We start from the raw sequence: 144,179 nt of genomic DNA, 5'->3' as shown, positions 1-144,179 counted from the left end.
TAAAATGTTGACAAACTTTTCTATAGAAAAAAAAATTTCTTTAAAAATAAAATTTTGATTCTAATTTTTCTATAGAAACAAAATTTTGAGAAAATTTTCTATAGAAATAAAATTTTGAGAAAATTTTCTATAGAAATAAAATTTTGGCAAAATTTTCTATAGAAATAAAATTTTCTATAGAAATAAAATTTTGAGAAAATTTTCAATAGAAATAAATTAATTGTATTCTATGAAAATAAATTTCTATAGGAATAATATTTTGACAAAATTTTCTACAGAAATAAAATTTTGACAAAATTTTCTATAGAAAATGGAATCTTGACAACATTTTCTATAGAAAATGGAATTTTGACAAAATTTTCTATAGAAATGAAATATTGACAAAATTGTTATTGAAATAAATTTTTTACAAAATTTTCTATTTCCTTTTGTTTTGTTATTGTTGTTTTTTTTTTTTTTTAATCATTGTTGGTGTTTTTTGTTTTATTTCAGCTTAAAACCATGCATTGACTAAACTACAAATGTAGCTTAACCAACAGAGGAAAAGAATGTTTGTCAAATTTATTTGGGCAAAGCCTTATAGACTGCAACATGGTTGGATGAACGCACGTTTCGGAATTACCACATTCCTCATCAGCATCCTCTACTTGCAGCAAAACTATCAACCAATTATCAGAATAAATTCAGGCAGTTCACTAAACCCAAAAGTAAACCACACTTGAACCTTCCGGAAAAAGGTTTTGACAAAATTTTCTATAGAAATAAAACGTTGACAAAATTTTCTATACAAATAAATGTTGACAAAATATTCTATACAAATAAACAAATAAGTAAAGTCTAAAGTCGGGCAGGGCCGACTATATTATACCCTGCACCACTTAGTAGATCTAAATTTTCGATACTATATCACATCCGTCAAATGTATTGGGGGCTATATAAAGGTTTGTCCCAAATACATACATTTAAATATCACTCGATTTGGACAGAATTTGATAGACTTCTACAAAATCTATAGACTCAAAATTTAAGTAGGCTAATGCACTAGGGTAGAGCACAATGTTAGTAAAAAACAAGTTAGGAAAGTCTAAAGTCGGGCGGGGCGACTATATTATACACTGCACCACTTTGTAGACCTAAATTTTCGATACCATATCACATCCGTCAAATGTGTTGGGGCTATATATAAAGGTTTGTCCCAATACATACATTTAAATATCACTCGATCTGGACAGAAACGATAGACTTTTACAAAATCTATAGACTCAAAATTTAAGTTGGCTAATGCACTAATATGGGAACATTTAAATCTGAAGCAATTTTAAGGAAACTTCGCAAAAGTATATTTATGATTTATCGCTCGATATATATGTATTAGGAAATTTAGGAAAATTAGAGTCATTTTTACAACTTTTCGACTAAGCAGTGGCGATTATACAAGGAAAATTTTGGTATTTTGGCCATTTTTGTCGAAATCAGAAAAACATATATATGGAAGCTATATCTAAATCTGAACCGATTTCAACCAAATTGGGCACGCATAGCTACAATGCTATTTCTACTCCCTGTGCAAAATTTCAACTAAATCGGAGTAATAAATTGGCCTCTGTGGTCATATGAGTGTAAATCCGGCGAAAGCTATATATGGGAGCTATATATAAATCTGAACCGATTTCAATCAAATTTGGCACGCATAGCTACAATGCTAAATCTACTCCCTGTGCAAAATTTCCAACAAATTGGGCCAAAACTCTGGCTTCTAGGACCATATTAGTCCATATCGGGCGAAAGATATATATGGGAGCTATATCTAAATCTGAACCGATTTCAATCAAATTTGCACACTTAACTGCACTAATAATTGTCCTCCTAGTGCAAAATTTCCAACAAATTGGGCCAAAACGCTGGCTTCTAGGACCATATTAGTCCATATCGGGCGAAAGATATATATGGGAGCTATATCTAAATCTGAATCGATTTCAACCAATTTGGCACGCATAGCTACAATGCTAAATCTACTCCCTGTGCAAAATTTCCAACAAATTGGGCCAAAACTCTGGCTTCTAGGACCATATTAGTCCATATCGGGCGAAAGATATATATGGGAGCTATATCTAAATCTGAACCGATTTCTTCAAAAATCAATAGGGTTCTATTCTGAGCCAAAGCCAAATTTGAAGTCGATTGGACTAAAATTGCGACCTAGACTTTGATTACAAAAATGTGTTCACTGATAGACGGACATGGCTATATCGACTCAGGATTTTGCCAAAGACACCATGTGTCTATCTCGTCTCCTTCTGGGTGTTTCAAACATATGCACTAACTTATAATACCCTGTTCCACAGTGTGGCGCAGGGTATAATAAATTCTATTCTATGGAAATAAATTTCTATAGGAATAGTATTTTGACAAAATTTTCTACAGCAATAACATTTTTACAAAATTTTCTGTAGAAATAATATTTTGACAAAATTTTCTTTAGAAATAAAATTTTGACAAAATTTTAAATAGAAATAAAATTTGGAAAAAAATTTTAATAGAATTAAAATTTTGACAAATTTTTTACAGAAATAAAATTTTGACAAATTATTTACAGAAATAAAATTTTGACAAAATTTTCTATAGATATGGAATATTGACAAAATTTTCTATAGAAATACAATTTTTACAAAATATTCTATAGAAATAACATTGTGACAAAATTTTCTATAGAAATAAAACTTTGGCAAAATATTCTATACAAATAAATAAATTCTGTTCTATGGAAATAAATTTTTATAGGAATAATATTTTGGCAAAATTGTCTATAGCAATAAAATTTTCTATAGAAATACAATTTCGAAACAAATTTAATAGAAATAACATTTTGACAAAATTTTCTATAGAAATAACATTTTTACAAAATTTTCTATAAAAATAAAATTTTGACAAACTTGTCTATAGAAATTAATTTTTGACAAAATATTCTATAGAAATAAAATTTTCTATAAAAATAAAATTTTCTATAGAAATAAAATTTTGACAAAATTTTCTATAGAAATAAAATGTTGGCAAAATTTTTCTATAGAAATAAAATTTTGACAAAATTTTCTATAGAAATAATTCTCGCTATTAGGAGTGATCAAAAACTAATAAATAAACGCAACCATGTTATTATGTGTATGATTTCGGCTAGAAAGTATATTTGTTTGACGAGAAAACATGTTCATATAGGGACTTGAATAAAATTCCAGTTATTTAACACAGCCAGCCATATATGTTTCACTACTGGCAACAACACACTGCCATATTTCATTTTTCCCAAATCTTGATACACACATTTTATGGTTTTTAAGATTTTTCTATTTGTAAGCTTGTGTATTGGTCGTATCTTAGTATTGCTTCCCCAGCATTTGTATTGTGAAACTGTAGCCCCTGAGTAAAACATCTAATTGAATGTAAGATGGAGCCACGTAGAAAACGCAGACAGTAAATTTTACAAGTAAATAAACGATTGAGAACTCAACAACTAACAACAGATACATTTTCATGAAAAGACCGAATGTTAATTTTGAGCAGATTTCATATGCGACATAATAGTAAAGATCGTATGAGTTTGGAACTATATAATAAAGATCTAGCTCCATAGTAGAAACGAAACAAGTATACATGACTGAAAGTTGCCTTAGACCGAATCTTATGTATTTTGCACCATGAATTTCATACAAAGTTCCACTAAAAACTATCACCTACAATCGAATTACTTAAGTTGTGGTAAAAGTTGCCGATGACAAGCTATAGTTTTATTTTTTAACATTGTCTCCTAAAGTGCCCGCGAGTCCATATGGAGTGTATGCTATATAGAAAAGCAGAATAAATGCCTACACTGCAAAAAAAAAGTTTACTGAGATCCAATACCGACCTATTCTTAAGGATTTTGGTATTGGTTCTGAACCAGAGATCCGGTTTCTTTAAAATAAAGACATTTTTAGGGGCATATCTACACTGAAAAAAATATTGTCGTGTGGTCAAAGATTTCATGTCTTTAAAATACGAATGCAAAATTTGCTTAGCATAGAAGACACATTTCTCTAATATAAAGTTTTTTTCCTTGTCCAAAAGTCGATAAACTTTTCAATGAAGTCGTATTGTCCTTATAATTAAGTGATTTCACATAAAAATGGGTATCATAACATGAAAGAAAAAATATTTGGACTAAGGTGAACTCGACTTTAATAATTCAGAAAAATTCTTTAAAATTAATGAAATTGTCTTTAAATTTGTTGTCTTTTTGCATCTTGACTACAAAGCAAAAAATCGTTCAAATATAGGACATGTTTTTCAACACTTCATTTTAAAGATTTTTTTTACTGGAAACATAACATAATTTCTACTGGAAGGGGAGTCTGAATTTGGAAAATAAAGTTGTTGTTAACTCGTTTTTAAAGGGCTTTGATAGCATATAAAGAAAAAAACTGAAAAAGCGAAAAATTAAAATTTGCTTCCTAGAAGCAAGTACACAAAACCCAAATTTAAAAGAGAATTGTGTCTTAAAAGTATCCTTACTTGTATTCTCCACTTCTTTGGCTCGGAATCAATACCAAAATTTTTAAAGTAAAGACAAAATCTTTGGAACCGGGCATGCTTTTTTTTTCAGTGTAGCTTTAAATGTAATATCAATAAAAATCAAAATAAGGATAAAGATCCCAATAACCGAATTTTGTTTCATAAGACGGATGCCCACCGTTGCACTGAATTTACATCACTTCCTAAGTTGTGATCCGAATTCAGTGTTTTGAATGTTAATTAAAAATTTTTGTGATATTTTTCCAAATAAATATTTTGTATAATTTTTTATGATTATTAAAGCATTCTAACCCTTGTCTGAAACGTTTGACATCAAATATTTCCAGGCAGATTTTCTGGAATGAATTTAGATTTTTTTTTTAAATTGTGCCTACAGAACAACTTCCAAATTTATTTTCTGTGTAATAATGAACTGGCCGTCATAAGCGGTCAGGCTGAATATTACACTGAAAAAAATATTGTCGTGAGGCCAAAGATTGCATGTCCTTAAACTACGAATGCAAATTTTGCTTAGAATAAAAGACACATTTCTCTAATATAAAGTTTTTTTCCTTGTCCAAAAGTCGATTAACTTTTCAATGAAGACGGTTTGTCCTTAAAATTAAGAGATTTCACTTAAAAATGGGTATCATAACATGAAAGAAAAGACTTTTGGGCTAAGGTCAACTTGACTTTAATAATTCATAAAAATTCTTTAAAATTGATAAAATTGTCTTTAAATTTGTTGTCATTTTCCATCTTGACTACAAAGCAAAAAAATCATTCAAATATAGGACACGTTTTTCAACACTTTATTTTCAAGACGTTTTTTTTTTCTTGAAACATAACATAATTTCTTGGAAAATAAAGTTGTCGTTAACTCGTTTTTTTGGGAGCCACCGTGGTGCAATGGTTAGCATGTCCGCCTTGCATACACAAGGTCGTGGGTTCGATTCCTGCTTCGACCGAACACCAAAAAGTTTTTCAGCGGTGGATTATCCCACCTCAGTAATGCTGGTGACATTTCTGAGGGTTTCAAAGCTTCTCTAAGTGGTTTCACTGCAATGTGGAACGCCGTTCGGACTCGGCTATAAAAAGGAGGTCCCTTCTCATTGAGCTTAACATGGAATCGGGCAGCACTCCGTGATAAGAGAGAAGTTCACCAATGTGGTATCACAATAGACTGAATAGTCTAAGTGAGCCTGATACATCGGGCTGCCACCTAACCTAACCTAACCTAACCTAACTCGTTTTTAAAGGTCTTTGATAGCATATGCAAAAAAAAGCTGAAATAGCGAACAATAAAATTTTCTTCCTAGAAGCAAGTACACAAAACCAAAATTTAAAAGAGAATTGTGTCTTAAAAGTATACTTACTTGTAATCTCCGCTTCTTTGGCTCAGAATAATACCAAAATTTTTATAGTAGAAAATCTTTGGAACCGGGTATGCTTTTTTACAGTGCAAGCTTGTGTTGTCAGTTGACATGGTTCCTTGGTAAAAATCCGATTTCCAAAGAAGGGAAAAATAGACGAATATACATTCATAGTGATATTAGAATATGATTCGGATAGAGAGAAAATATATAAAAATCTAAGAAATATATTAAAATATGTTTAACGTATCACAAGCCTAGTGAGGTAAATGATATTGAAAAACACCAAACCCCGATTCTTATATTTTAAAGGCTTTCCACCACCATAAAACCAATCAAAATCTAAAATAATAGCAGTCTATTTCTCATATACGAAAACACTTAAAATATCCAATAAAACTATTTGTTCTTTGGATTCACATTCCGAACAACTGGAAACGAAGTGTATTAAAAGGCTTTTTAAAACTTCTTAAAATCGTTTTTTAAAATGAGAGTTAGACCATACGTGGTAGAGAGCCAGATTTGAAATATGGGGGTCGCTTATATGGGGGCTATATACAATTATGAACCAATTTTAGTGATTGGGGATCGATTTATCTGAGGGCTATATATAACTATAGACCGATATGGACCTAGTTAGGCATGGTTGTTAACGGCCATATACTAGCACAATGTACCAAATTTCAACTGACTCAGATGAAATTTGCTCCTCCAAGAGGCTCCAAAACCAAATCTCGGGATCGGTTTATATGGGGGCTATATATGATTATGGACTGATATGGACCACTTTTGACATGATTGTTAAATATTATATACTAGCACCACGTACCAAATTTCAACCAAATCGGATGAATTTTGCTTCTCAAATGGCACCGGAGGTCAAACCTGGGATCGGTTTATATGGGGGCTATATATAATTATGGACTGATATGAACCAATTTCTGCATTGTTGTTGGATACCATATACTAACATCACGTACCAAATTTCAAACGAATCGGATGAATTTTGCTCTTCCAAGGGGCTCCGGAGGTCAAATCTGAGGATCGGTTTATATGAGGGCTTTATATAATTATGGACCCATTTCGACCACTTTTTGCACGGGTGGTTGAGGCCGTATATTACCACTACGTACCAAATTTCAACTGAATCAGATGAATTTTGGTCTTCCAAGAGGCTCCGGAAGTCAAATCTGTGGACCGGTTTATATGGGGGCTATATATAATTATTCACCGATGTGGACCAATTTTTGCGTGATTATTAGAAACCATATACTTACATCATGTACCAAATTTCAGCCAGAGTGGATGAAATTTGCTTCTCTTAGCGGCTCCGCAAGCCAAATCGGGGGATCGGTTTATATGGGGGCTATATATAATTATGGCCCAATGTGGACCAATTTTTGCATGATTGCTAGAGACCATATGTTTACACCATGTACCACATTTCAGCCGGATCGAATGAAATTTGCTTCTCTTAGAGTATCCGCAAACCAAATTTGGTGGTTCGTTTATATGGGGGCTAAAGGGTGATACGGTCAAAATTTGGTCAATATAAACTTGACGTATTTCTTTCAATTTTGCATTTAAAAGACCTGAACAACCCTCATTTTGAAGGTGTGTGTGTGTAGAATGTGGCTCCTATTTTGATTTTGGAATTCACTCATCAGTTGTCAAAATGCCGTCCAAGCAAGAAGAGCAGCGTATCAAAATTTTGCTCGCGCATCGCGAAAATCCGAGCTACTCGCACGCAAAGCTGGCAAAATCGCTAAAAGTTGCCAAATCAACCGTTACAAATGTAATTAAAGTGTTTGGGGAACGTTTGTCGACAGCCAGGAAGTCTGGATCGGGGGGAAATCGAAAACCGGAAGACGCTGAGACGACAAAGAGAGTTGCCGGTAGTTTCAAGCGAAACCCTAACCTCTCTCTCCGAGATGCCGCAAATAAGCTGGGTGTATCGTCTACAACCGTGCAACGAGCCAAAAAAAAACGAGCCGGACTATCGACTTACAAGAAGGTAGTGACTCCAAATCGCGATGATAAACAAAATACGACGGCCAAAGCGCAATCCCGGAGGATGTATACGACGATGCTGACGAAGTTTGACCGCGTGGTAATGGACGACGAAACCTACGTCAAAGCCGACTACAAGCAGCTTCCGGGACAGGAGTTTTATACGGCAAAAGGAAGGGGAAAGGTAGCTGATATTTTCAAGCACATAAAACTGTCAAAGTTCGCAAAGAAATATCTGGTTTGGCAAGCCATCTGTACCTGTGGATTGAAAAGCAGCATTTTCATAGCTTCCGGGACTGTCAACCAAGAAATTTACGTGAAAAAGTGTACAAAATCTGATGGCAGGTGTTAAGCGTGAGGCCCGGCAATTCGGATTTGGAAAAGCGAAAGCCTAACTGAATATTTTCCTGAATTTTATACTAATTGAACTTGAAAAAGAAATTTAATTTGATTTTTTAAATAAACGATTTCACCGATTTACACGCGTTTTCCCTTGACCAAATTTTGACCGTATCACCCTTTATACGTAAAAGTGGACCGATATGACCCATTTGCAATACCATCCGACCTACATCAATAACAACTACTTGTGCTAAGTTTCAAGTCGATAGCTTGTTTCGTTCGGAAGTTAGCGTGATTTCAACAGACGGACGGAGGGACTACTTAGATCGTCTCAGAATTTCACCACGACCCAGAATATATATACTTTATGGGGTCTTAGAGCAATATTTCGATGTGTTACAAACGGAATGACAAAGTTAATATACCTCCTAGGGTGAAGGGTATAATAACTAAAAAACTGAATAATTAAATTTTTTTCCTGGAAAAAAGTACGCGAAACTCAAGTGAATTGTGTCCATGTAAATGAATCCTTACTTCATTTCTCCGCTTCGTTGGCTCGGAATCAATACCAACATCATTAATGTAAAGACAAAATCTTTGGACATGCTGTTTTTTTCAGTGTAGACATATAACTAAATATCCACCAATATGAAAACGGTTTATTAAATATGGTCGTTTTTGTAGGGTGCATCTGTAGATTACATTCATTATCAAGGTTGTTTTTTCCACATATATGACTGAAGGAATGTAGAGGAATGTTTTTAAGAAAAAAAAACGGAATTTAGATGCTATATTTTCTCTCAATATTACTATTAGTAAATACTCACAGATTGCAGGATAACTAAACTATGAAATGAAAGAACACCAATAATTCTTTAAATTTTTGTATATCTCAGGTTTAAGCTTATAAACAATCTTAATTTCTATCCTAAACTATTTTAAGTATCAGACTTTTCCAAAGTCTACAGTACCACCCTCTTCACTTAATACTATAGAATACTAAACAAAAAAAAAAAACTATAAGCTGATCAAACAGACACACCATGGATGACATTACACAAACGTTCTCGCACATCCATACACACTCACACATTCCTTTTGCTAGTAGGAACAAATAGCAAATCTCAATCACTGTGCGATGACAACATCCCTAACACTACGAGTATTGAGTGTAGCACGTTAGCTTCCCTAAATACAATGAAACTAAATGCGCGCGTACTCGCATAAACCAAAATCAAATATGCCATGGAGTTGTGGAGGAGTAAATAGTGGTATTGATAATGCACGAACAATCTGAGCTATAAAATGTTGTGTGGCGGCATTCCCCTTAACACAGAAGTCACTGTAAAATGGCAAATAGCTAAAATAACACCAAAAGACGATTTGTATAGCCTGTGGTGACTGGCGAAATTAGTCACGTTTACACGTAGTCAATTTTTTGGTGTTTTTTTTTTTTTGCTTTTCTTTCATGGTGTTGACAAATTCAATGACTGTATTACACTAAGGCCATTCTACATTGGGGGATACGAAGAAATGAGTGAGTGCACATAATCTTCTAAGAGGACGTTAAATAATTTAAGGCCTCTAGAATGCTATATATAGAATCTATTTCATATACCCTCTCACAAAATATTCGCTTCCTCTAGAATTAAAGTTTTGACAACATTTTCTATAGCAATAAAATTATGCCAAAATTTCTATAGCAATACAATTTTGACAAAATTTTCTATAGCAATGAAATTTTAACAAAGTTTTCCATAGCAATAAAATTTTAGCAATTTTTTTTTAGAAATACAATACTGACAAAATTTACTATAGATATAAAATTTTGACATGATTTTCTTTAGAAATAAAATTTTAACATTTTCTATAGAAAAAAACTTTTGACTAAATCTTCTATAGAAATAAAATTTGAAAAGATTTTCTATAGAAATAACTTTTTGACAAAAATTTCTCTAGATATAAAATTTACACAAAATTTTTTATACTTTTTTAAAATAAATTTTCTATAAAAATAGAATTTTTACAAAATATTCTATGGAAATAAAATTTTGACAAAAACTTTTTATAAAAGTAAAATTTTGACAAATTTGTTTTTTTATAGATAACTAAAAGTTTGACAATATTATTTGCAGAAATTAAATTTTGACAAAATTTTCTATAGAAATAAAATTTTAACAAAAATTATCTAAAGAAATAAAATATTGACAAAATTTTCTCTAGATATAAAATTTACTTAAAATTTTTTAAAAAAATAAAATTTTGACAAAATTTTCTATAAAAATAGAATTTTTAAAAAATTTTCTATAGAAATAAAATTTTGACAAACTTTTCTATAGAATTAAATTTTGACAAAATTTTCTAAAGAAATAAAATTTTATATAGATAACTAAAATTTTGACAATATTATTTGTAGAAATTAATTTTGACAAAATTTTCTATAGGAATAAAATTTTGAAAAAAATTTCTATAGCAATAAAATTTTAACAAAGTTTCCATAGCAATAAAGTTGTAACAAAAATTTTTATAGAAATACAATATTGACAAAATTGTCTATAGAAATACAATTTGGACATGATTTTCTTTAGAAATAAAATTTTAACAAAATTTTCTAAAGAAATAAAATTTTGACAAAATCGTCTATAGCAAAAAATTTTCACAAAATTTTCTATAGCAATAAAATTTTAACAAAGTTTTCCATAGAAATAAAATGTTAGCAAATTTTTTTTTATAGAAATACAATATTGACAAAATTTTCTATAGATATACAATTTTGGCATGATTTTCTTTAGAAATAAAATTTTAACAACATTTTCTATAGAAAAAAAACTTTTGACAAAATCTTCTATAGAAATAAAATTTGAAAAGATTTTCTATAGAAATAAAATTTTGACAAAATTCTCTAGATATAAAATTTTTACAAAATTTTCTATAAAAATAGAATTTTTACAAAATATTCTATAGAAATAAAATTTTAACAAAAACGTTTTATTAAAGTAAAATTTTGACAAAAATTTTTTTTATAGATAACTAAAAGTTTGACAATATTATTTGCAGAAATTAAATTTTGACAAAATTTTCTATAGGAATAAAATTTTGAAAAAATTTTCTATAGAAATAAAATTTTTATAAAATTTTCTATAGAAACAAAAATTTTGACTAAATTTTCTCTAGATATAAAATTTACATAAAATCTTTTATAAAAATAAAATTTTGACAAAATTTTCTATAAAACTAGATTTTTTGAAACATTTTCTATAGAAATAAAATTTTGACAAAACTTTTTTATAGATAACTAAAATTTTGACAATATTTTTTTTGAAATTAAATTTTGACAAAATTTTCTATAGGAATAAAATTTTGACACAATTTTCTATAGCAATAAAATTTTAACAAAGTTTTCTATAGCAATAAAATTTTAACAAAATCTTTTATAGAAATACAATATTGACAACATTTTCTATAGAAATACAATTTGGACATGATTTTCTTTAGAAATAAAATTTTAACAAAATTGTCTATAGAAATAAAATTTTGACCAAATCTCCTATAGAAATAAAATTTGAAAGATTTTTTATAGAAATAAAATTTTCAACATAGTTTCCATAGAAATAAAAGTTTGACAAAATTTTAGAAGTAAAATTTTGAAAAAAATTTCTACAGAAATAACATTTTGACAAAATTGACTATAGAAATAAAATTTTGACAAAATTTTCTATAGAAATAATATGTTGACAAAATTTTCTATAGAAATAATATGTTGACAAAATTTTCTATAGAAATAATATGTTGACAAAATTTTCTATAGAAAAAAAAAATTGACAAAATTTTTTATAGAAATAAAATTTTGACAAAATTTTCTATAGAAATAAAGTTTTGACAAAATTTTCTATAGATATAAAATTTACACAAAATTTTTTATAAAAAAATTGACAAAATTTTCTATAAAAACAGAATTTTTACAAAATTTTCTATAGAAATAAAATTTTTACAATTTTTTTTTTTATAAAAGTAAAATTTTGACAAAATTTTTTTTATAGATAACTAAAATTTTGACAATATTATTTATAGAAATTAAATTTTGACAAAATTTTCTATTGGAATTAAATTCTAACAAAAATTTTCTATAGAAATAAAATTTTGACAAAATTTTCTATAGAAACAAAAATTTTGACTAAATTTTCTCTAGATATAAAATTTACATAAATTTTTTTATAAAAATAAAATTTTGACAAAATTTTCTATAAAAATAGATTTTTTAAAACATTTTCTATAGATAACTAAAATTTTGACAATATTTTTTTTGAAATTAAATTTTGACAAAATTTTCTATAGGAATAAAATTTTGACACAATTTTCTATAGCAATAAAATTTTAACAAAGTTTTCCATAGCAATAAAATTTTAACAAAAATTTTTATAGAAATACAATATTGACAACATTTTCTATAGAAATACAATTTGGACATGATTTTCTTTAGAAATAAAATTTTAACAAAATTTTCTATAGAAATAAAATTTTGACCAAATCTCCTATAGAAATAAAATTTGAATGATTTTTTATAGAAATAAAATTTTCACCATAGTTTCCATAGAAATAAAAGTTTGACAAAATGTTAGAAGTAAAATTTTGAAAAAAAATTTCTACAGAAATAAAATTTTGACAAAATTGACTATAGAAATAAAGTTTTGACAAAATTTTCTATAGATATAAAATTTACACAAAATTTTTTATAAAAAAAATTGACAAAATTTTCTATAAAAACAGAATTTTTACAAAATTTTCTATGGAAATAAAATTTTGAAAAATTTTTTTTATAAAAGTAAAATTTTGACAAAATTTTTTTATAAAAGTAAAATCTTGACAAAATTTTTTTATAGATAACTAAAATTTTGACAATATTATTTGTAGAAATTAAATTTTGACAAAATTTTCTATTGGAATTAAATTTTAACAAAAATTTTCTATAGCAATAAAATTTAACAACATTTTTTATAGAAATACAATATTGACAAAATTTTCTATAGAAATACAATTTGGACATGATTTTCTTTAGAAATAAAATTTTAACAACATTTTCTATAAAAATAAAATTATGATAAAATTGTATTAATGAAATTTTTTCGTTATATCAATGAAAGATTTTCGTTGGCTCAATTTTAATGAAATTTTCTTTGTGTGTAGTATATGGCCGTTAACAACCATGCCTAACTAAGTCCATATCGGTATATAGTTATATATAGCTCTCATATAAATCGATCCCCAATCACACATAAATTGGTCCATATCAAGTTTATAATGGTATATAGCCCCCAAATAAGCGACCCCCATATATCAATTCTGAAAAGATTTTTTATAGAAATAAAATGTTAACCATATTTTCTACAGAAATAAAAGCTTGAAAAACTTTTAGAAATAAAATTTAAAAAAAAAAATTACAGAAATAAAATTTTTGCAAAACTTTTTATAGAAATAACATTTTGACAAAATTTTCTATAGAAATAATATGTTGACAAAATTTTCTATAAAAAAAAATTGACAAAATTTTTATAGAAATAAAATTTTGACAAAATTTTCTCTAGATATAAAATTTACACAATTTTTTTTATAAAAATAAAATTTTGACAAAATTTTCTATAAAAAAAGAATTTTTACAAAATTTTCTATAGAAATAAAATTTTGACATTTTTTTTTTATAAAAGTAAAATTTTCACAAAATTTTTTATAGATAACTAAAATGTTGACAATATTATTTGTAGAAATTAAATTTTAACAAAACTTTCTATAGGAATAAAATTTTGACAACATTTTCTATAGAAATAAAATTTTAACCAAATTTTCTATAGAAATACAATTTTGACAAAATTTTCTGTAGAAATAAATTTTTGGCAAATTTTTTTTTGAATTAAAATTTTGACAAAAATTTCTATAGAAATAAAATTATTAAAAATGTAGTAATACAATTTAAAAAAAATTCTAGAGAAATAAAATTCTAACAACATTTTCTATTGAAGTAAAATGTTGACAAAATTTTCTATAGGTATAAAAGTTTAACAACATTTCTATAGAAATAAAAATTGACAAGATTTTCATTAGAAAACAAATTTGAAAAAAAATTTCTTTGGAAATAAAATTTTGACAAAATTTTCTATAGGAATAACATTTTCGAGAAAATTGTCTATAAAAATAAAACTTTTAAAAAATTTTCGATTGAAATAAAATTCTAACAAAATTATCTATTTATGTAAAATGCTGACAAAATATTCTATAGATACAAAATTTTGACAAAATTTTCTATAGAAATAAAATTTTGACAAAATTTTTTTATAGAAATAAAATATTGAAAAAAAAAAAAAAAATTATAGCAATAAAATGTTAACAAAACTTTCTATAGAAATATCATTTTGATGAAATATTCTATAGAAATAAAATTTTCTTTAAAAAATGAAAAAAAAATAATAATAATAATAATTATGTCTAATAAAGTTTATTGGATTTGTCCAAAAATTTATTTACGTAGTTTTATGAAAACGGCGCGACATCTGCTTTTGTAATACAGTTTAGTTAAATTTTCTAAAATTAACCAACATTTTCTTTATTGGTGGGTTTACTGTATTGGAGTGCTCATTTAAAGAAACAACTTCGTCATGAAAATTCGATTTGTTATTTCTATAGTCTATGGGAATATTTTTTTTGTCGAGTATTTAAAATGATTTTGATACTGACCTTGGGTGCGTATGATAAATTTTCTATAACAGAGTATTGATCATACAACCCCTAGTACCCATTAACCTAGACTCTATATACCTAGAACTTGTTTAAATAGAGACCGGAATTATGGCCAACAACTCGTGCACCACAATAATCAACTGTCATATTTCGCATTGAGTATTCGTGACATTCCGGAACCACGGCCTAATTTAGCTTTGTGGGACTTTCGGCTGTTTGTTAAATTCAAACTACTGTTTAATGTCATCAATTGATGACAACAGGGACTTTCATACGACTTTCACACGACGGATGTTGCGTGATTACAACAGACAGGCAGACGGATATCTTTAGACCTTCTTATAATTCAACTTTAATCAAGAATATATATAGTCGAAAAATCCTATTTGGATGTGTTTCAAACCCCATCGCCATCCTTAGGTAGTGGATACAAAAATTCATCCAATATTATTTGTAATAATAAACTCCTATTCATTTAATTGAAAAAAAAGATGTATATATAAATTTTAGCATTTTCATTTAGAAATTTAATAAAGCACTATATAGATTTTGGTTTGCAGCAATATATGAAAATTCTCTAAATCTCTCGCAAAATCAATTTAACACATTATTGAAGTGCCTGTCCATCTTTAAACGATGCCCAGTTTATTTAAAATCCTTCGCATGGTTTTTTACTACGAATAGTAATAAAGTTGAAACTTATGATCTTCATGGAACACCCGCTATACGATGTTAAACGACATCTTCAAATTTATAGCCAAAAGGAAATGTCTTTTTTTGTGTCCGCTTTATATCCCGATTCAATGGCATGATACGGTGCCCACACCCACACAATCGCCATCAAATATTGGAAATCACTCTCGATACTCGAAAGCGCAAATAAAAAGCTAACCAATCAAATGGTATTAAATTTTTCAAAAGCTTCGTTTGGAAATGGATGAAAATTGATGTATGGTGGTATGTGACATGAAGTGCCATGAAAGTACAAATGTTACTACAACTATACGGAGTATAGTCGTTAGTTTTAAAAATCTGTGTGATAGTGTGTGTATGCGCTTGTGAGTGTGTGTGTGTGTGTACAGAGCGTTACAATTTTTATGCGTGAATAAAATTGGGAAAGTGGTAGTTGGATGAAGTTCCCGCGATATGTATGTTGGTTTAACATTGACACGAGGTGTGATCAAAAAAGTTTAGAAGAAAACATGTAAAGAAAGTCTAAAGTCGGGCGGAGACGACCATATTATAGTATATATAACGTTGGCCTTTGGGTCAATTAAATTCTATCTGGTGAAAATGATAAATGAGAGTTATAACTAGATCTGAACCGATTTTCACCAGCAGCACTCAGTGATAAGAGAGACCATTAACCATTGTGGTATCACAATGGACTGAATAGTTCAAGAGCTATAACTAAATATGAATAAAAACACCCAATGCCAAATTTGAGGACGATCACACATAAACTGCGAGTTGGACTTTCCACACCAAAAAAATATATCACCATGCAGAGAGCAAGACGGACGTTGTTAAATCGACTCAGAATTTAATTCTAATCGATCGATATACTAAAAGATGGGTCTTTGTCTGTTTCTTCTGGGCGTTGCATACCAATGCACAAACTTATTTTACCCTATATCCTAGTTGTGGTGAAGGATAAAAAATTTCGAAAATCGCGTTAACGAAAGTCCACATTTCAATAATTGCAAATTAGTCGCCTTTTTATAGTTTTTAACAAGTCACTAACCCAAAAATTCGACTTTGATGTTCTACAGGATTTTTAGTAAAAAAAATATAAAGAATTATAAAGAAAATGTTGAAAATTCAATTCGAATATGCTTCTTATACTTTTGCACAACTCGATAAGTCGAAATCTAAATTAAAAATTCGAAAATACAAATTTTCCAAATTCTAAAAAAAGTCGAAAATTTGATTTTCGAATGTCACTAAGACCCCTTTACAGGAAATCTGGTAAAGTATGGAAAAAAGGTTCAATACCTCGTGCGAAAATTGTACGAACGTATATTTCACTTTTTGAAGGAATTGTTTAAACAAAACAATAAACACTTAAAGATCTGGTAAATGCAAAAATATATCTTCTCATAAAAAAATGGCGCCATTATGATCATTTTGACCGTGAAGTAGTACATTCATACTAGTTTTTAGAATATCATGAAAACGTTTTTCAGCTTTAGAGGAATGTTTGTCAAAATTTCATTTCTATAGAAAATTTTGTCAAAATCTTATTATTATAAAAAAATTTGTCAGTATCTCATTTCTATAAAAATATTTCTCAAAACGTTTTTTTTTTTTTTTTTTTTTTTGATCTCAGCTTAAAGCCATGCATTGACTAAACTACAAGTGTAGCTTAACCAACAGAGGAAAAGTATGCTTGTCAAATTTATTTGGGCAAAGCCCTATAGACTGCAAGATGGTTGGATGTACAGCTGTTTCGGAATTACCACATTCCTCATCAGCATCCTCTACTTGCAGCAAAACTATCAACCAATTATCAGAATAAATTCGGGTAATTCACTCAACCCAAAGTGAACTACACTTGAACCTCCCCAAAACTTTATTTCCATAGAAAACTTTCTCAAAATTTCATATCTGTTGGAAACTTTGTAAAAATTTCATTTTTAGAGAAAATTTTGTCAAATTGTCATTTGCCAAAATTTCATTTCTATAGGAAATTTTGCCAAAATTTAATTTCTATAGGAATTTTTGACAAAATTTAATTTTATAGGAAATTTTGCCAAAATTTCATCTTTATAGGAAATTTTTCCAAATTGGAAATATTGGAAATAAATATTGAAACAAATCAATAATCGATTGTTTCTATGACCTCAAGCCGAACAAAATTAATAATCAGAAAGTTTTATTTGTTTAGGAAATTTTGTCAAGGTTTCATTTCTATAGAAAACTTTGTCAATATTTAATTTCTTAGAAAATTTTGTCAAAATTTAATTTCAATAGATAAGTTTTTCAAAATTTAATTTCTATAAGAAATTTTGTCAAATTTTCACTTCTATAGGAAATTTTGTCAACATTTTATTTCTATAGAAAATTTAGTCAAAATTTCATTTCTATAGAAAAATTTGCCAAAATGTCATTTATATTGAAAATTTTATCAAAATTTAATTTCTATGGACAATTTTATCAAAATGTCATTTCTATAGAATATTTTGTCAAAATTTTATTTCTATGGAAAATTTTGTAAAATTTTCATTTCTATAGAAAATTTTGTCAAATTTTAGTTTCTATAGGAAAATTTGTAAAATATTCATTTCAATATGAAATTTTGTTTCTTTTCCTTTCTCCAGCACATTTTGTCAAAATTTCGTTTATATAGAAAATTTTGTCAAAACTTTATTTCTATAGAAAATATTGCCAAAATTTCATTTCTATAGGAAATTTTGTCAAAATTTCATTTCTATAGGAAATTTTTCAAAAATTTAAATTTATAGGAAATTTTGCCAATATTTCATTTTTATAGGAAATTTTGCCAAAATTTAATTTTTTAGGAAATTTTCTCAAAATTTTATTTCTATTTTAAAAATTTTGTCAAAATTTCATTTTTATAGGAAATTTTGTCAAAATTTCATTTCTATTGAACATTTTGTCAAAATTTCATTTCTATAGACAATTTTATCAAAATTTTATTTCTATAGAAAATTTTGTCAAAATTTCATTTCTATAGAAAATTTTGTCAAAATTTTATTTCTATATAAAATTTTGTCAAAATTTCATTTCGTTGGGAAATTTGTCAAAATTTCATTTTTATAGGAAATTTTGCCAACATTTCATATCTATAGGAAATTTTGTCAAAATTTCATTTCTATAGGAAATTTTGCAAAAATTTCATTTCTATAGGAAATTTTTGCAAAATTTCATTTCTATAGGAAATTTTGTCAAAATTTTATTTCTATAGAAAATTTTGTCAAAATTTCATTTTATGGGAAATTGTGTCAAAATTTCATTTTTATAGGAAATTTTGTCAAAATATAATTTATATAGGAATTTTTTTTACAATTTCATTTCTATAGGAAATTTTGTCAAAATTTCATTTCTTTGGAAATTTTTGTCAATATTTAATTTCTTTACTAAATTTTGTCAAGATTTCATTTTTTGTAGAAAATTTTGTCAAAATTTTATTTCTATGGAAAATTTTGTCAAAATTTCATTTCTATACAAAATTTTGTCAAAATTAAGTTTCTTTAGAAAATTTTGTCAAATTTTCATTTCAATACGAAATTTTGTTAAAATTTCCTTTCTGTAGAAAATTTTGTCAAAATTATATTTCTATAGAAAATTTTGTCAAAATTTCATTTCTATAGGAAATTTTGTCAAAATTTCATTTCTATAGGAATTTGTGTCATAAGTTCAGTTCTATAGGAATTTTTGTCAAAATTTCATTGCTATAAAAAATTTTGCAAAAATTTTATTCCTATAGAAAATTTTGTCAAAATTTCATTTCTATAGGAATTTTTGTCAAAATTTCATTGCTATAGAAAATTTTGCAAAAATTTTATTTCTATAGAAAATTTTGTCAAAATTTCATTTCTATAGGAATTTTTGTCAAAATTTCATTTCTATGGAAAATTTTGCCAAAATTTTATTTCTATAGAAAATTTTCTCAAAATTTTATTTCTATGGAAAATTTTTTCAAAACTAAGTTTCTATAGAAAATTTTGTCAAATTTTCATTTCAATACGAAATTTTGTTAAAATGTCCTTTCTGTAGAAAATGTTGGCAAAATTTCATTTCTATTGAAAATTTTGTCAAAATTTCATTTCTATAGACAATTTTATCAAAATGTCATTTCTATAGAAAATTTTGTCAAAATTTTATTTCTATAGTAAATTTTCTCAAAATTTTATTTCTATGGAAAATTTCTTTCCATTTCATTTCAATACGAAATTTTGTTAAAATTTTCTTTCTGTAGAAAAGGTTGTCAAAATTTCATTTCTATAGAAAATTTTGTCAAAATTTCATTTCTATAAGAAATTTTGCCAAAATTTCATTTCTTTAGGAAATCTTCCCAAAATTTCATTTCTATAGGAAATGTTTGCAAAATTTCATTTCTATGGGAAATTTTTGCAAAATTTCATATCTGTTGGAAATTTTTGCAAAATTTCATTTCTATGGGAAATTTTTGCAAAATTTCTTTAGATTTTTTTTGCAAATTTCGTTTCTATAGGTAATTTTTGCAAAATTTTATTTCTATATGAAATTTTTTAAAAATTTCATTTCTATGGATTTTTTATACCCTTCACCACTACTGTGGTACAGGGTATAATAAGTTTGTGCATTTGTATGTAACGCCAAGTATACCGATCGGCTTAGAATTAAATTCTGAGTCGATTTAGCGATGTCCGTCTGTCTATCTGTCTGTCTGTACGTCCGTCAGTCTGTCTGTATATGTAATTTTGTGCACAAAGTACAGGTCGCAGTTTAAGTCCAATCGTCCTCAAGTTTGACATAACGTCTTTCTTCGGGTAGAAGACAACCGCTATTGATTTTGGAAAAAATCGGTTCAGATTTAGATATAGCTGCCATATATAGTTATCACCGATTTGGTCATAATTCACGTATTTATGAACCGACGTTCTTCAAATTTTGTACATCTGAATATTTTGTCAGTCCCGTCAAAACTGCCAAATATCAGCTAAATCGGTTCAGATTTATATATAGCTCCCATATATGTCTTTCTTCCGATTTGGACTTATATGGCCCCAAAAGCGAGAGTTTTGCCCTGATTTGCTTTAAATTTTGCACAAGGAGTACGTTTAATAGTATCGTTAATTGTGCCAAATTTAGTTGAAATCGGTTCAGATTTAGATATAGCTCCCCTATATATCTTTCGTCCGATTTTGACTTATATGGCTTCAAAAGCCAGAGTTTTGCCCTGATTTGATTAAAATTTTGTACAAGGAGTACGTTTAATAGTATCGTTAATTGTGCCAAAGTTAGTTGAAATCGGTTCAGATTTAGATATAGCTCCCATATATATCTTTTTGCACAACAAGTACGTTTAATAGTATCGTTAAGTGTGCTTAATTTGGTTAAAATCGGTTCCGATTTAAATATAGCTCCCATAAATATCTTTCGTCCGATTTGGATTTATATGGCCTCAGAGTTTTGCCCTGAGTTGCTTGAAATTTTGCACAAGGAGCAGGTTTTATAGTATTGTTAATTGTGCAAAATTTATTTGAAGTCGGTTCAGATTTAGATATAGCTCCCATATATATCATTCGCCCGATTTGGACTAATATGCCCATAGAGGCAGAGGAAGTAGAATTGAACTTGAAACTTTGCACAGGCAGTAGAATTAAGGTTCTGCATATGCGTGTTTATTTTGGTTGAAATCGGTTCAGATTTTGATATAGCTCCCATATATATCTTTCGCCCGATTTTCCATCATATGACCACAGAGGTCAAAGTTGTTATCCAATTTACGTGAAATTTTGCACAGGGAGTAGATTCAACATAGTAACTATGCATGTGAAATTTGATTGCAATCGATTCAGATCTCGATATAGATTCCATATATATGTTTTTCCTATTTAGGCAAAACTGGCCGAAATACCTACATTTTCCTTATCAAATCGCCACTGCCAAATCGAAAACTTATCAAAATGACTCAAATTTTCCTATTACTCTATTACACATCTATCGACCGATAAATCATAAATACACTTTTGCGAAGTTGCCACAAAATTGGTTCATATTTAAATGTTTCCTATATTTTTTTACTAACATTGCGTTCCACCTCAGCGCATTAGCCAACTTAAATGTAAAATCTATAAGTATTGCAGAACTCTGTACAGATCTGCTCAGATATACAGAATATATGTGTATGGATTCATATAGCATCCAACACATTGGACGGATTTGATATGGTATCGAAAATGTGGACTTACAAAGTGGTGAGGGGTATAAAATAGTCGGCCACGCCCGACTTTAGACTTTCCTTACTTGTTTTTTCTATAGTAAATAATAATTGAGTCGCGTCGTTTTCTCGAAAATTTAGAGTAAATAAAAATTTTCAAATATTTTTTGCAATAAAAATAATTGAAGTTTTGCATTAGTTTGTCGATGGACATTATTTATGGGTTCAAGACGTATTCTTGAATATTTCAAAATTGCATATAGACCTCGTAACTTCATTTTCATCCGGACTCGTTTCTTTATTCATCCGAAAAGTACAAAATTTACAACCATTTCATTCGATATGTGATTTTTTTCTATTGGGGTACAATGACAAAAAACTGTCAATACTATTAAGAAAATTTTTTTCGCCGCTGCTAGTTGTGTCGTAAGTCAAATATAACGCCAAAAAAAACCAGGCTAAATTCACAAACGCATGAGGAGGCACAAAAACCGTTTTGTGATAAATGCACTCTAAAATCAAAAAGTCGCAGCTGAGGACAAATAGCTGAGCAACTTAGTATCCAAATGAATTGGTAGGTAGGTAGGTAGGTAGATGTGAAGTGGAAGAGCGTTCACATCAGGGCCACAATGAATGATGTATTGGCCTATTTGACTTTGTTGGTTGAAAGGATGTGCGAGTATTGAGCGCATTTAGTGCGATTGTATGAAACATACAAACGGAAGGATGAAATAAACGGATGGCATGATGCACACGCTAAGATGTGTGTTGGATAGTTTAAAAAGATTTGGCGGCGGGAGTATTTCGTTTATGTTTTGGCTTCCTAGCGACTTATTCTTTGGTATTCTTATAGAACATCTTTTGTTTTTATGTGTTGCTCATTGGGGTAAAAATCAGATCATTAAATGAAAACCTCAACAATTATTCGACTTGCCGGAATCCATTGCAGTTTCACAAGTACACAGACAAAAATATTAACAAAATATTTTCAATTAAAAAATTTATTGAAGTGGAAAATTTTTTAAATTATTAAAATAGTTGATAGAATTAATTTTTTAATCAAGATAGAAACATTAAATTAATTAAGTCAATGATTGAAAATTTTGAAATTTTTAATTAAAAAATTAATTGATACAATTAACTTTTTAATCAAACTTGGAAGACTAATTCAATTAAAACAAGTAAGGAAAGTCTAAAGTCGGGCGGGGCCGACTATATTATACCCTGCACCACTTTGTAGATCTAAATTTTCGATACCATATCACATCTGTCAAATGTTTTGGGGGCTATATATAAAGGTTTGTCCCAAATACATACAATTAAATATCACTCGATTTGGACAGAATTTGATAGACTTCTACAAAATCTATAGACTCAAAATTTAATATGGCTAATGCACTAGGGTGGAACACAATTTTAGTAAAAAAATATGGGAAACATTTAAATCTGAAGCAATTTTAAGGAAACTTCGCAAAAGTTTATTTATGATTTATCGCTCGATATATATGTATTAGAAGTTTAGGAAAATTAGAGTCATTTTAACAACTTTTAGACTAAGCAGTGGCGATTTTACAAGGAAAATGTTGGTCGAAATCAGAAAAACATATATATGGGAGCTAAATCTAAATCTGAACCGATGTCAACCAAATTTGGCACGCATAGCTACAATGCTAATTCTACTCCCTGTGCAAAATTTCAACTAAATCGGGGTTAAAAATTGGCCTCTGTGGTCATATGAGTGTAAATCGGGCGAAAGCTATATATGGGAGATATATCTAAATCTGAACCGATTTCAACCAAATTTGGCACGCATATCTACAATGCTAATTATACTCCCTGTGCAAAATTTCAACTAAATCGGAGCAAAAAATTGGCCTCTGTGGTCATTTAAGTGTAAATCGGGCGAAATCTATATATGGGAGCTATATCTAAATCTGAACTGATTTCAACCAAATTTGGCAGGCATAGCTATAATGCTAATTCTACTCCCAGTGCAAAATTTTAACTAAATCGGAGTTAAAAATTGGCCTCTGTGGTCATATGAATGTAAATCGGGCGAAAGCTATATATGAGAGCTATATCTAAATCTGAACCGATTCCAACCAAATTTGGCACGCATATCTGCAATGCTAGTTATACTCCCTGTGCAAAATTTCAACTAAATCGGAGCAAAAAATTGGCCTCTGTGGTCATTTGAGTGTAAATCGGGCGAAAGCTATATATGGGAGCTATATCTAAATCTGAACCGTTTTCAACCAAATTTGGCACACATAGCTATAATGCTAATTCTACTCCCTGTGCAAAATTTCAACTAAATCGGAGCAAAAACTTGGCCTCTGTGGGTAAACGAGTGTAAATCGGGCAAAATCTATATATAAGAGCTATATCTAAATCTGAACCGATTTGGCTGAAATTTTGCAAGTTTTTCGAGACTCATAAAATATTCGGATGTACGGAATTTGAGGAAGATCGGTTGATATACACGCCAATTATGACCAGATCGGTGAAAAATATATATGGCAGCTATATCTAAATCTGAACCGATTTTTTCCAAAATCAATAGGAATCGTCTTTGAGCCGAAACAGGACCCTACACCAAATTTTAGGACAATCGGACTAAAACTGCGAGCTGTACTTTGCACACAAAAATACATCAACAGACAGACAGACAGACAGACAGACGGACATCGCTAAATCGACTCAGAATTTAATTCTAAGACGATCGGTATACTAAACGATGGGTCTCAGACTTTTCCTTCTTGGCGTTACATACAAATGCACAAACTTATTATACCCTGTACCACAGTAGTGGTGAAGGGTATAAAAAGTGAACGATATTTTTTAGTTTTAACTAAAAAATTATTTCAAACAATATTTTTTTTTTATCAAACTAAAATACAGTGAAACCACTGAAAGGTGGACACTCACGGTCGCCTAAAATTTGTGCACGTTTGGGAAGTGTCTAACTTTGGGAGGTTTCACTGTAGTTATCTTTTTAATGAAAACATTAATTGAGTTTTGCAATATTAATTAAACTTTTAATCGAATCAATTGAAATTTGCTAATGAAATCAATTAATTTTTTAATCAAGTATTTTTTATGTCCAATTAAAACTGTGATTGATACTATCATTGAAGACATTTCAATTAAAAAAATAATTGGATTTCAATTAAAAAATTAATTGTGTAAGGTCTAACATTGATATACCAAAGATAGCACCGGTCTTTACTTTGGTAAAGTCAGAAATAAGTTTACCACGGTATGGGTATAGGAGTAGCCACTGCACTGAAAAACTATGGACATATTGTGAAATATTACGCAACATAAATATTAGGACACGTAATTAACACAATATAAGAAACATTTGGTTTAAAATAAAATTGAAAATTTAATTAATTAAAAAAAAAAAATACATACTGCCATCTACAATCGAATTACTTGTTGTGCCCAGCAAAAACTCTCATTACCCGGTAATCTTGTAGGTAAACCTGTTTAAAAATTAATAACCACTTATTAATTGGCATCGCTTCGGATTACATTTACATACGCATGTCCTAGGAGGAAAGTACTTCTCCCCAGGCATACCTTCAGCCATAAAATAAGTAGTGCTTTTAAAGCATATAATCACCTAATATGTAATGACTTATTCGTAGATACACCAAAGCTTGAAAAATAGCCACTTATTGTCTCAGGCAACCAAATCTCTAAAATATTGATTTCTATCGCCGATTACAATTGATCAAAATATGGCGAGTGATGCTAAATAGGAGCACTACTTGAATAGAAACGAATATTGTATAAATAAACAAATATCTAATAAATCATCTAAATAAGATTACACACAAATTAATAGCACACTTAAAATAGAAATAAATGTAGGTTGTTTAAGGGAGTTGGATTCGTGAATTACGTTATAATATATCCAATAGCCAATTCACATTAGGCTCGAATTCTACTAAAAGTAGATTTTAAGTCTCTTTTTTTATAAGACAAATGGCATTTAAAATTTAGTTTGAGTTTTGGAAGTGTAATGTGAATGAGGTATAAGAAAGCATTTATTTAAAACATAATATGATAATGTAATTAATTTAAACACAATTTTATGTAATATTTGTGATAAAAATTTCTTAACGGTAAAATCTTTAGAATTACCTTTATATAAAATACTAGCGTAACCCGGTCCGCTTCGCTGCGCCTTACGAAGCGTATTTGGAGGAACATTTTGCGTTAACTTAGTCAACTATATCCTTCGTGCTGAAAACAAATTCGAAAAGATTTGAATTCTTTTAAACAAATCGGACTACTTGATTTTTCGTTTATAGGTACAAATACGGCGGGAGAGGGTGTACCTTCTTCTATATTTCTTGTGAATTTTAAGTATGGTTTGTCAAGGAAAAGTATCCTTCTCCTCAACATATCTGAAAATTAAGCATTATATTATAATAACATACAAAGAATTACTGTTTCCCATCCAATAAATCGGAAAAGGCAAAAGTAGTAAAAAATTTTACCACATTAACATTTGCTAAAATGTTGGAAAATAATGCACCCTCTACGTTGGCTGCCAATTTCATGTAAATTTAAGTTCTTTACTAAAAAGAAGTCTGGCAGAAGCCTGTGCAAAAATCATAAAATTATGCACCGAGTTCCCATTTACGGACAACCCTCTACTTTCAACTTAAGAAAAAAAAAACGGACAAAAGGAACCCTCTCTTTACTAATAAGAAGTCTGGAAGAAAGAAGCCTGTGCAAAAATCATAAAATTATGTACCGAGTTCCCATTTACGGACAACCCTCTTCTTTCAATTTAAGAGAAAAAACCGACAAAAGGGAACTCTCTCCCCACCTTCGCTCCACTCTGACCTGATATCGGACTATCACGTACCCTATATTAATTTCGCAACTACTCAATGGTCCCTATAAATTCTATCGAAGTAAATCGACAAAGTTTATTTCAATTTTCCCCTTCCCCAACCAGATATCGAAAAATCATATATTAATTTAAAAATCATGTATAAATTTCATCACCTCCTCCCACGTTCCCTGTAAATTTCAAGTAGATCGGAGATGTTTAATTTTTGCTCTATTGTTTTAAAGGGACGTCACTTTCCCCGATACAATATGGACAAACACCGTAGTGAATAGCAACCCTAACCTTCCCTGAAAATTCTTGAAACTTTCCTTCAAGTGTGGGGCAATGAAGGTTGCCTCTTCATTTATAACCTTTTCCCCCGCTTCCTTTGTAAATTTCAAGAAAACTTAAATTTTTTTTATATTTCATGTTAGCCTGATACTGAAACAGGCAATTGACGTCCAAATGCATTATATCTAATTATACAATTAAAATATGCCCTTTTATTTTTATTAAAAAATCAGGAACCTGATATAAATTTTATAAATTTTTCCGTAAAATTTCAGTCGGGGGAGTTTAGTTTTGTTTTCACTGTACTTTAAAAAAAAGTCGGGCAAAGGGGTGGCCCCCCCCTCCCCGACCAAATATCGAAAAATAATGTAGCGGATTTTTGTCTAGATGCCAACCCCAACATTCAATGAAAATTTCATGCAAATTGCATAATTTTGTTCCAAGTTTCAAAAAGTAAGGCAAGGGGGAGGTCCGCCTCCCCGTCCGCATATGAAATCATCAGGTACCCCATATTAATTCCATAACCTCACCGCATGTTCTCTTTAAATCTCAGATAATTTAGAGAATTTTAGTTTTTTCACTGTACTTTAAAAAAAGTCGAACAAAGGGGAGGTCCCCCTGCGCCACCAAATATCGAAATATAAAGTAGCGGATCTTTGTCTAGTTGCCAACCCCAACCTTCAATGAAAATTTCAAGCAAATCGGTCAACTTTGGTCCAATTTTCAAAAAGTCCGACAAAGGGGAGGTCCCCCTCCGCGACCAGGCGTCAAAAACTGAGGTACCCTATTTTCACCACATGAACGTCCCCTATGATCTCTGAAAGTTTCAAGTAAATCGGTTCAGCCGTTTAGGAGCCAACTCGGTTCATACAAACAAACAAACAAATAAACAAACATAGATTGAATTTTATATATATAGATTCTTTTTGATTTTTTATGTAAATGCTCAATTATGTGAATAATTATACCTAATGGTCCATCATTTATTAACAGCCAACTGCCTAAAAATTTTAGAATAACAATTCGAAAATTACCGAGAAGTATTTATTTTTGTCATTACAAGTTAGTCATTATAACTCAACGCAATGTAATGCAATGTGTAATGACAGCTTTACTTTTGGTAATGTAACTTGTAATGAGATGTGGTTACCTAGTTTTTGCTGGGTCGTAACACTTATCTTAGTCCATATGGAGGTAGATTAAATGCCTATATATGCCAATTAAGATCTTGATCAGATTAGATAGAGGAGCCCCTAAATAATTATGAACCTATGTGAACCAATTTTCGCACGATTTAGACGAAATTTACACCTGCAGGAAACGCGGAAAATAAAATCTGGGGATAGGTTTATATATGGGTCATATATAATTATGGACCGAAATGGACCAATTTTTGTATGTTTGTTGGAGACTGAAGTTTGATTAAGTTTGTGGGCTATATCTAAATATGGACTGATATGGACCAATTTTTGAATGACTGTTGGAGGCCATATACTAACACCACGTACCAAATTTATGAAATTGAACCTACAAGAAGCTCCGGAAATCAAATCTGGGGATCGGTTTATATGGGGGCTATATATATAACACCACATACCAACTCTCAATAGGATCGGATGAAATTTGTTCCAGAGGTTAAATCTGGGGATCGGTTTATATGACGGCTATAATTATATACATATATATATGATCGCATAGGGACAATTTTCTGCATGATTGTTAGAGACACGTTTAAACCGGACCAGATTAAATTTGCTACTCCAAGAGCAACCGCAAACTACATCTGTGGGTCGGCTTATACGGGGCTATACCTAAAGTGGTCCAGAGGTTAAATCTGGGGATCGGTTTATATGACGTCTATAATTATATACATATATATATGGTCGCATAGGGATAATTTTCTGCATTATTGTTAGAGACACGTTTAAACCGGACCGGATTAAATTTGCTACTCCAAGAGCAACCGCAAACTACATCTGTGGGTCGGTTTATACGGGGCTATACCTAAAGTGGTCCAGAGGTTAAATCTGGGGATCGGTTTATATGACGGCTATAATTATATACATATATATATGGTCGCATAGGGATAATTTTCTGCATGATTGTTAGAGACACGTTTAAACCGGACCCGATTAAATTTGCTACTCCAAGAGCAACCGCAAACTATATCTGTGGGTCGGTTTATACGGGGCTATACCTAAAGTGGTCCACTAACAATGAACTTCTAATAAAACCGTTTACTTTTTTCTGTGTACACCGATATGGACCAGTTGTGGCATTTCGAAGTTCAACCATTTTTTTATCTATAGTAAAATTTCTGTGCGAAAATTGGTTCATGTAGGTTTATAATAATGTATAGGTTCCTCTATACAAACTGATCAGGAACATATTTTGGTTTACATAGGCAGTAAATCTGCCTCCAGATGGACTAAGACAAGTGTTACCACAACATTTCTACACATCGAAGGGGCGTTCAATAACGTCCATCCGAGCTCGATATTAAATGGACTGACAACTCTGAATGCTGATCCAGGTATACTTAGGCTGTTAGACGAACTTCTAAGGAAGAGACGCATTTCAGCCACACTAGGACAAGCAAACATACAAAGGTATGTGAACAGAGGCACTCCTCAAGGAGTACTTCTATCACCTCTTCTTTGGAATGTTGCTACAAACGACCTTCTGGCTTCCCTAGAAAAAGAAAGGATACAAGTGGTGGCGTACGCAGGTGATGTGGCGCTAGCAGTCAGGGGAAAATTCCCATCAACAGTTAGAGATATTATACAGAGAGCCCTCCGGATGACTGAGAAATGGGCGAAAGATAATGGTCTAGGGGTAAATCCTGCAAAGACAGAACTAGTCATGTACTGCAAAGATCGCAAAACTCCCAGGGTTAGGGCCATTTCCTTTGGGGGTATTGAAATTCCCTTTAGGGGGTGTGCAAAATACCTTGGCGTTATTTTGGACAGGAAGCTTAAATTTAAGCTTAATATTGAAGAAAGGGCGAGTAAAGCAACAGTAGCTTTATACTCGTGCAAAAAGGCAATAGGGAAAAAGTGGGGACTAAAACCAAAAATTGTACATTGGCTATACACGGCAGTGGTTAGACCTATAATGCTATATGGTGTTGTAGTCTGGTGGCCGGCACTTCAGAAACCGACTTGTTTAGATAAAGTTCAGCGTATGGCGTGTTTGTGTATTTCAGGCGCATTCAGCAAGACAGGAACAAATTCCTTTAATGTCATGCTGCATCTATTGTCTTTAGACATTTTGGCCAAACAGTCAGCTGCAACAACGGCTGTGCGGTTGCGCGAACTATCGCTGTGGTCGGAAAAAGGTTACGGTCACAGTTCTGTCCTCAAAATAATGCCAGATGTGCCTAACGTAGTGGATTACACTTTGGCGAGTCCACTTTTCGACAAAAAGTATGAGACTCTAATTCCCAACAGTGAGGCGTGGTGCACACAGACCCCGGGGAATAAAGAATATTTAGATTTCTACACTGATGGCTCCAAATTGGATGGACAAGTGGGGTTCGGAGTATATTCTAATGATCTGGAACTTCGAATAGCGAAAAGATTACCTAATCACTGTAGTGTTTTTCAGGCTGAAATATTAGCAATAAGAGAGGTGGCGAATTGGCTGAGAAGTAATGTTCCAAAAAATGTGGGCATTAATATATACTCAGACAGTCAACCTGCAATAAAATCCTTGGACTCTGTATTCCTCAACTCGAAAACGGCCATCGACTGCCGCAAATCTCTCAATGAGATGGCTGAGCAGCACAATATTCACCTAATATGGGTGCCTGGCCATAGGAACATGCCGGGGAACTGCGAAGCAGATGAGCTAGCAAGGCTAGGAACTACCTTACATATTCCAGGGGAACTAGAATCTGTTGGTATGCCTCTGGCTACCTGCAAGCTCTTACTGCGTGAGAAGGCTGTCATGATGGCAAATGTTCTATGGGAGAATTGTAAGGGTTGTAACGACACCAAGCAAATATGGCCCCATTTAAACTTAAACCGCACACTAGATATGCTAGTGCTCTCGAGACGCCAGATTTCACTCCTGATATCTGCTATAACGGGTCGCCGCCTGATAGGCGATTTTGCAAAAACTATTGGTGCGAAGTATAATGACTATTGTATGAGCTGTCATGATGCGGAGGAAAAGGAATCAATAAAACACCTCTTGTGTGAGTGTCCTGCATTTTGTGTAAGGCGTAAGCAAATTTTAGGGGCATATAGCTTCAGATCACTGGCGGATCTGGAAAACGTTAACTTAAGCAGTCTGCTAATGTTTTTGGAACAATCTGGTTGGTTCAACAAAGAAAAATAATCAAGAAGGTTCAGCGGTTAAAACGGTAGTCGAAGTGAGCCTGAATCTTAATCGGGCTGCCACTTTAACCTAAACTAACCTAACCTACCACAACAAGTACGAGTAATTCGATTTTAGATGACAGTTTTCAGTAGAATTTTCCAAGAAATTCATGGCCGGACTTACGGCTGCATATACTTGTTTTTAATAATACCCCTCGAATGCCTAGGTTTACTAAATCAGTGATGGTGGTTTAGGGTATGCTTTAGTAGGCCCCGTCCGACTGTCTAGTTTACTCACTATTTTTATACCCTGCGCCACACTGTGGAACTGGGTTAGTGCATATGTTTGCAACTCCCAGAAGGAGACGACAAAGGTATCTTTGGCAATATTGCTCAGGGCTGGCCCCTGAGACGATCTACCCATATCCGTCTGTCCGTCCGTCTGTGAGTGAACACATTTTTGTGATCAAAGTCTAGGTCGCAATTTTAGTCCAATCGTTAAATTTAACACAACTATGTGTTTTGGGCCAAAATAGAACCCTATTGATTTTGAAAGAAATCGTTTCAGTTTTAGATATAGCTCCCATATATATCTTTCGCCCATTATACACTTATATGACCCCAGAAGCCAGAATTTCAGCCAGATTTGCTGTAAATTTTGCACAAGAAGTGCAATTAATAGTGTCGTAAAGTGTGCAAAACTTGGTTGAAATCGATTCTCATTTAGATTTAAACATATATTTCGATATGGAATTATATGACCCCAGAAGGCAGAGTTTTACCCTAATATGCTTTAAATTTGTACAGGGAGTAGAATTAATGTTCTCGATAAACGTGCCAATTTTGGTTGAAATCGGTTCAGAGTTAGATATAGCTCCAATATATATCTTTTGTCCGATTTACACTCTTATGACCCCAGAGGTTATATTTGTAATCCGATTTTAGTGAATTTTGCACAGAGGGTACAATTAATATTATAGCTAAGCATGCCAATTTTGGTTGAAATCAGTTCAGATTTAGATAAAGCTCCCATATATATCTTTCATCCGATTTACACTCATATGACCCCAAAGGTCAAATTTGTAATCCGATTTAAGTGAAATTTTGCACAGGAAGTAAAAGTAACAAGATAGTTGGTTGAAATCGGTTCAGATATATCTTTCTCCCAATATGGACTTGTATGGCCCCAGAAGCCAGGATTTTGCCCTAAGTTGCTTTAAATTTTGCACAAGGAAAATTAGCAATATGCTATGCGTGCCGAATTTGGTGGAAATCGGTTCAGATTTAGATATAGCTGTCATAAATACAGTGCATTCGCGGTAACGTGAACACCGCATTTTTCTTACACTAACTACTCCGTAACGCTGAAAAACACGAAATTTGACGTTAAAGGCAGATTCACAATGCCAAATACAATTTCAAATACACTTACGGAATTTTTTTAGTGATCTAGTTTGGCTTTTTTCGTAAAGTTTATTTATTAATTTAAATTGCTTTATAATTCCATACCCACTGATATTTTTCCGATCTCTTTTTTTAAATTGTTCATGAAATTAAATTAAGTTTTTATACCTCCACCATAGGATGGGGGTATATTAACTTTGTCATTCCGTTTGTAACACATCGAAATATTGCTCTAAGACCCCATAAAGTATATATATTCTGGGTCGTGATGAAATTCTGAGTCGATCTGAGCATGTCCGCCCGTCCGTCCGTCTGTTGAAATCACGCTAACTTCCGAACGAAACAAGCTATCGACTTGAAACTTGGCACAAGTAGTTGTTATTGATGTAGGTCGGATGGTATTGCAAATGGGCCATATCTGTCCACTTTTACGTATAGCCCCCATATAAACGGACCCCCAAATTTGGCTTGTGATTGCTCTAAGAGAAGCAAATTTCATTCGGTCCAGCTGAAATTTAGTACATGGTGTTAGTATATGGTCTCTAACAACCATGCAAAAATTGGTCCATATCGGTCCACTTTTACGTATAGCCCCCATATAAAGGGACCCCCAAATTTGGGGGGTTATTTCTATAGAAAATTTTGTCAAAATTTTATTTCTATAGAAAATTTTGTCAAAATTTTATTTCTATAGAAAATTTTGTCAAAATTTTATTTCTATAGAAAATGATGTCAAAATTTTATTTTGTCAAAATTTTATTTCTATAGAAACTTTAAACTTAATTATATACGTATTTAATTGGCCTTTTTTAGTTTAATATATACCACGTATGGACTATGTGGTATATATTACGGTGTTAGGAAGTTTTAAGATACCTTGCCATCGGCTTCAGTAGAAGTTTCCACGCAATACATTGTGGAGGGTACATAAGCTTCGGCCGGGCCGAACTTACGGCCGTATATACTTGTTAATATTACTAATAACAAAAATAAAAGACTATCGCGCTAGAACGTGTAAAACTCCCGAATATGGCTATGTTTTGTTAGTTGACGTTATCGCGAGTGCACTGTATGTTTTCTGATTTTGGCAAAATTGGCCAAAACACCCACATTTTCCTTGTAAAAACGCCACTGCTAAATCCAAAACTTATAAAAATGACTCCAATTTTCCTATACATCTAATACATATCTATCGACCGATAAATCATAAATACACTTTTGTATTTATTTGAAATTGATTCAGATTTAAAAATTGATTCAGATTTAAATGTTTCCCATATTTCTTTACAAAAATTTTTTTTCCACCCCAGGTCAGATTGAAATATATGTATCGTATATGGGAACAAAAACCTTTATATATAGCACCCAACACATTTGACGGATTTTATGTGGTATCGATAATATAGTCGATAATAAAGTTTTCATCGCCCTTCATGTATGCAAAATTTCATCCAAACCGGTTCACATTTAGATATAGCTCTCATATATATGTATCGCCGATTTTCCAAAATTTTGCCACAAAACCCTTATTTATCAACCGATCTTACTCAAAGTTGGTTAAATGTAATCTTCTATAGCATTAACTATATGTGCAAAAATTCATCGAAATCGGTTCAGATTTAGCTATAGCTCCCATATATATGTACCGCCCGATTTTTCTAAATTTGGCCATAAAACCCTTATTTATCAATCGATCTTACCAAATGTAATCTTCTATTGCACTAACTGTATGTGCAAAATTTCATCAAAATCGGTTCAGATAGAGATATAGCTCCCATATATATGTATGCCCGATTTTCCCTAATTTGGCCCTTATTTATTAACCGATCTTACTCAAAGTTGGCTAGATCCAGTCCTCTATAGTACTAACGGTATGTGCAAAATTTCAAATTGGTTAATATTTACATATAGCTTCCATATATATGCATCGCTCGATTTTCCCAAATTTGGCCATAATACCCTTATTTATTAACCAATGTTACTCAAATTTCAAATTTTGATGTCTGACGTACTTGTAGATCTTACATAAGAATATTGCTCGAATTCTACAAATTTGGATTTATTACCCACACTAATTGAGCGATTTTCTCCTTTTTAATAATGGGCTCAATATTAGTGGCATACTAAACACGTAGGTGCAATATCAACTACAGCCAGTGTTGCTAGAAATATGGGAAATTCCCTATATGTAGGTTTTTTCTAATATTTATCGTCTTGTATGGACGTGGGGCCACAATATAGGGACATTTTCACTCAACACAATTTGTAATAATTTTTACATTTTGATGGCTCTAGAGGAGGAAATTGGAAGCCGGCAAGGCTTGATCTTTAACAATGTGTGGTAACAACTGTTACCACTAGTGCCAAAAAAAAGCAAACAAAATTTGAAGATTACCACAAATCTACCAAACAAATATTTCTATAGAAATTTTTGTCAAAACTTTATTCCTTTAGAAAATTTTGTCAACATTTTATTTCTATAGAAAATTTTGTCAAAATTGTATTTCTATAGAATTTTTTTTTTTCAAAATATTATTTCTATTAAAATTTTTCTCAAAACTTTATTTCTATGGAATTTTTTCTCAAAATTTTATTTATATAGAATTTATTATCAAAATTGTATATTAAAAAAAAACAATCTCAAAAAAATTGTTTATAGAAACTTTTTCAAAGATTGTATTTTTAAAGAGATTTAACAAAATAAAATTACTATTTTTTGGTAGAATTCTACCAACTGTGGCAACCGTGGTGGTAATACAAATTTATTTTCTATGTTATATACGTTGCATTTTCAAGTTTTAAGAAAACAAAGTACTTAGAACCATTTCGATTTTGTAAAATTTGTTTAAATTGAACGAAAAATATTGTAGGGAAAATTGTTTGGGAATGTATGAGAAAGTAGGGAACTTTTTTGTCCTTGTAGGGTAAACCCAACATTTACCCTGGCAACACTGAACATGACCTATAGTCAGATTGAGACAAACTGCGGTTTATCTCCCACACCTATATCAATGCTACCCCACAAATGCTTATGATTACTAATACAGTAAGGGTGGTTTAGGGTATGATATAGTCGGGCCCGCCCGACTTTCTAATTTACTTACTTGTTTCAAATTTTGTTTTATTAAAGACTAGCGTAACCCGGCCCGCTTCGCTGCGCCTTCCAACCCGTATTTTTAGGAATATTTTGCGTTAACTTAGTCAACCATATCCTTCGTGCTGAAAACAAATTCGAAAAGATTTGAATTCTTCCAAACAAATCCGACTATTTGCTTTTTCGTTTATAGGTACAATTACGACGGATATGCATATGTAAAACGGTTCGTCTTAAAAAATGTCGGGGAGAGGGTGTACCCTTTCCTCCAAATGTTTTAAATAATGTTCTATATTCAAGTAGTTGGACAATCTTCTATATTTCTTGTGAATTTTAAGTGGGGTTTGTCAAGGAAAGGTATCCTTCTCCTCAACATATCTGAAAATTAAGCACTACATTATAATAGCATACAAAGAATTACTGTTTCCCATCCAATAAATCGGAAAAAGCTAAAGTAGTAAAAAATTTTTACCACATTAACGTTTGTTAAAAAGTTGGAAACTGATGCACCCTCTACGTTGGCTGCCAATTTCATGTAAATTTAAGTTCTTTACTAAAAAGAAAGTCTGGCAGAAGCCTGTGCATAAAATATGTAATAAAATTATGTATCGAGTTCCCATTTACAGAAAACCCTCTACTTTCAATTTAAGACAAAAAAAAAAACGGACAAAAGGGAACCCTCTCCCCACCTTCGCTCTACTCCGACCTGATATCGGATTATCATATACCCTATATTAATTTCACAAACTATTCAATGGTCCCTATAAATTCTATCGAAGTAAATCGACAAAGTTTATTTGAATTTTCCCCTTCCCCAACCAGATATCGAAAAATCATATACTAATTTAAAAATCATGTATAAATTTAATCACCTCCCCCCCGTTCCCTGTAAATTTCAAGTAGATCGGAGATGTTTAAATTTTGCTCTATTGTTTTAAAGGGACGTCACTTTCCCCGATACAATATCGACAAACACCGTAGTGAATAGCACCCCTAACTTTCCCTGAAAATTCTTGAAACTTTCCTTCAAGCGTGGGGCAAGGAAGGTTGCCTCTTCGTTCATAACATTCCCCCACTGCCTTTGTTAATTTCAAGAAAACTTAAGAATTTTTTTTTGCAGCTTTAGAGGAGGACCTCCTCCCCGGCCAAATGTCGAAAAGTGATGTAGCGTATCTTTTGTAAACGTCCCAGAAAATGTCAAACAAATTATAAGCCTAAAAGGGCGGCCTCTCTTCCGTCCAAATATCACAAAATCAGGTATCAACTATTAATATCGTAAACTCTCCCCAGCACTCTGTAAATTTCAAGTAACTCGGTAAAGTTTAATTTTTTCTCTGTATGTACTTAAGAGAAGCGGATGTCTCCCTATGTCCTTTTATTTTTATTAAAAAATCAGGAACCTGATATAAATTTCATAACCTCACCCATTTGTTCCGTAAAATTTCAGTCGGGGGACTTTAGTTTTGTTTTCACTGTACTTGAAAAAAAGTCGGGCAAAGGGGTGGCGCCCCTCCCCGACCAAATATCGAAAAATAATGTAGCGGATTTTTGTCTAGATGCCAACCCCAACATTCAATGAAAATTTCAAGCAAATCGCATAATTTTGTTCCAAGTTTAAAAAAGTAGGGCAAGGAGGAGGTCCCCCTCCCCGTCCACATATGAAACCATCAGGTACCCCATATTAATTCCATAACCTCATCGCATGTTCTCTGTAAATCTCAGATAATTTAGAGAATTTTAGTTTTTTCACTGTACTTTAAAAAAAATCGAACAAAGGGGAGGTCCCCCCTCCGCCACAAATATCGAAATAAAAAGTAGCGGATCTTTGTCTAGATGCCAACCCCAATCTTCAATGAAAATTTCAACCAAATCGGTCAACTTTGGTCCAATTTTCAAAAAGCCCGACAAAGGGGAGGTCCCCCTCCGCGACCGGGTGTCAAAAAATGAGGTACCCTATTTTCACCACATGAACGCCCCCTACGATCTCTGAAAGTTTCAAGTAAATCGGTTCAGCCGTTTCGGAGCCAACTCGAAACATACAAACAAACAATCAAACAAACAATCAAACAAACAAACAAATAAACAAACATAGATTGAATTTTATAGATATAGATAATTGAAATTTTCACCAATCTTCGTAAACGTAGCCGTCGGTATTTTTATTCGTTTTGCATTTGCAGTCTTTTATGAAATTTACCAGTGTTATTTTAGACCACTAAAATGTCAACAAATTCTTAGGAAATGTTATATAATAAGGCAATGATATGATTCGGTTTCAGATTAACCGATTTTTTCATCACTTCTTATCTGTAGCAAATGTCCTCATATGGCAACCCATTATAAGAATTTTTTTTCCAAAGAAAATTCGGTACGACTAAACTTTTGGCCGCATATATTTTTTTTCGTTGTCGTTTTTGATAAATACCACATTAATTGCTATGGCCATATTTCTATGAATATAACATCATTAAAAGTTTTAAATGTCCACTTAACCGTTTTGAATTTTTGTCATGCAATTTTCGTTTGCACGAAACTTCCTTGGAAGTTTTACGAATTCTCACTGTCAGAGAGAATATCGTTTCATTTCACAAGCTGTTAGCAGCCGTGTGTTTAGATTTCATATTAGTTTCGATAAACTTTTGCACAGAATTTCAAACAAAGTTGTGGAATTGATTAATGGGATTTTTCATTTTAACACCACATTCAGAAGGAAAGTTCGATGGAAAACCATAGTGTGCAACCAGATCGACGGATGGATGGATGGACGGGTGGAGAGGACAAAGTAGAAATTTCATTCACTATTAGTTCGTACAAAGACATCATTGCAATGCAAACCAAGTTGTGGTGTCAAAGTATTTTGGTATATTAAGTCACCAAATGTCCACTTAAATTGAGATCAAAAGCTGTTGTGGCCTGTCTAACTCTTTTTGTTTGGAATTGTATGGAGGTCATGGTGGTGGTCGGAATGATGGTGACAACTGCAAAAATGTTAAGTATTGGTTGAAGGTTGTTGGTTTTTGTGGTAGATTGCCAATTTTTGTTTGTGAATATTAAAATTTAAAAAAAATCAACAAGTAAGGAAAGTATAAGGTCGGTTGGGGCTGACTATATTATACCCTGCACCACTTTGTAGATCCACATTTTCGATACCATATCAAATCCGACAAATGGGTGCTATATTTAAAGGTTTTTGTTCCCATATACATATATTTAAATCTGACCAGATCTGGACAGAGTTCTACAATTATTATAGACTTTAAATTTAAGTCGGCTAATGCCCTGGAGTGGAACACAATGCTAGCGAAAAATAAGTAAGGAAAGTCTAAAGTCGGGCGGGGCCGATTATATTATACCCTTCACCACCTTGTAAGTCCACATTTTCGATACCATATCAAATCCGTCCAATGTGTTGGATGCTATATGAATCCATACACATATATTTTGTATATCTGAGCAGTTCTGTACAGAGTTATGCAATACTTATAGATTTTACATTTAAGTCGGCTAATGCGCTGAGGTGGAAAGATATATATGGGAGCTATATCAAAATCTGAACCGATTTCAACCAAAATAAACACGCATATGCAGAACCTTAATTCTACTGCCTGTGCAAAGTTTCAAGTTCAATTCTACTCCCTCTGCAAAATTTCACGTACATCAGAGTAGCACTTTTGCCTCTGTGGGCATATTAGACCAAATCGGGCGAATGATATATATGGGAGCTATATCTAAATCTGAACCGACTTCAACTAAATTTTGCACAATTAACGATACTATAAAACGTACTCCTTGTGCAAAATTTCAAGCAACTCAGGGCAAAACTCTGGCTTTTGAGGCCATATAAATTCAAATCGGACGAAAGATATATATGTGAGCTATATCTAAATCGGAACCGATTTTAACCAAATTAAGCATACTTAACGATACTATTAAACGTACTTGTTGTGCAAAATTTGAAGCAAATCAGTGCAAAACTCTGGCTTTTGGGGCCATATAAGTCCAAATCAGTCGAAAGATATATATGGGAGCTATATCTAAATCTGAACCGATTTCAACTAAATTTGGCACAATTAACGATACTATTAAACATACTCCCTGTACAAAATTTTAATCAATTTAGGGCAAAACTCTGGCTTTTGAAGCCATATAAGTCAAAATCGGACGAAATATATATAGGGGATCTATATCTAAATCTGAACCGATTTCAACTAAATTTGGCACAATTAACGATACTATTAAACGTACTCGTTGTGCAAAATTTGAAGCAAATCAGGGCAAAACTCTCACTTTTGGAGCCATATAAGTCCAAATCAGACGAAAAATATATATGGGAGCTATATATAAATCTGAACCGATTTAGCTGATATTTGGCAGTTTTTACGGGACTGACAAAACATTTAGATGTACAAATCGGTGATATATATATATATATATATATATATATATATATATATATATATATATATATATATATATATATATATATATATATATATATATATATATATATATATATATATATATGAGAGCTATATCTAAATTTGAACCGATTTCAATTAAATTTAGCAAACTTGACGATACTACTACTTGTACTCCTTGTGCAAAATTTCTAACAAATTAAATTCTCTGGCTTCTGGGGCCATATAAGTCCATATCGAACGAAAGATATTTATGGGAGCTATATCTAAATCTGAACCGAATTCAATCAAATTTAGCACACTTAACGATACAACCAATTGTACTCCTTGTGCAAAATTTAAAGCAAATTACGCTGAAATTCTGGCTTCTGGGGCTCTATTAGTACATATCAAGCGAAATATATTATGGTTAGGGTTTTTCCCGGGAAATTGCTATTTTTTCGCTCCCGCTTTCCCGGGAATGAAGTGCGGGAATTCACGGGAAATTTTCTTTACAATATTTTATGTATAATAGAGGGTTTTATTTGGCAAATGACAGTCGAAATCTAGTTAATGTGGATTTTTGAACGTGTAATGTGAATAACTATGGTACCAAGTCGTAGTAGTTGCCTTGTGGAACATACATATTCGTGGGTTCTAATCTAGATTCCAACGGGTTCCCAATTGTTAAAAAGAAGTTTGCACTTCCTAATTTATGATTGTCATATTTCTGTAACCCGACATTCCGATAGACTGGTAGACTGAGTAAACCCACGTTGGCAATTGCATAATTTCAAAATTTCATAATTATTGCCAGGATGCTTTTTAATGAAATAAGAAAATTCCAACCTTTTTTATATATATTAACTTTGTCATTCCGTTTGTAAGACATCGAAATATTGCTCTAAGACCCCATAAAGTATATTTATTCTGGGTCGTGGTGAAATTCTGAGTCGATCTGAGCATGTCCGTCCATCCGTCTGTCTGTGGAAATAACGCTAACTTCCGAACGAAACAAGCTATCGACTTGAAACTTGGCACAAGTAGTTGTTATTGATGTAGGTCGGATGGTATTGCAAATGGGCCATATAGGTCCACTTTTACGTATAGCCCCCATATAAACGGACCCCCAAATTTGGCTTTCATCCGATCCAGCTGAAATTTGGTACATGGTGTCAGCATATGATCTTTAACAACCATGCAAAAATTGGTCAATATCGGTCCATAATTATATATAGCCGCCATATAAACCAATCCCCCGATTTGGCTTGCGGAGCCTTTAAGAGAAGCAAATTTCATTCGATCCGGCTGAAATTTGGTACATGGTGTCAGTATATTGTCTCTGACAACCATGCAAAAATTGGTCGAAATCGGTGCATAATTATATATAGCCCCCATATAAACCGATCACCAGATTTGACCTTCCGACCCTCTTGGAAGACCAAAATTCATCTGATTCAGTTGAAATTTGGTACGTGGTCTTAATATATGACCTCAAACATCAATGCAAAAATTCGTCGAAATCGGTCCATTATTATATATAGCCCCCATATAAACCGATCCCCATATTTGACCTCCGGAGCCCCTTGGAAGAGCAAAATTCATCCGATTCGGTTGAAATTTGGTACGTGATGTTAGTATATGGTATCCAACAACCATGCAGGTATTGGTTCATATCAGCCCCCATATAAACCGAACCCCAGATTTGACCTCCGGTGCCTTTTGGAGATGCAAAATTCATCCGATCTGGTTGAAATTTGGTACGTGATGGTAGTATATAATATTTAACAGCCATGCCAAAAGTGGTCCATATCAGTCCATAATCATAGATAGCCCCCATATAAACCGACCCCGAGATTTGGTTTTGGAGGAGCAAATTTCATCCGAGTCAGTTGAAATTTGGTACATTGTGCTAGTATATGGCCGTTAACAACCATGAGTAACTAAGTCCATATCGGTCTGTAGTTATATATAGCCCTCAGATAAATCGATCCCCAATCACACAAAAATTGGTCCATATCAAGTTCATAATTGTATATAGCCCCTATATAAGCGACCCCCATATTTCAATTCTCACTCTCTACGTACCGTGCAAAAAGTCCATATCGATTCGTAATTATTTGTAGACTTAACTATACATAACTTTTTTTGTCTAATATATACCACGTATGGACTAACTTACAATTTAGAAAACGATGTTAAGAAGTTTTAAGATATCACAACCCAAGTAATTCGATTGTGGATGAGAGTCTTTCGTAGAAGTTTCTACGCAATCCATGGTGGAGGGTACATAAGATTCGGCCTGGCCGAATTTCAAATATATACCTTATACACATTAGGCTTGAAATATATTAAAAATGGCCTTTAAAGCCCTTATTTATAGGGCATACGACAATTGAAATCTACTTAAAGTGGATTTTGGAATTGTAATGTGAATACGGCATTCATTACATGGTAGTGTTTACCTTTTGGGAATATTGACTGAACATGTGCATTTAGTGACCCCGTTTAACGATGTTGAAATCGAAATAAGTTTCTTTCATTTCCAAACAGTTTTTTAGTGTTACAAAAAATCCCACTATATTAATAGTGTTCTTCCGAAAACTATACCGAAAGAGACTGCCTTAACCATTATCAAAATGTTTACAAAATACTTCGTATTTTAGTATGACCGTAGCTTTAGGCGATTTCTAATTTATGCAAATGTCTAATTGCATTCCACATCAAAGAAGGTTTCCCTTTGACCGGGATCCCGGGAAATCCGAAAAAAAATCCCGCTTTCTCGGGAATGCAGAATGTCCGGGAAAAAGAAAACCCTAATTATGGGATGTTAGTTATATTTAAAACCGATCTCTTCCAATATCAATAGGGTTCTATTCTGACCTGAAACACATACTTGTGCCAAGTTGAAGTCGATTGGACTAAAATTGCTACCTAGACTTTGATAACAAAATTGTGTTCACAGACGGACAGACAGACATGGCTAGATCGACTCAGGGGCCGGCCTTGAGCAATATTGCCGAAGACACCATATATCTATCTCGTCTCTTTCTGGTTGGTGCAAACATATGCACTAATTTATAAGTCCCTGCTCCACAGTGTGACGCAGGGTAAAAAAATATAGCACTTTGCATTATACATTAGCCACCCTGTATATTGATTGGTATTTTTTCGTGTGCTTTATAAAATAACGTTTAATAGAATGTTGCAGAAATTTTATCAAAAATTGCTGATGCTACAATTGCATCCATTTATTTAATTGTAGTCTTTCACGGCTTTAGTACCCAATAATCAGCCTTAATCTTTTATGCAAAAATATTGCATTGAGATTTGAATATATTTAGTTGATTGTGAGATTTTTTAGAAGAGTGCCGCTTTATGCGAATGATGACTATGAACTCGTTGTTTATTATGTTGTCCCAATGAAATTGCTTATTTATTATTCTTCTTATTCATCATCAATGCCACATAAAATGTAGAATTCTTACCATATTAACAAAGAAGGTTATTATTTTTTTTTTTTTTTTTGTAAAAAGTTGTACAAATAACAATACCAAGAAATTTGTCTAATGGATTACCTAGATTGCTTTTTATGTTAAGGAATATTTAAGATTTAGCAACTTTCTGTGCCCCTATTTTTTTCCAAGAAATTTAAATATGCAAAGGCAAAGCTTTACACCTTAATCTGTTTTACAAATACGACAAGCATTTTCAGTGCTGTTATTATTGCTCTACAAATGCAGCTTTTAATGCGAAGGTGAATTGCAATTACAATATTTTATATTATATTATTCGTAGTTATAATATAAAATCCAGTAGATATTTCGAGGACAAGCAAGAACAATATGGGTCACTAGCAAGAACAATATAAGAAAAAACTGAAATTTAATAAAACCATTAAACTAATATTTGTAGCTGACTAGATAACAACTGAGAGACTAAGAAGGGTATTAGCATCAACTTACTGTTTATTAAAATATGGGAACGGGGGGGTCGACCAGACATATCCCCCAACGGCGGATATGTTCCTTGGGGCGGTCAAATCACCCAATTATAGTTTGGGCTTTATGTCTTCTCTCATCACGGTCGTATACCCCGAAAAATAGGAGGACAAAACGCCCAATTTTTTATGGGACAAATTAATGTCGGAATACAAACGAAAAACCGAGTTTTGGTTAACAACATACATACGGCATTTAATTAAAAATGCCGTAACTAGAAAGACAGTGCAGATCTCGTGGTCTATAGGAAAATGCAAAGACATTTAAGGAGAACTAAAAATGCTGCCAAACGCTCCACAAAGCTCCCAAGAACTCATGTTCTTGGCCAAATCGGATCGTACTGAATGTGCGAAATTGTGCGGGAAAAGATATTTAAGAAAATCACTGTTAAAGGGTGATACGGTCAAAATTTGGTCAAGGGAAAACGCTGTAAATCGGTGAAATCGTTTATTTAAAACAAGTATATACGGCCGTAAGTTCGGCCAGGCCGAAGCTTATGTACCCTCCATCATGGATTGCGTAGAAACTTCTTCTAAACACTGCCATCCACAATCGAATTACTTAAATTGCGGTAACGCTTGCCGATTAACACCATCTTCTAAAATGTATGTAAGTCCATACGTGGTATATATTAAATCAAAAAAGATCGATCCAATACGTATATAATTCAGTTTGACAAATTAGAAATAAAATTTTGACAAAATTTTCTACAGAAATAAAATTTTAACAAAATTTTCTATAGAAATAAAATTTTCACAAAATTTTCTATAGAAATAAACTTTTGGTAGATTATTTTTGGCTCGAGTGGCAACCATGATTATGAACCGAATAAAATTTGAATAAAATTTTCTATAGAAATACAATTTTGACAATGATGAAAATTTTATTATGAACCGAATAAAATTTTAACAAAATTTTCTCTAGAAATAAAATTTTGACAAAATTTTCTATAGAAATAAAATTTTGACAAAATTTTCTATAGAAATAAAATTTTGACAAAATTTTCTATAGAAATAAAAGTTTGGTAGACTATTTTTGGCTCTAGTGGCAACCATGATTATGAACCGATATGGACCAATTTTTGTGTGATTGGACCAATTTTGGTATGGTTGTTAGCGACCATATACTAACACCACGTTCCTAATTTGAACCGGATCGGATGAATTTTGCTCCTCCAAGAGGCTCCGGAGGTCAAATCTGGAGAACGTTTTATATGGGGGCTATATATAATTATGGACCGATATGGACCAATTCTGGCACGCTTCTTAAAGATCATATACTAACACCATGTTCCAAATTACAACCGGATTGGATAAAATTTGCTTCTCTTGGAGACTTCGCAAGCCAAATCTGGGGATCGGTTTATATGGGGGCTATATATAATTATGAACCGATGTGGACCCATTTTTGCATGGTTGTTAGAGACCATATACCAATATCATGTACCAAATTTCAGGCGGATCGGATGAAATTTGCTCCTCTTTGAGGCTCCGGAACCCAAATCTGGGGATCGGTTTATATGGGGTCTATATATAATTATGGACCGATGTAGACCAATTTTTGCATGGTTGTTAGAGACCATATACCAACATCATGTACCGAATTTCAGACGGATCGGATGAAATTTGCTTCTCTTTGAGGCTCCGCAAGCCAAATCTGGGGATCGGTTTATATGGGGGATATATATAATTATGGACCGATGTGGACCAATTTTTGCATGATTGTTAGAGACCATATACCAACACCATGTACCAAATTTCAGCCGGATCGGATGAAATATGCTTCTCTTAGAGGCTCTACAAGCCAAATCTGGGGATCGGTTTATATGGGGGCTATATATAATTAAGGACCGATATGGACCAATTTTTGCATGGTTGTTAGAGACCATATACCAACATCATGTACTAAATTTCAGCCGGATCGGATGAAATCTTCTTCTCTTTGATGCTCCGCAAGCCAAATCTGGGGATCGGTTTATATGGGGGCTATATATAATTATGGACCGATGTGGACCAATTTTGGCATGGTTGTTAGAGACCATATACTAACACCATGTACCAAATTTCAGCCGGATCGGATGAAATTTGCTTCTCTTTTAGGCTCCGCAAGCCAAATCTGGGGATCGGTTTATATGGGGGCTATATATAATTATGGGCCGATGTGGACCAATTTTTGCATGGTTGTTAGAGCCTATATATTAACACCATGTACCAAACTTCAGCCGGATCGGATGAAATATGCTTCTGTTAGAGGCTCCACAAGCCAAATCTGAGGGTCCCTTTATATGGCGACCGGACATATCCCCCAACGGACATTTCGCCCAAAATGATTTTTGGGCGTTATGACCTCCAATGGGGCGGTCACATCGCCCAATTTTAGTTTGGGCTTTATGTCCTCCCTCATCGCGGTCATATGTCCCAAAAAACGGGCGGTCAAAACGCCCAATATTTTATGGGGAAAATAATATCGGAATACAAATCAAAAACTGTCCTAAATGAAGTAGTTTTGATCCCCAATTTTGGTTAACTAAATACGTACGGTATTTAATTCAAAATGCCGTAACTAGAAAGACAGTGCAGATCTCGTGGCCTATAAGAAAATTAAGGAGAAAATGGTGCAAAACGCTCTACAAAGTCCCCAAGAACTTGCCAAATCAGAACATATGAGTGAATACTAAATGTGCGAAAGTGTGCCGGAAAAGATATTTTAGCAAAGCCGATTTGGCATACAGTCTCTTTGTGTTCCACCCCAGTAACTGAAATAATGAATGAATGAAATATGGATGATGGAGATGCTATTGTTTTATTGATGTCCCTTTTTCGGTCGTTCCATTTTACAAGAAATTACTAATATTTACGAAGGTTACAAACGACATGTCAGTATAACTGTGTTAATTTTTTAAATCAAGTTAATAAAACGAAAGATGCAAGAACTTGAGGACAAACTGAATGTGATGAAATTAAAAAAGAATTAGCGCACGCGAATCCTTTGTTAAATTCATCACATTCAGTTCGTCCTCAAATCCTAGCGACTTTCAGTTTATTATCTTGTTCTAAACATTAAAATTGGAAAGAGATGAGATGATCGACGTGCTGCTGATGGGTACTTGAAAAAAATCGCGCGCGCGATTTATTTCAAGTACCCATCAGCAGCACGTCGATCATCTCATCTGCCTCCAAATCGCGCGCGCGAATCCTTTTTTAAATTCATCACATTCAGTTCATCCTCACATTCTTGCACCTTTCGTTTTATTATCTTGTTCTAAACATTAAAATTGGAAAGAGATGAGATGATCGATGTGCTGATGATGGGCACTTGAAATAAATCGCGCTCGCGATTTTTTTCACGTACCCATCAGCAGCAAATCGATCATCTCATCTCTTTCCAATTTTCAGTTTAAAATACATAATTTTCAATTCAGGATTTGTCTGGTTTGTTCCAAAGGAAAAAATTATCAGTTTCCGAATTTTCATGTTTCAATATATAATTCAAATGTGTTGGAGCTTAAACCGACCTATTTCACGAGCGAAATAGGTCTTCGTAGTGCCACTTTAGCCGCTTTTCCATTTCAATCGCAAGAGAAATAGTCAAAAATTATGTTCCAGTCAAAAACAATTAAAACAAACGATGAAGCCAAGATATGCTAGTTTTACATCTTCTTCCAGCATACACAATAAAAGCAGGATTCAATATTTGTCAATAAGAGGCATATCTATCTATTAAATCTTTAAAAAAATTATGGATAGATGAAGTAATCATATATAGCTTTTGAATGATTTAAAAAATATATATTTTGTTATTTTAAACTATTGTTTATATTCAATTATATTCAAACGGTCATAACACCCACAATTTTGTAAGAGGCTTATGACCGCGATGAGGGAGGACATAAAGCCCAAACTAAAATTGGGCGATGTGACCGCCCCAATGGAGGTCATAACGCCCAAACATCATTTTGGGCGAAATGTCCGTTGGGGGATATGTCCGGTCGCCCTTTATATGGGGGCTATACGTAAAAGTGGACCGATATGGCCCATTTTCAATACCATCCGACCTACATCGATAACAACTACTTGTGCCAAGTTTCAAGTCGATAGCTTGTTTCGTTCGGAAGTTAGCGTGATTTCAACAGACGGACGGACGGACGGACGGACGGACATGCTTAGATCGACTCAGAATTTCACCACGACCCAGAATATATATACTTTATGGGGTCTTAGAGCAATATTTCGATGTGTTACAAACGGAATGACAAAGTTAATATACCCCCATCCTATGATGGAGGGTATAAAAATCAAATTAAATTTCTTTTTGAAGTTCAATTAGTATTAAATTCAGGAAAAATATTCAGTTAGGCTTTCGCTTTTCCAAATCTGAATCCGAATTGCCGGGCCTCACGCTTGACACCTGCCATCAGATTTTGTACAGCCACCTTGTCCACCTTCTTCGCCGCAGAAAGCCAGTTTGCCTTGAACTGCTGCTCGTCCTTAAAAGTTTTTTTGGTCTTCTTTAGGTTCCGCTTGACAATAGCCCAGTATTTCTCAATTGGGCGGAGCTCTGGCGTGTTGGGATGATTCTTGTCCTTGGGAACCACCTGCACGTTGTTGGCGGCGTACCACTCCATGGCCTTTTTACCGTAATGGCAAGATGCCAAATCCGGCCAAAACAGTACGGAACAACCGTGTTTCTTCAGGAAAGAAAGCAGACGTTTATTCAAACACTCTTTCACGTAAATTTCTTGGTTGACTGTCCCGGAAGCTATGAAAATGCTGCTTTTCAAGCCACAGGTACAGATGGCTTGCCAAACCAGATATTTCTTTGCGAACTTTGACAGTTTTATGTGCTTGAAAATATCTGCTACCTTTCCCCTTCCTTTTGCCGTATAAAACTCCTGTCCCGGAAGCTGCTTGTAGTCGGCTTTGACGTAGGTTTCGTCGTCCATTACCACGCAGTCAAACTTCGTCAGCATCGTCGTGTACAGCCTCCGGGATCGCGCTTTGGCCGTCGTATTTTGTTTATCATCGCGATTTGGAGTCACTACCTTCTTGTAAGTCGATAGTCTGGCTCGTTTTTTGGCTCGATGCACGGTTGTAGATGATACACCCAGCTTATTTACGGCATCTCGGAGAGAGAGGTTAGGGTTTCGCTTGAAACTACCGGCAACTCTCTTTGTCGTCTCAGCGGCTTCCGGTTTTCGATTTGCCCCCGATCCAGACTTACTGGTTGTCGACAAACGTTCCCCAAACACTTTAATTACATTTGTAACGGTTGATTTGGCAACTTTTAGCGATTTTGCCAGCTTTGCGTGCGAGTAGCTCGGATTTTGATACGCTGCTCTTCTTGCTTGGACGGAATTTTGACAACTGAAGAGTGAATTCCAAAATCAAAATAGGAGCAACATTCTACACACACACACACCTTCAAAATGAGGGTTGTTCAGGTTTTTTAAATGCAAAATTGAAAGAAATACGTCAAGTTTATATTGACCAAATTTTGACCGTATCACCCTTTATGGAAGCCGATTTGGCACAACAGAACAGACGAGTATACTAAAATTGGAACAGCGAAAGGATGACACGCAAAATCGTGAAGCGTTCCACATTTTTTTTTAGCGAAACGCTTTAGATTACCACAACTTCTAGAGAAGTATCGATCGTCGAGGAGAATAGCGAACAGATATATCAATGCGGCGAAACCCGAATATTACACTATGCGTTCCAATTCTACTGTAGATTCCAGGGACAAGTGGAATTATACATGTTGGGAAGTCTAGATCATCGAGCAGTTATCAAGGTGATCCAAATGACTTGAACGAGATATTTTCTAATATCCCTGCCCCTACGACAGATATAACCTTCGATGACCCGTATGACGGTATAGGAGGAAACTTATCTGAATGGAACGATTTCGAGTTCAGGTGCGTTACCGAAGATGAGGTCATAGAGAGTTTTTTCATGGTTAAGTCAAATGCTATTGGCCTGGATGGGATGGACCCCAGATTTATAAGAATACTGCTCCCTCAACTTATACCTCTTTTCACCTACTTTTTTAACACAATTCTAACTTCCAGCACTTATCCCACCATATGGAAGCATGCAAAGATTATTATGATACCGAAATCTAATTCAGAGTTACGACCCCATTGCTATTTTTGTTATGTTATGTTTCTAAAGTGTTCGAAAAGATTTTACATAAGCAGATATATGATTATCTTCTTCGTTGTAATTTGTTATCTGAAAGGCAGTCCGGTTTCCGCAGCGATCACAGTTGTGTGAGTGCACTGATCGATGTTTCAGAATCAATTAGGAAAAATATTGATGAGAACCATGTTAGTTTTCTTGTCCTCTTAGATCACTCAAAGGCTTTCGATACTGTTGATCACACAATGTTATGTCTGAAACTTCAAAGATTTTTCAATTTCTCACCTACTGCTACCTCATCTTATTACTTGCTATCTTAACAATCGGTTGCAGACGGTTTACACCGGAGCTACTTTTTCATTGTCATTACCAGTTACGAAAGGGGTTCCACAGGGTTCTATAATTGCACCTCTATTATTTTGCATGTACGCCAATGACCTCCCTCTTGAAATAGTGCATAGTCAGATGCTTATGTATGCAGATGACATACAAATATTTTTAAGTAGTTCGGTAGGTCGTGGTTAAGTTTCCCCAAACTCTCACTAGTTTGGGGAAACTTAACCACATCCATATCTTCCAATTCGGGCCATAAAAAGTTCATTATCATCTCACGATAGCGAACACCATTCACAGTAACTGCCTGACCGGCCTCATTTTGGAAAAAATACAGCCCGATGATGCCGCTAGCCCATAAACCCCACCAAATAGTCACTCTTTGTGTGTGCATTGGTTTTTCGACAATCACTCTTGGATTCTCATTCGCCCAAATGCGGCAATTCTGTTTATTGACGAATCCACTGAGCTGAAAATGTGCCTCATCACTGAATATGATTTTCTTCGAAAATTGATCATCCACTGTTGCCATTTCTTGGAAGCATTTAACTCGTTGTTGGATTGTGTATCTCTCCATGGTTCAAATTGAGTAAGTCTGAAATAGAGAAATTTCAAATAAAATTCGGCAAAAAACTTGGCGTTTAGGTGTGGTTATATATTCTGGGTCGTGCTGAAATTCTAACCTGAGCATGCCCGTCCGTCCATCTGTTGAAATCACGCTAACTTCCGAACGAAACAAGCTATTGACTTGAAACTTGGCACAAGTAGTTGTTATTGATGTAGGTCGGATGGTATTGCAAATGGGCCATATCGGTCCACTTTTACGTATAGCCCCATATAAACGGAACCCCAAATTTGGCTTGCGATTGCTTTAAGAGAAGCAAATTTCATCCGATCCGGCTGAAATTTGGTACATGGTGTTGGTATAGGGTCTCTAACAATCACGCAAAAATTGGTCCACATCGGTCCATAATTAGATATATCCCCCATAAAAACCGATCCCCAGACTTGGCTTGCGGAGCCTCACAGAGAAGCAAATTTTATTGGATCCCGCTGAAATTTGGTAAATGGTGTTGGTATATGGTCTCTAATAACCATGCAAAAATTGGTCCACATCGGTTCATAATTATATATAGCCCCAGATTTGGCTTACGGAGTCTCTAAGAGAAGCAAATTTCATCCGATCCGGTGGAAACTTAGTACGTGGTGTTAGCATATGGTCTCTAACAACCATGCAAAAATTGGTCCATAGCGGTTCATAATTATATATAGTCCCCATATAAACCGATCCCCAGATTTGACCTGCGGAGCCTCTTGGAGGAGCAAAATTCATCCGATCCGGTTGAAATTTGGTACATTTCGCTAGTGTATGACCGATAACAACCATGCCAATATTGGTCCGTATCGATCTATATTATATATAGACCCCAAAAAAACCTATCCCCAATCACAGTAAAATCACGATTGCCACTCGAGCCAGAAATAATCTACCAAAATTTTATTGCCATAGAAAATTTTGTCAAAATTGTATATTTCTATAGAATATTTTGTCCAAATTTTATTTCTATAGAAAATTTTGTCAACATTTTATGTCCTTAAGAAATGTTGTTAAAATATAATTTCTATACAAACTTTTTTAAAAAATTTATTTCAATAGAAATTTTTGTCAAAATTGTATATCTATAGAAAATTTTTTCAGAATTTTGTTTCTGTAGAAAATTTAGTCAAAATGTTATTTCTATAGAAAATATATGAAGCATTTCATAGTTGGAGAGGAATATTTTGCAAAATCTTCCAAAACGTCAAAAATTCCACCAATCTACCAAAAAGTAAAAAATCTGTCATTTCTGGTAGCTAGTGTTGATAATTGTATATAGCCCCCATATAAAGCGACCCCCATATTTCAAATACTGACTCTATAATTACCGCACAAAAGTTCATAACGGTTCGTAATTATTTCTTCCCTATATATACCGGTCAAGAACTGAATATATACGTATTTAACCGACTTTTCTTTTGTCTACTATATATCCCGTATGGACTAACTTACAATTTAGAAGATGATGTTACTTCTATTCTCCGCTTCTTTGGCTCGGAATTAATACCAAAATCATTGGTAAAAACGCAAAATCTTTGGAACCGAGTAAGCTTTTTTCAGTGTATGTTAATCAAATTGTAAAGTTCCAAATTTAGTATCGACTTCAAGTATAACTTATGAAGGTAAAAGATGCCTCCTATTCTTAAATATTTTTTTCTTTTTATAGTCAAGTTACAACAAATCATCGACTTTATGGGAGATTTTTATAATATTTAAGAAGCCTATGCAGAAAATCGGCCTAACAAATGTTACAAAACGACTCTGCGGCCGGGAAGATTATTTTGATATTTGCCAGAATAAATAAAAAATAAATAAATCAGATGTAGAAAGTTGATGATAGCATCCAAAGTTCTATAGGTTCTAGTGTAAACACCTTAACCTGTATTTGGCCACTCCTTATACATATGAAGACACCACAGATATTGTTACGCGTCAACAAGGCATTTGGGGAAATTTTTCGCAATAAGATCTTTACAACTTAAACAATTTTCACATTTTCCTTCTTTTAATGGGCAACGTATACGGTGATTCTCACGAATCATCCATTCATATTTTTAATTCTTGTTTTTAGTACTTGACAAAACCTCTCTCTCGCTCTCGCACACACACATAAATTGGTATGCTGACAGAATTTATGTTAGTGTTGAAATTTATGTTGGTTTTAGGTCTCTCTCTCTCTCTATCTCTATCCAATACACAACGAGTCGTTTGTGCTCCTTTTACACCTCATCCATTTGTGGACCTTTGCGGCACATATGCATGATTTTTTAATGAAACAATGTGTGGCGACATTAAGTCGTTATATTTTTCTGCTGCGTTTTTATTCATTCCTCGGATACGGTTGTATGCCTTGGTGGAGTATACATTGCCGGTTCGTAACATATTGTATCATATCATATTTGCAATGTCCCATAAAGTGGATTCCTGTGCTACTTCTGTTAAATGCTACGATATTTTTGTTTTTTTATTTTTTTTTTTCGCTTTCTCGTTTTGTTTTGGTTTTTGGCTCAAAAAGAAACAAAGTTTCTACGAGTACCCTATAAATGGAACAGTTTCAGAGCAACTTTGACGTCGAACAAATTCAAATTATTGATATCAAAAAAGAAATAAATGAGGCCGAATTAGTAAACATAAGCACTTGAGGGGTACATTGAAATAGGTTTGGGAAATAAATCGTATTTCCTTATTTAAGAAAATCAAGGAGTACATGTTTATGCGAGCTTTATCTGAATCTGAACTGAATATACCTACCTGATATTAGAAGCTTTACTTGATTTTACACCTACATACAAAGAACATTTCATTACAATTGGCCCAATGAAACATTTCATTAATGCAATAAAAATATTCGTTATTAGTACGAAACGGTACGTTGATTAACAGAAAATACGTCATAATAACGAAAAATTTGTTTCAATGGCTCAAGTTTTATGACAGATTTCATTAATAGTAGGCCACTAGTATTGAGTCTATTATTAAACAAGTATATACGGCCGTAAGTTCGGCCAGGCCGAATCATATGTACCCTCCACCATGGATTGCGTAGAAACTTCTACGAAAGAATGTAATCCACAATCGAATTACTTGGGTTGTGGTATCTTAAAACTTCTTAACATCGTTTTCTAAATTGTGAGTTAGTCCATACGTGGTATATATTAGACAAAAAAGTTATGTATAGGTAAGTCTACAAATTGAAATATGGGGGTCGCTTATGTGGGGGCTTTATACAATAATGAACTTGATATGGACCAATTTTTGTGTGATTGGGGATCGATTTATCTGAGGGCTATATATAACTATAGACCGATATGGACCTAGTTAGGCATGGCCCTAACGGCCCTATACTAGCACTATGTACCAAATTTCAACTGACTCGGATAAAATTTGATCCTCCAAGAGGCTCCGATCTCGGGATCGGTTTATATGGGGGCTATATATGATTATGGACTGATATGGACCACTTTTAGCATGGTTGTTAAATATCATATACTACCACCACGTACCGAATTTCAACCATATCGTATGAATTTTGTTTCTCCATAAGGCACCGGGGGTCAAATCGGATGAATTGTGCTCTTCCCAGGGGCTCCGGAGGTCAAATTTGGGGATAGGTTTATATAGGGCCAATATATAATTATGGACCGATGTTGACCAATTTTTGCATGGTCATTAGAGACCATATACTTACATCATGTACCAAATTTCAGCCGGATCGGATGAAATTTGCTTCCCTTAGGGGCTCCCCAAGCCAAGTCTGGGGATCGGTTTATATGGGGGCTATATATAATTATGGACCGATGTGGACCATTTTTTGCACGGTTGTTAGAGACCATATACTAACACAATGTACCAAATTTCAGCCGTATCGGATGAAATTGGCTTCTCGTAGAGGATTCGCAAGCCAAATTTGGGGGCCCGTTTATATGGGGGCTATACGTAAAAGTGGACCGATATGGCCCATTTGCAATACCATCTGACCTACATCAATAACAACTACTTGTGCCAAGTTCCAAGTCGATACCTTGTTTCGTTCGGAAGCTAGCGTGATTTCAACAGACGGACGGACATGCTCAGATCGACTCAGAATTTCACCACGACCCAGAATATATATACTTTATGGGGTCTTAGAGCAATATTTCGATGTGTTACAAACGGAATGACAAAGTTAATATACCCCCTAGCCTATGGTGGAGGGTATAAAAAAAGAGGAAATAGCTCAATTAGTATGGCTAATGTGTCCAAATTTGTGAAAATCGGGCGGTACTTACATATGGGAACTACATATATTTGAATTAGAGGTGTGCGCATGACTAAAATTTCACTAACATTCACGCACATTCACGAAGCTAAATGTTTATTCACGCACGCTCACGCACGGTACGTGTGGTAGCGAATCCCACTCACGCACATTCACGAAATGAAAACCAGTACTCACGCACGCTCAAGCACGAACTAATTTTAAAGACTCACACTCACGCACGATTCACGGCAATTCACGTGATTCATGACAAATTCACGAGACTCACGACATTTTCCAAACGGAAATCAGCTAAGGCAACAAAATTCAAAAATAGAATATAGTTCGAGAGCTAAATTAATTTCAATATACATACGAGAATGAATTAAATATTGATTTTTTCGTGAGCGTGATTTTGCAGAAATTTTTTTCACGCACACTCACGAACCGATTTTATTTCTCACGCACGCTCACGCACGTCATATTCATTTTAGTCCCATTAACGCACATTCACGAGAGTTCCTTCAAATTTTGTTCACGAATCACGTGATTCACGCGTGAATCACGTGTGTCACGAAAATTTCGTGTCACGCGCACACCTCTAATTTGAATCGATATGGGTGGTAGTTTGTAGCTTTAAGTGACACTATGATATTAATTTGGACCAACTTTGAGCAAGATCGGTTAATAAATAAGTGTATTATAGCCAAATTATACTTAGGGCTTTTTATACCCACCACCATAGAATGGTGACGGGGGTATAATAAGCTTGTCATTCCATTTGTAACACATTGAAATATCAATTTCCGACTATATATATTCTTGATCAGGGAGAAATTCTAAGACGATATAACGTCTGTCTGTCTGTTGTAATCACGCTACAGTCTTCAATAATGAAGCAATCGTGCTGAAATTTTGCACAAACTCGTCTTTTGTTTGCAGGCAGGTCAAGTTGGAAGATGGGCTATATTGGCCCAGGCTTTGATATAGTCCCCATATAACCCGAACTCCCGATTTGGGGTCATGGGCTTATGGAAATCGTAGTTTTTATCCAATGTGCCTGAAATTGGAAATCTAGAGGTATTTTATGACCATAAAGAGGTGTGCCAAAAATGTTGAGTATCGGCCCATATTTTGGTATAGCCCCAATATAGACCGATCTCCCGATTTGACTTCTTGGATAGAAACCACTTTTTATCCAATTTACCCGAAATTGGAAATCGGGAGGTACTTTAGAACCGTAAAGAGGTGTGCCAAAAATGGTGAGTATCGGTCCATGTTTTGGTATGGTCCCCATATAAACCGACCTCCCGATTTGGGGTCTTGGGCTTATAGAAACCGTTGTTTTTCTCCAATTTGCCTGAAATTGAAAATCCAGAGGTACTTGAGGACCATCAAAAGGTGTGCCGAAAATGGTTCGTATCGTCCCATGTTTTGGTATAGCCCCCATATAGACCGATCTCCCGATTTTACATCTTGGGTTTATAGAATCCGTAGTTTATATACAATTTGTCTGAAATTGGAAATTTATAGGTATTTTAGGACCATAAAGAGGTGTGCCACAAATGGTGAGTATCGGTCCATGTTTTGGTATAGCCCCATATAGACCGATATCCCGATTTTACTTCTTGGGTTTCTAGAAACCGTAGTTTTTATCCGATTTGCCTGAAATTGTAAATATTCTGGTATTTTAGGCTCACAAAAACGTGTATCGGATTAGGTTAGGTTAGGTTAGGTGGCAGCCCGATGTATCAGGCTCACTTAGACTATTCAGTCCATTGTGATACCACTTTTATATAGCCGAGTCCGAACAGCGTTCCACATTGCAGTGAAACCACTTAGAGAAGTTTTGAGACCCTCAGAAATGTCACCAGCATTACTGAGGTGGGATAATCCACCGCTGAAAAACTTTTTGGTGTTCGCTCGAAGCAGGAATCGAACCCACGACCTTGTGTATGCAAGGGGGGCATGCTAACCATTGCACCACGATGGCTCCGGTGGTGTATCGGATTAAGTTTTTATCTGTCCATTTGAAAGCGCACTGATCATGAAAATTCCTTGAAACTCAATGTAAAATTTCCAGATTTTATTTCTCGGGTGAAAATCTACAGATTTAAGATTTCAAATCAAGATGTTATTTTATAATTTTCTTGCACACTTACAAGAGATGTTAATGATTCCTCTAAAACTCAAACAAAAATGGTTCATATAAATCCAGAATCTGATATAGTCCTCATAGGTGAAATCTTTAAATTTATCTTCGGGAAGTATCCTCAAGTCCTCAAGCCCTCTTGAAATTTGAAAGGAAACCCTAATATTTGGTTCATGATGGTGGGTATTTAAGATTCGGCGCGGCCGAACTTACTGCTTTATATACTTGTTTATGCTATAGAAGATAACATTGTGCCAACTGTGAGTAAGATCGGTTACTAACTAAGGATATTATGGCCGAATTCGAGAAAACCGGGCCATACATAAATAACATATAAACGCTATGTCTAAATCTATACAGATTTAGAAGATATTTTGGAGATGGTTTGGTTTATCTAACAAAAGATTACCTTGTGCTAAATTAATAAATGGGGGCATTATGGGCAATCAGAAGGTTATTAATATCTAATTTTTAAAAATCAGGCATTCATATATATGGGAGCTATATCTAAATCTGAACCGATTTGGATGATATTTTGCAGGTTTAGTTGAAACCGAAGAAGGTTAATACATTTGAGTAAGATCGGTAATAAATAAGGCTATTATGATCAAATTATGCAAAACCGGACTATATCATAGTAATTTTGGTTTGGAGTTTTCAAAAGAAATAACTCTATTCTCAAGATTTTTAGACTCGTTAATAATTTTATGAACATTCGTGAAAATTGAAACTTCTTCACACATATCATCATCCTAGATTTCAATCGCTGCCTAACTGAAGTGACTGAAGTATTTTGAGTTTGCGACAGTCGCAAACCTAAAAAAGTTTGCTACAGACCATCTCTGCTGAGCATATTCTATTTCACAGTACTTGCCATAGTACATTGTAGTCGGTTTTGTCCATCTATAGTGAAATTTCGCGTAATTCCTATTTTCATTTAATATCATCTTTCGACAACAACAACAAAGTAAATGTATAATCTTTTACATTGTTTCATTTACAAACAAAGTCACAGACATTCATATACAGATTGAACTTTTTCTTGTTTACCTATACGTTTGTATGTATGTATGTATTATCTGTGAGAGTATGAACACATATATCCCACGAAGTATTTCATTTTGTATGTGGTTTTTGTCCCTCGCTCTTTCTCTCTCACCACGACGAATTCTTGCAAGAAAAACCAACAAGGAAGCTACCGAAAGGAATTAAAAACTTTTACTCATTCCGATGTGATGAAAAAGACAATGGTACTGGTGGTGGTGGTTGGTTGGTAGCTGCACTTGCCACGGAATATGAATGTGTCGGGAGTTGGTGTACCATGGAAACCATAAACTTGTTAATTTTATTGTGGTTCATGGCACTTGGTCTTATTGTTGCTGACTCTAAAATTATCTACGTGTGTGTGTGTAAGTGGAGGAGCATCCGTTCAGGTTCTCTGGCGTTATGAATTACTTATTTGTAAAATTGGCTGAAGATATAACTGAAGCCACTCCGACACACAGTAGGAATTAAATGAAATCGTGCAGAAAAGAAATTGACACAAATGTCACCTGGTACCATTTGTCCCCGGCTTCCTCTGAAGGTATTTTATAAATTGTTTCCACAAGGCTTTGGTGTGAAATATTCATTTGCAATATTGAGTGGAGGGGAGATATGAAACTAGGAAGTGTACATCATCCTCTCAACATCTGCATATTGGAATACCGAGCTAGCCATGACTTTGTTTTATTTTTCCATATTAAAAATGGAGACCATATTTGTATGTTAATTCTCTTCTAAAATGAATTTTTTAATGTATGTGAAGATATGCGGTGAATTACTTTTAAACAAAAAAGTACGGGAATATTTGGATTGAAAAATCTTATTTTAAAAAATTTTATTTCTATAGAAATTTTTATCAGAATTTTATTTCTATAGAAAATTTTGTCAAGATTTTATTTCAATAGAAAATTTTGTCAAAATTTTGTTTCTGTAGAAAATTTTGTCAAAATTTTATTTCTATAGGAAATTTTGTCGAAATTGTATTTCTCTAGGAAATTTTGTCAAAATTTTATTTATATAGAAAATTTTGTTAAAATTTTATTTCTATAGAAAATTTTGTCAAAATTTTATTTCTATAGAAAATTTTATTTCTGTAACAAATTTTGTCAAAATTTTATTTCCTTAGAATATTTTGTCAAAATTATATTTCTGTAGAAAATGTTGTCAAAATTTTATTTCTGTAACAAATTTTGTCAAAATTTTTTTTCTATAGAAAATTTTATTCCTATTTCTTTAGAATATTATTACTTTGTTACAATATTTTGTCAAAATTTTATTTCTATAGGAAATTTTTTCAAACTTTCACATCTGTAACAAATTTTGTCAAAATTTTATTTCTATGGAAAATTTTGTTAAAATTTTATTTCTATAGAAAATTTTATTTCTATAGAAAATTTTGTCAATATTTTGTTTCTGTAGAAAATTTTGGAAAAATTTTATTTCTATAGAAAATTTTGTCAAAATTTTGTTTCTGTAGAAAAGTTTGTCAAAATTTAATTTCTATAGAAAATTTTGTTAAAATTTAATTTCTATAGAACATTTTGTCAATATTTTGTTTCTGTAGAAAATTTTGTCAAAATTTTATTTCTGTGGAAAATTTTGTTTCTGTAGACAATTTTGTCAAAATTTTATTTCTATAGAAAATTTTATTCCTATAGAAAATTTTTTCAAAATTTTATTTGTGTAACAAATTTTGTCATAATTTTATTTCTATAGGAAATTTTGACAAACTTTTATTTCCGTAACAAATTTTGTCAACATTTTGTTTCTATAGGAAATTTTGTCAAAATTTTATCTCTGTCACAAATTTTGTTTCTATAGGAAATTTTGTCAAACTTTTATTTCTGTAACAAATTTTGTCAAAATTTTATTTCTATAGAAAATTTTTTCAAAATTTTATTTCTGTGGGAAATTTTGTTAAAATTTTATTTCTATAGAAAATTTTGTCAAAATTTTGTTTCTGTAGAAAATTTTGTCAAAATTTTGTTTCTGTACAAAATTTTGTCAAAATTTTATTTCTATTGAAAATTTTATTTCTCTACAAAATTTTGTAAAAATTTTATTTCTTAGAAAATTTTGTACAAAATTTATTTCTGCAACAAATGTTGTCAAAAGTTTATGTCGTTAGAATATTTTGTCAAAATTTTATTTCTATAGAAGATTTTTTCAAAAAAATGTTGAAAATGTTCTCAAAATTTTATTTCTGTAACAAATTTTGTCAAAATTTTATTTCTATAGAAAATTTTGTCATATATTTATTTAAATAAAATTTTGTCAACATTTTATTTCTGCAACAAATTTTGTCAAAATTTTATTTCTATAGAAAATTTTGTCAAAATTTTATTTCTGTAGAAAATTTTATTCCTATTTCGTTAGAATATTTTGTCAAAATTTTATTTCTATAGAAGATTTTGTCAAGATTTTATTTCTGTTGAACATGTTGTCAAAATTTTATTTCTGTAACAAATTTTGTCAAAATTTTATTTCTATAGAAAATTTTGTCAAAATTTTATTTCTGTAGAAAATTTTATTCCTATTTCCTTAGAATATTTTGTCAAAATTTTATTTCTATAGGAAATTTTGTCAAACTTTTATTCCTGTAAAAAATTTTGTCAAAATTTTATTTCCATACAACATTTTCTCAAAATTATATGCTTTTAGAAATTTTGTCAAAATTTTATTTCTATAGAAAGTTTTGGTAAAATTTTATTTCTATAGAAAATATTGTCAAAAATTAATTTCTATATAAAATTTTGTTAAAATTTAATTTCTATAGAAAATTTTGTCAAAATTTTATTTCTATTGAAAATTTTATCAAAATTTTGTCAAAAGTTTATTTCTGTAACAAATTTTGTCAAAAGTTTATTTCTGTAACAAATTTTGTCAAAATTTTATTTCTATAGGAAATTTTGTCAAACTTTTATTTCTGTAACAAATTTTGTCATTTAATTTCTATAGAAAATTTTGTAAAAATTTTATTTCTGTGGAAAATTTTGTTAAAATTTTATTTCTATAGAAAACTTTGTAATGATTCTTAGCGGTGTTTGCAGCAGTTAACTCGTACTCAGTGCTGCCGCTACTACTTCAATTGAAGTATTTTGCTTTATTTTCACAAAATTTACTTCGTCACTCCTTCTTCCAAAAATCTGCTTCACGTTTTGTTCTGCTTCAAATTTTTCAAATAATACCTAATTGTTTGTCCTATTCCTTTAATTACGATGAACATAGCGGTTTTAATCATTGAATTATTAACCGATGTGAATCAATTTTTGCAAAGTTGTTAGAGACCATATACTTACACTATGTACCAAATTTCAGGCGGATCGGATGAAAATTGGTTCTCTTAGAGGCTCCGCAAGCCAAATCGGGGGATCAGTTTATATGGGGGCTATATATAATTATGGACCAATTTGTGCATGGTTGTTAGAGATCATATGCTGAAACCATGTACCAAATTTCAGCTGGATCGGATGAAATTTGCTTCTCTTAGAGTCCCCGCAATCCAAATTTGGGGGTCCGTTTATATGGGGGCTATACGTAAAAGTGGCCCGATATGGCCCATTTGCAATACCATCCGACCTACATCAATAACAACTACTTGTGCCAAGTATCAAGTCGATAGCTTCTTTCGTTCGGAATTTAGCGTGATTTCAACAGACGGACGGACATGCTCAGATCGACTCAGAATTTCACCGCGACCCAGAATATATATACTTTATGGGGACTTACAAACGATGTGTTACAAACGGAATAACAAAGTTAATATACCCACATCCTATGCTGGAGGGTTTAATAAAATGAATTCTATTGTTTTGTTTTCAAAAATGTATGCTACTTCAATTTTATTCAATCTATTTACTCCACTTTTTTCCAAAATCTACTTGACTCAATTTTTCACTAGCACTGCTCGTACTACACCCGAGTTTTTCCGTCGTTATGTGACAATGGATGAAACATGGCTCCATCACTACACCAGAGAGTAGTGATGAGACCAAACGACAGTCGGCTGAGTGGACAGCGACCGGTGAACCGTCTCCGAAGCGTGGAAAGACTCAAAAGTCCGCTGGCAAAGTAATGACCTCTGTTTTATGGAATGCGCATGGAATAATTTTTATCGATTATCTTGAGAAGGGAAAAACCATCAACAGTGACTATTTTATGTCGTTATTGGAGCGTTTGAAGGTCGAAATCGCGGCAAAACGGTCTCATATAAAGAAGAAACAAGTATATACAGCACTAAGTTCGGCGGGGCCGAATCTTAAATACCCACCACCATGAACCAAATATTAGGGTTTCCTTTGAAATTTCAGGAGGGCTTGAGGACTTAAGGACACTTCCCGAAGATAAATTTAAAGATTTCACCTATGAGGACTGTATCAGATTCTGGATTTATAAGAACCATTTTTGTTTGAGTTTTAGAGGAATCATTAACATCTCTTGTAAGTGTGCAAGAAAATTATAAAGTAACGTCTTGATTTGGAATCTTAAATCTGTAGAAGTAAAATCTGGAAATTTTACCTCTAGATTTCCAATTTCAGGCAAATAGGATAAAAACTTCGGATTCTAGAAGCCTACCTCTTTATGGTCTTAAAATACCTCTAGATTTCCAATTTTAGACAAATTGGATAAAAACTACGGTTTCTATAAGCCCAAGACCCCAAATCGGGAGGTCGTTTTATATGGGACCATACCAAAACATGGACCGATACTCACAATTTTTGGCACACGTATTTGTGGTCGAACAATACCTCTAGATTTCCAATTTCAGGTAAATTGAATAAAAACTGCGGTTTCTATAAGCCCAAGAAATAAAATCGGGAGGTCGTTTTATATGGGGACCATACCAAAACATGGAGCGATACTCACAATTTTTGGCGCACGTATTTGTGGTCCTACCATACCTCTAGATTTCCAATTTCAGGTAAATTGAATAAAAACTGCGGTTTCTATAAGCCCAAGAAATAAAATCGGGAGGTCGTTTTATATGGGGACCATACCAAAACATGGACCGATACTCAAATTTTTGGCACACGTATTTGTGGTCCTACAATACCTCTAGATTTCCAATTTCAGGTAAATTGAATAAAAACTGCGGTTTCTATAAGCCCAAGAAATAAAATCGGGAGATCGGTCTATATGGGGGCTATACCAAAACATGGACCTATACTCACCATTTTTGGCACACTTCTTTATGGTCATAAAATACCTCTAGATTTCAAATTTCAGGCGAATTGGATAAAAACTACGATTTCTATAAGCCCAAGATCCCAAATCGGGAGGTCGGTTTATATGGGGACTATATCAAAATCTGGACCGATATAGCCCATCTTCGAACTTGACCTGTCTGCAGACAAAAGACGAGTTTGTGCAAAATTTCAGCACGATTGCTTTATTATTGAAGACTGTAGCGTGATTACAACAGACAGACAGACGGACAGACGGACAGACGGACATCGTTATATCATCTTAGAATTTCTTCCTGATCAAGAATATATATACTTTATATAGTCGGAAATCGATATTTCGATGTGTTACAAACGGAATGACAAACTTATTATACCCCCGTCACCATTCTATGGTGGTGGGTATAAAAACGAATTATGACAAAAAAAAAATGTGTTCTTCTTTGCTAGACCGGGGACTTATCAGTCAACCTGTTATTTTGTCAAAATTTTACTTCTATAGAAACTTTTGTCAATATTTTATTTCTATAAAAACGTTTGTCAAAATTTTAATAATTCCGAAACGTGCGTCCATCCGACCATCTTGCAGTCTATAGGGCTTTGCCCAAATAAATTTGACAAACATTCTTTTCCTCTGTTGGTTAAGCTACACTTGTAGTTTAGTTAGTGTATGGTTTTAAGCTGCAATAAAAGACAACAACAAAATTTTATTTCTATAAAAAATTTTGTCAAAATTTTATTTCCATAAAAAAATTTGTCAACATTTTTGATCTGTAGAAAATTTTGTCGAAATTTTATTTCTATAGAAAAATTTGTCACAATTTTATTTTTATAAAACAATGACTGAAGAAGAAACCAACAAAAATAAACAATATAAAATTTTATTTCTATTGAAAATTTCTTTTTAGAAAATTTTGACAAAATTTTATTTTTTGTGTTAGGTCGTACTATTAAAGTCCATTGTATGTAAGTACTCCCTTTTGGTTGAAGTAGTAACTTTCCCTTGTTTTAAAAATTAAACATTTAAAATTCGACACATTTACAAGGGATATTTATACACCCAAAAATTTTCGCTTATAGAACAAACATTTCCTAAATAAAATAATAAAACATTTCTGTCCAAGACAAAAATATTTTTTTCATACTTACTACAAAAATTGGGCAAAAACTTCAAAACAGGACTTTTTTAATTTGGTAGATTTTTGGTAAAATTTTCGTCAAATTTTGGTAGATTATTTGTGACACGGGTGGCAACCGAGGTTACCATTTCTTTTCTAACACATCGAAATATTGGTCTCAGAACCAATAAAGAATATATTTTCTGGGTCCTCGTGAAATTCTGAGTCGATCTAACGATGGCAGCCAATACGCTTTGTGAAATCACGACCACTTCTGAACGAAACAAGCTATCGACCTGAAACTTATCACAAGTATTTGTTATTGAATTGTAGTATTGTTATTGATGTAGATCAGATTTATTATAACCCCCATACAAATCCACCCGTAGATTTGTTTTGCGGAGGCTATTGGAGCAGCAAATTTCATCTAATCCGGTTGAAATTTGGTACGTAGTGTTAGTAGGTGAAATCTAATAACCAAAAATTTGTCCAAATCGGTCCATAATAATAATATAGTCCCCATATGAACCGATCCCCAGATTTAATTTCCGATTATATAGTCAATTAAGCAGTAATCCGTGGATGACAATTTGCAGTAGAAGTTTCTACGCACTCCATGGGAAAGAGTACATAAAATTCGACCTGGTCGAACTTAGTTTTCAGTAAATGTGTAGTTTAAATAAGATTTTAAAACAAGAGAATACAAAAAAGTTAATAAATTATATGAGCATTTAAAATTTTCGAACTTGAGCATCAACGGCAGTCCCGTAATATGTCCGTCAGTGGTAGTTTACACCAATTTACCGTAGCCTTAGCATCATTTTGGTGTCAGTGACATGCACCAAGTCCCTATTATTCCAAAAGTATAACAGGTCATCGAAAAAATTCTTTTCAAACTTGATATTTACAAAATAGTTTGCCAATCAATTTATTTCCATAGAAACCATTACCATTGGGGATACGTGATAGCATCCCTCGACTTCACCTTACTCAGCTTTGCAGTAGTATCTCTGAATTTGTCCTCTAATTATATTCTGTTTTTACGTGTGCGTGAACTATCAGAGAATTTCAGATAAATAGTTAATAAATATGTTTGATTTTCTTCGTCACACTCATTATCACTCACTAACACACACATACACTTTCAAATATTCTTCTGGATGAATTCTTAGACCACACTCAAACATCTCATTATCATCATCAAATATTTCGACACACCCACTTCATTTCTTTGACAGAACAAATGAATGAATACCAAAACAGGTGTGACATCGTTGCTAAATTATTTGTTTCATTGGAATTTCGTTGGTAAATGTGCTAATGGTGTTTCCTTCGTGATAAAAGTAGGAAAATAACCTGATATGTGATTATATGCTCCACATCTGTCTAAGGACTTGACAAGAGCTATACATCAATAGATTTCATTGTCTTGCGTATGAAGTTGTACGTATTGAGGTGTTGTCTTGGTAGTTGTTGAAGTATGAATTCATTTTCGTAAAATGGGGATATTGGGAGCACAGTGATTAGAATGTTCTAGGTTACATCGAAATAGGTTGAAAAATATATATTACTTTACTCAAAGCTTTTAGGATTTAGAATATTTCTCAATTTTCTATAGAAATACAATTTTGACAAAAGTTTTTATATTTTCTATAGAAATTATTTTTTTTTATTTTCTATAGAAATACAATTTTGACAAAATTTTCAATAGAAATACAAAAATTGAGAAAATTTTCCATAGAAATAAAATTCTGACAAAATGCTCTACAGAAATAAAATTTTGACAAAATTTTCAATAGAAATAAAATTTTGACAAAATTTTCTATAGAAATAAAATTTTGACAAAATTTTCTATAGGAATAAAGTTTTGACAAAATTTTCTATAGGAATAAAGTTTTGACAAAATTTTCTATAGAAATAAAATTTTGACAACAATTTCTATAGAAATAAAATTTTGACAAAATTTTCTATAGAAATAAAATTTTGACAAAATTTTCTATAGAAATAACATTTTGACAAAATTTTCTATAGGAATAAAGTTTTGACAAATTTTTCTAAAGAAATAAAATTTTGACAAAATTTTCTATAGAAATAAAATTTTCACAAAATTTTCTATAGAAATAAAATTTTGACAAAATGTTCTATAGAAATACAAAAATTAAGAAAATTTTCCATAGAAATAAGATTTTGACAAAATGTTCTATAGAAATAAAATTTTGCCAAATTTTCAATAGAAATAACAATTTGACAAAGGGAGTAACCGTGGTGCAATGGTTAGCATGCCCACCTTGCAAACCCAAGGTCGTGGGTTCGATTCCTACTTCGACCGAACACCAAAAAGTTTTTCAGCGGTGGATTATCCCACCTCAGTAATGCTGGTGACATTTCTGAGGGTTTCAAAGCATCTCTAAGTGGTTTCACTGCAATGTGGAACGCCTTTGGGACTCGGCTATAAAAAGGAGGTCCCTTGTCATTGAGCTTAACATGGAATCGGGCAGCACTCAGTGATAAGAGAGAAGTTCACCAATGTGGTATCACAATGGACTGAATAGTCTAAGTGAGCCTGATACATCAGACTGCCACCTAACCTAACCTAACCTAACAATTTGACAAAATTTTCTATAGAAATAAAATGTTGAAAAAATGTTCAATACAAATAAAATTTTGATAAAATTTTCTATAGCAATAACAGTTTGATAAAATTTTCTATAGAAATAAAATTTTGACAAAATTTTCTATAGAAATACAATTTTGACAAAATTTTCTATAGAAATAAAATTTTGACAAAATTTTCTATAGAAATACAAAAATTGAGAAAATTTTCCATAGAAATAAAATTTTTACAAAATTTTCTATAGAAATACAAAAATTGAGAAAATTTTCAATAGAAATAACATTTTGACAAAAGCTTCTATAAAAATAAAATTTTGACAAATTTTCAATATAAATCAAATTTTGACAAAATTTTCTATAGAAATAAAATTTTTACAAAATTTTCTATAGCAATAACATTTTGATAAAATTGTTTATAGAAATAAAATTTTGACAACATTTTCTATAGAATTAAAATTTTGACAAAATTTTCAATATAAATAAAATTTTGACAAAATTTTCTATAGAAATAAAATTTTGACAAAATTTTCTATAAAAATAAAATTTTAACAAAATTTTCTATAGAAATAAAATTTTCTATAGAAATAAAATTTTCACAAAATTTTCTATAGAAATAAAATTTTGACAAAATTTTCTATAGAAATAAAATTTTGACAAAATTTTCTATAGAAATAAAATTTTGACAAAATTTTCTATAGAAATAAAATGTTGACAAAATTTTCTATAGAAATACAATTTTGACAAAATTTTCTATAGATATACAAAAATTGAGAAAATTTTCCATAGAAATAAAATTTTTACAAAATTTTCTATAGAAATACAAAAATTGAGAAAATTTTCAATAGAAATAACATTTTGACAAATTTTTCTATAGAAATGCAACTTTGACAAAAGTTTCTATAAAAATAAAATTTTGACAAATTTTCAATATAAATCAAATTTTGACAAAATTTTCTATAGCAATAACATTTTGCTAAACTTTTCTATAGAAAAAAAAAAATTGATAGAATTTTCTATAAAAATAAAATTTTGACAACGTTTCTACAGAAATAAAATGTTGACAAAATTTTCAAAACAAGTAAAATTTTGCCTATGTCTATAGGAAAACAAATTTGACAAAATTTTTTATAGAAATAAAATTTTGACACAATTTTCTATAGGAATAAAATTTTGACACAATTTTCTATTGGAATAAAATTTTCTATAGAAAAAATTTTTTGACAAAATTTTCTATAAACAAAAAATTGACAAAATTTTCTATAGAAATAAAATTTTCAAAAAAAATTTTCAATAGAAATGAAAGTTTGATAAAATTTTCTATAGAAATAAAATTTTGATAAACATTTCTATAGAAATAAAATAATTGAGATAATTTTCTATAGAGATAAACTTTTCACAAAAGTTTTCAATAGAAATAACATTGTGACAAAATTTTCTATAGGAATAAAATTTTGACAAAATTTTCTATAGAAATAAAATTTTGACAAAATTTTCTATAGAAATAAAATGTTGACAAAATTTTTTATAGTAATAAAAAATTGAGAAAATTTTCTATAGAAATAAACTTTTGACAAAATTTTCAATAGAAATAAAATTTTTACAAAATTTTCTATAGAAATAAAATTTTAACAAAATTTTCTATAAAAATAATAAACTTTTGACAAAATTTTCAATATAAATAAAATGTTGACAAAATTTTCTGTAAAAATAAAGTTTTGGCTAAAGTTCCTATAGGTTCCTATAGTTAATACTAAGTCAACACCTTTACACATTTGAATTCTCGTTTTAAGTCATATTATCAAAGTCCATTGAGGGCAAGTTCTACCTTTTTTGTAGAAGTAGCAATTTTTCCTTTTTGATGAATACCAAACATATATAAAACATCGCCAAATTTATAATTCAATGAATATTTAGGTTAGGTTAGGTTATGTGACGGCCCGATATATTAGGCTCACTTAGACTATTCAGTCCATTGTGATACCACAGTGGTGAACTTCTCTCTTATCACTGAGTGCTGCCCGATTCCACGTTAAGCTCAATGACAAGGGACCTCCTTTTTATAGCCGAGTCCGAACGGCGTTCCACATTGCAGTGAAACCACTTAGAGAAGCTTTGAAACCCTCTGAAATGTCACCAGCATTACTGAGGTGGATAATCCACCGCTGAAAAACGTTTTGGTATTCGGTCGTAGAAGGAATCGAACCCACGACCTTGTGTATGCAAGACGGGCATGCTAACCATTGCACCACGATGAATATTTACACACCAAAAATAAATTGTCGCTATTAAGAGTTATCATAAAATATCAATCAAGAAGAAACATTTCTTTCATAAAACCACAAAAATTGGAACAAAAACTGCAAAATAAGACTTTTGTATTTGGTTGTTTTGGTAATTTTTATGTGGTCAGGGTAACCTTGATCTGCAAAAAAAAATGCCTACCAGAAATATTAATACTAGACCCCATAAAATATATACAGAGCGACTCAGAATCACCTCCTGAGTCGATCTAGCCCTTGGTGTCCGTCTGTCGCAATTATTATTCGATTTAGATTAAATTTGGTATAAGGGTTTTTTTTTGTTGGCGCAAGGACGAATGCTACTGAATTTGGAAAAAATCGGATCAAATGTAAATATAGCTCCCATATATATTTATCATCCGGTTTCGATTACTGGGGTCAGATTGCGCTCATTTACTAACCGATCGGCGTCACATTTGCCACAATGTAATGTAATTTACCACCCTTTAAGTGTGCAAAATTTCATCGATATTGGTTAAGATTTAGATATAGCTCCCATATATATGTACCGCCCGATTTTCCCAAATTTGGCCATATGTCCCTTATTTATCAACCGATCTTATTCAAAATTTACCAAATCTAATTTTCTTTAGTACTTACTATATTTGAAAAAAATCAGCGAAATCGGTTCAGATTTAACTATAGCTTCCACATATATATTTAGTTTCATTCATAAATCCCGGAGATTCTTTTTCCAGTTTTGCACATCTATGATTTCTATTCTACTTTAAAGGGCTATACATATATGAAACAATGCTGCTCCTATTCCATGAGGATGTTAATGAAAATTGAATCTATTTATTGTGATTGGTAAAGCTATTCATTCTCATGTGAATAGTAGTATACTTGGCTCATTAACATACATATTGTTGGGTTAAATTATATTTGAGTCTTTGAAAATTTTGATAATGGTTTTCATTAATAATTAACATTAGTGATAAAATAGCATACTTGAAGGAGACAAGTGTTGTGGAAACCATGTGAATAATTACTGTCTTCCAGATGAGTCTATGTGGCGCCATAAATCATCAACAGCAACAAGAGCCACCTGCTATAGAAGAACTCAATCACAGTCAAGTTCTACAAAGTTTTATGAAATATGAAAAGCATTTTATGGTCTTATTTGTAAACAGTAATACACTAATACACACACACACACGCACGCATGCCAAAAACAATGAATACAAAATTAATTATAATTAAACTTTATTCGGATAACGAATTTATGTATGTGAATTTGTGGTGTCATAAATTAATTATGTGCTTCAATTGGGAAAGCTTTTTATTGTTGGGGAAACTTGCTGGATATATGATACCTGGAGGAGGAAATGTTTTTCCTCTCATAGGAAATTCAGTAAATTTCAAGTAGAGAATTTCACTATACATCGATTAGATTAAACTTAGATTACCTCATTGCATACCATTCACCTTAGGTGTGAGATTGGAAATTGATCCCATTTCGTTTTGAACTGAAAATAAGTAAATCTTTTAATGGGGAATAATGAAATACCTCGTGCGAAAATTGAACTAATAAAATGTTTTTCTACTTTTTGAGATTTTTACAATCCAATGTTGAATAGAGAAAAATATCATGAATTTTTATGTTTTTCATCTACCACTTTCGAAATTGTACCTTCCCATATAGGACAAATTGAATTAAAACAAGGAACTAAGGTAGAAGGTCGGGCGGGGCCGACAATATCTGAACCGATTTCGATTAAATTGTCCACATACAGTTAGTGTTATAAAATATTACATTTAGCCAACTTTGAGTATGATCGGTTGAATTTGGCAAAATCGGACGATACATATATATGGGAGCTATAGCTAAATCTGAACAGATTTCGACGATTTTTTGCACATAAAGGGTGATACGGTCAAAATTTATAAACTTGACGTATTTCTTTCAATTTTGCATTTAAAAACCCTGAACACCCCTCATTTTGAAGGTGTGTGTGTGTAGAATGTTGCTCCTATTTTTATTTTGGAATTCACTCTTCAATTGTCAAAATGCCGTCCAAGCAAGAAGAGCAGCGTATCAAAATTTTGCTCGCGCATCGCGAAAATCCGAGCTACTCGCACGCAAAGCTGGCAAAATCGCTAAAAGTTGCCAAATCAACCGTTACAAATGTAATTAAAGTGTTTGGGGAACGTTTGTCGACAGCCAGGAAGTCTGGATCGGGGGGGGAATCGAAAACCGGAAGCCGCTGAGACGACAAAGAGAGTTGCCGGTAGTTTCAAGCGAAACCCTTACCTCTCTCTCCGAGATGCCGCAAATAAGCTGGGTGTATCGTCTACAACCGTGCATCTAGCCAAAAAACGAGCCGGACTATCGACTTACAAGAAGGTAGTGACACCAAATCGCGATGATAAACAAAATACGACGGCCAAAGCGCGATCCCGGAGACTGTACACGACGATGCTGACGAAGTTTGACTGCGTGGTAATGGACGACGAAACCTAAGTCAAAGCCGACTACAAGCAGCTTCCGGGACAGGAGTTTTATACGGCAAAAGCAAGGGGAAAGGTAGCAGATATTTTCAAGCGCATAAAACTGTCAAAGTTCGCAAAGAAATATCTGGTTTGGCAAGCCATCTGTACCTGTGGCTTGTAAAGCAGCATTTTCATAGCTTCCGGGACTGTCAACCAAGAAATGTACGTGAAAGAGTGTTTGAATAAACGTCTGCTGCCTTTCCTAAAGACACACGGTTGTTCCGTACTGTTTTGGCCGGATTTGGCATCTTGCCATTACGGTAAAAAGGCCATCGAGTGGAACGCCGCCAACAACGTGCAGGTGGTTCCCAAGGACAATAACCCTCCCAACACGCCAGAGCTCCGCCCAATTGAGAAATACTGGGCTATTGTCAAGCGGAACCTAAAGAAGACCAAAAAACTGCTAAGGACGAGCAGTAGTTCAAGGCAAACTGGACAAGGTGGCTGTACAAATCTGATGGCAGGTGTCAAGCGTGAGGCCCGGCAATTCGGATTTGGAAAAGCGTAAGCCTAACTGAATATTTTTCCTGAATTTTATACTAATTGAACTTGAAAAAGAAATTTAATTTGATTTTTTAAAATGAACGATTTCACCGATTTACACGCGTTTTCCCTTAACCAAATTTTGACCGTATCACCCTTTATTGTTAGTACTATAAAGATTACATTAATCCAAATTTGAGTAAGATGGGATGATAAATAAGTTATATGATTAAATTTGGGAAATCTAAAGCGATTTCAATGAAATTTTCTATAGAAATAAATTTTTGACAAAATTTTCTATAGAAATTAAATTAAGTCAAAACTTTCTACAGATATAAAATGTTGACAAAATTTTCTATAGAAATAAAATGTTGACAAAATTTTATATAGAAATAAAAGTTTGACAAAATTTCCTATAGAAATAAAATTTTGACAAAATTTTCTATATAAATAAAGGTTTGACAAAATTTTTTATAGAAATAAAATTTTGACAAAATTTTGACAATATTTTATATAGAAATAAAATTTTGACAAAATATTCTATTGAAATAAAATTTTGAAAAAAATTTTCTATAGAAATAAAATTTTGACAAAATTTTCTATAGAAATAAAATTTTGACTCACCCCTGTTGTTTTGTAATCCAACATACTATACCACGCTCGACATGGATCTATCCATACTGCAAGTAGTAACTTTTTGATTACCAGTATTACTGAAAGAATCACTAGTGCTTACCAGTTTTTGCTGGGGATGGCAGTGTTTAGAAGAAGTTTCTACGCAATCCATGGTGGGGGATACATAAGCTTCGGCCTGGCCGAACTTACGGCCGTATATACTTGTTTTGTTTCAAAAATGTTAAAAACAGAGTAAGAGTTAGTAAAATGGTACAAATTATTGAAATTTTGTCGAAAAAAAATGCTAAATCCATTCTAGAAAAATTACTACTTTTTGAAAATATTTGAGGTCATGGTTTTCAAACAAGCGCTAGAGTGCATACGAAATCATAAAATATTTTAAAAATTATTTATTTATCAAAATATCACATATAGAAGTAAAATTTTGACAAAATTTTCTATAGAAATAAAATTTTGAAAAAATTTTGTATAGAAGCTAGTCAGGGCAAAACTTGTCAAAATAAAGTTTTGACAAAATTTTCTATTAAAATACAATTTCGAAAAAAAATTGTATAGAAATAAAATTTTGACAAAATTTTCTATAGAAATAAAATTTTGACAAAATTTTCTATAGAAATAAAATTTTTACAAAATTGTCTATAGAAATAAAATTTTGACAAAATTTTCTATAGAAATGAAATTTTGACAAAATTTTCTATAGAAATAAGATTTTGACAAAATTTTCTATAGAAATAAAGTTTTGGCAAAATTTTCTTTAGAAATAAAATTTTGACTAAATTTTCTATAGAAATAAAATTTTGAGAAATTATTTTGTATGTAACACTAAGAAGGAAAAGTCTGAGACCCATCGTTTAGGATACCGATCGTCTTAGAATTAAATTCGGAGTCGATTTAGCGATGTCCGTCTGTCTGTCTGTGCAGAGTCCGTCTGTCTGCCAGAGTTTTGCCCTGACTTGCTTCAAATTTTGCACCAGGAGTATGTTTAATCAGTTCAGATTTAGATATAGCTCCCATATATATCTTTCGTCCGATTTGAACTTATATGACCTTAAAAGCCAGTGTTTTGCCCGGATATGTTTCAAATTTTGCACAAGGAGTACGTTTAATAGTATCGGTAAGTGTACCAAATTTCGTTGAAATCGGTTCAGATTTAGATATAGCTCCCATATATATCTTTCGTCCGAATTGAACTTATATGACCCCAAAAGCCTGAGTATTGCCATGACATGCTTCAAAGGAGTACGTTTAATAGTATCACTAATTGTGCCAAATTTGGTTGAAATCGGTTCATATTTAGATATAGGTCCCATATATATCTTTCATCCGAGTTGCACTTATATGGCCTCAAAAGCCAGAGTTTTTCCCTGGTATGCTTCAAATTTTGCACAAGGAGTACGTTTAATAGTATCGGTAAGTGTACCAAATTTCGTTGAAATCGGTTCAGATTTAGGTATAGCTCCCATATATATCTTTCGTCAGATTTGAACTTATATGACCCCAAAAGCCATAGTTTTGCCCTGGCATGCTTCAAATTTTCGCCCGATTTGCACTTACAAATGCCTCAAAAGCCAGAGTTTTGCCGTGAATTGCTTCAAATTTTGCGCAAGGAGTATGTTTAATAGTATCGGTAAGTGTACCAAATTTGGTTGAAATCGGTTTAGATTTAGATATCGCTCACATATATATCTTTCGTCCGATTTGAACTTATATGACCTCAAAAGCCAGAGTATTGCCCTGACATGTTTCAAGTTTTGCGCAAGGAGTACGTTTAATAGTATCGTTAATTGTGCCAAATTTGGTTGAAATTGGTTCAGATTTAGACTTAGCTCTCATATATATCTTTCGCCCTATTTGCCATTAAAAGGCCTCAGAGTTTTGCCTTGATTTGCTTCAAATTTTGCACGAGAGGTACGTTTGATGGTATCGTTATGTGTACCAAATTTGGTTGAAATCGGTTCAGAAATAGATATAGCTCCCATATATATCTTTCGTCCGATTTAAACTTATATGACCCCAAAAGCCAGAGTTTTGCCGTGATTTGCTTCAAATTTTGAACGAGAGGCCAAAGTTATACTCCCAATTACGTGAAATTTTGCAGAGATTGCAGAATTAGTATTCTAACTATGCATGTCAAATTTGACCAAAATCGGTTCAGATTTAGATACTGCTCCCATGTATGTATACGACAGAGTTGGGGAAATATGGTAGAATGTTTCATTTTTTAATCCCATTTTTAATGGCATTTTCCTCCAATTGACTTAATAGTTTCTACAGTGAATATATATTTAATTCGCTATTTAAGTGTGTCAAGTGTGATGTAACTTGGTTCAGATTTAAATAAATCCTCAATATAGTTGTTCTTCCGGTTTATATAAATATGGCCAAAATACCCACATTTTACACAAAATTCTGTGATGATTTTCCAATATCGTAATCATATCCTACACACTGTAATGCCAGACTTTCCACAGAATGGTTGAGTTTTAAATAAGGCTCCGACTTGTGGGAATATCGCTCCACATGGCCAAATAATATATCATAATCCACAATAGACCACATATCTTCAAATCGGTTAAGATATAGATATTTGAATATGGAAATATAAACCTTTATAATAACTCCAAACAAATTTGAAGGAGTTGAGATGGTAACACAAATTTTGGTGTACATAGTGGTGAAGGGTATAACAGTCGGGCCCGCCCGACTTTAGACTTTACTTACTTGTTTATAGAAATAAAATTTGCTGTCTATTAGGAGTAAAACGTGTGAAATTTTTGTTAAATTGCTATGTTGGCTAATCATGAGTCGGATGTACTGGATCATGATTAGCTAACATCACATTTTTGACTCATGCTTATACTTTCAGCAAGAAACAGCTAACCCCCTATTGATCCTAAGTATAAGTATTCAAACTAAACTTTTTGTTCGATTTTATTTTACTATCTCAACTGTAATTCATTGTCTAGTGAATACATGCATTTCCCCTATGTTAGTAGAACAATGCAGTGTAATTGGCGCACATCCATCTTCGTCATTTGGAGTGCAATAATATGTCCTTTGCCATCGACTTAGCTTGACTTGACTTCACTTCACAAAAATTTATCACAGGTACCTCTTGAGCCAAAACACGAAGAAGAAGCAGAAGATGAAGAAGATATATGCATTTTACCAAAAGATGGAATACATTTTATCAGAGCATACTATCCCGGGGGAATGGAAATGAATTTGATAGTTTTATTGCTTTAACCCCTAATGTAGCTGTACTTATCTTTAGTTTAATAGAAACTGAAGCTTATGTGCATTTTGAAGGTGCATTGATAACATCGTCGCAGGTGAAGCATGACAAGAACAAATTTTTATCATTTTCAGTTGGTATAATTCATTGGGATTTGTTTTTTTGGGGGGGGGGGGGGAGATAATATCAACGACAAAAACTTAGTTTGGCATATTTGGGGCAAACCCAAAGTGTGATACTCAATGTATAAGATGAGGGATTCTGCTAATAGGAGAGTTCCCTAATAACAGCTATTGAAAAGTCTTTGCTGCTGTAACGAATAAATTTGTATATTTTTTCTTGCGAGAGGGCGATGCAATTTGTTCACTTATATTTTCACCTGTATTACTCTTTCTCTATTTTTCGTTTACAAAAGGATTTGCAAAAATATATGCGTATTCTAACCTGCTTTCATCTTTCTCCATGGGGTTGGAGTTTTATACACTCCCCTATGGTTAGGTTAGGTATAGTGGCAGCCCGATATTTCAGACTCACTTAGACTATTCAGTCCCTTGTGATACCACAGTTGTGAACTCCTCTCTTATCACTAAGTTCTGCCCGATTCTATATTAGGCTATGACCTCCTTTTTATAGCCAAGTTCAAACGGCGTTCCACATAGCAGTGAAACCTCTTAGAGAAGCTTTGAAACACTCAGAAATATCGCCAGCATTACTGAAAAACTTTTTGGTGTTTGGTCGAAACTGAATTTGAGCTCACGATCCTGTGTATGCAAGGTGGGCATGCTAAACATTGCACCATGGTGGCTCCCATAGAATGGGGGTTATATTCATTTTGGAATTCCGTTTGTAACACATCGAAATATTGGTCTCAGACCCCATAAAGTACATGTATTCTAGGTAGTGGCGAAATTCAGAGTTGAGCCAGTGATGGCGGTCCGTCCGTCTGTTGAAATCACGCTAACTACCGTACGAAACAAGCTATTGACTTGAAATTTGGCATAAAACCGATTTCCAAATTTGGTACGTTGTTAGTCTATGCGATCTAACAACCATGCACAAATTGGTACGAGTATAATTATAAATAGTCCCCATATAAACCGAACCCCATATGTGACCTCTGGAGCCTTTTGGAGAAGCAAAATTTAACCGATCCGATTAAAATTTTGTACGTTGTGTTAGTCCATGTAAAAATTGGTTCATATCTACGCTTGCCACAGTTGGCAGAATTCTACCAAAAAAGGGTCGATTTTTTACTGCTTGGTACCTTGGTAGAATTTTTGACGTTTTGGTAGATAATCCTTTCTACGTAAAAGGTACTTCACAAATCTTCTATAAAAATTAAATTTTACAAAATATTCAATAGAAATAAAATTTTGACAATATCTATATATATAAAATTCAATCTATGTTTGTTTGTTTGTTTGATTGTTTGCTTGTATGTACCGAGTTGGCTCCGAAACGGCTGATCCGATTTACTTGAAACTTTCAGAGATCGTAGGGGGCGTTCATGTGGTGAAAATAGGGTACCTCATTTTTTGACACATGGTCGCGGAGGGGGACCTCCCCTTTGTCGGACTTTTTGAAAATTGGACCAAAGTTGACCGATTTGCTTGAAATTTTCATTGAAGGTTGGGTTTGGTATCTAGACAAAGATCCGCTACTTTATATTTCGATATTGGGTGGCGGAGGGGGACCTCCCCTTTGTTCGACTATTTTTAAAGTACAGTGAAAAAACTAAAATTCTCTAAATTATCTGAGATTTACAGAGAACATGCGGTGAGGTTATAGAATTAATATGGGGTACCTGATGATTTCATATGTGGTCGGGGGAGGTCCCCCCCTTGCCCTACTTTTTGAAACTTGGAACAAAATTATGCGATTTGCTTGAAATTTTCATAGAATGTTGGGGTTGGCATCTAAAATCTGCTACATTATTTTTCGATATTTGGTCGGGGAGGGGCGCCACCCCTTTGCCCGACTTTTTTTTAAAGTACAGTGAAAACAAAACTAAACTCCCCCGACTGAAATTTTACGGAACAAATGGGTGAGGTTATGAAATTTATATCAGGTTCGTGATTTTTTAATAAAAATAAAAGGGCATAGGGAGACATCCGCTTCTCTTAAGTACATACAGAGAAACAATTAAACTTTACCGAGTTACTTGAAATTTACAGAGGACTGGGGAGAGGTTACGATATTAATAGTTGATACCTGATTTTGTGATATTTGAATGGAAGAGAAGTCGCCCCTTTAGGCTTATAATTTGCTTTACATTTTCTGGGACGTTTACAAAAGATACGCTACATCACTTTTCGATATTTGGTCGGGGAGGAAGTCCTCCTCTAAAGCTACAAAAAAAAATTCTTAAGTTTTCTTGAAATTAACAAAAGCAGTGGGGGAAGGTTATGAAGGAAGAGGCAACCTTCCTTGCCCCACACTTGAAGGAAAGTTTCAAGAATTTTCAGGGAAAGTTAGGGATGCTATTCTCTACGGTGTTTGTCGATATTGTATCGGGAAAAGTGACGTCCCTTTAAAACAATAGAGCAAAATTTAAACATCTCCGATCTACTTGAAATGTACAGGGAACGTGGGAGGAGGTGATTGAATGTATACATGATTGATGATTAGTAGGTATATGATTTTTCGATATCTGGTTGGGGAAGGGGAAAATTGAAATAAACTTTGTCGATTTACTTCGATAGAATTTATAGGGACCATTGAATAGTTTGTGAAATTAATATAGGGTACGTGATAGTTCGATATCAGGTCGGAGTAGAGCGAAGGTGGGGAGAGGGTTCCCTTTTGTCCGTTTTTTTTTTCTTAAATTGAAAGTAGAGGGTTTTCTGTAAATGGGAACTCGATTCATAATTTTATGACATATTTTATGCACAGGCTTCTGTCTGACTTCTTTTTAGTAAAGAACTTAAATTTACATGAAATTGGCAGCCAACGTAGAGGGTGCATCATTTTCCAACATTTTAGCATATATTAATGTGGTAAAATTTTTTACTACTTTTGCTTTTTCCGATTTATTGGATGGGAAACAGTAGTTCTTTATATGTTATTATAATGTAGTGCTCAATTTTCAGATATGTTGAGGAGAAGGATACCTTTCCTTGACAAACCACACTTAAAATTCACAAGAAATATAGAAGATTGTCCAACTACTTGAATACAGAACATTATTTAAAAAATTTGGAGGAAAGGGTACACCCTCTCCCCGACATTTTTAAAGACGAACCGTTTTACATATGCATATCCGTCGTATTTGTACCTATAAACGAAAAAGCACGTAGTCGGATTTGTTTGAAATAATTCAAATCTTTTCGAATTTGTTTTCAGCACGAAGGATATGGTTGACTAACTTAACGCAAAATATTCCTACAAATACGCTTTGGAAGGCGCAGCGAAGCGGGCCGGGTTACGCTAGTATTCTATAAAAACAAAATTCTACAAAATATTCTTTAGAAATGAAATTTTGACAAAATTCTGGATACGATAAAATTTCGACAACATTTTTTTAAGGACTAACATTTTGAGAAAATTTTCTATGGAATAAAATATTAACAAAATTTTCTCTACGAATAAAATGTTAACAAGATTTTCTATAGAAATCAAATTCTGACCAAATTTTCTATAGAAATAAAATTTTGACAACATTTAAAATAAAATAAATAAAATTTTTTCTAGGAATAATGGAAATAAAATTTTGAAATAATATATATAGAAATAAAATTCGATAGGAATGAAATCTTTTTATAGAAATAATATTTTGACAAAATTTTCTATAGAAGTAAAATTTTGACAAAATTTTCTATAGAAATAAAATTTTTACACAATTTTTTCCAGGACTAAAATGTTGACAAAATTGTATAAATAAACAAGTACTCGTATGGCCGTAAGTTCGGCCAGGCCGAAGCTTATGTACTCTCCACCATGGATTGCGCAGAAACTTCTTGTACACACTGCCATCCACAATCGATTTACTTGGGTTGCGGTAACGCTTGCCGATGGCAAGGTATCTTAAAATTTCCTAGCCCCGTCTTCTAAATTGTAAGTAAGTCCATACGTGGTATATGAGTATATTAAATTAAACAAGTATATACAGCAGTAAGTTCGGCCGGGCCGAATCTTAAATACCCACCACCATGAACCAAATATTAGGGTTTCCTTTGAAATTTCAGGAGGGCTTGAGGCTTTGAGGACACTTCCGAAGAAAAATTTAAAGATTTCACGTATGAAGACTATATCAGATTCTGAATTTATAAGAACCATTCTTTTTTTTTGGTTTTAGAGGAATCATTAACATCTTTCGTAAGTGTGCAAGAAAATTATAAAATATTGTCTTGATTTGAAATCTTAAATCTGTAGATTTTCACCCGAGAAATAAAATATAGAAATTTTACATTGAGTTTCAAGCAATTTTCATGATCAGTGCGCCTTCTACACCCTCAAGAAGTTAAGTCGGTCTATATGGAGGCATTACCAAATGGACCGATAAAAACTGAATCCGATACACGTTTTTGTGAGCTTAAAATACCAGAATATTTAAAATTTCATGCAAATCGGATAAAAACTACGATTTCTAGAAACCCAAGGGGTTAAATCGGGAGATCGTTCTTATGGGGGCTATACTAAACTATGGACCGATACTCACTATTTTCGGCACACCTCTTTATGGCCCGAAAATACCTCTAGATTTCCAATTTCAGGCAAATTGAATAAAAACTGCGTTTTCTATAAGTCCAAGAAGTAAAATCGGGAGATCGGTCTATATGGGGGCTATACCAAAACACGGACCGATACTCACCATTTTTGGCACACCTCTTTATGGTCATAAAATACCTCTAGATTTCCAAGTTCAGGCAAATGGAGTAAAAACTGCGGATTCTAGAAGCCCAAGACCCCAAATCGGGAGGTCGGTTTATATGGGGACTATATCAAAACCTAGACCGATATAGCCCATCTTCGAACTTGACCTGCCTGCAGACAAAAGACGAGTTTGTGCAAAATTTCAGCACGATTGCTTCATTATTGAAGACTGTAGCGTGATTACAACAGACAGACAGACGGACAGACGGACATCGTTATATCGTCTTAGAATTTCTCCCTGATTAAGAATATATATACTTTATATAGTCGGAAATCGATATTTCGATGCGTTATTATTTCGATATGTATAAAAAGACCGATTAAATACGTATATAATTCAGGTTGACAAAATATTCTATAGAAATAAAATTTTGATAAAATTTTCCATAGAAATAAAATTTTAACACAATTTTCTATAGAAATAAAATGTTGACAAAATTTTTTATAGAAATAAAATGTTTTTTATAGAAATAAAATGTTTTCTCTAGAAATAAAATTTTAACAAGTATATACTTGTTAAAATTTTATTATGTACGAATATTATGTTCCCTCCACCATGGATTGCATAGAAACTTGTACTTAAGACAGTCGTTCACAATCGAATTACTTGTGTTGCCGTAACACTTGCCGATGGCAAGGTATCTTAAAACTTTTTAACACCGTCTTCTCAATTATAAGTTAGTCCATACGGGGTATGTATTAAAAAAAAAGCCGATTAAATACGTACATAATTCAGTTTGACGAAATTTTTTATAGAAATAAAATTTTGACAACATTTTCCATAGAAATAAAATCTTGACAACATTTTGTATAGTAACGAAATTTTTACAAAATTTTCTATAGAAATAACATTTTGACAACATTTTCTATAGAAATAAAATTTTGACAAAATTTTCTATAGAAATAAAATCTTGACAAAATTTTGTATAGTAACAAAATTTTTACAAAATTTCCTATAGAAATAAAATTTTGACAACATTTTCTATAGAAATAAAATCTTGACAAAATTTCGTATAGTAACAAAATTTTGGGAAAATTTTCTATAGAAAAAAATTGACAAAATTTTCTATAGAAATAAAATTTTGACAAAATTTTCTATAAAAATGAAATTTTTGTAGATTATTTTTGGCGATATGGACCAATTTTTGTGTGATTGCTCATCGGCTATAAATAACTAAAGACCGTTATGGACCAATTTTTGCATGGCTGTTAGCGGTCATATACTAGCGCAATGTACCAAATTTCAACCGGATCGGATGAAATTTGCTTCTCTTAGAGGCTCCGCAAGCCAAATCGGGGGATCGGTTTATATGGGGGCTATATATAATTATTGACCGATGTGGGCCAATTTTTGCGTGGTTATTAGAGACCATATACTAACACCATGTACTAAATTTCAGCCGGATCGGATAAAATTTGCTTCTCTTAGAGGCTCCGAAAGCCAAATCTAAACGTCGGTTTATATGGGGGCTATACGTAAAAGTGGTCCGATATGGCCCATTTACAATATCATATACTACCACCACGTACCAAATTTCAACCAGATCGGACGAATTTTGCTTCTCCAAAAGGCACCGGAGGTCAAATCTGGGGATCGGTTTATATGGGGGCTATATATAATTATGGATATGAACCAATCCCTGCATGGTTGTTGGATACCATATACTAACACCACGTACCAAATTTCAACCGAATCGGATGAATTTTGCTCTTCGAAGGAGTTTCGGAGGTCAAATCTGGGGATCGGTTTATATGGGGGCTATATATAATTATGGGCCGATTTCGACCAATTTTTGCACTGGTATTTGAGGCCATATACCAACACCATGTACCAAATTTCAGCCGGATCGGATGAAATTTGCTTCTCTTAGAGGCTCCGCAAGCCAAATCGGGGGATCGGTTTATATGGGGGCTATATATAATAGTGGACCGATGTGGACCAATTTTTGCATGGTTATTAGAAACTATATACTAACACCATGTACCAAATTTCAACCGGATCGGATGGAATTTGCTTCTCTTAGAGGCTCCGCAAGCCAAATCTGGGGATCGGATGAAATTTGCTTCTCTTAGAGGATCGGCAAGCCAAATTTGGGGGTCAGTTTATATGGGGGCTATACGTAAAAGTGGTGGACCGATATGGCCCATTTGCAATACCATCCGACCTACATCAATAACAACTACTTGTGCCAAGTTTCAAGTCAATAGCTTGTTTCGTTCGGAAGTTAGCGTGATTTCGAAAGACGGACGGACATGCTCAAATCGACTCAGAATTTCTCCACTTTATGGGGTCTTAGATCAATATTTCGGTGTGTTGCAAACGGAATGACAAAGTTAATATACCCCATCTTATGGTGGAGGGTATAAAACACTTTATTTTCAAGAAGTAGCATCTTTGGCTCGGAATCAATACCAAAATCTTTAAGGGAAGTTGAAAATCACTGAATTCAAATAAACCTTATTTTGAGTACATGGAATTTTTGTCCGATTTGCTTAAAATTTAAAACGTAGAACTTAATCAAGTCAATTTAGAACTGTGCTAAATGTGTCATATATCATGCGATGTTTTTATGGGCTCCATATAACCCATATCGCGATAGCACCATGAATGCTATCCAGCAATCTAATTACCTGGAAATTTAAAATCAGGATATAAAAGATACATGACTTAACCCCCTTATAGATAAATTTATTAAATTCGACCATTTTTTAACAGCAGCAAAAGTCATCATATATGTCCTTTGTATGAAACTCCCTTACGAGGAGGTGTTTCAGAAAAGAATATTGTATGCTTACCATTGTGGTGGGTATTTAAAATTTAGTCGGGCCATTGGTTTGACCATATATACATGTTTTTGCTGCAATTTTTTTTTTTTTAATTTTCCAGAAAATTATTTGGCATAATGTTTCAAATTTTAATTCGTATCAAGTACAACGTACATAATACGGATACTTGAATCACATGTAAACTTAAATCAACAAGAGAAGTACCTACATTCCATATTAAATTGCCCTTTATCCTGTATAATACCGAGACTAAACGAACTCAAGTTTACCTCTTATCTAAGACCGAATTGTTGAATTTGTTGAATTACTTTCTGTAATGATACACCTTCCATTTCTTTTTTTTTGGCAAACATCACAATGGTTCGTCCACCTTAACTAGATGACTGACATGTTTCATTTTTTTGTTTCTTTTCCCCATTGGTTTTGTTGGTCAAAAGTGAAACTAAATTTCCAACAATAGTCATGCCACATAAAAGTAAAGTGACACCAGACAAAGTTATTCTATTTATTCATTTGACTGGAAATTGACTATGACAACGAGTGCTCGACTCGGAACCATAAAGTATTTGTCAACAGTGTGTCATACTTCAAATGTTATATAACATATCCATCCTCCATTCATATTCATTTGTACAAAAAAGGAGCTTTTGAATATAACAATGTTGTGGTAGATGTTGCTAAGCAACAATGGGCGAGTTTTGTACTGCAAACCATTTGCGATTAGGATGATATAATTGAAAATGTGGCAACAAGACAAAAAAAATAGATAATGGTACATACAAGGTGGCTGTTATGTAGTGCAATAAATTAAAGCGCTTTATTTTTAATAATTTTTTGTTCAAAATCCAAAAATGTCGGAAATAATTCAAATTTTAGAATTGGTTTTAGATTTGCTCTAATTGGCTACCTTTGGCACCATTTATGGCCTTTAAACGGTTGACAAAGCCACCACTCGCTGCACGAAATTGGATCTGTGGTAATTTGTCCTATTCGGTGTAATCGATATTTTGTTATTTTTAGTACCGTACGGTTGGCAAAATAACCCAGGCCCAAAGTACAAAGTTTTTCTGAAATACGGTTTAGCATTACCATTAACGATGCCCACAATCGCCGTAGAGGTTATTCTACCCAAAAAAATATTTTTTTCAAGAAAAAAAAAAAACACCAATAAAAAAACAACAAGTATATACGGCCAGGCCGAAGCTTATGTACCCTGGATTGCGTAGAAACTTCTACTGAAGACTGTCATCCACAATCGAATTACTTGGGTTGCAGTAACACTTACCGATGGCAAGGTATCTTAAAACTTCCTAACACCGTAATATATACCACATAGTCCATACGTGGTATATATTAAACCAAAAAAGGCCGATTAAATACGTATATAATAAAGTTTAAAGATTCTATAGAAATAAAATTTTGACAAAATAAAATTTTGACAACATTTTCTATAGAAGTAAAATTTAGAAAAAAATTTCTATAGAAATAAAATTTGGAAAAAATATTCTATAGAAATAAAATTTGGAAAAAATTTTCTACAGAAATAAAATTTGGAAAAAATTTTCTATTGAAATAAAATTTGGAAAAAATTTTCTATAGAAATAAAATTTGGAAAAAATTTTCTATAGAAATAAAATTTAGAAAAAAATTTCTATAGAAATAAAATTTTGACAAAATGTTCTATAGAAATAAAATTTGGAAAAATTTTTCTACAGAAATAAAATTTTGACAAAATTTTCTATAGAAATAAAATTTTGACAAAATTTTCTGTAGAAGTAAAATTTTGACAAAATTTTCTGTAGAAGTAAAATTTTGACAAAATTTTCTGTAGAAGTAAAATTTTGACAAAATTTTCTATAGAAATAACATTTTGACAATGTTTGGTAAATTATTTTTGGCTCGAGTGACAACCATGATTATGAACCGATATGGACCAATTTTTGTGTGATTGGGGATCGACTATATATAACTATAGACCGATATGGACCAATTTTGGCATGGTTATTAGCGGCCTTATACTAACACAACGTTGCAAATTTCAACCGGATCGGATAAATTTTGCTCCTCCAAGAGGCTCCGGAGATCAAATCTGGGGATTGGTTTATATGGGGGCTATATATAATTATGAACCGATATGGACCAATTCTTGCGTGGAGGACAAATCTGGGGATCGATTTTTATGGGGGCTATATATAATTATGAACCAATTCTTGCATGGTTGTTACAGACCATATACTAACACCACGTAACAAATTTCAACCGCATCGGATGAATTTTGCTCCTCTAAGAGACTCCGGAAGTCCAATCTGGGGATCGGCTTATAGGGGGGCTATATATAATTATGGACCGATATGGACCAATTTTAGCATGTTTGTTAGAGACAATATACTAACACCACGTACCAAATTTCAATCGGATCGGATGACTTTTGCTCCTCCAAGAGGCTCCGGAGGAAAAATCTGGGGATCGATTTATATGGGGGCGATATATATTTATGGACCGAGATGGACCAATTCTTGCATGGTTGTTAGAGACCATATACTAACACCATGTACCAAATTTCTGCCGGATCGGATGAAATGTGCTTCTCTTAGAGGCTCTGCAAGCCAAATCGGGTGATCGGTTTATATGCGGGGTATATATAATTATGGACCGATGTGAACCAATTTTTGCATGGTTGTTAGAGACCATATACTAACACCATGTATCAAATTTTAGCCGGATCGGATGAAATTTGCTTCTCTTAGAGCAATCGCAAGCCAAATTTGGGGGTACGTTTATAAGGGGGCTATATCTAAAAGTGTACCGATTAGAGACCATATACTAACACCATGTACCAAATTTCAGCCGGATCGGATGAAATTTGGTTCTCTTAGAGGCTCCGCAAGCCAAATCGGGGGATCGATTTATATGGGGTCTATATGTAATTATGGACCGATATGGACCAATTTTTGCGTGGTTGTCAGAGACCATATACTTACACCATGTACCAAATTTCAGCTGGATCCGATGACATTTGCTTATCTTAGAGCAATCGCAAGCCAAATTTGGGGTCTGTTTATATGGGGGCTATACGTAAAAGTGGACCGATATGGCCCATTTGCAATACCATCTGACCTACATCAATAACAACTACTTGTGCCAAGTTTCAAGTCGATAGCTTGTTTCGTTCGGAAGTTAGCGTGATTTCAACAGACGGACGGACGGACGAACGGACATGCTCAGATCGACCCAGAATATATATACTTTATGGGGTTTTAGAGCAATATTTCGATGTGTTACAAACGGAATGACAAAGTTAATATACCCCCATCCTATGATAGAGGGTATAAAAAAAAATAATGTTTGTTGTGTTTGATTTCAGCTTAAAACCATGCGTTGACCAAACTACAAGTGTAGCTTAACTAATAGAGGAATAGTGTATTTGTCAAATTTCCAATCGGAAATCGGATAAAAATTGAGGTTTCCAGAAGCCCAAGAAGTCACATCGGGGCTATATATGGGGGCTATACCGGGGTATGGGCCGATAAACACCATCTTCAGCACACTTATTTATAGATCCAAAATACCTCTAGATTTTGAATTTCCAGCAAATCTGATAAAATGTTCTAGATGCTCAAAAAGTCAAATCGGAAGGTCGGGGGCTATATCCAAATATGGACCGAATCACATCATATTCACCACATCTATTTATGAATACAAAGACCTCAAAATCTGTGGCGTCTAGAAGCGCAAGAAGTCAAATACGGATATCAGGCTATATGGGGACTATATCAAACCATGGACCGTATCGCACCATATTCGGCAAACCTATTTAACCCTGCACAGTCATCCTTATTTTTTGTACACTAACGTCATCCTTCGTCATTTTGACTACGGCTTATTTCAAGATGCTATAATTTGCACTGTGAGCAAAAATGTGAACCAAAATTTAATTTATTTTCTTATTCATTTTGTTCCTAATTAGTATACAACAAAAATTCATAAAATATTTGCATTTGTATAACTTAAATTTATCATTTCCCAATCGACTAAAATGCATTTTAGATCGAAAATGAAATTACGCGTCGTCATTTTGACGAAGGATGACTGTCCAGGGTTAAGGGTCCATAATACCTCTAGATTGTAAATTTCAGGATTCGGATGTCTAAATGCTTAAGATCCCATATTGAGGGATCGATTTGTATAGGGACTATATCAAAATCTGGACCGTATAGCCCATATTCGAACTTGACCTGCCTTGAGATAAAACACAGGTTTATGAAAATTTCAACACGATAGCTGTAGCGTGATTACAATAGACAGCCAGCCAGACAGAGGGACAGATGGACATGGTTACAACGTCATACAATTTCTCCATGACCAAAAATATATATACTTAATATAGTCAAAAATCGATATATCGATGTGTTACAAACGGTATGACAAACTTATTATCCCCCATCACCATTCTATGCTGGTGAGTATAAAAATGAATTGAAACTGGAAAAAATCTGTTAGATCAACGATGTACAAATGATAGCCACCTGAAGTGCAATACATATCAGCCACCCTTTATATAGTTACCACATAAGATCTTGAGTCATCGAGTTCTTTTGAGTCTTGCAGCACTAGATCCCGTCTGTCTTTATTCGTGAGATATTTGATACACAAAAGCAAGTTAACATTTAATCTTGTGCCAAACTTCAATTATTTTTGTGGCAAAAATTATTTGGCTTTAGTTTAATTATACCCTGCGCCACACTGTGGAACAGGGTATTATAAGTTAGTGCATATGTTTGCAACACCCAGAAGGAGACGAGATAGACACATGGTGTCTTTGGCAAAAATGCTCAGGGTGGGCTCTGGAGTCAATATAGCCTGTCCGTGAACACATTTTTGTAATCAAAGTCTAGGTCGCAGTTTAGTCCAATCGACTTCAAATTTGGCACAAGTATGTGTTTTAGCTGAGAATAGAACCCTATTGATTTTGGAAGAAATCGGTTCAGATTTAGATATAGCTCCCATATATATCTTTCGCCCGATATGGACTAATACGGTCCCAGAAGCCAGAGTTTTACCCCAATTTGGTTGAAATTTTTCAATAGGAGTAAAATTAGTAGTGTAGTCAAGTGTGTCAAATTTTATTGAAATCGGTTTAGATTTAGATATAGCTCCCATATATATCGTTCGCCCGATTTACACTCATATGACCACAGTGGCCAATCTTTTACTCCGATTTAATTGAAATTTTGCACAGGGAGTAGAATTAGCATTGTAGCTATACGTGCCAAATTTGGTTGAAATCGGTTCAGATTTAGATATATCTCCCATATATAGCTTTCGCCCGATTTACACTCATATGACCACAGAGGCCAATTTTTAACTCCGATTTAGTTGATATTTTACACAGGGAGTAGAATTAGCATTGTAGCTATGAGTGCCAAATTTTATTGAAATCGGTTCAGATTTAGATATATCTCCCATATATATCGTTCGCCCGATTTACACTCATATGACCACAGAGGACAATTTTTTGCTCCAATTTAGTTGAAATTTTACACTGGGAGTAAAATTAGCATTGAAGCTATGCGTGCCAAATTTGGTTGAAATCGGTTCAGATTTAGATATAGCTCCCATATACAGCTTTCGCCCGATTTACACTCATATGACCACAGTGGCTAATTTTTAACTCCGATTTAGTTGAAATTTTTCACAGGGATTAGAATTAGCATTGTAGCTATGCGTGCCAAATTTGGTTGAAATCGGTTTAGATTTAGATATAGCTCCATATATATGTTTTTATGATTTCGACAAAAATGGTCAAAATACCAACATTTTCCTTGTAAAATCGCCACTGCTTAGTCGAAAAGTTGTGAAAATTACTCTGATTTTCCTAAACTTCTAATACATATATATATCGAGCGATAAATCATAAATAAAATTGTGCGAAGTTTCCTTAAAATTGCTTCAGATTTAAATGTTTCCCATATTTTTTTTACTAACACCCTAGTGCATTAGCCGACTTATATTTTGAATCTATAGATTTTGTACAAGTCTATCAAATTCTGTCCAGATCGAGTGATATTTAAATGTATGTATTTGGGACAAACCTTTATATATAGCCCACCACACATTTGACGGATGTGATATGGTATCGAAAATTTGGATCTACAAAGTTGTGCAGTGTATAATATAGTCGGCCCCGCCCGACTTTAGGCTTTACTTACATGTTTTTTACTAACATTGTGTTCCACCCTAGTGCATTAGCCGACTTAAATTTTGAGTCTATAGATTTTGTAGAAGTCTATCAAATTCTGTCCAGATCGAGTGATATTTAAATGTATGTATTTGGGACAAACCTTTATATATAGCACCCAACACATTTGACGGATGTGATATGGTATCGAAAATTTAGATCTACAAAGTGGTGCAGACTTTCCTTACTTGTTTTATTTTGTTTTTAGTTTTCAACAGAATATCTACTTTCTTTATTTCGTTTGGTTTAAAAAAAATTTAGTTAAAAAATATACCAAGTTATTATATTTTCCTTGGTTTAGTAAAGCATTGTTCAACTTTCGCCCAAAATAGATAAATTTTTCCAAATAAAGGTTTACTTGTTTTTCTATGTTATGTACCGCGTTTCTTAGGACCGACTGGCAAATGCTATAGCATTGAGAAAAATCTGAGCCCATTTAGTTATGAAGAGACGATGCAAAACTATTTATCCCCCACTGTGCCACTCTATATTAACCAAGTCTCTTATTTGGATGGCTCAATGTGTTCGGGAGGATGAAAACGAAGTGAGAGTGTAAAAGGACATGAGACACCTATTTCTGCATGTGTTACATATGGTCATAGCTCATGTGCGTACATACACATATGCACGTGTATGCATTTGTAATATTCTCTGAAAGTGTGAGAGAAAGTTAGAGAGAACTATGCATGTAGGGTATGATAGTGAAACAAATACCAGCAACAACAAAAACCACACCAACCATTCCAACTACATTCAGACATTAAACACAACAAGCTTTTTTCATCATAATTTATGCCTGCCCCAAAGATATGAAAGCATAATGTAACACAATGACTACAACTGACATAGTGGCAAGAAGAGCATACTTCTCTCGCTGTTAGAAAAATAGACATTTCGGAGAACAAAATGTTTCCGTTACCGTTTCCATCATTTCCGTTTTCCATTGCCAGTTTTTCGTTTTTTTTTTGCTGATTGTTGAGCAGCAAAAAACCAAAAAAAAAAAAAACAGAGATGGTATATTTGTTTTAAAAACGAATGATGAACGAGTACAAGTGAATGAGTTGTTATGGACCCATATGTATGTATATTGGGATCCATAGGTTTTGAGAACTGGATTTATTCTACCCAACATAAATTTTGGTAGTCACATTAACATCAGTTGTATTAAAATTTAAGTTGATTAATATCAATCAAGGTTTCAAAGGAATCCATGAAAAAGTATATCGGACGATCAATTTGCTTTGGGTCAGTTGGTGAAATCTAAGAGGATGTGGATTTTTCATCATTTTTACCATTTGTAAGGCCAAACACGATGATTTGACGTTATTTTCCTTAAATTTGCAGATTTTTAAGATGGCGCAATTTTGTGTAGGAGATTTGAAATGTAAAAATATTGTGTTAGGCAAAAGATTTCATGATCTTACAATACGAATGCAAATTTTGCTTAGATTAGAAGACACATTTCTCTGGCACATTTTTTCCCTTTGATCAAAAGTCGATAATCTTTATAATGAAGTTTTTTTGTCCTTGAAGTTAAACGATTCGACTTAAAAATGGGTATCTTTCCATGAAGGAAAATTTTGTTGAAATACGGTTAACTTGGTTTTAATAATTCTAAATATGAAATATAATTAACAATCCTTTAAAATTTATTAAATCCTCTTTAGATTTGTTGACATTTGGTATCATGATTACAAAGCAAACAAGTAAAGAAAGTCTAAAGTCGGGAGGGGCCGACTATACTATACCCTGCACCATTTTGTAGATCAACATTTTCGATAACATATCAAATCCATCAAATGCTATATATAGAGATTTTTGTCCCAAATACAAAATTTTTTAAGTCTTCTAAAAAACCTATAATCTTAAAATTTAAGTCGGCTAATCCCCTGGGGTGGAAAACAATGTTAGTAAAAAACAAGTAAGTAAAGTCTAAAGTCGGGCGGGGCCGACTATATTATACCCTTCACCACCATGTAGACCAACATTTGTGTTACCATCTCAACTACTTCAAATTTGCTGGGAGCTATATAAAGGTTTGCATTTCCAGATACAAATACTTATAATGGAGACAATTTTTTGTACTTCTACAAAATCTCTAGAATTAAAATTGAAATCCGCTAACACCCTGGAATGAAACACAATATTAATAAAAAACAAGTAAGGAAAGTCTAAAGTCGGGCGGGGCCGACTATATTATACCCTGCACCACTTTGTAGATCTAAATTTTCGATACCATATCACATCCGTCAAATGTGTTGGGGGCTATATATAAAGGTTTGTCCCAAATACATACATTTAAATACCACTCGATCTGGAAGAATTTGATAGACTTCTACAAAATCTATAGACTCAAAATTCAAGTCGGCTAATGCACTAGGGTGGAACACAATGTTAGTAAAAAAATATGGGAAACATTTAAATCTGAAGCAATGTTAAGGAAACTTCACAAACGTTTATTTATGATTTATCGCTCGATACATATGTATTAGAAGTTTAGGAAAATTAGAGTCATTTTTGCAACTTTTTGACTAAGCATTGGCGATTTAACAAGGAAAATTTTAGTATTTTGACCATTTTTTTCGAAATTATAAAAACATATATATGGGAGCTATATCTAAATCTGAACCGATGTCAACCAAATTTGGCACGCATAGCTACAATGCTAATTCTACTCCCTAATCCTACTCAACTAAATCGGAGTTAAAAATTGGCCTCTGTGGTCATATGAGTGTAAATCGGGCGAAACCTATATATGGGAGATATATCTAAATCTGAACCGACTTCAACCAAATTTGGCACGCATAGCTACAATGCTAATTCTACTCCCTGTGCAAAATTTCAATTAAATCGTAGCAAAAAATTGGCCTCTGTGGTCATATGAGTGTAAATCGGGCGAAAGCTATATATGGGAGCTTTATCTAAATCTGAACCGATTTCAATCAAATTTGGCACGCATAGCAACAATGCTAATTCTACTCCCTGTGCAAAATTTCAACTAAATCGGAGTTAAAAATTGGCCTCTGTGGTCATATGAGTGTAAATCGGGCGAAACCTATATATGGGAGATATATCTAAATCTGAACCGACTTCAACCAAATTTTGCACGCTTAGCTACAATGCTAATTCTACTCCCTGTGCAAAATTTCAATTAAATCGTAGCAAAAAATTGGCCTCTGTGGTCATATGAGTGTAAATCGGGCGAAAGCTATATATGGGAGCTATATCTAAATCTGAACCGATTTCAATCAAATTTGGCACACATAGCGACAATGCTAATTCTACTCCCTGTGCAAAATTTCAACTAAATCGGAGCGAAAAATTGGCCTCTGTGGTCATTTGAGTGTAAATCGGGCGAAAGCTATATATGGGAGCTATATCTACATCTGAACCGATTTCAACCAAATTTGACACGCATAGCTATAATGCTAATTCTACTCCCTGTGCAAAATTTTAACTAAATCGGAGCAAAAAATTGGCCTCTGTGGGCAAATGAGTGTAAATCGGGCGAAAGCTATATATGAGAGCTATATCTAAATCTGAACCGATTTGGCTGATATTTTGCAAGTTTTTCGAGATTCATAAAATATTCGGATGTACGGAATTTGAGGAAGATCGGTTGATATACACGCCAATTATGACCAGATCGGTGAAAAATATATATGGCAGCTATATCTAAATCTGAACCGATTTTTTTCAAAATCAATAGGGATCGTCTTTGAGCCGAAACAGGACCCTATACCAAATTTTAGGACAATCGGACTAAAACTGCGAGCTGTACTTTGCACACCAAAAATACACTAACAGACAGACGGACGGACAGACAGACAGACGGACATCGCTAAATCGACTCAGAATTTAATTCAAAGACGATAGGTATACTAAACAATGGGTCTCAGACTTTTCCTTCTTGGCGTTACATACAAATGCACAAACTTATTATACCCTGTACCACAGTAGTGGTGAAGGGTATAAATACGGGAAACATTTAAACCTGAAGGGGCTCTTAATATTAGTTGCAAATGTTTTGAATAGGTCAAAACTCTTATTTTTCAAATAATTTTATTATAAATATGTATATACGGCAGTAAGTTCGGCCAGGCCGAATCTTATGTACCCTCCACCATGGATTGCATAAAAACTTATACTAAAGAATGTCATCCACAATCGAATTACTTGGGTTGCGGTAAAACTTGCCGATGGCAAGGTATCTTAAAACTTCCTAACACCGTCTTCTCAATTGTAAGTTAGTCCATACTGGGTGTATATTAAACAAACAAAAAAGCCGATTAAATACGTTTATAATTAAGTTTGACAAAATTTTTAATAGAAATAAAATTTTGACAAATTTTTCTATAGAAATAAAATTTTGACAAAATTTTCTACATAAATAAAATCTTGACAAAAATTTGTATAGTAATAAAAATTTGACAAAATTTTCTATAGAAATAAAATTTTATACCACTTCCACAAAAGTTGAAGGTACCACTCCACCATAGGATGGGGGGGTATATTAACTTTGTCATTCCGTTTGTAACACATCGAAATATTGCTCTAAGACCCCATAAAGTATATATATTCTAGGTCGTGGTGAAATTCTGAGTCGATCTGAGCATGTCCGTCCGTCCTTCCGTATGTTGAAATCACGCTAACTTCCAAACGAAACAAGCTATCGACTTGAAACTTGGCACAAGTAGTTGTCATTGATGTTGGTCGGATGGTATTGCAAATGGGCCATATCGGTCCACTTTTACGTATAGTCCCCATATAAACGGACCCCCAAGTTTGGCTTGCAATTGCTCTACGAGAAGCAAATTTCATCCGATCCGGCTGAAATTTGGTACATGGTGTTAGTATATCGTCTCTAACAACCATGCAAAAATTGGTCCACATCGGTCCATAATTATATATAGACCCCATATAAACCGATCCCCCGATTTGGCTTGCAGAGCCTCTAAGAGAAATAAATATCATCAGATCCGGCTGAAATTTGGTACATGGTGTTAGTATATGGTCTCTAATGACCATGCAAAAAATGGTCCACATCGGTTAATAATTATATATAGCCCCCGATAAACCCATCAAAAGATTTGACCTCCGGAGCCTCTTGGAAGGCCAAAATTCATCTGATTCAATTGAAATTTTGGTACGTGATGTTAATATATGACCTCAAACACCCATGCAAAAATTGGTCGAGCACCTTGGAAGAGCAAAATTCTGCCCATTCGGTTGAAATTTGGTACGTGATATTAGTATATGGTATCCAACAACCATGCAGGAATTGATTCCTATCAGTCCATAATTATATATAGCTCTCATATAAACCGATCACCAGATTTGACCTCCGGTGCCTTTTGGAGAAGCAAAATTCATCCGATCTGTTTGAAATTTAGTAAGTGGTGGTAGTATATGATATTTAACAACCATGCCAAAAGTGGTCCATGTCCGCCCATAATCATTTATAGCCCCCATATAAACCGATCCCGAGATTTGGTTTCGGAGCTTCTTGGAGAAGCAAATTTCATCCGAGTGAGTTTAAATTTGTGGACGACAGTCTTTCGTAGAAGTTTCTACGCAATCCATGGTGGAGGGTACATAAGATTCGGCCTGGCCGAACTTACGGCCGTATATACTTGTTTTTTTATAATTTCACACTGAAAAAAATATTGTCGGGAGGCCAAAGATTTCATATCCTTAAAATACGAATGCAAATTTTGCTTAGCATAGAAGACGCATTTCTCTAATATAAAGTTTTTTTTTCGTTTTCCAAAAGTCGACAAACTTTTCAATGAAGCCATGTTGTCCTTATAATTGAGTTATTTGGCTTTAAAAGGGGTATCATAACATGAAAGAAATTTTTTTTGGGCTAAGGTCAACTTGACTTTAATAATTCAGAAAAATTCTTTAAAATTAATAAAATTGTCTTAAAATTTGTGGTCTTTTTGCATCTTGACTACAAAACAAAAAATCCTTCAAATATAGGACATGTCTTTCAACACGCTCACTCACGACATTTTGGTTCATTAATCACGCTCACGCACACTCACGAGTCACCCGTGAGTCACGAAAATTTTCGTGAGTCACGACAATTTCGTGTCATGTGCACACCTCTTCTTTCCACCACACCAATGTTGTTTGCTGTGTTTTGCTTTGGCAAAAAGCTTTCAGTATGTCATATTGGTTGTACCGATACAATAACATAACACGTTCTATGTAAAACAAATCTTCCCATGAAATACAACAGAGTTTATATTTGCATCCCAATGATGTGATACGACAATGTGAATTTTAAACCATTTTGCATATGCAAGTTTTACACTTCATCCTATTTGTGATGTAACATCAATATGAGGTTACATCACAAATGGATGGGGTTGTGAAAAGTAAGTCGTAGTGTCATCTTTTACATGTAACATAAATTGAAGTTAGACTTATCGATAAAATACTAACTAGGAAAAGGAAAACAATTGCTGGAAGAATTGTTGATTGTATAACATATGTGAAATTATGAAAGAGAAGAATGGTATTTTCTAATTTGCGTTAAAAACAATTTGGTAGATGAATTTGAAATTTAACTGATTGTAAATGTAAGTTTAAGTAAAAACTCATATTTTTTGGTTGTACTTTTGGGAGCCCAAAAGAAAAAAATGCGGTGTTTCTTCAATTGTTTGAGAATTTATACAGAAACAAGTATATACGGGCCGAATCTTAAATACCAAACACCATGATTTAAATGTAATAGTTTCCTTAGAAAACTCTTCATCGTAGAAAATATTTTAGTGAGGCCAAAGACTTCATGTCCTTAAGATCAGGGCTGCCAATTTTGGCGATTTATCGGCATTTTCACAATTTTTACTCAAAAAATAGAAAATCCCGATTTTTACCTCGAAAATGACGATGTTAGCGCAGTTCAAAAAAAAATGGAGCTGACTATATAATATTCTAACTCCCTCTACTGAATAAGTAAATTTAGGCATTTGTAGGTTCTATAAAGTAATTTCCAGCAAAGAACAAGTATATACGGCCGCAAGTTCGGCCAGGCCGAATCTTATGTACCCACCACCATGGATTGCGTAGAAACTTCTAGGAAAGATTATGATCCACAATCGAATTACTTGGGTTTTGGTATCTTAAAACTTCTTAACATCGTTTTCTAAATTGTGATTTAGTCCATACATGGTATATATTAGACAAAAAAGTTATGTATAGTTAAGTCTACAAATAATTACGAATCGATATGGACTTTTTGTACGTAGAGAGCCAGAATTGAAATATGGGGGTCGCTTATATGGGGCTTTATACAATTATGAACTTGATATGGACCAATTTTTGTGTGATTGGGGATCGATTTATCTGAGGGCCATATATAACTATAGACCGATATGGACCTAGTTAAGCATGGTTGTTAACGACCATATACTAGCAAAATGTACCAAATTTCAACTCACTCGGATGAAATTTGCTCCTCCAAGAGGTTCCAAAACCAAATCTCGGGATCGGTTTATATGGGGCTATGTACGATTATGGACTGATATGGACTACTTTTGGCATGGTTGGTAAATATCATATACTACCACCACGTACCAAATTTCAAGCAGATCGGATGAATTTTGCTTCTCCAAAAGGCACCGGAGGTCAAATCTGGGGATCGGTTTATATGGGAGCTATATATAATTATGGACTGATAGGAACCAATTCCTGCATGGTTGTTGGATCCCATATACTAACATCACGTACCAAATTCCAACCGAATGGGAAGAATTTTGCTCATCCAAGGGGCTCTGGAGGTCAAATCTGGGGATCGGTTTATATGGGGCCTACATATAATTATGGACCGATATCGACCAATTTTTGCATGGGAGTTTGAGGCCATATATTAACACCACGTACCAAATTTCAACTGAATCAGACGAATTTTGGTCTTCCAAGAGGTTCCGGAGGTCAAATCTGGTGATCGGTTTATATGGGGGCTATATATAATTATGAACCGATGTGGACCAATTTTTGCATGGTTGTTAGAGACCTTATACTAACATCACGTACCAATTTTCAGCCGGATCGGATGAAATTTGCTTCTCTTAGAGGCCTCGCAACCAAATCTGGGGATCCATACTTACACCATGTACCAAATTTCAGCCGGATCGGATGAAATTTGCTTCTCTTAGAGGCCTCGCAACCAAATCGGGGGATCGGTTTATATGGGGGCTATATATAATTATGGACCGATGTGCACCAATTTTTGCATGGTTGTTAGAGACCATATACTTACACCATGTACCAAATTTCAGCCGGATCGGATGAAATTTGCTTCTCTTAGGGGCCTCGCAAGCCAAATCGGGGGATCGGTTTATATGGGGGCTATATATAATTATAGACCGATGTGCACCAATTTTTGCATGGTTATTAGAGACTATATACTAACACCATGTACCAAATTTCAGCCGGATCGGATGAAATTTGCTTCTCTTAGAGGCCTCGCAAGCCAAATTTTGGGGTCCGTTTATATGGGGGCTATACGTAAAAGTGGACCGATATGGCCCATTTGCAATACCATCCGACCTACATCAATAACAACTACTTGTGCCAAGTTTCAAGTCGATAGCTTGTTTCGTTCGGAAGTTAGCGTGATTTCAACAGACGGACGGACGGACATGCTCAGATCGACTCAGAATTTCACCACGACCCAGAATATATATACTTTATGGGGTCTTAGAGCAATATTTCGATGTGTTACAAACGGAATGACAAAGTTAATATACCCCCCATCCTATGGTGGTGGGTATAAAAACTATGGATTTAACAGCTAAATTAAAAATTACAAACTTGCAAACTTGGAGCAAAAAACCTCAACATTCTCATTATAGAAAATTATGTTGATACCTTTATCCATTCAAAAGTTAAGGAATTATTTCGATTTGGAACCACTGTGGGTCGTGCTTAAGACGAGTCCATTTTTTTCAAATGTTTTTGCATTCGTCCTTGTATGAAAAAAAAAACGCCTTGAAGCTAATTTCATCAAAATCGGTTAATACTTGCGACCGGTTCGCAGAATAAATACTTGCTCCTACGAACAACAAATACTTGGTCTAACAGACGGACGGACACCAATGACTAGATCAACTCAGCAGGTGATTCTGTGTCGATCGGTATATATTTTAATAAAATCAATATTTCTCGTAGGCAATTTTTTTGTAGATCAAAGTTATTATACCCTAACCACTATGTGGGTTAGGATATAAGAACTGGATGCCTTCAATATTTTTAATGATTTGGAAATCACAGGTTTTTCTTTAGCGTAAATATTTTAAATTTTATTGTTAAATAAAGATGTTACCATTAGCGTAGCTAGACAATTTTCCTAGGGGGGGCTATAGCCCCCCTAGCTAAAAATTTATAGACTGAACTTATAGGTTCAATTAATGTTTTATTTCATAAAATTGAATAAAAAATTAGACATCAAAATAACTCAACAATTAATTTATAATAAAGCAACTAAAAGTAGTTCCACACTTTTCCCTGCAAAAAAATTGTGAGTTGTTCTAAAGGCACAACTTTAAAAGTACTTCCAAACATGTCCTCAATTATTTTAACTACACAGGAAGTTTTTTTACTTCATTTTTTTCATATTTTAATGTGTAATTTTTTGTTTTCTTTTTTTTAAATAGTTTAAAACAAGTATATACGGCCGTAAGTTCAGCCAGGCCGAAGCTTATGTACCCTCCATCATGGATTGCGTAGAAACTTCTTCTAAACACTGCCATCCACAATCGAATTACTTAAGTTGCGGTAACGCTTGCCGATGGCAAGGTATCTTAAAACCTCCTAACACCATCTTCTAAATTGTATGTAAGTCCATACGTGGTATATATTAAATCAAAAAAGATCGATCCAATACGTATATAATTCAGTTTGACAAAGTAGACAAAAATTTTGACAAAATTTTCTACAGAAATAAAATTTTAACAAAATTTTCTATAGAAATAAAATTTTCACAAAATTTTCTATAGAAATAAAAATTTTGACAAAATTTTCTATAGAAACAAAATTTTGACAAAAATTTCTACAGAAATAAAATTTTAACAAAATTTTCTATAGAAATAAACTTTTGACAAAATTTTCTATAGAAATAAAATCTTGGAAGATTACTTTTGGCTCGAGTGGCAACCATGATTATGAACCGAATAAAATTTTAAGAAAATTTTCTATAGAAATAAAATTTTGACAAAATTTTCTATAGAAATAAAATTTTGACAATGATGGAAATGTTATTATGAACCGAATAAAATTTTAACAAAATTTTCTCTAGAAATAAAATTTTGACAAAATTTTCTATAGAAATAAAATTTTGACAAAATTTTCTATAGAAATAAAATTTTGACAAAATTTTCTATAGAAATAAAATTTTGGTAGATTATTTTTGACTCTAGTGGCAACCATGATTATGAACCGAATAAAATTTGAACAAAATTTTCTATAGAAATAAAATTTTGACAAAATTTTCTATAGAAATAAAATTTTGGTAGATTATTTTTGACTCTAGTGGCAACCATGATTATAAACCGATATGGACCAATTTTTATGTGATTGGACCAATTTTGGTATGGTTGTTAGCGACCATACACTAACACCACGTTCCTAATTTGAACCGGATCGGATGAATTTTGCTCCTCCAAGAGGCTCCGGAGGTCAAATCTGGAGAACGTTTTATATGGGGGCTATATATTATTATGGACCGATATGGACCAATGCTGGCACGGTTGTTCGAGACCATATACTAACACCATGTTCCAAATTACAACCGGATTGGATGAAATTTGCTTCTCTTGGAGACTTCGCAAGCCAAATCTGCGGATCGGTTTATATCGGGGCTATATATAATTATGAACCGATGTGGGCCAATTTTTGCATGGTTGTTAGAGACTATATACCAATATCACGTACCAAATTTCAGGCGGATCGGATGAAATCTTCTCTTAGAGGCTCCGCAACCCAAATCTGGGGATCGGTTTATATGGGCGCTATATATAATTATGGACCGATGTGGACCAATTTTTGCACGGTTGTTAGAGACCATATACCAATACCATGTACCAAATTTCAACCGGATCGGATGAAATTTGCTTCTCTTTGAGGCTTCGCAAGCCAAATCTGGAGATCGTTTTATATGGGGTCTGTATATAACTATGGAGCGATGTGGACCAATTTTTGCATGGTTGTTAGAGACCATATACCAACATCATGTACCAAATTTCAGCCGGATCGAATGAAATTTGCTTCTCTTTGAGGCTCCACAAGCCAAATCTGTGGATCGGTTTATATGGGGGCTATATATAATTATGGACCGATGTGGACCAATTATTGCATGATTATTGGAGACCATATACCAATACCATGTACCAAATTTCAGCCGGCTCGGATGAAATATGCTTCTCTTAGAGGCTCCACAAGCCAAATCTGAGGATCGGTTTATATGGGTGCTATATATAATAAAGGACCGATATGGACCAATTTTTGCATGGTTGTTAGAGACCATATACCAACATCATGTACCAAATTTCAGCCGGATCGGATGAAATTTGCTTCTTTTTGAGGCTCCGCAACCCAAATCTGGGGATCGGTTTATATGGGCGCTATATATAATTATGGACCGATGTGGTCCAATTTTTGCATGGTTGTTAGAGACCATATACCAACACCATATACCAAATTTGAGCCGGATCGGATGAAATATGCTTCCGTTAGAGGCTCCACAAGACAAATCTGAGGGTCCCTTTATATGAGGGCTATACGTAAAAGTGGACCGATATGGCCCATTTTCAATACCGTCCGACCTACATTAATAACAACTACTTGTGCCAAGTTTCAAGTCGATAGCTTGTTTCGTTCGGAAGTTAGCGTGATTTCAACAGACGGATGGACGGACGAACGGAAGGACGGACGGATGGACATGCTTAGATCGACACAGAATTTCACCACGACCCAGAATATATGTACTTTATGGGGTCTTAGAGCAATATTTCGATGTGTTACAAACGGAATGACAAAGTTAATATACCCCCATCCTATGATGGAGGGTATAAAAAGAGTACGAATAAATAAATTGGTACAAATTATTCAAATTTTGCCACAAAACTGCTAAATCCATTATAGAAAAATCGATAATTTTGGAAATTATTCGAGGAAAAACGTTTCAAACAAGCGTCAGAATTCATTAAAAATCATAAAAACAATATAAAAATTATTTATTTGGTAAAATATCACAAAATTTTTTAATTCACATTCGAAACACTGAATTCGGATCTCACCTTAAGAAGTGATGCAAATTCATTGCAACGGCTGTTGAAACGGTGGACGTTTATCCTATGACAAGCTCATATTACATTCATTGCTTCTCCGCCAATTTTGCACCACTTCTAGACCCAAAAGAACATTTTCACTACATTTTTGGCAACGCTTTTTCGCAGCATTATTAAGATATTAATTTATGAAAGAATAGTTTTAATATCAATTACTATTTTTTAATTAAATTGACTAAACTAAATCAATCATTAGTTCAACCACAGCTTTATTTCATAAATATCTGACTTCAAACATTGCCATCGGCAACTGCTACCACAACCCAAGTAATTCGATTGTTCATGAAAGTCTTTAGCGGAACTTTGTGCGATTGTAAAGGGTGATTTGTTAAGAGCTTGATAACTTTTTTTTAAAAAAAAACGCATAAAATTTGCAAAATCTCATCGGTTCTTTATTTGAAACGTTAGATTGGTCCATGACATTTACTTTTTGAAGATAATTTCATTTAAATGTTGACCGCGGCTGCGTCTTAGGTGGTCCATTCGGAAAGTCCAATTTTGGGCAACTTTTTCGAGCATTTCGGCCGGAATAGCCCGAATTTCTTCGGAAATGTTGTCTTCCAAAGCTGGAATAGTTGCTGGCTTATTTCTGTAGACTTTAGACTTGACGTAGCCCCACAAAAAATAGTCTAAAGGCGTCAAATCGCATGATCTTGGTGGGCAACTTACCGGTCCATTTCTTGAGATGAATTGTTCTCCGAAGTTTTCCCTCAAAATGGCCATAGAATCGCGAGCTGTGTGGCATGTAGCGCCATCTTGTTGAAACCACATGTCAACCAAGTTCAGTTCTTCCATTTTTGGCAACAAAAAGTTTGTTAGCATCGAACGATAGCGATCGCCATTCACCGTAACGTTGCGTCCAACAGCATCTTTGAAAACATGGTCCAATGATTCCACCAGCGTACAAACCACACCAAACAGTGCATTTTTCGGGATGCATGGGCAGTTCTTGAACGGCTTCAGGTTGCTCTTCACTCCAAATGCGGCAATTTTGCTTATTTACGTAGCCATTCAACCAGAAATGAGCCTCATCGCTGAACAAAATTTGTCGATAAAAAAGCTGATTTTCTGCCAACTTTTCTAGGGCCCATTCACTGAAAATTCGACGTTGTGGCTCGTTAGTAAGTCTATTCATGATGAAATGTCAAAGCATACTGAGCATCTTTCTCTTTGACACCATGTCTGAAATCCCACGTGATCTGTCAAATACTAATGCATGAAAATCCTAACCTCAAAAGAATCACCCTTTATATACTTGTTTAATTTTTATAAAAATTAAAAAAAAATATTGACATTTATTGAAAAATGGAAAATCATAAATAGAGTTTCCAATTCTGGGGGGGGGCTAAAATTTTTCTGGGGGGTCTAAGCCCCCTCCCCAGAGGCTTTCCTACGCTTATGGATGTTACTATATTTTAAAATAAACATTTTTCACAAAAATTTGTTTTGTTTAATGCTATTTTCATACAAAATTTTACTTGTTAGCTTTTTTTATTGAAATTCATAGTTGTACATTTTAATTTTCTTTTTTTTATATGACATTTTTAACCAAATTATATCTTTATTTTAATATTCTTTACATTGCCGATTTTTAAAACGCATCTGCCGATTATGACGATTTTTTTTCGGAAAAAAGTGACGATATTTCTTGAAATTTTATTGGCAGCCCTGCTTATGATACGAATACGAATTTTTTCTTAGCCTAGAATAAGTTTTAAAATAAACTTATTTTCCATGTCCAAAATTCGATGAACTTTTCAATGAAGTCGTTTTGTCCTTATAGTTAGGTAATTAGACTTAAAAATGGGAATTTTTCTATAACGATTTTTTTGACTAATATCAACTTGAATTTAATAATTCAGAAAAATTCTTCAAGTTTAATGATATCATCTTTGAATGTGTTGACTTTTTCCAACTTGGCTACAACGCAAAAATTCAAAAATTGTTTTCAACACTTTAGTGTTTTCCTTTCTGAGGAACGAAATTTTAGACAACCGATAGTTTCGTATGCCACAAAGATATTTTCTTTAAGAGGAAATTTGGAAGATTAGAGACAACCTTTGAAACATTTGTCATAAATACGAGTTTATTTGCTCCTAAAGAAAATGCTTTGTTGTCATTAGAATTGTTGTTTCGTTCTTCAAAACCAGTTTCAAATATTTATCGCAGTAATTGTTGGTGACCACAAACAAGACATTGAGTGGTCATTCACCAATCTGGTGAATTCAGCAACGCCTTTAAAAATAGATTTAAATTTCTAGTTGCATTACTGTAGTAACAAACCGAAATCAAAAACAAGTATACACAGCACTAAGTTCGGCCGGGCCGAATCTTAAATACCCACCACCATGAACCAAATATTAGCGTTTCCTTTGAAATTTCAGGAGGGCTTGAGGACTTGAGCACACTTCCCGAAGATAAATTTAAATATTTCACCTATGAGGACCATATCAGATTCTAGATTTATAAGAACCATTTTTGTTTGAGTTTTAGAGGAATCATTAACATCTCATGTAAGCGTGCAAGAAAATAATAAAATAACGTCTTGATTTGAAATCTTAAATCTGTAAAAGTAAAATGTGGAAATTTTACATTGAGTTTCAAGCAATTTTAATGATCAGTGCGCCTTCTACACCTACAAGAAGTGAAGTCTGTCTATATGGAGGCATTACCAAATGGACCGATAAAAACTTAATCCGATACACGTTTTTGTGAGCCTAAAATACCAGAAATTTACAATTTCAGGCAAATCAGATAAAAACTACGGTTTCTAGAAACCCAAGGAATTAAATCGGGAGATCGTTCTTATAGGGGCTATACTGAAATATGGACCGATACTCACCATTTTTGGCACACCTCTTTATGGTCATAAAATACCTCTAGATTTCAAATTTCAGGAAAATTGGATAAAAACTACGATTTCTATAAGCCCAAGACCCCAAATCGGGAGGTCGGTTTATATGGGGACTATATCAAAACCCTGGACCGATATAGCCCATCTTCGAACTTGACCTGCCTGCAGACAAAAGACGAATTTGTTCAAAATTTCAGCACGATTGCTTCATTATTGAAGACTGTAGCGTGATTACAACAGACAGACAGACGGACTTACAGACGGACATCGTTATATCGTCTTAGAATGTCTCCCTGATCAAGAATATATATACTTTATATAGTCGGAAATCGATATTTCGATGTGTTACAAACGGAATGACAATCTTATTATACCCCCGTCACCATTCTATGGTGGTGGGTATAACAAGTACACGCTCACAAAAAATCGCTTCTGTAACATATACTCCCAAACATATTTTGCTTCAAGCATATACATTTTTGGCTATTGCCCACACATTTATATGTTTGATCTCTTCCAATATATAATATGTTTGAAAGCATATTGGTCCAAACAATATATGTTTGGGTAGTCAATTTCCAAACATTTTGTATTTTTGCATCCAAATTCAATAATGTTGTCTTCCAAAAAACAATATGTTATTATGTGAACATATAATATGTTTGGAAGCATTTTGCACCCAAAAATATTATATGCTTAAAAAAATTCTCCCAAACAATATTGTGCTCAAAATTTTATTTATTTATTTATATATTTACAATCATAATGAATTATGAAAATAAACAGGTAATATAGGTGCTAATAACATAGGTTTTCGACCTTTCAAAATTTTGTTTCTGCCTAATTGTATATTCCCCCACATCTTTCTCACTTCCACGAGATTTTTTAGTTCTTAGCACCTTTTTCTGTAATACAAACATTGTAGAAGAAATTATTCAATTTTATGATTTTTATTATACCCTCCATCATAGGATGGGGGTATATTAACTTTGTCATTCCGTTTGTAACACATCGAAATATTGCTCTAAGACCCCATAAAGTATATATATTCTGGGTCGTGGTGAAATTCTGAGTCGATCTGAGCATGTCCGTCCGTCCGTCTGTCCGTCCGTCCGTCCGTCCGTCTGTTGAAATCACGCTAACTTCCGAACGAAACAAACTATCGACTTGAAACTTGGCACAAGTTGTTGTTATCGATGTAGGTCGGATGGTATTGAAAATGGGCCATATCGGTCCACTTTTACGTATAGCCCCCATATAAAGGGACCCTCAGATTTGGCTTGTGGAGCCTCTAGCAGAAGCATATTTCATCCGATCTGGCTGAAATTTGGTATATGGTGTTGGTATATGGTCTCTAACAACCATGCAAAAATTGGTCCACATCGGTCCTTAATTATATATAGCCCCCATATAAACAGATCCCCAGATTTGGCTTGTGGAGCCTCTAAGAGAAGCATATTTCATCCGATCCGGCTGAAATTTGGTACATGGTATTGGTATATGGTCTCTAACAATCACGCAAAAATTGGTCCATATCGGTCCATAATTATATATAGCCCCCATATAAACCGATCCCCCGATTTGGCTTGTGGAGCCTCTAAGAGAAGCAAATTTCATCCGATCTGGCTGAAATTTGGTACATCGTGTGAGTATATGGTCTCTAACAACCATGCATAAATTGGCCCACATCGGTCTATAATTATATACAGCCCCCATATAAACCGATCCCCCGATTTGGCTTGTGGAGACTCTAAGAGAAGCAAATTTCATCCGATCAGGCTGAAATGTGGCACATGGTGTTGGTATATGGTCTCTAACAATCATGCAAAAATTGGTCCACATCGGTCCATAATTATATATAACCCCCATATAAACTGATCCCCAGATTTGGGTTGCGGAGCCTCAAAGAGAAGCACATTTCATCCGATCCGCCTGAAATTTGGTACATGATATTGGTATATGGTCTCTAACAACCATGCAAAAATTGGTCCACATCGGTTCATAATTATATATAGCCCCCATATAAACCGATCCCCAGATTTGGCTTGCAAAATGTCCAAGAGAAGCAAATTTCATCCAATCCGGTAGTAATTTGGAACATGGTGTTAGTATATGATCTTTAACAACCGTGCCAGAATTGGTCCATATCGGTCCATAATTATATAAACGTTCTCCAGATTTGACCTCCGGAGCCTCGTGGAGGAGCAAAATTCATCCGATCCGGTTCAAATTAGGAACGTGGTGTTAGTATATGGTCGCTACCAACCATACCAAAATTGGTCCAATCACACAAAAATTGGTCCATATCGGTTCATAATCATGGTTGCCACTAGAGCCCAAAATAATTGACAAAATTTTCTATAGAAATAAAATGTTGAAAAAATTTTCTATAGAAATAAATTTTGACAAAATTTTCTATAGAAATAAAATTTGACAACATTTTCTATAGAAATAAAATTTTGACAAAAATTTTTATAGAAATAAAATTTTGACAAAATATTCTATAGAAATAAAATTTTGACAAAATATTCTATAGAAATAAAATTTTGACAATATTTTCTATAGAAATAAAATTTTGTCAAAATTTTTTATAGAAATAAAATATTGACAAAATATTCTACAGAAATAAAATTTTAACAAAAATTTTCTATAGAAATAAAATGTTGCCAAAATTTTATATAGAAATAAAATTTGGACAAAATTTTCTATAGAAATAAAATGTTGCCAAAATTTTATATAGAAATAAATTTTGACAAAATTTTTTATAGAAATAAAATTTTGACAAAATTTTCGATAGAAATAAAACTTTAACACAATTTTCTATAGAAATAAAATTTTGACAAAATTTTCTATAGAAATAAAATTTTGACAAAATTTTCTATAGAAATAAAATTTTGAAAAAAAATTCTATAGAAATAAAATGTTGACAAAATTTTCTATAGAAATAAAATTTTAACAAAATTTTCTATCGAAATAAAATTTTGACAAAATTGTTTATAGAAATAACATTTTAATAAAATTTTCTATAGAAATAAAATGTTGACAAAATTTTCTATATAAATAAAATGTTGACAAAATTTTCTATAGAAATAAAATTTTGACAAAATTTTATATAGGAATAAAATTTTGACAAAATTTTCTATAGGAATAAAATTTCGACAAAATTTTTTATATGAATAACATTTTAACACAATTTTTTGTAGGAATAAAATTTTGACAAAATTTTCTATAGAAATAACATTTTGAAAAAAGTTTCTATAGGAATATAATTTTGACAAAAAATTCTACAGAAATAAAATATTAACAAAATTGTCTATACAAAGTTTGACAAAATTTTCTATAGAAATAAAATTTGACAAAATTTTCTATAGAAATAAAATTTTGAAAAAAAAATCTATAGAAATAAAATATTGACAAAATTGTCTATAGAAATAAAATTTTGACCAAATTTTCTATAGAAAAAAAATTTTGACACAATTTTCTATAGAAATGAAATTTTGACAAAATTTTCTATAGAAATAAAATATTGACAAAATTTCCCTTAGAAATAAAATTTTGACAAAATTTTCTATAGAAATAAAATTTTGACAAAATTTTCTATAGAAAAAAAAATGTTGACAAAATTGTCTATACCCAGCAAAAACTTGGTAACCACATCTCATTACAATTGACATTACCAGGAGTAAAGCTGTCATTACACGTTGCATTATATTGCGGCGATTTATAATGACTAACTTGTAATGACAAAAATAAATACTTCTCGCGAATTTCCGAATTGTTATTCTCAAATTTTATGCAATATTCACATAATCGAGCACTTACATAAAAAATCAAAAAGAATATGTAATGTAACGGTAATTCTGAAAATTTTTCCGTTAAGAAATTTTTATCACAAATATTTCATATTAATTGTGTTTAATGACATTGTCATATTATGTTTTAAATAAATCCTTTCTTATACCTCATTCACATTACACTTCCAAAATGCGCTTAAACTAAATTTCAAATGCCATTTGCCTTATAAAAAAGAGACTTAAAATCCACTTTTTGTAGATTTTGAACCTTATGTGAATTGGCTATTGGATATATTATAACGTAATTCACGAATCCAACTCCCTTAAACAACCTACATTTATTTCTATTTTAAGTGTGAAATTAATTTGCATCTTATTTAGATTATTTATTAGATATTTTGTTTATTTATACAATATTCGTTTCTATTCAAGTAGTTCTTAAGTAAGTCATTACATATTAGGTGATTATATGCTTTAAATGCACTACCTATTTTATGGCCGAAAGTATGCCTGGGGAGAAGTACTTTCCTTCTAGGACATGCGTATGTAAATGTAATCCGAAGCGATGCCAAGTAATAAGTGGTTATTAATTTTTAAATAGGCTTACCTACAAGATTACCGGGTAATGAGAGTTTTTGCTGGGTAGAAATAAAATTTTGACATATTCTATAGAATTAAATTTTGACAAAATTTTCTATAGAAATAAAATTTTGACAAAATGTTCTATAGTAATAAAATTTGGAAAAATTTTCTATAGAAATAACTTTTTGACAAAATTTTCTATAGAAATCAAATGTTGACAAAATTTTCTATAGAAATAAAATTTTGAAAAAAAATTTCTATAGAAATAAAATTTTGAAAAAATTTTCTATAGAAATAAAATGTTGACAAAATTTTCTATAGAAATAAATTTTTGACAAAATTTTCTATAGAAATAAAACTTTAACACAATTTTCTATAGAAATAAAATATTGACAAAATATTCTATAGGAATAACATTTTAATAAATATATAAAAATAGAAATAAAATTTTGACAAAAATTTCTATAGAAGTAAAATTTTGACAAAATTTGCTAAAGTAATAAAATTTTAACTAAGTTTGCTATAGTAATAAAATATTGACAAAATTTTCTATAGAAATAACTTTTTGACAAAATTTTCTATAGAAATAAAATTTTGACAAAATGTTCTATAGTAATAAAATTTGGACAAAATTTTCTATAGAAATAACTTTTTGACAAAATTTTCTATAGAAATCAAATGTTGACAAAATTTTCTATAGAAATAAAATTTTGAAAAAAAATTTCTATAGAAATAAAATTTTGAAAAAATTTTCTATAGAAATAAAATGTTGACAAAATTTTCTACAGAAATAACATTTTGACAAAATTTTCTATAGAAATAAAATTTTAACACAATTTTCTATAGAAATAAAATTTTAACACAATTTTCTATAGAAATAACATTTTAATAAAATTTTCAATAGAAATAAAATTTTTGACAAAATTTTCTATAGAAATAAAATTTTGAAAAAATTTGCTAAGGTAATAAAATTTTAACAAAGTTTGCTATAGTAATAAAATTTTGACAAAAATTTCTATAGAAATAACTTTTTGACAAAATTTTCTATAGAAATAAAATTTTGACAAAATTTTCTATAGAAATAAAATTTTGACAAAATTTTCTATAGAAATAAAATTTTGACAAAATTTTCTATAGAAATAAAATTTTGACAAAATTTTCTATAGAAATAAAATTTTGACAAAATTTTCTATAGAAATAAAATTTTGACAAAATTTTCTATAGAAATAAAATTTTGACAAAATTTTCTATAGAAATAAAATTTTGACAAAATTTTCTATAGAAATAAAATTTTGACAAAATTTTCTATAGAAATAAAATTTTGACAAAATTTTCAATAGAAATAACTTTTTGACAAAATTTTCTATAGAAATAAATTTTGACAAATTTTTTTATAGAAACAAAATTTTGACAACATTTTCTATAGAAATAAAATTTTTGCCAAAATTGTCTATAGGAATAAAATTTTTACAAAATTTTCCATAGAAATAAGATATTGACAAATTTTTCTATAGAAATAAAATATTGACAAAATTTTCTATAGAAATAAAATTTTTACAAAATTTTCTATAGAAATAAAATTTTGACAAAATTTTCTATAGAAATAAAATTTTAACAAAATTTTCTATAGAAATAAAATGTTGACAAATTTTTCTATAGAATAAATTTTGGCAAAATTTTCTAAAGAAATAAAATGTTGACAAAATTTTCTATAGAAATAAAATTTTGACAACATTGTTTATAGAAATAACATTTTAATAAAATTTAAAACATTTAAAAAAATTTTAACAAAATTCTCTATCGAAATAAAATTTTGACAACATTGTTTATAGAAATAAAATTTTAATAAAATTTTCTATAGAAATAAAATTTTGACAAAATTTTCTTTAGAAATAAAACTTTGACAAAATTTTTAATAGAAATAACATTTTAAGAAAATTTTCTATAGAAATAAAATTTTGCAAAAAATTTTCTATAGAAAAAAAATTTGACAAAATTTTCTATAGAAATAAAATGTTGACAAAATTTTCTATAGAAATAAAATTTTGACAACATTTTCCATAGAAATAAAATTTTGACAAAATTTTCTATAGAAATAAAATTTTGACAAGATTTGCTACAGAAATAAAATTTCGACAAAATTTGCTATAGAAATACAATTTCGACAAAATTTTCTATAGAAATACAATTTTTACAAAATTTTCTATAGTAATAACAGGTTTTGTCAAAATTCGTTTTTATGATTCAACATAGTTCCCTTCAAGAGCGATACAACGATTATAACGACCTTCCAATTTTTTGAATTTTTGGACTCCTTCGGTTTTGCCTCAAAATAGGCTTCAGTTTCGGCGATCGCCTCTTCCCTTGTTTCCCTGCGAGCATCCTTTTGAGGTCTGAGAACAAGAAAAAGTCGATGGGGGTCAGATCTAGAAAATACGGTGGGTGTGGAAGCAATTCGAAACCCAATTCATGAATTTTTGCCATCGTTCTCAATGGCTTGTGGCACGGTGCGTTGTCTTGGTTGAACAACACTTTTTTCTTTTACAAATGGGCCCGTTTTGCCGCGATTTCGACCTTCAAACGCTCCAATAACGCCATATAAAAGTCACTGTTGATGGTTTTTCCCTTCTCAAGATAATCGAAGCGTGGAAAGACTTTTGAGTCTTTCCATTTTTGTATATATATATATATATATATATATATATATATATATATATATATATATATATATATATATATATATATATATATATATATATATATATATATATATATATATATATATATATATATATATATATATATATATATATATATAAAAATATATATATTTATTTATATATATATATATATATATATATATATTTAGTTCCTAACCTGTATAACATAATATAGTCGGCCCCGCACGACTTTAGACTTTCCGTACTTGTTTTCGTCTGCAAATGAGTGATTTTTTAATTTGACTTTAATTTGTTTTCCTTCCTTTCTTCTCTTGTTGAAACACCAAATATTGTAAAAGCTTATAAAATTCTATCCATTCTCACCTTTTTTGTAATGCAAATGGACTGATTTCTACGGTAATTCTCGTTTTGCAACAAGAAGTTGAATCACTTGACTGCGCAATTGAGTGGAATGACTGCGTACAACAAACTGTTTTATTTTCCCTTTTTCAAAAAATAAATATTTTTGCCACCATGGAGCAATAGTAGAATACTTAAAGAACAAACTACAAAAGACAGTTTTTTTTAGCAAGACTTGGGGTTTGGTCCATTGTTTGACACTTAGACAAATACGAAAAGAATCCACTTCCAAGTCAATTGTTCTTCTCTTCGTCGGGTTTTGTTGCTGTTTATTAAGAGTGGCAATATATGCACCTAAATAACTGGGAATTGTTCTTATGCGATATCTTAAAGATATTGAGAGGCAACCCTTTGGGATTCACTTTTATTGAAGGCAATGGCTGTCCACTCATATACACACACGCACATTTGTACTATTCTCTCTAAACAAAGAACTTTGACGTAGGCTTCAGAAGTATAAAGGACCAAAGAAGTAAGACTTAAAGAAAATGTTGTTAACACATATGCAAATTGAGACTAAGCTATTGTTCATTTATTAAATTAGGACTATGAAAGAAAAAAAAAATCAGCCAAACGTTGAATATGTTATATGTATATGAGAGTGTATGTATGGGTGTGTGTTGGTGTATACAATACACACAAAACTTTATTATTGGTGTCAATAAAAAAGTGAATAAGTCCCCTAGGGTAGTACTCGTAACAATGCTAAGTTATGCCTCAGCCGCATCCTGATAAAAACATAAAAAAGGATATCTTTAATATTTTCTTTCTTGCCATCCTTTTGCCAGTGTTGATTTGAGTTGATAGAGCTGAGCTGGGTCGTATTTTATTTAGTTTAATCCCTTAAAGATTTGCTAATCAACATGAGTCCATAGTTGAAGCAAAAAAGGATTGTTTAGGATTTTTTTTTAATCACTCCCTCATCTCGTTTGTAAATTGATGGTATAATTTAGTGTACGTAGAAAATTTGAACATTGTTTTTTTTTTTGTTTTGTTTTGTTTTGAAAAAAAAATCTTTCATGTTTCGAAACACTAAAGTAAGAAATAAATCTCTAGTACCAAGAAAAACTTGGTGGCCATACAAAAAAAGTTGTTTCCTAAGGGGTTTCATTAACATTTAAGAATTTTATATATTTTTTAAAACCAAGTTGTCCTCACCCAGCAAAAAAGCGTCGCCAAGATGTTCTTCGTGGGCTTCTAGACACAGTTGCCACAGTTGCTAAAATTCTATCAATAATGGTAGATTTGTTACTGTTTGTTAGATTGGCAGAATTCTTGATCATTTGGTAGATTTTTTAGAAATAAAATTTTGACAAAATTTTGTATAGACATAAAAATTTGAAGAAACATTCTATAGAACACAATTTTGAGAAAATTTTCTATAAAAATAACATTTTGACAAAATTGTCAATAGCAATAAAATTTTAACAAAATATACTATAGTAAAAAAATTTTGACGAAATATTCTATAAAAATAAAAATTTGAGAAAATTATCTATGCAAATAACATTTTTATAAAATGTCCTTTAGAAATACAAATATGACAAATTTTTCTAAAAAAATAAAATTGTGACAAAATTTTCTACAGAAATAAAATTTTGACAGAATATGGTATAGATACAAAATTTTGTATAGAAAAAGTTTTTCTATAGAAAAACTTTGACAAAATTTTCGATAGAGAAAAATATTTGACAAAATTTTTAGAAATACAATTTTGACAAATTTGTTCTGCAGTAATAAAACTTTGACAAAATTTTCTATAGAAACAATATTTTGACAAAATTTTCAAAAGAAATAAAATTTTAACAAAATTTTCTATAGAAACAAAAATGTTCATAAAATGTCTTATAGGAATAAAATATTGATAAAATTTTCTAAGGAAGTAAAATTGTGACAAAATTTTCTATAGAAATAAAATTTTTTATACAAAAAGTTTTCACAAAATTCACAAATCTAAAAAAAAATGGCAAAATTTTCGTAGAGAAAAAAATTCCCCAAAATTTTCCGCAAAACTAAAATTTTGGCAAAAATTTCTGAAGAAATAAAATTTTCTGAAGAAATAAACAAATTTTTCTACAAGAATACAATTTTGACAAAATTTTCTATAGCAAGAAAATTTTGACAAAATTTTCAATAATAATAAAATGTAAACAAAAAATTTCGTAGATATAAAATTTTGACAAAATTAAGAAATAAAATCTCTATAAAATGTCAAACAGAAATTGTGACAAAATTGTCTAAAGAAATAAAATTGTATATACAAAAAGTTTTGACAAAACTTTCTATATAAAAGAAGTTGACAAAATTTTCAATAGAGAAAAAAAGTTTGACAAAATTTTCTACAGGAAAAATTTGAAATTTTCTCTAGAAATAAAGCTTTTGACAAAATTTTCTATGGAAATAAAATCTTAACGAAATTTTCCATAGCAATAAAATTTTTGCAAAATATTCCATAGAAACAAAATTTTAATAAAATGTCCTATAAATATAAAATTTTGAGAAATTTTTGTAAAGAAATAACATTGTGACAAAATTTTCTATCGAAATAAAATTTTGTATAGAAAAAGTTTTGACAAAATTTTCTATAGAAAAAATATTGTAAACAATTTTCGATAGAGATAAAAATTTGACAAAATTTTCTATAGAAATAAAATTTTACCAATATTTTCTAAGGACTAAAAATGTTCTGTAGAAATAAAATTTTGCCAAAAATTTATATAGAAAATTTTTGACAATTTTTTCTATAGAACAGAAATGACAAAATTTTCGATAGACAAAAAATTTGACAAAACTTTCCATAGAAATAAAATTTTAACAAAATTTTCTGTAGAAATAAAATTTTAAAATTTTGGTATTATTCGTTTGGCTTGAGGTCATGGACTAATGAAAAATGCTGGTGTTGTTGTTTTTCACTCAGTTAGACATGAGCTTTGTAAGGAGAAATTCCATAACTTTGTAAAATATAATATCTCGCCGATGATGATCACCGATGGCGTATCGAAATATCCGAGAACAGCAACATTTCATTAAAAAAAAGTAATGACAAACAACAACACCAGCATTTTTCATTAGTCCATGACCTCAAGCCAAACGAATAATCCCAAAATTGTAAAAGTCCAAAGGTCAACAAACAAAACTAAACAGAAATAAAATTTTGACAAAATTTTATATAGAAATAAAATTTTGACAAAATTTTCTATAGAAATAAAATTTTGTACAGAAAAAGTTTTGACGGCCGTAAGTTCGGCCAGGCCGAAGCTTATGTACCCTCCACAATGGATTGCGTAGAAACTTCTACTGAAGACTGTCGTCCACAATCAAATTACTTGGGTTGCGGTAACTTTTGCCGATAACAAGGTATCTTAAAACTTCCTAATACCGTAATATATACCACGTAGTCCATACGTGGTATATATTAAACTTAAAATGGCCGATTGAATAGTATATAATTAAGTTTGACAAAATTTTCTATAGAAATAAAATTTTGACAACATTTTCTATAGAAGTAAAATTTGGACAAAATTTTCTATAGAAATACGATTTTAACAAAATTTTCTATAGAAATAACATTTTGGCAAAATATTCTATAGAAATAATTTTTTTACAAAATTTTCAAAAGATTTAAAATTTTAACAACATTCTCTATAGAATTACAATTTTGACAACATTTTCTACAGAAATAAAATTTTGCCAAAATTTTCTATAGGAATAAAATTTCGACAAAATTTTCTGTAGAAATAAAATTTTGACAAAATTTTCTATAGAAATAAAATTTTGCTAGATTATTTTTGCTCGAGTGGCAAGCATGATTATGAACCGATATGGACCAATTTTTGTGTGATTGAGGATCGGCTATATATAACTATAGACCGATATGGACCAATTTTGGCACGGTTATTAGCGGCCATATGTTAACACCACGTTGCAAATTTCAACCGGATCGGATGAATTTTGCTCTTCTAAGAGGCTTCGGAGTTCAAATCTGGGGATCGGTTTATATGGGGGCTATATATAATTATGGACCGATATGGACCAATTTTTGCATGGTTGTTAGAGATCATATACTAATACCATGTACCAAATTTCAGCCGTATCGGATGAATTTTGCCCCTCTAAGAGGCTCCGGAGTTCAAATCTGGGGATCGGTTTATATGGGAGCTATATATAATTATGAACCGATATGGACCAATTTTTGCATGGTTGTTAGAGACCATATATTAGCACCATGTACCAAATTTCAGCCGGATCGGATGAAATTTGCTTCTCTTAGAGCAATCGCAAGCCAAATTTGGGGGTCCGTTTATATGAGGGCTATATATAATTATGGACCGATGTGGACCAATTTTTGCATGGTTGGTAGAGACCATATACTGACACCATGTACCAAATTTCAGCCTGATCGGATGAAATATATACTGACACCATGTACCATATACTGACACCATGTACCAAATTTCAGCCTGATCGGATGAAATTTGCTTCTCTTAGAGCAATCGCAAGCCAAATTTAGGGGTCCGTTTATATGGGGGCTATACGTAAAAGTGGACCGATATGGACCATTTTTTGCATGGTTGTTAGAGACCATATACTAACACCATGTACCAAATTTCAGCGGGATCGGATGAAATTTGCTTCTCTTAGAGCAATCGCAAGCCAAATTTGGGGGTCCGTTTATATGGGTGCTATACGTAAAAGTGGACCGATATGGCCCATTTTCAATACCATCCGACCTACATCAATAACAACTATTTGTGCCAAGTTTCAAGTCGATAGCTTGTTTCGTTCGGAAGTTAGCGTGATTTCAACAGACGGACGGACGGACGGTCGGACATGCTCAGATCGACTCAGAGTTTCACCACGACCCAGAATATATACTTTATGGGGTCTTAGAGCAATATTTCGATGTGTTACAAAACGGAATGACAAAGTTAATATACCCCCATCCTATGGTGGGGGGTATGAAAAAAATTAACAAAATTTTCTATAGAAAAAAATTGACAAAACTTTCCATGGAAATAAAATTTTTACAAAAATGTTTATAGAAATAAAAAAATTTTTACAACATTTTCTATAGGAATAAAATTTACGCAAAATTATCTATAGAATACAATTTCTATAGAAATAAAATTTTGACAGAATTTTCTATACAAATTTTGACAAAATTTTCTATACAAATAAAAGTTTGACAACATTTTCTACAGAAATAAAATTTTGACAAAATTTTCTGTAGAAATAAAATTGTGACGAAATTTTCTATAGAAATTAAATTTTAAAAAAAAATTCTATAGCAATAAACCTTTGGCATAATTTGCCATAGAAATAAAATTTAAAAAAAATATCCTATAGAAATAAAGTTTTGATAAATTTTTTTGAAGGAATAAGATGTTGACAAAAAATTCTATAGAAATAAAATTAAGACAAATTTTTTATACAAAAAGTTGACAAAAGTTTAGATAGAAAAAAAAATTTGATAAAATTTTCTATAGAAGTAAAATTTTGGCATCATATTTTGTAGTTTTTGGTACAATTTTCTCAACGACTGGTAACCGTGCTTCTAAATCCAGTAATATGTAGGCAATTTGCTTGAAATTCATTTAATAGACGTGTTTTAGGCTAGCAAAAGGAAAAAATCGAAATTTATTTTTAGAGACTATTGCGGAATTTACCTCATTAGGTTGACCTTAGGTTTCTTTACCTCATTGGTTTTTTTAGTCGAAAACAATTTACCATTATAACCTATTTAAACTAGTAATTTAACGATTTGAAGTTAACATCGGTAATTCTAACGAATACATTAGCAGTGTTTGTTTGGATTTAATAGTTAAGTTAAAATTTTCATTTTATATTTCAGATTAATATTTAACATCTCTTTGTCGCTTGCATCATTTAATCTGACCTGGATAACATAATTGCAATTAAAATGCCATCGCAAGCAACAGGAAAAAAATCCCTGATAATTCATGAAAAAAGACTAATTTAATTATATTAACAAGCTCAATGTGTTCAATGTTAATTAATCAATTTTATACATAATCATCCTTATACGTATCAACATATTTTCACACCTTGAGATTAACCGCAAAAGCTGAAATGAGAATTAATTCCATAAAATACGACAATTGACATTATTGCATGGATGATATTAAGGACCCTTATGCGAGTGCAAATTTGATCATTTTTGTAAGTATTTTTCTTATAACTAACACCATAGTTGGAGGTGTAATAAGTGTGGCATTCCGTTTGTAATACACTGAAATAACGAATTTTAAAAATAACAAGTATATACAGCAGTAAGTTTGGCCGGGCCGAATCTTAAATACCCACCACCATGAATCTAATATAACAAGTATATACGGCCGTAAGTTCGGCCAGGCCGAATCTTATGTACCCTCCACCATGGATTGCGTAGAAACTTCTACGAAGGACTGTCATCCACAATCGAAATACTTGGGTTGTGGTATCTTAAAACTTCTTAACATCGTTTTCTAAATTGTGAGTTGTCCATACGTGGTATATATTAGACAAAAAAAGTTATGTATAGTTAAGTCTACAAATAATTACGAATCGATATGGACTTTTTGAGCGGTACGTAGAGAGCCAGAATTGAAATATGGGGGTCGCTTATATGGGGGCTATATACAATTATGAACTTGATATGGACCAATTTTTGTGTGATTGGAAATCGATTTATCTGAGAGATCTATATAACTATAGACCGATATGGACATAGTTAGGCATGGTTGTTAACGACCACATACTAGCACAATGTACCAAATTTCAACTAACTCGGATGAAATTTGCTCCTCCAAGAGGCTCCAAAACGAAATCTCGGGATCGGTTTATATGGGGCTATATACGATTATGGACTGATATGGACCACTTTTGGCATGGTTGTTAAATATCATATACGATCACCACGTACCAAATTTCAAGCAGATCGGATGAATTTTGCTTCTCCAAAAGGCACCGGAGGTCAAATCTGGGGATCGGTTTATATGGGAGCTATATATAATTATGGGCTGATAGGAACCAATTCCTGCATGGTTGTTGGGTACCATATACTAACATCACGTACCAAATTTCAACCGAATGGGAAGAATTTTGCTCTTCCAAGGGGCTCTGGAGGTCAAATCTGGGGATCGGTTTATATGGGGCCTACATATAATTAAGGACCGATTTCGACCAATTTTTGCATGGGAATTTGAGGCCATATATTAACACCACGTACCAAATTTCAACTGAATCAGATGAATTTTGGTCTTCCAAGAGGCTCTGGAGGTCAAATCTGGTGATCGGTTTATATGGCGGCTATATATAATTATGGACCGATGTGGACCAATGTTTGCATTGTTGTTAGAGACCATATACTAACACCATGTACCAAATTTCAGCCGGATCGGATGAAATTTGCTTCTCTTAGAGGCCTCGCAAGCCAAATCGGGGGATCGGTTTATATGGGGGCTATATATAATTATGGACCGATGTGGACCAATTTTTGCATGGTTATTAGAGACCATATACTTACACCATGTACAAAATTTCAGCGGGATCGGATTGGTTTTTATGGGGGCTATATATAATTATGGACCGATGCGGACCAATTTTAGCATGGTGGTTAGAGACCATATACTTACACCATTTACCAAATTTTAGCCGGATTGGAAGAAATTTGCTTCTCTTAGAGGCCTCGCAAGCCAAATCGGGGGATTGGTTTATATGGGGGCTATATATAATTATGGACCGATATAGACCAATTTTTGCATGGTTGTTAGAGACCATATACTAACATCATGTACCAAATTTCAGCCGGATCGAATGAAATTTGCTTCTCTTAGAGCAATCGCAAGCCAAATTTGGGGGCCCGTTTATATGGGGGCTATACGTAAAAGTGGACCGATATAGCCCATTTGCAATACCATCCGACCTACATCAATAACAACTACTTGTGCCAAGTTTCAAGTCGATAGCTTGTTTCGTTCGGAAGTTAGCGTGATTTCAACAGACGGACGGACGGACGGACATGCTCAGATCGACTCAGAATTTCACCACGACCCAGAATATATATACTTTATGGGGTCTTAGAGCAATATTTCGATGTGTTACAAACGGAATGACAAAGTTAATATACCCCCATCCTATGGTGGAGGGTATAAAAAGTGTTGTTCCACCAAGACAACGCACCGTGCCACAAGTCATTGAGAACGACGGCAAAAATTCCTGAATTGGGTTTCGAACTGCTTCCCCACTCACCGTATTCTCCAGATCTGGCCCCCAGCGACTTTTTCTTGTTCTCAGACCTCAAAAGGATGCTCGCAGGGAAAAAATTTGGCTGCAATTTCTCTTGAAGGGAAATATGTTGAATAATAAAAACGAATTTTGACGAAAAAAATGTGTTTTTCTTTGTTAGACCAGGCGACTTATCAGCCAACCTGTTATGTTGAATAATACAAACGTATTTTGGCAAAAAAATGTTTTTTCCTTGTTAGATCGGGGACTTATCAGCCAACCTGTTAATGATGTTGTGACTGTGATAAATGTGTATGCCTTTTGATTTACAGATCTTGCTTTCCTGGTGTTGGGTATGAAGACTACCCTTGCCTCGTGCCAGGATTTTGGAATGTATGCGAATCTAAAGCCGTGCACATTTCAGTGAAGTGAGACTTCTTTTTGTCGGAAATATCCCATCAGGTCCAGGCTTCAGGTAACAGCTTTTCCTTTTGATAATTTCATTTGTTAAGATAATGTCCTGGCTGTTTTCGTCAGGACAATGTTTTCTCCAGGACTGATACACATCGGCGGAAATGAGTGCCGACCATGAGTCCTATTATATCCTCTATTGATTCCTTTCTTTTCCCCACATCGTCTACTGTTGTTTAGGTTTGAGTATGGGTTTTAGAGAGGAATTTCTTCGTTTTTGAAATCCCGGTAACGCTGTCTACCTAGCCGAAGTATAACTTCCAAGAATGACGTTTCGCTGTCCTTGTAATTTCATGTGCTGTAACAAGGATACCTCGTCCTGGGACGTCCCCTACGAATCTTACCCTTGTCATCCTGGTGTGCTAAACTTGATATATATCGGTAAATGGTTTGATAGAGCTCCCCATATCGAAGAATATTATTGTATGCATTCTATGCAGGTGGGTACTAAAGGTTCGGCCCGGCCGAACATTCGGCCATGTTTACTTATTGATATTAACAATTTGTGTTGAGGAAAAAATTACATATGAAACCCAAATTAATATACTTTATCATTTTGAATAAAATGGGGAAAAAAATATACACGCAAAAAAATAATTCTTTCCTCCCAAACGAAATTTTAGACAAACAAAGTTCGTTTCTCATTTGATTTTCGTTTAAAGGAAGTGTATTTGGAAGAAAAGTATATACTTTTTGTGATAAACGTTTATTCTTTTCCAGGATGTAAAAGCAATTTCATAAAGACTAACTCAAAAAAATTTTTTTCTGGCTAATTGCATTTTCCCTCACACATTTCTCACATCCACGAAGTTTTTTAATTCTTAGCACCTTTTTCTGTAATACAAACAATGTAGAAGAAATTATACGATTTTATAAATTTTTAATTTTTTTTTACCTTTCGCCTGGACTGAGAATCGAACCGCGGACCATGCAATTTGTAAGGCAACACACTATCCACTGAGCTACGTAGCTGTTATTGTCATCAATAGCTAATTATCCATATAAGTTATATTAATATAGCATAGCTTGCGGCGCCCACGAGCCGATTAAACAAAGTTTATTTAACAGAAAAATACATTTAGTTTGGGACCGTGGAGCAGTGGTTGCTACGTCGGACTTGCATGCCAAGGGTCGTGGGTTCGACCCCTGCTTCGACCAAAGTTTTTTTTTTTTTTTTACAGATATTCCAGATATGGTCGGAAGATTCCGAAAAAATTTTCAACATTACATTCTACTATATTACATTTTTACTATGAACTGTAAAATGTGTTTTGTTAAAGACCTAAAGTCAGAAACGAACAGTGCTTGATATAAACGAAATGGACTGTGTTGCTGGTTCAAAAATAACTCTTTTTATGGAAAAAATAAAAATTGTGTAACAAACGAATTTTTTTGGTGATAAAAGTGTATACTTTTCGAAGCAATTCAAAAAACTCTAACAAAAGAAAAACGTTTTCGGTACACGTTTTCCAAACGTTTTTTTTTCTTTGCGTGTAGTTTGTGAATAAAAAATTGACGCAGCAATTTTCTGGTCACGTGAAGATTCATTCATGGAAAGTTCGACTGTATAAACTTTTGTCACCTCATTCCAATTTATTTAAAAATGCGACCCAAATACTACAATACTCCCATCAGTTTCTTCCTCTTTGCACGATTATTGTGTGCCTTTTTCCTTGGGGGGCCATTTGCGAAAAAAGCAAATTTGTGTTGAATTTCCCGCTCCTTTTTGGATACTCGTCATTCATATGAAAATCGTTGATACCACTGCGACTGCTGCTTCTACTGTGATGGTTATTTGTTGCACTGCAAGTATTTGCAATATCACCACCTCTTCTTGGATTCAACCAACGAAGAGAATTCATTCAATAAATGTCAACGTTAAATTTATACATTATCCACTGCATTTTTGTCCCAATTTTGCTAAAAAAATATAAAAAAAACACCACAGATACTGATGGGTTTTTATCCATGCGAAACGGATGATGTTGCATGGGACACGTACTATGAGAGAATTGCTTGAAGATGATGATGACAATGATACCGGCAACCAGTTATAGCCCATATTCGACAATGTTTTGCAAAAATCTATCGGAATCGAAAAGATCGCGTCATCACTTTTCTGCAGAAGAAAATTTTCGACAAAAAAAAAATGCAAAAAAGCATCAATACCGTAGATGTAGAATGTGGCACAAGTTTATCAAATATTTTCTATTGAAAATTGCTTTTTTGAATCTTTAATGTAAAATTGGTTCAATTTTCCAATAATGACACATTATTTTTGTTACATCATAATTGGCCAAGAGTAACATACTGGGTGAGTTGTCGGACATCAGCAATCCAAATTGTTAAATTACAGATGATTCGGTTAATTTGAGACGTTTTTATCTTTTGAAAAATATTGTGGAACATTCCTCGAAGTGGAGATTTAAGTGATAATGGTATATAGTAGTCCCCGCATATTTATCTTTATGGTTAAATATTGTTTTCGGTTAATTGCCCACATTTCTGTATCCCCGTTTATGTTCATATTTTTGATGCAAATTTGTACGGTTTAGTAACTACACCAAATTACCTATCTTGTTTAATTGTCCAACGAAAAAAAAAAAAAACAAGTAACAGGTTGGCTGATAAGTCCCCGGTCTGGACCGATATGGCCCATTTGCAATACCATCCGACCTACATCCATAACAACTACATGTGCCAAGTTTCAAGTCGATAGCTTGTTTCGTTCGGAAGTTAGCGTGATTTCAACAGACGGACGGACGGACGGACATGCTCAGATCGACTCAGAATTTCACCACGACCCAGAATATATATACTTTATGGGGTCTTAGAGCAATATTTCGATGTGTTACAAACGGAATGACAAAGTTAATATACCCCCATCCTATGGTGGAGGGTATAAAAAGTGTTGTTCCACCAAGACAACGCACCGTGCCACAAGTCATTGAGAACGATGGCAAAAATTCATGAATTGGGTTTCGAATTGCTTCCCCACCCACCGTATTCTCCAGATCTGGCCCCCAGCGACTTTTTCTTGTTCTCAGACCTCAAAAGGATGCTCGCAGGGAAAAAATTTGGCTGCAATGAAGAGGTGATCGCCGAAACGGTCCAGCCAGGACATTATCTTAACAAATGAAATTATCAAAAGGAAAAGCTGTTACCTGAAGCCTGGACCTGATGGGATATTTCCGACAAAAAGAAGTCTCACTTCACTGAAATGTGTACGGCTTTAGATTCGCATACATTCCAAAATCCTGGCACGAGGCAAGGGTAGTCTTCATACCCAACCCCAGGAAAGCAAGATCTGTAAATCAAAAGGCATACAGATTTATCACAGTCACAACATCATTAACAGGTTGGCTGATAAGTCCCCGGTCTAACAAGGAAAAAACATTTTTTGCCAAAATACGTTTTTATTATTCAACATAACAGGTTGGCTGATAAGTCCCCGGTCTAACAAGGAAAAAACATTTTTTTTGTCAAAATACGTTTTTATTATTCAACATAACAGGTTGGCTGATAAGTCCCCGGTCTAACAAAGAAAACCCCATTTTTGCCAAAATTCGTTTTTATTATTCAATATAGTTCCCTTCAAGAGCGATACATCGATTATAACGACTTTCCAATTTTTTGATACCATTTTGGTAGTACTCCTTCGGTTTAGCCTCAAAATAGGCCTCAGTTTCGGCGATCACCTCTTCATTGCAGCCAAATTTTTCCCTGCGAGCATCCTTTTGAGGTCTGAGAACAAGAAAAAGTCCCTGGGGGCCAGATCTGGAGAATACGGTGGGTGGGGAAGTAATTCGCAGTAAAATTCATGAATTTTTGCCGTCGTTTTCAATGACTTGTGGCACGGTGCGTTGTTTTGGTGGAACAACACTTTTTTTCTTCTTCATATGGGGCCGTTTTGCCGCGATTTCGACCTTCAAACGCTCCAATAACGCCATATAATAGTCACTGTTGATTGTTTTCCCCTTCTCAAGATAATCGATAAAAATTATTCCATGCGTATCCCAAAAAACAGAGGCTATTACTTTGCCAGCGGACTTTTGAGACTTTCCACGCTTCGGAGACAGTTCACCGGTCACTGTCCACTCAGCCGACTGTCGATTGGACTCAGGAGTGTAGTGATGGAGCCATGTTTCATCCATTGTCACATATCGAGGGAAAAACTCGGGTGCATTACGAGTTAACAGCTGCAAACACCGCTCAGAATCATCCACACGTTGTTGTTTTTGGTCAAATGTGAGGTCGCGCGGCACCCATTTTGCACAGAGCTTCCGCATATCCAAATATTGATGAATGATATGACCAACACATTCCTTTGATATCTTTAAGGCCTCTGCAATCTCGATCAACTTCATTTTATGGTCATTCAAAATCATTTTGTGGATTTTTTTGATGTTTTCGTCGGTAACCACCTCTTTCGGGCGCCCACTGCGTTCACCATTCTCCGTGCTCATTTCACCACCCTTGAATTTTGCATACCAATCAATTATTATTGATTTCCCTGAGGCAGAGTCCGGAAACTCATTATCAAGCCAAGTGTTTGCTTCCACCGTATTTTTTCCCTTCAGAAAACAGTATTTTATCAAAACACGAAATTCCTTTTTTTTCCATTTTTTTCACAATAACAAAAGTTGCTTCATAAAAGACGCTCTATCTCACAAACAAATTGACTTACAGACGTCAAATTTTGACACGAATCATTTGAAGGTTGGTACCATATAAAAATAATATGCATTTAATACTAGCGACACCATCTATGTGTCAGACCGGGGACTTATCCGCCAACCTGTTACAGTAGTAAGTTCGGCCGGGCCGGATCTTAAATACCCACCACCATGAATCAAATATAATAGTTTCCTTTGAAAATTTCAGGGGGATTCGATGACAGATATTTTACCAAGCAGATCAGTGCAACCAGTACGCTTCCCACAAATAAATGTAAAGATTTTACCTATGAAGACTAGATCAGATTCTGAATTTATAAGAACCATTTTTTGTTTGAGTTTGAGTGGAATCATAAACATCTCTTGTAAGTGTGCAAGAAAATGATGAAATAACGCCTTGATTTGAAATCTAAAATCTGTGGATTTTCATTCCAATTATTTAAATGACTACTAGAAGTAAAATCTGGAAATTTTGCATTCAGTTTCAAACAATTTTCATGATCAGTGCGCCTTCTATAGTGAAATCGGTCTATATGGAGGCCTTACCAAATGGACCGATATAACTAAATCATATACACTTTGTTATGGGTCTAAAATGCCAGTATATTTTCAATTTGTGGGAAATCGGATAAAAACTACAATTTCTAGAAACTCTACGAGTTAGATCGGGAGTTCGGTGTAATGGGGGCTATACCAAAACGTGGAAAGATACACACAGTATTCAGCACATTTAATTGTAGTTCTAGAATCTCGACCCCAAATCGGAGGGCGGGTTTATAAGGGGGCTATATCAACAACTGTACCGATACTCAATATATTCGGCACACCTCTTTATGGTCCTAGAATACCTCTTGATTTCAAATTTCAGGTAAATTGGATAAAAACTTCGGATTCTAGAAGCCCAAGAAGTAAATCTGGAGATCGGTCTATATGGGGCTATATCGAAACATGGTGCGATAATCACCATTTTCGGCACACCTCTTTATAGTCCTAGAAAACCTCTAGATTTCCAATTTCAGGCAAATTGGATAAAAACTACAGTTTTTATAAGCCCAAAACCCCAAATCGGGAGATCGGTTTATGTGGGGACTATATCAAAACTTGGACCGATATAGCCCATCTTCGAACTTGCCTGCAAACAAAAGACGAATCTGCGCCAAATTTCAGGACGATAGGGTCATTATTGCAGGCTGTAGCGTGATTACAACACACAGACAGACGGACATGCTTATATCGTCTTAGAATTTCTCCCTGATCAAGAATATATATACTTTATATAGTCGGAAATCGATATTTCGATATGTTACAAACTGAATGACAAACTTATTATACCCCCGCCACCATTCTATGGTGGTGGGTATAAAAATTTCATAATTTCTTTTATTCAACATAAGGCCTACGACTTTTGTGTATCGTCAATTTAAACGCCAATGAGAGAGGCTATACCTAAAAGTGATCCAATATGGCAATGGCATTTACTTGTGCTAAGTTTCAGGTCGATAGCTTGTTTCATTCGGAAGTTAGCGTGACGGAACGACGGACATCACTAGATCGACGCAGAACTTCACGACAACCCAGAATATGTACACTTTATGGGGCCTGAGACCAATATTTCGATGTGTTACAAACGGAATTACAAAGTTAATATATGGAGGCTATACAATATGGAGGTATACTATGTTGGCTGTATACCCGCTTACATAGTATACCTCCATAATGTTTTTTTGTAATTTTTCTAGAAATACTAGTTTGCAAAATATTTTTTTTTTTCATGTACATTTGATGAAATGAGACTTTTCTTATGTAAAGGACGATGTCAATTGGCCGCCAAGATCATGTGATTTGACACCGTTGGATTTTTTTCTTTTGGTTATTTGAAAGAAAAGGTGTACGTCGATAAGCCAGTAACAATTCAAGAGCTAAAGGATGAGATAATTCGGCACATCAACGGCATAGAATCTCCATTATGCCTCAGCGTCATCGAAAATTTGGACCATCGGATGAAGGTGTGCCACCGAGGTCGCGGCGCCCATTTCGTCGATATTTTATTCCATGCACAATTGAGTAATACCAATATATCTTAATAAAATAAAATTACAATAATTTCCTAAATAGTTTGTGTTTTATTCAAAATCAACATCGGCCCTTGAAAATTTAACCACCCTTTATGTTGATCTGCTGAATTCGAAAAAAAATTAAATTTTTTTATGGAACAGTTTTTGAGATACCCCGTTATTTTTAGTTTTTCTCCCTTCTTATACCCTCCTCCATAGGATGGGGGTATATTAACTTTGTCATTCCGTTTGTAACACATCGAAATATTGCTCTAAGACCCCATAAAGTATATATATTCTGGGTCGTGGTGAAATTCTGAGTCGATCTGTGCATGTCAGTCCGTCCGTTGAAATCACGCTAACTTGGCACTTGAAACTTGGCACAAGTAGTTGTTATTGATGTAGGTCGGATGGTATTGCAAATGGCCCATATCGGTCCACTTTTACGTATAGCCCCCATATAAACGGACCCCCAAATTTGGCTGGCAATTGCTCTAAGAGAAGCACAATTCATCCGAACCGCCTGAAATTTGGTACATGACGCTAGTATATTGTCCCTTACTACCATGCAAAAATTGGTCCACGTCGGTCTATAATTACATATAGCCTCCATATAAACCGATCCCACGATTTGGCTTGCGAAGCTTCTAAGAGAAGAAAATTTGGTACATAGTGTTAGTATATGGTCTCTAACAATCATGCAACAATTGGTCGAAATCGGTCCATAATTATATATAGCCCCCATACAAACCGATCACCAGATTTGACCTCCGGAGCCTCTTGGAAGACCAGAATTCATCTGATTCAGTTGAAATTTGGTACGTGGTGTTTTTATATGGTCTCTAACAACCATGCAAAAATTGGTCCACATCGGTCTATAATTACATATAGCCCCAATATAAACCGATCCCACGATTTGGTTTGCGGAGCCTTTAAGAGAAGCAAATTTCATCCGATCCGGTTGAAATTTGGTACATGGTGGTAGTATATGATATTTAACAACCATGCCAAAAGTGGTCCATATCAGTCCATAATCATATATAGCCCCCATATAAACCGATCCCGAGATTTGGAGCCTCTTGGAGGAGGAAATTTCATCCGAGTCAGTTGAAATTTGGTACATTGTACTAGTATATGGCCGTTAACAACCATGCCCAACTAGGTCCATATCGGTCTATAGTTATATATAGCCCTCAGATAAATCGATCCCCAATCACACAAAAATTGGTCCATATCAAGTTGATAATTGTATATAGCCCCCATATAAGTGACCCCCATATTTCAATTCTGGCTCTCTACGTACCGTGCAAAAGTCCATGTCGATTCGTAATTATTTGTAGACTTACCTATACATAAATTTTTTGTCAAATATATACCACGTATGGACTAAATCACAATTTAGTTTTAAGATACCACAAACCAAGTTATTCGATTGTGGATGACAGTCATTTGTAGAAGTTTCTACGCAATCCATGGTGGAGGGTATATAAGATTCGGCCTGGCCGAATCTTAGAAATGTTTGATTATATCGTTGTTGGTACTTAAATGAAAGGTATTGAGATGACAAATAATCGTGTATAATTGGATCTGTGATTCTCAAAAAAAAAAAAAATGGTTAACAGTGACCCTTTTCTGCCGGAAAGTACAAACCGTTGAAAAACAAGTTAGTAAAGTAGAAAGTCGGCCGGGGCCGACTATATCATACCCTACACCAAAAATCATACCCTACACGACTATACCATACCCTACACTATTGGAGCCACCGTGGTGCAATGGTTAGCATGCCCGCCTTGCATACACAAGGTCGTGGGTTCGATTCCTGCTTCGACCGAACACCAAAAAATTTTTCAGCGGTCGATTATCCCACCTCAGTAATGCTGGTGACATTTCTGAGGGTTTCAAAGCTTCTCTAAGTGGTTTCACTGCAATGTGGAACGCCGTTCGGACTCGGCTATAAAAAGGAGGTCCCTTGTTATTGAGCTTAGCATGGAATCGGGCAGCACTCAGTGTTAAGAGAGAAGTTCACCAATGTGGTATCATAATGGACTGAATAGTCTAAGTGAGCCTGGTACATCGGGCTGCCACCTAACCTAACCTAATCTACCCTACACCATCCCTACTGAATTATTAGACATTGTTTGTGGTATAGGTATATGGTATAGGTTTGGGTGATAAACCGCATTTTCATATTTAAGAACAGAAAGAAGTACATGTTTATGGTAGTCTTATCACAATCTGAGCAGAAATGTCCGATATTAGGAGCTATAGGTGATTTTGCACCTACAGAGTTAGTATGACAGTAATATTGAGTCCATTATTAAAACAAGTGAGTAAAGTAGAAAGTCGGGCGGGGCCGACTATATCATACCCTAAAACACCCCTACTGAATTAGTAAATATAAGCATTTGTGGGGTGACATTGATATAGGTCTGGGAGATAAACCGCAGTTGCATATTTAAGAAAATTAAGGGGCACATGTTTATGGGTGATTTGTATCAATCTGACTATAGCTCATAGTCAGTGTTGCCAGGGAAAATGTTCGGTTTACCCTACAAGGACAAAAAAAGTTCCCTACTTTCCCATACATTCCCAAACAGTTTTCCCTACAATATTTTTCGTTAAATGTAAACAAATTTTACAAAAAAACAATGGTTCTAAGTACTTTATTATCTTAAAACATGAATATGCAACGTATATATTTATATGGTTGCCACAGTTGGAAGAATTCTACCAAAAATAGTATTTTTTTTTTTAAATCTCTCTGTTATACAACTAAAATTTTGGTAAAAGTTCATATAAACAAAATTTTTTGAGAAATTTTTCTATTGAAATAAAATTTTGGAAAATTTTTTATAGAAATAGTATTTAAACAAAATATACAGAAATACAATTTTGACAAAATTTTCTACAGAAATAAAGTTTTGACAAAAATTTCTATAGAAATATTTGTTTGGTAGATTTGTGGTAATCTTCAAATTTTGTTAGACTTTTTTTTGGCACGAGTGGTAACTCTTGTTACCACACATTTTTAATGATCAAGCCTTGCCGGCTTCTAATTTCCTCCTCTAGAGCAACCAAAAATTAAAAATTATTACAAATTGTGTTGAGTGAAAATGTCCTACATTGTGGCCCTACGTCCCTACAAGACGCTAAATATTAGAAAACGCTACATATAGGGAATTTCCCCTACTTCTAGCAACACTGGCTGTGTTGATATTGCACCTACGGAGTTAGTATGCCACTAATATTGAGCCCATTATTAAAAAAGAGAAAATCGTTTAATTAGTGTGGGTAATAAATCCAAATTTGTAAAAATCGAGCAATATTCTTATGTAAGAGCTACAAGTACGTACAAATACGATCGGCTAGTACATCAAAATTTGAGTAACATTGGTTAATAAATAAGAGTACTATGGCCAAATTTGGGGAAATCGAGCGATGCATATATATGGAAGCTATATCTAAATCTGAACCAATTTGAATAATATTTTTCGGGTTTGATTAATACCACAAAAGGTTACCTTGTGCAAAATTTGAGTCAAATCAGTTAAGCAATGAGGCCTGTATTGTCAAACATAAAGTTATTAGGGGCGAAATTTTCAAAATCGGGCGATACATATATGGGAGCTATATCTACATCTGAACCGATTTCGATGAAATTTTGCACATATACACAGAAAAAAAATTACGAAAATTTTTCCAATTAAAATCTTAATTGAGTTTTAAAAAATATTCAATTAAAAATTTAATTGATTCAACAAATAGTTAGTGCTATAGAAGATTACATCTAGCCAACTTTGAATAAGATCGGTTGATAAATAAGGGTTTTGTGACCAAATTTGGGAAAATCGGGCGAAACATATATATGAGAGCTATATCTAAATCTGAACCGATTTGTATGAAATTTTGCAGACTTGAAGGGCGATGCAAAAGATTCCCTTTTGCCAAATTTGGTGACGATCCGTTTGAAAAAAAAAGCGCAACGTGACCCCATTTGTCGAAATCGGGCGATACATATATATGGGAGCTATATCTAAATTTGATCCGATTTCTTCCAAATTGAATAGCGTCCTTGTCCTTGTGCCCAAAAAACTCGCTGTACCAAATTTCATCAAAATCGGTTAATAATTGCGACCGGAATCCTGTGAATAACAAATACATGGACAGACGGACGGACGGACGGACACCAAGCGCTAGATCGACTCAGGAGGTGATTCTGAGTCGATCGGTATATATTTTGTGGGGTCTAAAATCAATATTTCTGCTAGGCACATTTTTTGGCAGATCAAACTTATTATTCCCTGACTACTAAGTGGTTTAGGGTATAAAAAATGGTTTCTCTTCATGGTCGTATAGATGATACTCTACCGTAAGTAATAAGACCAACTAGAAGAAAAACGACCGAAAAATTACACATTTATAAGCAATTGAGTATGTCGAATCACGTAAATATGAGCAACTCACCAACACAAAAATGCCACTCGGCCAAAAAAATATGCTACGGGCATGCTAAAAACAAGTATATACAGCAGTAAATTCGGCCGGGCCGAATTTTAAATACCCACCACCATGAATCAAGTATAATAGTTTACTATGAAAACTCTTCGTCGTTGTGGGTTACTTGATAATATATAGAATTGTAGGGGGTTTGATGACAAATCTTCTCTTCAGATAAGATTCTGGATTTATGAGAACCAATTTTGTTTGAGTTTTAGAGAAACTATAAACATATCGTGTATATGTTGAAATTACACCTTAATTTAAAATCTTAAATCTGTAGATTTTTCCGCATTTATTTAAATACGATGAGTAAAATCTGGAATTTTACTTTCAGTTTGAAGCAATTTTCATGATCAGTGCGCCTGCTATACCCTGAAAGAAGTGTTTTCTTTTGACACAAGTTTTAGAGACAATCGTTGAATAAACGAAAACACTTTATAAGAAAAAGAAATTTCGTTTGTCTAAAATTTTATTATAGATTACTAATTTCCAGCAAATCGGATAAAAACTACGGATTCTAGAAGCCCAAGAAATAAAGCCGGGAGATCGGTGTATATGGGGGCTATACCAAAACATGGACCGATATGCACCATTTGCTACTCACATATTTGTGATCTTAAAATAACTCCAGATTTTCAATTTCAAACAAATCGGCCAGAAAATATAGTCTCTAGACGCCCAAGAAGTAAAAATCGAGAGATCAGTCTATATGGAGGTTATACGAAAAAATGGACCGATATACCTCAATTTCGGCACTCTTATTTGTGGTCTAAAAATACCTCTAGATTTCGAATTTCAGGCAAATCATGTAATAAATACAGTTTATTGTAGCTCAAGAATTTCAGGCAAAGCGCCTAGAAGCCCAAGAAGCAAAATGAGAGATCTGCCCTACGGGAAATAGATCATCCACAGGACTGGTACAGGACTAGTCCCTGGTGTGTATGGACCAGTCCCAGTTCTGGTCAAAACGTATGGAAGGGACCGGTGACTTTAACATGGGTTTGTCATTGACGGGGCAAATTTACACATTAGGACACGTCTTGGACTCATTCCAAAGGACACGTCCTGGGACAAGTTAGTAGGAGCACCCTATAGACAAGTATTCATGAACCAGTCTCGGACAAACTATTGGGTATCTGTTTCGCATCATTTGGAACTATATTGAAAAAAGTTTATTCTGATAATCGTATTTCACTAAATATGTATATCCAATAAAACTTTAATTTCAAGCGAGTATGGAAATCAATAAATTATGACTATATAAAAATTGCGACAAACTGGAGCACCGGTACCAGTCCTGTGGTATGTCCGTCAGTTGCAATTTCCCGTAGGGTGTCTATATGGGGGCTATATCAAAAAATGGACCGATGGGCACCATTTTCGCCACACATTTTTATGGTCCCAAAAGAGCTCTAGATTTTCAATTTCAGGAAAATCAGATAGAAAATGTAGTTTCTAGAAGCCAAAACGAGCAACATTTTCGGCACACCTTTTTATGGTCCTCGAATACCTCTATATTTCCAATTTCAGGCAAATTGGATAAAAACTACGGTTTTTATAGGCCCAAGACTCCAAATCTGGAGGTTGGTTTATATAGGGACTATATGAAAACATGGACCGATGCGGACCATTTTCGACACACCTCTTTATTGTCCCAAAATACCTTTAGATTTTCAATTTCATACAAATCGGATAGAAAATACTGTTTCTAGACGCGTAAGAAGCAAAATCGGGATATCGGTCTATATGGGGGCTGTACCGAAACATGGACCGATATGGACCATTTTCGACACACCTCTTTATAGTCCCACAATACCTCTAGATTTCCAATTTCAGGCAAATCGGATGGTAAATATAGTTTCTAGACGACCAAGAAGCAAAATCGGGAGATCGGTCTATATGGGGGCTATATCAAAACATGGACCGATACGAACGATTTTCGACACACCTCCTTATGGTCCTAAAATACCTCTAGATTTTTAATTTCAGACAAATCGGATAGAAAATACTGTTTCTAGACGCCTAAGCAGCAAAATCGGGAGATCGGTCTATATGGGAGCTATACTAAAACATGGACCGATACGGACCATTTTCGACACACCTCTTTATGGTCCCAAAATATCTCTAGATTTCCAATTTCAGGCAAATCTGATAAAAAGTACGGTTTTTATAGGCCCAAGACCCCAAATCGGGAGGTCGTTTTATATGGGGACTATATCAAAACTTGGACCGATATAGCCCATCTTCGAACTTGACCTGCCTGCAAACAAAAAACTAATCTGTGCCAAATTTCGGGACGATAGCGCCATTATTGAAGGCTTAGCGTGATTACAACAGACAGACAGACAGCCAGACAGACGGACAGACGGACATGCTTATATCGTCTTAGAATTTCTCCCTGGTCAAGAATATATATATACTTTATATAGTCGGAAATCGATATTTCGATGTGTTACAAACGGAATGACAAACTTATTATACCCCGTCACCATTTTATGGTGGTGGGTATAAAAAAAAACTAAAAATAACGAGATGTCTCAAAAACTGTTCCATAATTTTTTTTTTACATTTTTTTTTCGAATGCAGCATATCAAAATATATACGAAAAGTCACCTCTCATCAAATGTACATTTTCAGTGTAAACTAGTCTAATTTGTACACTTTAATCATTAACTAAAAATTTGCTTTAGGGTACCATATCATCAGTTCTACCAATATATCGCTTCCTTCTTTGGTTATATTATGCATATGCCAATCTCATTTGCATTTGCTTCATTTATGCTGGATTAGCATCTTTCTTTGACGATACACCATGTTCATAAAATACTAAAGTATTATAATATTTAAATTTATTTCAAATTTATTATGCTTAATAGAACGTTTATAGATGGAAAGTTTTTTTCTATAACTCGCCCAAAAGAAAAGAAACTCTTAGTGCAGTAGGGTAAGCAGAGAGAAAAAGAAGGAAACACAAAACACTGCAAACTTTTCCTTAGTTTTGCATCATCAACTGAAGAAAGAAAATATTGGTCTAACTTTTCTGATGCTGATGCTTTTACTTCGTGATATCATCATTGCAGCTGTACGGCTGGTTGCATCGAATGTTGGGAATAGCAATTCAACACGGCTGCCTTTGGTCATTGCAAACGAGTTGATCTGAAAGAAAGATTTTTTTAACCCTCCACCATAGGATGGGGATATATTAACCTTGCCAATACGTTTGTAACAAATCGAAATATTGTTCTAAGACCCCATAATGTATATATATTCTGGGTCGTGGTGAAATTTTGAGTCGATCTAAGCATATCACTCCGTCCGTCCGTCTATTGAAATCATGCTAACTTCCGAACGAAACAAGCTATCGACTTGAAACTTGGCACAAGTAGTTGTTACTGATGTAGGTCAGATGGTAGTGCAAATGGGCCATATTGGACCACTTTTACGTATAGCCCCCATATAAACAGATCCCCAGATTTAATCCGATCCGGTTGAAATTTGATACGTGGTGTTAATATATGGTATCTAATAACCATGCAAAAATTGGTCCATATTGCTTCATAATTATATATAGCCCCCATATAAATCGATCCTCAAATTTTAACTCCGGAATCTCTTGGAGGAGCAAAATTTATCCGATTCGGTTGAAATTTAATACATTATGCTAATATATGGCCGCAAACAACCATGCCAAAAATTGGCTCATATCGGTCTATAGTTATATATCGCCTAGCACACAAAAATTGGTCCATATCGCCAAAAATAATCTACCAACATTTTATTTCTATAGAAAATTTTGTCAAGATTTTATTTCTATAGATAATTTTGTAAAAGTTTTATTTCTATAGAAAAATTTTTCAAAATTTTATTTCTATAGAAAATTTTGTCAAAATTTTTTTTCTATAGAAATTTTGTCAAAATTTTATTTCTATAGAAAAAATTTTCCAAATTTTATTTCTATAGAAAATTTTGTCAAATTTTTTTTTCTATAGAAAATTTTGTCAAAATTTTTTTTCTATAGAAAATTTTGTCAAATTTTTTTTCTATAGAAAATTTTGTCAACATTTCATTTCTATAGAAAATTTTGTCCAAATTTTATTTCTATAGAAAATTTTGTCAAAATTTTATTTCTATAGAAAACTTTTTCAAAATTTTATTTCTATAAAAAATTTTTACAACATTTTAGTTCTATAGAAAATTTTGTCAAAATTTTGTTTCTATAGAAAGTTTTGTCAAAATTTTATTTCTATAGAAAATTTTGCCAAAATTTTATTTCTATAGAAAATTTTGTCAAAATTTTATTTCTATAGAAATTTTTTTCACAATTTTAGTCCTATAGAAAATTTTGTCAAAATTTTATTTCTATAGAAAATTTTGTCAAGATTTTATTTCTAGAAATTGTTGTCAAAATTTTATTTCTAAAGAAAATTGTGTGAAGATTTTATTTCTATAGAAAATTTTGTCAAAATTTTAGTCCTATAGAAAATTTTGTCAAAATTTTAGTCCTATAGAAAATTTTATCAAAATTTTATTTCTATAGAAAATTTTGTCAAAATTTTATTTCTATAGAAAATTTTGTAAAAAATTTATTCCTATAGAAAATTTTGTCAAGATTTTATTTCTATAGAAAAATTTGTCAAAATTTTATTCCCATAGAAAACTTTGTCAAGATTTTATTTCTATAGAAAAATTTGGTAAAAAAATTTTTACAAAGTTTTAGTTCTATAGAAAATTTTGTCAAAATTTTATTTCTATAGAAAATTTTATCAAAATTTTATTTCTATAGAAAATGTTGTCAAAATTTTATTTCTATAGAAAATTTTGTCAAAATTTTATGTCTATAGAAAATTTTGTCAAAATTTTATTTCTATAGGAAATTTTGTCAAAATTTTATTTTTATAAAAAATTTTGTCAAAATTTTATTTCTATAGAAAATTGTGTCAAAATTTTATTTCTGTAGAAAATTTTGTCAAAATTTTATTTCTATAGAAATTTTGTCAAAATTTTATTTCTATAGAAAATTTTGTCAAAATTTTATACAGAAAATTTTGTCAAAATTTTATTTCTATAGAAAATTTTATCAAAATTTTATTTCTATAGAAAATTTTGTCAAAATTTTATTTCTATAGAAAATATTGTCAATTTTATTTCTATAGCAAATTTTGTCAAAATTTTATTTCTATAGAAAATTTTGTCAAAATTTTATTTCTATAGAAAATTTTGTCAAAATTTTATTCCTATAGAAAATTTTGTCAAAATTTTATTTCTATAGAAAATTTTGTCAAAATTTTATTCCTATAGAAAATTTTGTCAAAATTTTATTTCTATAGAAAAATTTGTCAAAATTTTATTTCTTTGGAAAAATTTATCAAAATTTTATTTCTATAAAAAATTTTGTCAAGATTTTATTTCTATAGAAAATTTTGTCAAGATTTTATTTCTAGAAATTTTTGTCAAAATTTTATTTCTATAGAAAATTTTGTCAAAATTTTATTTCTGTAGAAAATATTGTCAAAATTTTATTTCTATAGAAAATCTTATCAAAATTTTATTTCTATAGAAATTGTTGTCAAAATTTTATTTCTATAGAAAATTTTGTCAAAATTTTATTTCTATAGAAAATTTTATCAAAATTTTATTTCTATAAAAAATTTTGTCAACATTTTATTTCTATAGACAATTTTGTCAAAATTTTACTTCTATAGAAAATTTTGTCAAAATTTTACTTCTATAGAAAATTTTGTCAAAGTTTTATTTCTATAGACAATTTGGTCAAAATTTTACTTCTTTAGAAAATTTTGTCAAAATTTTACTTCTATAGAAAATTTTGTCAAAATTTTATTTCTATAGAAAATTGTGTCAAGATTTCATTTCTGTAGTAAATTTTGCCAAAATTTTATTTCTATAGAAAATTTTGTCAAAATTTAATTTCTATAGAAAATTTTGTCAATATTTTGTCAAAATTTTATTTATATAGAAAATTTTGTCAAAATTTTATTTCTATAGAAAATTTTGTTAACATTTTATTTCTATAGAAAATGTTGTCAATATTTTGTCAAAATTTTATTTTTTATAGAAAATTTTGTCACAATTTTATTTCTATAGAAAATTTTGTCAAGATTTTATTTCTATAGAAAATTTTTTCAAAATTTTATTTCTATAGATTTTTTTTTTCAAAATTTCATTTCTATAGAAAATTTTTACCCCGTATGGACTAACTTACAATTTAGCAGACGGTGTCAAGAAGTTTTAAGATACCATGCCATCGGCAAGTTTTACCGCAACCCAAGTAATTCAATTGTGGATGACAGTCGGTAGTAGAAGATTCTACGCAATCCATGGTGGAGGATACATAAGATTCGGCCTGGCCGAACTTACGGCCGTATATACTTGTTGTGTTTCTTTTCTCTCTTTCCAACCAGAAAGTTTAACAATGCAAAAAAGCTACCGCAGTATCTTCATCACCGTTTTGAGTTGACTGCTGGTCTTCTGGTTTCTTACCAATTTGAACCACTGTCCCTGTCTTTTCGTAAAACTCCAAGAATTGTTCACTTGAGTTAGTAGTTTTACATAAAGTTTTTTTTTTCATTTTTACCACGTCCTTGCAGATACTTTCCTCATTTGACACTTAATAATTTTCTTTGAAGGAGTAGAAGTTTCCATTTTGCTGGTGGTAAACTCTCTTCGTTCGTCTTTGTGATTTGGTGGATTGGTTGAATCAGCAAAATGCTTCCAGAAAGGAAAAAAAAGTTGATATTGTCACCATTTTAGTTTTTATGAAAGTTTCCGTTTCAAAGTCGGTCTCTCGGTTGGTCTGCCAGTTGGTCATATCATAAGAATAAGCATTATTACGAGTTTATCATGCCTTAATATATGTCGACAAAGATATACTTAAAATCCACACGTGTGGTTCGTTAGGAGTATACGAGGAGAAAAAAATATTTACTTCCAATGGTATTTTGCTTTTGGACAAAAGCGTAAAGGAATTGAGGAATGGTGTGACTTCATTTACCTGCCGATCAATGATGTATGAAATTTGTGAAAGTATTTTTTGTAAAATGAAAGCAGGGTAACGAAGGAGAGTTGGTAATTTTGTTTTTTAATAAAACCGGGAGATATTATTACATTACACAGAAAAAATTAGCTAATATGAGATATAACGCAATGTAGATTTTAGGGAAAACAAACAAGTATATATGGCTGTAATTCGCACAGGCCGAATCTTATGTACCCTCCACCATGGATTGCGTAATAACTTCTACTAAAGGCTGTAGTCCACAATCGATTACGTGGGTTGTGGTCAGGGCTGTGGAGTAGAGGTGTGCACGTGACCCGAAATTGTCGTGACTCACGAAAATTTTCGTGATTCGTGCGTGAGTAGTGAGTCACGCTCATGACAACAGCTTGAGTGTGCGTGAGCGTGATTAACAAACCAAAATGTCGTGCGTGAGTCACGAAAATAATATCTTCGTGAGTGTGCGTGAGTAACGAATTACACTCACGAAAATATTCCTGCTCACCAACATTAAACCCTTAAGAGTTAAATTCAATTACAATTTTAGTGACACCTGGGATGTTAAGAGTTTAATAACACTCTCGATTTTAATAATGCTCATGTTTTCAGACACTTCGGTAAGGTAAATTAATCATAAAATTATTCGTGAGTCACGATTTTTCGTGCGTGAGTGTGCATGAGTACAAATTTTCTTTTCGTAGGTGTGGGTGAGCGTGAGTCCTACCAAAACATATCATGCGTGAGTATGATTTTTCAGTCGTTAGTGTGCGTGAGCGTGAGTAAACTATTACTCACGTGCACACCTCTACTGTGGAGTCGGAGTCTGAAGATTTTGCTGGAGTCGGAGTCGTAAAATTTTGCTCGACTCCGACTCCGGCTAAACCAAATTTTTTGAAACACTTCACATTTTTGTAACTAAGCAAGTTTTTACGCAAATTCGTTTCCATTGCGTCATTCATTCGATCAATGTACAGCATGATTGCAAATGAAAATCAACTTCCAATTACGGCTATCTTTTTATGTTTCCTAGAATGTTAGACTAGCAGACTGGATCGATCCATTAAAATATCAATTTATTTGAAATATTTCGAACAATCGAAATTATTATTTTTTTTTTTTAATTTTATTGTAAGGCCATATACATATATGGAATATTGACAGAAAATTTTTTCAAAGTTGTTTTTTATAGAAAATTTTGTCAAAAGGTTATTTCTATAAAAAGTTTTGTCAAAATTTTATTTCTTTAGCAAATTTTGTCAACATTTTATTTCTATAAAAAAAATTATTCAAAATTTTATTACTATAGAAATATTTTTTCTATAGAAAATTTAGTGAACATTTTATTTCTATAGAAAATTGAGTCAAAATTTTGTTTGTTACACAAACATTTTTTCAAAATTTTATTTCTATTGATAATTTTATTTCTATAAAAATTTAAGTCAACATTTTATTTCTATTGAAAATTTTGCCAAAATTTTATAGTAATAGATTTTTTTATTAGAAAATTTCCTAAAAATTTTATTCCTATAGAACATTTTGCCAAAATTTTATAGTAATAGATTTTTTTATTAGAAAATTTGGTCAAAATTTTATTTCTATAGAAAATTTTGTCACATTTTTGTTTCTATAGAAAATATAGTCAAAATTTTGTTTCTGTAGAATATCTTGCAGAATTTTATTTACCACACAAAAAATTCTAAAATTGTGTTTTTATTGATAATGTTTTCAAAATTTTATTTCTATAAGAAAAAATTGTCAAATTTTATTTCTATAGAAAATTTTCTCAAAATTTTTTTTCTTACTGATGCTCACTGCTATAAAAAATGTATTCAAAATTTTATTCCAAAAAAATTTTTTTTTTCTATATAAAATTTAGCCAAAATTTTTTTCCTATAGAAAATTTAGTCAAAATTTTGTTTCTATAGAATATTTTGCAAAATTTTATTTCTATAGAAAATTTTGCAAATTTTTTTTTGCTACACATTTTTTATACCCTTCACCACTACTGTGGTACAGGGTATAATAAGTTTGTGCATTTGTATGTAACGCCAAGAAGGAAAAGTCTGAGACCCATCGTTTAGTACCGTCGGTAGTCTTAGAATTAAATTCTGAGTCTATTTAGCGATGTCCGTCTGTCTGTCTGTCCGTCTGTCTGTTGATGTATTTTGGTGTGCAAAGTACAGCTCGCATTTTTAGTCCGATTGTCCTAAAACTTGGTATAGGGTCCTGTTTCGGCTCAAAGACGATCCCTATTGATTTTGGAAAAATCGGTTCAGATTTAGATATAGCTGCCATATATATTTTTCACCGATCTGGTCATAATTGTCGTGTATATCAACCGATCTTCCTAAAATTCCGTACATCCGAATATTTGATGAGTCTCGAAAAACTTGCAAAATATCAGCCAAATCGGTTCAGATTTAGATATAGGCCCCATATATAGCTTTCGCCCGATTTACACTCAAATGACCACAGAGGCCAATTTTTTGTTCCGATTTAGTTGAAATTTTGCACAGGGAGTAGAATTAGCATTGTAGGTTTGCGTGTCAAATTAGGTTGAAATCGGTTCAGATTTAGATATAGCTCCCATATATAGCTTTCGCCCGATTTGCACTCAAATGACCACAGAGGTCAATTTTTAACTCCGATTTAGTTGAAATTTTGCACAGGGAGTAGAATTAGCATTGTAGGTTTGCGTGTCAAATTAGGTTGAAATCGGTTCAGATTTAGATATATCTCCCATATATAGCTTTCGCCCGACTTACACTCATATGACCACAGAGGCCAATTTTCAACTCCGATTTAGTTGAAATTTTGCACAGGGAGTAGAATTAGCATTGTAGCTATGCGTGCCAAATTTGGTTGACATCGGTTCAGATTTAGATATAGCTCCCATATATATGTTTTTCTGATTTCGACAAAAATGGTCATACATATATATCGAGCGATAAATCATAAATAAACTTTTGCGAAGTTTCCTTAAAATTGCTTCAGATTTAAACGTTTCCCATATTTTTTTACTAACATTGTGTTCCACCCTAGTGCATTAGCCGACTTAAATTTTGAGTCTATAGATTTTGTAGAAGTCTATCAAATTCTTCCAGATCGAGTGATATTTTAATGTATGTATTTGGGACAAACCTTTATATATAGCACCCAACACATTTGACGCATGTGATATGGTATCGAAAATTTAGATCTACAAAGTGGTGCAGGGTATAATATAGTCGGCTCCGCCCGACTTTAGACTTTCCTTACTTGTTTTAAATTGTATTTCTATTGATAATTTTTTCAAACTTTTATTTCTATAAAAAATTTAGTCAAAATTTTGTTTCTGTAGAAAATTTTGCAAAATTTTATTTCTATATAAAATTTTGCAAAAATTTATTTACTAGACAAAAATATTTTCCTAAATTGTATGCTCACAGATACTCACTGCTAAATCGAAAACTTGTGGAAATGACTCAAATTTTCAAAATTTTCAATGAATGAATCATAAATGCACTTTTGAGAAATTGTCTAATCAATTATTAATATTTCCCAAATATTGCCCGAGATTTTGTAGAAGTCTGATTTGAGATTTTATCAAAATGTAGACCTAAATACAAAGTTGTACATAGTATATTATAATCGGCCCATCCGACTTTAGACTTTCCTTGCATTTTTATTGTTTGTTAAAATTGTGTTACGTTCCGTAACGTTAGATTTAAATTTTAAGTACATAGATTTTGTAGAAGTATATACAATTTTGTCTAAATCGATTCAGATTCAAACTCATGCATATGGGAATATAAATCTTTATATAGCTCGCAACAAATTTAAAGGATTTTAGATAGTTTCAATAATTTTGGTCCACAAATACA

The sequence above is a fragment of the Haematobia irritans genome, chromosome 3 (genome assembly GCF_050003625.1).
Source record: "Haematobia irritans isolate KBUSLIRL chromosome 3, ASM5000362v1, whole genome shotgun sequence".
Classification (NCBI taxonomy): Eukaryota; Metazoa; Arthropoda; class Insecta; order Diptera; family Muscidae; genus Haematobia; species Haematobia irritans.
The sequence above is the reverse complement of the archived record's forward strand: the minus strand, read 5'-3'. Positions refer to the sequence as shown.